This window comes from Plectropomus leopardus, chromosome 10 (assembly GCF_026936395.1).
Source record: "Plectropomus leopardus strain MGB_pleo_1.0 chromosome 10, ASM2693639v1, whole genome shotgun sequence".
Taxonomy (NCBI): Eukaryota; Metazoa; Chordata; class Actinopteri; order Perciformes; family Serranidae; genus Plectropomus; species Plectropomus leopardus.
Genome location: NC_142185.1, coordinates 896,121 through 1,019,653, shown reverse-complemented (window position 1 = coordinate 1,019,653; position 123,533 = coordinate 896,121). Strand labels below are relative to the sequence as shown.

The following is a 123,533-nucleotide window of genomic DNA, read 5'->3' as shown; positions in this document are numbered from 1 at the left end:
TAACAAATGGAGTGAGTGCAGGAGTGATCTCAGTGGCAACACAGAACAAACATGTATAGATCAACAATGGATCAAGGGACTACTTGCAGCTTTCACCTCTCAACAGCTTTCAACACTTTCAAGCATCTCTCAGGTCCTTGTTTTCATTTTATGGCTGCAACTGTTTGGTTCAGTCTCTAGCTCTCGTTTTAACCACCAGCAGGCAGCTGTCTTCAGAGTGATGATAAGATCTTGATTCACCCCCAGAGGGAATTTCAGTTGTTGCATCAGCTTAAGCACATCAATACAGACAAAAAGAGAAAGTAAATGAATTAATAATATGAGGTATAAAACTAAACTGAAAACCCATCAAGAGGTATCAGAAATGTAAATCAATGTGGCTGGTTCTATTAAGTATTGATATTTCATTAGGACTTTTTTTCAACAACTTGAAATAATAAATAATAATTTTCTACACATTACAAATTTTTTCCAACAGAATTTTAACAGGTTTACATGATGATTTATGAGCACACACTTACTGATCATTTGAAAAGCTCAAAATCTCAAACTTTGAGACCATAATAAAATGATTTGAGACAACAAAACGACTTTGTTTGACTTTATTTCAGCCTAAATACTCTTGTCCTCTCCAAAAGACTCAAAAAGAAGTGAAAATCCTTATGAGTTGAAAAACTACTTTTTAACTAAAAAATACTATTTTAAAAGCAAACATGCCAGTAACAGGAAGGATAATTGTGTCTTTTCAAAAAGACAAAGTGTGATTGTCATGATTTTGGTTTTGTGTTGTGGTGTAGACTTGTTTTGTCTGTGTTTTCCTTGTTTCTTGTTACTCATGTTCTGTTTCCTGTTTTATTTTGTAATGTCAATCCTCAGGTGTCATGTCTTGTTTTACTTTCTGTCTTTGTGTGTTTTCCCACCCTTGTGTTTACCTGATTAGTTTCACTTGTTCCCACTTTACATTATGATTTTATGTGTCCTTTGGCTGTGGTTGTATAGCCTTTTTTGCTTAAAAAAATTCCGAACAGAGTTAAATGATCCGGAAGTATCTCAGCAGCTGCCATTATATGAGCTGCTCTATTCTGTTAATATTAAGAAAAGGTGCTTCATCTATCCATCCATCCATCCATTATCACCCACTTATCCGTAGCCAGGTCGCAGGGCCAACAGGTGGAGCAGAGCATTCTAGACGTCCCTCTCCGCAGCAATGCTTTCCAGCTCCTCCTGGGGGACCCTGAACACCTCCCGTGGGAGGCACCCATGAGGCATCCTGATCAGATGCCCGAACCACCTGAACTGGCCCCTTTCGACGTGAAGTCAGAACGGCCTCCTTCTTCAGCCTGACGGCCTCCCTCACCTGCGGTTGCCGCCATGATAAGCACCAATGATCTGCTGACCACAGCTTCTAGCAGCTGCCTCCACAGTGGAGGCTTTGAACTCAGACCACTCAGACCACTCCATGTTCCCAACCTGCCCCGGGATTCGTGAGAAGTTCCTCTGGAGGTGTGAGTTGAAGACCTCGTGGACAAGGGCCTCCGCCAGATGTTCCAAGTTCACCCTGACTGCACAATCAGGTTTAACAGATCTGTCCGGGAGCTTCCCCTGCCATCTGATCCAACTCACCCCCAGGTGGTGATCAGTTGATGGCTCCGCTCCTCTCTTCACCCCAGTGTCCAAGACATACAGTCGCAGGTCGGATGATATAACCACAAAGTCAATCATTGATCTTTGGCTTGGGGAGCTTTGCTAACAAGTGCACATATGAGCATCCCTATGCTTGTGCATGTTTGAGCATAGGGATGCTGTCATGGACATGCTGTTATGTTATGTGTTCGTTATGGACAATCCTTGACTAGCACTATATATAATAATAACAGAACACCACTCAGGTTCAGATCAGGCAGGCCATTCCTCCCAATCATGCTCCTCCAGGTTTCATTGTCATTGCTCATGTGAGTGTTGAACTCCCCCAGGAAAACTATTGAGTCCCCAGTTGGCACCCCTTTCCAGGACACTGCCCAGAGACTCCAAGAAGGCTGGGTACTCAGAGACCTTCTCCTAGCGACTTTCAGTCCCATCGAGGTGACCCTCTCATTCCCTGGGATAAACTCCCACACAGCGGCATTCAATCGGGTGAGTATCCCCACACCCACCCACCGCGAGTGTCCAGCCCCTCTCCAGGAGTTTGGTTCCAGAACCAGTGCTGTTCGTGGAGGTGAGCCTAACTATATCTAGCTGGTACTGCTCCATCACCCACACCAGCTCCGGTTCCTTCCCCGCCAGAGAGGTAAAGTTCCACGTCCCTAGAACCACTTTATGATGCCAAGGATCAACACACCCAGGACCCCACCACTGCATGCTGCCCAAACACACAACGTACCCAACCATGATCCCCTTCCCTGCGAGTGGTGGGCTCACAGGGAGGGGGCTCTATGTAGTCTTTTCAGGCTGAGCCCGAGTGGGCCATATGGGCAGCGTGGGCCACGATGAGCCCATACTGGGCGAGGTACTCTGCTCCAGATCAGTCATGGTCATCCTTGAACTGCTCTTAGTCTGGCCCCTCCCCTGGGACCACTGTCAAAGCCCATCCCCAACGTCAAGGTGGCGATTCTCGGAGGCGATGCTTCAGTGCTTCCTTTATAATCTCCTTTAACATAGCACATGAACCATCCTTTACCAGAGGAAAGGAAAGAATTCTGTCTCAAAATCCTTTGCAACAGCAACATTTAAAGCAATATGCCACATTGTCCGTTCTTATTACATTAACACATCCACAGCCCGTATGAGCCGAAACAATTTTAAAACGCAACCACGTCAACATGAAGCTGTTACCTGAGCTGTGTGCTAGCTCTTATGCTTTTATATACAGCTTATAATCAGATCTTTGCCCTGAATTTAGGCTATATATTTTTCAAAACTCATTTGTTATTACTTCTTATATGCTAAATTTGTTGTTATATTTGTTGTGTTTTATTATATTTATGTTTTATGTGTATTTAATATTTAATATTTGCTATTGACATTTTTTCTATAAAAGAGCGTCTAGGAAAAGTATTTCATATGATTGTAATTCTGTATCCAGAGTGACAATGAACATAGCTATAAGATCAGAATCAACACATTAACACAAGGGGATGTTTTTAGACAGATAATGTTTAAAACGAAAGAATGCTCATATGTACAGTAATGGATCTAACACATCATACTTACCTTGAATATTTATTGGGGTGTCTGCACTGCGTATGTGTATCTTCTACATGTATATCTCCTATAGCCGTTGCTATCTGTTATTCGTCATAGTTATTAGTGTCTTTTCTTTAGTGTGGATGCTTCAGCAGCCACACTATTGTTCTTCTTTTCTTTATTAGCGTGAATGCTTCAGTAGCCACACTGTTGTTCTTCTTTTCTTTATTGTAATTTGAAGTCCGTACATTTTTCGTCTGCTAACTGGTTCTGCATACTTTGTGCTATTTCTTATGGGTGGAACTCTTGTCACTGATCAAAGCCCCTCTGTCGGTAGAGTGTAGAGGAGCTAATAAATCAAGAGCAAACAAATTAGAGCTACTCCCATAGCTAATTTCCCACAATTTGTACATCACAACGTAGGAAAACTTGGAGTGGTCAGATTAAAGTGGGTTTGAAAGCTGACAAACCAACACAGCTTGCTCATGGAGCCTCCAAAGGAAGGGAGACGCAAAAAAAAATCCCATTAACTCCAATACAAACTGAGATGAGAAATTTCTGGAAATTGGCTTATTGAACCTTTTCTTTTCACAGTGATTTGGGATATGTAGCAGATATTTTTCCTAACAAAAATTATATGTCTGCATTTGTTACGACCTCCGTTCTCTTCCTGTTATAATATTTTGACTTTTTGGTAAATGGTATGGCCTGTGAAATGGTCAATGGTCAATGGTCCACTTTTTGGCCCTCAGATGGAGGGGGCCCTTAATTGGCCCTTGTGGCCACTTTAAGATGCCAGTGAGTAATTAATGGTCCACTTGTGAGCCCTCCAAAATGCCCAAAAACTGCCGAAAATGTCCCCATATAAAGTAAATTGATAGCCTTGAGAAATCGATGTAAAAAGAGTTCAAGTTCATGACTCATTGAGGCCATCGATTATCACCATACGTTCACGTAGAGAAATGTTTCGAACTTTAAGCAGTTTACCAGGCCGTGGACTGTGTTGACATAAATGGAAATTTTGATAAGTTTTATGGTTTTCACGAATTCGCAGTTAACGTATAATGATGTTTTTTAGGACAATTAAGATTTTACAATGGTTTGTTATGGGATCAAAGATCAAAGCCACTCTGTCGCTGGAGTGTGAGGAGCTGAAAAATATTAAAAACATTTCCTGAACAAACTGCCACTACTCCCACAGCTAGCAGTGAATATTCACAATTTGTACATCAAAACGAAGGAAAACTTGTGGTGGTTGGATAAAATTAGGTTTGAAACCTGACAACTCATTTACTCCAATACAAACTGAGATTTGAAATTTCTGGAAAATGGCTGCCACAAACGCTTCGTTACACAGTGATTTGGGCAATGTAGTAGATATTTCAGATAAAAATATGATATATGATATGGCTGCGTTCGTTACGACCTCCTCTCTCTCCCCGTTGTAATATTTTGACTATTTGGTGAAAGGTATGGCTGTGAAATGGACGAGTTTGACAGGGACATTTGCATCAAATTCAACTGCCTCCTTTGAGCTGACCTAAGAGGAGAGGGGGGAGGAGGGGTGCAGTTGGGCCATTAATGGGCCATTAATTGCCATAGCAACATGCAGATGGGCCATTAATTACTGTAGCAACGGGCACTAACACTAGAGAGCCATCCTGGTGTGTGCGTGACTTTTCCAATACAAAGATGCCATTTAGTGATGCCTGCTCCCCTTGTCCACTAGTAATTAATGGTAAACTGACCCTTTATATTGCCATCATTGGCCCTTGACGCCCCTGAGGTGGAGGGGACCCTTTATTGGCCCTTGTGGCCAATAAAAGATAGTAGGTAGTAATTAATGATCATCGAATGGTCCCTGTGGCCCCTAAGGTTGATGGGTCCTTTAATTGCCCCTTGCAGCCAATTAAAGATTACAGTTAATAATTAATAGTCCAGTTGTGGGCCCTCTGGAGTAGGGGCCATAAGTGGGCCATCGATTGGTCCCTGTGGTCCCCAAGGTTGAGGGGTCCCTTTCCTGGCCCTTGCAGCCAAAAAAAGATGCCAGTTAATAATTAGGCCACTGTGGCATTAATTGGCCCTTGTGGCCACTCAGGTGGACGGGGACAAAATTATCCTTAATTGGCCCTTAACTGGTCCTTGTGGCCTCTTGTTTTGGAAGGGGACACAACTACTCTCATAATTTTAATACTTGGTAGCAAATGTTTACACGTGAACTTGTAGTACGTACTACTTACTACTTATTACTTACTACTTGCTGCCACAAATACGTGGTTAGAGAGTGGCCCCTCCTCCCTTCACACATATTAGTAGTTCCTGAGTAAGATTAATACGTGGGAAGAAATTGGCTTGTCAGCAGGCACCCTTCGAAATTTCTGCAGAAATTTTCTAGTTATTGTTATTAGTGTATGAGCACCAAACGGTGCAAAGACCCTCTTGAAACTGAAGGAATTGTTATTGTTAGGGCCCGAGCACAGAACGGTCATGAAACGTTGCAGACTTATCAGGTATGGTGAAAATTCTGATTTTTTTTTTTAAAGGTTATATTTTTGGCATTTTAGCCTTTTTATTAGATAGGACAGATCAATCGCGTGAAAAGGGGAGAGAGAGTGAGGATGACATGCAGCAAAGGGCCTCCAGCGGGGAGTCGAAACCTGAGGCTGCGGCAGCAAGGACACTGCCTTTATTCATGGGGCGCCCGCTTTATCCACTCTGCCACCGATGCCCCCCCCCCCCCCAAAAAAAATTTGATATTTTAATTGTCTTGGCGTGGGTCGGAGGAAATGTATCAGTTGCACCCCGTACTGATTTTCGAGGAAGCAGCCCCCGCAGCACATTTTACCTAGAGCTATGAAACTTTGGAGGTCTGTGCAACACCCAAGTACCTAGAAAAAAGTCTCTTGGGGCCATACCGTAAAACCAAAAGGAAGTCAGCCATTTTGATTTGAAGTTGTAATTTTGGTGTGGTTTTTGTTGGTCATTTTCAGGGGTCGTAATCTTGAGAACTTGTCCTAGAGCTTTCATCAGATTGACTTCAAATGTTGGCTGCCTTCATAAGACCTTTGACAGCAAAAGTTATTCAAATCATGAGTTTTCATCACACCATGTGATCTGTATGAGGCATCTAATTTGCATGTTCTGCCATGAACCAGGAAGTAAACAGGAAGTGGTATGTAACTCTGCTGTTAAGGGTCCAATATGACCAGAACTTCACATTTCACTTCACTTCACTTTAACTGGAGTCCCGCCTTGAACACATCAATATCACAATTTTAAGCGATAATGAGAGTGCCAAATATTGGCACAAGAAAGGCAAAGTTTTACAGTAAGATGTCCGGCTCCTGGCAGGATGACTCGATTGATCTCAAAATGGTCTCAAAAAATCTTTAAGACGTTGATGATGCATGAAAATGATTATTGAGATTTTTCGTTGAAAGGCGTTACCAAAATCGGGTGGACAATTTCAATGTTTCGACATGACATCAAAAACTGTTGTAACTTTGCCCCAGATGGTCAGATCTTTACAAAATTTTACATATTTGATAAGAGTCCAGGCCTGAAGACATCTGCAGTGCAATTTTGAATCTTACTCATAGCGCCACCTATTGGTAGCAGGAAGTTACTTTTTTTACTCTTTGATTTTTCCACTGTAACAGGTTAACTTAATTGACCTCCTATCAATAAGAATATTGTAAAGACCTCTATGATGCACAGAAATTGCACTTTTGAGTTTTCATCAAACGCTGTCGCCAAAGTTATGCATTATTAGCCATAAAACTGGAAGCATTTTTTGAGAGGCAAGGCATGCACCAAAACTCACTAAACTTAGCACACACATCAGAAGTCCTAAAATGTGATATTTGATATGATTTTTTTGCATTGATATGACAAATTTGCTTTGTAGCGCCCCCTACAGATTTCAGCGAAGCAGCCCCTGCAGTGCATTTCACCTAGAGCTACAAAACTTTGGAGGTAACAGCCCAAGACCTACAAAAAAGCCTCTTGGACCCATACCCTAAACCCAACAGGAAGGCAGCTATTTTGAATTAAAATGTGCAATTTTGGCGCATTTTTGGCCATTTTCAGGGCTTGCAATTTTTCAATCTTCTCCTACAGATTTCATCCGATTGACTTCAAAATTTAAAAATCCTCTCAGAAGGCCCTGGACATCAAAAGTCAGTACATTTGTGAGTTTTCTTCACACCACGTGGCCGTTACTGGGCCAAACATTTCCATGTCTCGCCATTAAGCATAAAGTAGTTTATAACTGAGGGACATGGTCCATTCTACATCAAACTTCACATGTTTGATGACAGTCTTGCCCTGAACACATCTACATGACAAGTGTTCAAAGTTTATCCGATTGACGTCAAAACTGGTGACAAAACCTTTAAGACCTTAATGACGCCTCCCTCTGAAGTATAGGTTTACCATGAACGCTGTTGCCATGGAGACCCAGTGGTTGCTGCCAAAGAGGAAGTTGTTGTAACTTCACTTTGCATTGACCAGATTTCACAGTTGTGGTCAGGCTACAGCCCTTATCACATCAACCAGTCACTGAACTCTTCTTCTCTCATTTTCTTTTCTCTTTTGATTTTCATGAAATCTACATGTTTTGGTCTACAATTGATGTAGACTAAGATGGCGTAAATTTTGAGTGTCCAAAGGAAGTAATTCACCATGTGAAATATCTCACTAAAGGGTAAAACCTCTCTGTATACTTTTTCAGACATTCACTGAAATGGATGATTGTGTCACTCAGAGTCCTGCCAATAGCCTCGACTTGCGTTGGGGTGCGAGGGCTTCTTCATCGCTGCTTGAAGCCTTAATTATTAGGACCCGAGCCCCGAACGGTGCGAGGACCCTCTTGAAACTGAAGGAATTATTATTATTATTATTATTATTATTAGGAGCCGAGCACCGAACAGTGCGAGGACCCTTTTGTGATTGTTTAGTTTATTAGGGCCCAAGCACCAAACGGTGCAAGGACCCTATTGTAATTGATCCGTTTTTTATTAGGGCCCCAGCACTGAATGGTGCAAGGACCCTTTTGTAATTGGTCTGTTTTATTATTATTATTATTATTATTATTGTTATTTTGTCAAATGAATCCCTTTTATTTAGGGCTTTATTATACTCAAAAACTCATGAAACTCGGCACGCTTATGGGGACTGGTGAAAATTTTTGTATTTTATAGGTGTCGTGTGTAGGTGTCAAAGAATGAGCTAAGTAGCGCCCCCTAAATGCCAGCCCCGGCAAACCATTTCATGAAGAGGGATGAAAATTTAGAGGTACATAGAATATGTCAGGATGGACAAAAAAGCCTCTTGGAGCCATACTCTAAACCCAACAGGAGGTCTGCCATTTTGATTTGAAATGTCATTTTTTGGGATTTTACGTTAAGTCCTACAGATTTCAACGGATTGACTTCAAAATTTGTAAATCCCACCTTCAGATTTGGGCGATCCTAGTTTGCGACCAGTTTTCTTTTTTGTGGAATGGTGTGGAAGTTATGGGGCCGAGAAGTTACACGTTTTCCCACCAAACAGGAAGTAGTTTTTAAAACTATTGTACATGATCCAAATGTCTTCATCCATACTGAGAGTGCCACCTATTGACACAAGAAAGGCAAAGTTTTACACTAAGACATGCAGCTCCTAGCAGGTTGACTTGATTGATCTCAAAATTGTGTCAAAAAATCATTAAGATAATGGTAATGATGGAAAATGAATATTGTCCCTTTTTGTTGAACGGTGTTCCTGTGACACAATGGCGAATTTCGATGAACAAAATTTCACACATTTGATGACAGTCCAGGCCTGAACACATCTGCAGCACAATTTTGAATCACAGTCATAGCGCCACCTAGTGGTAACAGAAGGTTGTTTTTTTTTTACACTTTAATGTGTCTCCTGTAGCAGATACACCTCAAATGCTCTCATAATACTGCAAAGACTTTCATGATGCACAGAAACAATACTTTTGAGTTTTCATCAAATGCTATCGCCATAGTTACGCACTATTCGCCAGAAAACACGAAGCACTTTTTGAGGGCCAAGTCATGCACCAATACTCACCAAAAGTGGCACAGACATCAAAAGTCCTAAATTGTGATATCTGATATTTTTTTGTATTCATGTGCAAAAATGGCTCTTGTGCGCCCCCTAGAAAATTTCTTTAAAGCCTAACCCCGTTTAACTTAGAGCTACAAAACTTAGACCCAAGACCTAGAAAAAAGCTTCTTGGAGTTGTGCCCTATAACAAAAAACAGGTGTGCCATTTTAATTTGAATTTTCACATTTTCAGTAATTTTAGTGTCCCTTTGGTTAAACACTTGTCCTACAGATTTCATCTGATCGACTTCAAATCTGGACACCACTATTTCCTAAAGTTGGTGATGTTAAATTGCTAGCCGTTTTTTATTTTATCAAACGCTGTTGCCGTTCTGTGGTGTTCTTCACCATAAAATAGGAAGTTGTGTTTAAGGGGATAAACATGCTTAAAAAGTCAAAAAATGGCAGACACATCAATAGTCCTATGATGTGTTATTTGATTGATTGATTGATTGATTGGTTCATTCATTTTCTGTAACCGCTCGTCCTCGTAAAGGTCGCAGGGGGGCTGGAGCCAATCCCAGCTGTCATCAGGCGGAAGGCAGGGTACACCCTGGACAGGTTGCCAGACTATCGCAGGGCCGACACATATAGACAGACAACCGTACATGCTCACAGTCACACCTAACGGCAATTTAGAGTGACCAATCAACCTGACCTGCATGTCTTTGGACTGTGGGAGGAAGCCAGAGACCCTGGAGAGAACCCACGCAGACACAGGGAGAATGCAAACTCTGCACAGAAGGGCCCCCGCCCACGGACTGAGCCCCGCTCCAACCGGGTTTCAAACCAGGGACCCTCTTACTGTGAGGCAACGGTGCTAACCACAACACCTCCATGTCGCCCATGTGTTATTTGATATCTTTTTTTTTTTTGCTGTGATGTGCCCAAATGTGCTCTGTAGCACCACCTACTAATTTTCAGCGAAGCAGCCCCCGCGAACCGTTTAACCTAGAGCTACAAAACTTGGAAAACATGTAAAAGCCTAAGACCTACAAAAAAACATCTTGGAGCCATGACCTATACACAACAGAAAGTCTACCAATTTTAATTTTATTTAAAATTTTTGGCCATTTTTTGCAATTTCTGCTAAAGCCCAACTGATTTTTCAATACACCCATATTATCACCTTATATAAGCCTTTCACAGAAAAAAATGGAGCAAATCAGCTTTATATTTTTCCCAAATGCACTGATAGGAAAACTCTGTTCACAGACCATATAATGCAGGAATTGATGCTGGGGGTTTTTAGAAATAGTTGCCTTCTACAGCTGTCCACTAGATAGAGCTCTTACTCCATTGTTCACTCATTGTTTGACTATGACAAAAACACACACACACACAGAAAGCGTGAAAGAGAGAGAGAGAGAGAGAGAGAAAGAGTCAAAGTGCTCTCTCACTTCATTGTTAAACTACTCTTCACAGTCAAGGACATTGTGACAGAGAGCATTGCAGAATAGTGGACAGTGGTGCAGTCAGTCAGAGTGTTTTTACGGTAAGCAACATTGAAGTACATACTGTTATGTTAAAAAACAATGGCCTCATCTTTCTGCAAACGAACAAGATGACCTCAGGTTCCAGCGCACAGGAGGAGAGGACTACCAACCAGCTGACTTTATTGTATTTAGCAGATTTTATTTTCCAGACCCTCTTTGCAACGTTATATTTAAGCAGCAATGACAGACACATTTAGGGACTTATTCAGATCATCAGGAAAAGGAACAATATACTGTCATTTTTTCCCACGTTTGTTGCTGTGAGTAAGCCCACAACAGCGCTGTAAGTGGCAAACCACAACGCACACACACGCCTGATAAAGTGATTTAGCTCATCTCCAGCCTTAGCACTACATGGAGGAAACTCTAACTCACTGCTGCATGCAGTGTTGCCCTTTCTCAGAGAGACGCAGTTGCATCAGTCGGCGTCAAGCAAGTAGCCCCGACGTGCGTGGAGGTGCAAGGGCCCGTTCATCGCTGCTTGCAGCTTTAATTATTATTATTATTAATATTTTTTCATCAGATGAATCGCTTTTTTGAGGGCTTTAACATATTCATAAAGTCACGAAACTTTGCAGACTTATCAGGTCTGGTGAAACATTTGGTATTTTAATAGATCTCATGCATGGGTTGGAGGAAATGTCACGCCACCTACTGATTTTCAACGAAGCAGCCCCTGCAGCTTTTTTGACCTAGAGCTGTGAAAGTTTGGAAGCCTGTGCAACACCCCAGTACCTACAAACAGGAAGTATTACCCCACATGAAATATCTAACTGAAGGATTGAAACTCTCTGCGTGCTTGTTCCAACTTTCACTGATATTAAAGACCATGGGACATAAAAAGTTATTCAATTTGTGATTTTTTTCCACACCATGTCGGCGTATCTTGTTCTCCAACTTTGATGTTTCACCATGAAACAGGAAGTTGTTGTAACTCAGCCAAACATTGTCTGATCTGCCCAAAATTTCTCATGCTTAATGAAAGTCCGGGCCTGAACACACTTGCGTGGCTCTATCAAGTTATCATGATAGCGCCAGCTACTGGAGACAGGGAGTTATATGTTTTATACTTCGATGTGCACCTCCTTAAAGGTTGACCATATTAAGGTCAAACTTGGTAAGAAAGCCTTTGAGACCTTGACGATGCCTGCTTGTGATTTCATAGGTTTTTCATAAACATTGTTGCCATGGCAACATTGTCTTCATCGCAAACAGGAAGTTGTAACTTCACTTTGCATCAAACGATTGGCCCCAAATTTTACCGGTGTAATCACAGTGCAGCCCTGAACACATCAAATTGTCAATTAAGTATGATACTCATAGTGCCACCAACTTGCAAAAGAAAATTTGCCTCTCAACACAACTATCCTTTTGTTTACATGACATTTACATGGTTTGGTGTACAAATTTTATAGACCAAGATGACCTACATTTTGTGTGGTCTCCAGTGCCACCTAGTGGCCACAGGAAGTATTACCCCACATTAAATATCTAACTGAAGGATTGAATTGACATCATGGGACATCAAAAGCTTTTTGATTTCTGAGTTTTCATCATACCCTCTGGGTGTGGCTAGTCTGTCTGACATGGCCCAATCTGACCTTAACTTCCCATGCTTGATCAGAGTCCCGTCCTGATCACATCTGTTTGGCTCTTTTGACTTATCAGCATACTGCCACCTACTGGAAGCAGGAATTCATGACTTCTATTTTTAGCTGCATCCACTTACAGGTTGACCACATTCAGCTGAAACTTGGTAATAAAGCTGCTTAAAGACCTCCATGATGCCTTGTGAAGATCGTATGTTTTTAATGAATGCTGTTGCCATGGCAATGCAGTATTTGCCACCAAACAGGAAACTGCTCTAACTTCACTTTTGCTTAACCAATAAGACCCAAATTTTTTTACGGGTGTGATCAGGTTGCAACCCTGAACACATCAACTTGTCAGTTAACCATGATACTCAATGTGCCACCTACTGGCAACAGGAAGTATAGCTTGTAACACAGTTATCTTTTGATTTACATGGAATTAACATGCTTTGGTCTACAAATTATGTAAAATAGGGTGACTTAGATTTTGTGTTCTCCAGTGCCACCTAGTAGTCATAGGATAATACGACACCATGTGAAATATCTCACTCAATGGTTCAAACTCTCTGCATGCATTTTCCAACTTTAACTAAAATTAACGATCGGGACAGTGGGAGTCATGCCAGTACGTGTAGCCCCAGTGGCTGGTTTCCTGTGTAAATCCGAAATTTGGCACATGTATGTATCATGTCCAGACGCACAAAAAAGCCTCTTGCACCCACCCCCCAAGCCCAACAGGAAGTCATCCATTTGAATTATGTGCTGATTTTTGGGGATTTAAGGCTGCATACTTTTGCTATCTTGTCCTACAGGATTCATCTGATTGACTTCAAAATTGGTGTGTCCATTCTCAACCCCTTGGTGATGATAAGTTATCACAGGCACAACAGTTCATTGTCCAATCTGCCTGAAACCTCATAGGATTTATTCGGATCCCGCCCTGAACACATCTTTATGAAAATATATACTAGTCATGATAGCGCCACCGCCTGGCAACAGAAAGTAAGCCTTGAGAGACAATTATTATTGGATTAACATGATATTTATATGGTTTGGTCAACAAATGATGTACACAAAGATGACATGGAATTTGTCTCTCCTATGCTGCCACCTAGTGGCTGCTGGAAGTACTACACCCTGTAAAGTAGCTCACTCCAGGGTCCAAACTCTTTGCTTATATTATCCAACTTTCACAGAAATTAATAAGCGCATTAGCTGGAGAGTGAACAGTGCAAATCTGATGCAAGATTCATGGGAAATAATCTGCTGAAAATGAGTCATTATTGCTAATCTAACAAACTTCCTGCAGTTAGGCATTTGGGTTAATTGCACAGTTTATCAGTTGTTCTTGCTATTGTATTGTTATGAATTTAATACATACCTAGTCTTGTTATTAGTAGTTTGGCTCTGACATTAAAGTTTGTAAAGATGAGTGTGCAGTTATGGACTGTCTTAGCAAACGGGAAAAAAAAGCCAGTAACTTCATTCATGACGTCATGGGCTGCTTTCATCTCCTGAAAGGACTACAAAAAAGTAAGAGGGCTATTCATTCCTGATAAATGTTATTTGTTCATTGAATAAAGAACCTCCTTATGCCTCTTCCACACACAAGGCTTCAGTTACATTTGACTCAGTTTCATTAATAATGGATTTTATATCCAGATAAAATTGATTGATGAGTCATGTGAGTGCTCGTCTCTTTTTTCAAAACAACACTCTACTTGTGTTCAGAATCATGTTATCTGGATGATGATGACACCATGTAAGGCCTGGATATGTTGAAGAAAACATGCAAGTGAAATCTCTGTCCTTGCTAACAAACAACCAAGACACAGTTCAAGGGGTTTTTGGAAAATCAGGTTGCTTTAATTTTCATGGTTGAATAAGAGACTACAGTGGTCACCCATTGTCTTACACACACGTGTGTATGTGTGTGTGTGTAACTGTGTGTGTTTGCCACCACCACCTTGGCAGAACTCCAATTTAGCTGTTGGAGTCAGCCATATAGTCCTCAGCCAGCAGCTGCAAGCTGTTTGATGAAATAATTTATTGGTCTAAAAGAAAACGTCTTAATTCCACTGTAAGGTCATCTGCTGAGTCACTGGCCATCAGACAGAGTTAAACATAATATTCCATGACATAATATGAAGCCAGGTTCAGATTACAATATCTTTACTTCAGGTCAACAGTTTACAGTGGATTTGCTCTTTCCAGAGAAGCTGGTGACAGGAGCAACCAGGGCCACCAGCATTATTTAATCTTGGATGGATGTGAGAATGATCAACGATGAGCTACAGACCCAAAAGAAAATGCAGGTATAGCCTGAGCCTGGGATGTTTGACAGAATCATGTCATAATCAACACAAAAACGCTCAGCTTAAGCCCAGAGGAGGTTCTGTTGATTATTGATCTATCCATGCAGGCAAGGTTCGGGGGCAAAATCCTGGAACACAGTTAGAGGAGAGAACAAAGGGAGCAGCTGACAGTGCAGCAAAAACCTGGGACTTATCACACTGAACTAATCACACCAGGAGAGCAAGAGGAAGCAAGAGCTGCTGTTATTTTGCTACATTTGCTGGGTGGAGTTCCCATTCCAGGTGTTGTTGTCATCCTCACTGTCCTCTTGAGTCCTTAGCCTGCAGATTTTACCATCCTTCTTAAAGTCCTTGGGCCGCTTTTCCAGAGTGTGCTTGGAGAGAGATTCTCTGAGTGAACACACAGGAAAATGACACAGTGAGTGAGTCACCAGGGATACAGTGCTACTATGTGCAGGAGCTCAAGTACGCCTTAATCACTCAATAGTTTCAGTAATGTTAATCTGTCATACAACATTATCTATCCACAGACGGCTCTAGCTGCCATGAGCTAGGAATCAAATAAAACAGAGCTTTTAGCTGAACATGCTTTATGAGAATAAGTGACCCAGTAGTTCTTTCAAGAGTTTAACAGTAGAGCTTCAAGCTCTCATCATACACACAGGCAAGAACTCAACAAAACGTCTTAAGGATTGTGACTGTTAGACCCCGAAAAAAGTTGATCTTTTCTGTAAACACATCTATTGCACATATGTCCGTCCCAGGAGAGAGATCCCTCCTCACTGTACCGTATTGTATCAATCAATTAATATGGAATATCTATATTGTATGTGGGATTTACATTTTAACCAACTAATAGTTATATAGCCCATAATGCTCACTTTTTAAACAGTTTTATTTACTTATTTAATCTTTTTTTCCCCCAAAGCCCAAGCCCTACCTAAACCGGCCAATAAGTGCACATTTTGGCCCATAACATATACTAAAGAAATTAGGTGAAATAATTCACATCCTTTGATACAAAGAAAATCCAAATAAAAATTACAATGAAATGAATATACTCCAAGGAAAATTTATCTTTTCTTCATGAGGTCCATTGTTCACAATGAATCTCCCATTGCTTCTTCAAGAAACACAAGCACATGGCTAATTAACATGCATAACCACATCATCGGAACCTTAAACTAGGTTGTCACACCTCCTGTCAGATAATAAATGATTCTTTCTTCCCTGGTTGGTATTACATACTATTCCATTTAGCTGTTATATTATGGTATTTGAGGGCTTAATCACCTAAAACCTATTCATGTTTCTTCACGGACGCACAGTGTGATGTGTTTGGGGCACAATGTAAAAAGTAATTGCAGTACGCTCCTTTGTCAACTGCAGAGAAAGCACTAGACTCTCTTTAAAACTTTCTCAGTTTGTGAGTTGTTGAGCTAGGGAAAACTTAATAAACTCTGCGAAACGCTGTCAGTGACAAATTCTGAATTATTTCCCCACTCTTGTTAATTTGGAAAAATTTAACACGTTAAGTGAGTCCTTTTTTTGTTTAGGAACAAATTACACAAAACGACAACAGAAACCCTACTGTGTCTGTTAGTCCCTGTAAGTTGCAGTACTGGCTTGTAGGTTACCAGAGGTTGGGTTGGTCATAAATATGTCTGGTGTTTTGTGGTGTCTGTAGAACTACAAGACTGATTAAATATAACATTTTTTGGCTATATAACACCTGACTAGGCTTTGGTGTCACACCAAGGGAGGACACAACTAAGCTATCAACAGTTAAGGTGGCTACTAGAGTTCAGCTAAATTTTTTGTTTTGCCGATCCGGTCTGGTCTACGAGCTTAAAATGGTTTGATTCATGCAAACCGGCACAGACATTTGTCATTATGCCACATTCTGGCAACCTTTAAATTAGCCTTACTGAAAATGCTAAATCCTACTCAAATTTCATTAGTAATAAACAATATGAAAGAGTGATTAATATGATATAAATGTTTGTAAATGTACCAATGGAGTAACTAGTGTCATACAGGTTGTGTATATGACAGAGATCAAATTTCAGCAGAGAGGGGAGCACAGTTTAAAATGTGGTGTATTTGTTTACTTTTTGGGCTGATGAGCAGTGCAGAGTTATATCTTAAAGAGACGAAAACTGCACCAATATGTCAACATTCAAGAGGTGAAGCTAATGAAAGAACTGTCCTTACCCTTACTGGCTGTAGGTGCTGTTGTGAGCTGAACTTTTGTAGGATGCTGTTTCTATTTAAAGCTGTTGTTCGCTTTCTAAGCCCCGCAAAGGGAACAGGCTGATTCATGAAGTTGAAATGAGGAATTAATTATATTAAACCTACTTTTTCATTACAAAAACCTGAACACAGGGTCAGCTGGTTTAGGGGACATCACCAGGGAGCTGAGAGTTTCTGCTGAAGTAAATGAGCATTACTAATAACAAGCTAACATTAGTCTATTTGCCTAGGCTATATTGTTTGTCATTTCTAGTAAACATCAGACTATAAGATTTCAAAAGTGAAGTTACAAATGATGGAAGCAAGCGAGTTACCCATCTTTGAAGCGTTAACGTCTCCCGTCTGATCTGGAGAGCACAGCTGACAGCTGCATGGTTTGTTTACATTAAGTAACACAAGTGCATCTTTAATGGATTCAGTGTGGACAGAGAGCTCCAGAGTCACACAATGCTACCTGATGGTTAGAAACTCATTTTCAATTGGAACGCAGGCTCGTTATGCTCCACTGAGGATCAGCTGCTGAGTCAAGTGAGACACCTGGTTAAATATGGTGACCGGGTCCACTGTTTGGCTAAATATCAAACCTGGTTTGAAATTTTTTTTTACACACACACACACACACACACACACACACACACACACACACACATACATACACACACACACACACACACACCCCTCACCTCTTTGCTTTATCCAAGGCTGATGATGAGTTAGTGTAAGAGCTGGACTGGTGGGTGGGGCCTCTGGCTGCTCCAGGAGGGGGTGGGGTTGCAAACAGAAAGGAGCTGAGGAATCGCCATACAGCCAGTAAAGGGTAGAGGAGGGTGCCCAAAACTGCCCAGATACCACCACCAGAGGACTGGACCACTGTGTTAGTAGGCCTGCCTGATTGCTGAAAGGGACATCAAAATAATGTTCAAAATATGCTAAACTAATCTCATTCTGACCTTAGTTCTGCACTTACCACAATGACATGGCACTGCTAACCATTATTTCTGAAGATGCTGAACCATTTTCTCAAAACCAGTATCACTGAAAAATGCCAGTATTTTTGATCGCCATAGTAACATCCATGAAGATCAAACATCTCTTCTGAGCTATACCCTCGATAAGTCTTTTTGAATCATTCAGGCATGATGCAGTTACGGGCTGTACTCACTGGCAGCAGCACAATGGAAGCACTTGGAGCCAGTTCCAGCTCCAGCAGAGTCTTGGTCAGGTCTTCACTGGTGAACTCCCGCCGAGGGAACATGGTCGCCAAGGAGAAGTTACTGTAGCGGTTTCCCACCTCCTGAGACAGGACCAGCATTAAACACTTGACAGTGATTCTATATAAATGGGCTTACAGTGCTAAGTGGTACACTTTATTCCACCATCACATGATTCAAAGATGGGACTGTATGATGTAGAAACATTAGAAAGTCAGTTATTTTCCAGACACTCCTGAGATTCAGCACCAGGGGTCTGTATGAGATTCAACAAAATAGCAAATAGCAAAATGAAAATCTAATGGCAACTTTTAAAATAATTATGCAGTTGCAATTCACTCTATCGATGCTATTTTCTTTAAAAGCTCCTTATTTTCTGCATTATTCATACCTACATCTTTTTTATTTATTGTTTACAGGGACAGTGCATATTAAAAAAATATTGCTGTAAATGTGCCAGTGTTTTCCAAAGAAAAAAATAAAAATTCATGGTTCCAGATCTTATACATACTGTATGTATGAGGCATTGCTGCTTTTTCTTTTAACTATTTTAAAACTTTTGTTTATTACATTTATTTAAACCTTTTTGCATGTGTACTTTTACTTTTAATACTTAAATGCATTTTCCTTACATCACATTTACCTTGTTAAGTTTATTTAACATCATATAGGTTTCACTGCAGCAGAAATTCTTCTTACAGCCTTTTTGGTGTCATGTCCCCAGTCTTGTTCATGTGCCAGAGTCTTTGCACACGGCACAAAACCTGCCCTTATATAGTGTTTAGGGGGCGTTACCTATGCTAATAGGTGAGTTAGGATCAAGTGCGATTCATTATTGAGCACACCTGGGTCAGAGCAAAGTTGTGTGTTTAAGAGTGTTTGGTGCATCTTGAGTTGACTTCTCTTATATTTTCTCTAACCAGAAAATTAAAAGAAAATTTAGAGAATGTTGCTGCATGAGGCCCACACACATATACAACTGTATGCAGTCGTCACGTCTTCAAACGCCTTGCGACATGTATTTTTATGAGGAAGATGGTGGGGGCTTCTTTGTTTGTTTTATTGTGTTTATTGTTATTAATCCCAATTATGTTGTGCTGTAGCTTACAGATGAAGTTAATACTGTTTAAACTCCAGTTATGAATGATGTGGATCAAAAATTTCTGGCTACAGTCATCCTTGTGATTATATCGTATCACAAACAGTGGCTTTTAGCAGGAAAACTCAATCTGCTCTGTACACGTGCCATAGCTCCATTACCATCTAAAAGGTGCTGCTGTGCATCTGCTGGAATTATAGTGCTCTACAGTGCTATAATTAAGCCTTTTAGAGATCAGCACTCTACTGAGTGCACTTTTCAAGTTAATTATTTTGGAATATGTGGGAGGAAAGCAAAAAACATCTGTACATGAAAACTCAGCAGGCGGTTCAAGTAGCTTAATCAGACATGCAGTCAACTGTGACTGCAGAGGATGGTACTAATGGCACTAAATGTACAGCTCAGCAATATACCCAACAAAACATAACACAACAAACAACATGGCATGTGTGACAGATTTACACTGCAGGAGCAGTACCTTCAGAGCAGTGCTATTACAGCTTGTGCTGGAATATACTGAAATCCTGGGGCTTACCTGAACAATGGTGTACTTTAAAGAGTATCGTTTTTTTTTCTAAAAGTATTACAAGGCAGAGTATTCAGTTCATTATAAAATGTTATTTTAATTAATTTCTCACAGATAATTTTGTATTTAAAATCTAAGTTGTTGTCTTGTGATGATGAATCCAGGCTTTCTTGGAAAAAGAGCAATCTCTTAGCCCCAATTAAAAAAAAAAATGGAATCTTAGAGACAGTATGGAAATATAGACAAACCTGAACTGCAAATTGGTGCACCTCCTGCAGTCTGCTCTGCGAGGGGAACTGGCTGGTGAAGGATGAACCGTCTGGGAGGCGGAACTGTATTCTAGCTGTAGCACTGATGCGCGCGCACGCACGCACGCACGCACACACACACACACACACACAAGAAAATTGGGTGAACAGAAACCTCTGTTGTTAGTGATGCACTCCTTTTTTGCAATGTGCACCTTTACATTCTTAAATATATCAAACTTCATTCAAACTTAAATATGTGCAGTTTCATTAGGAATGGTTTGCCTCTCAGTTTTTTTTATTCAGAATTATTTACACTCAAATGAATGGGAAGAATGCTCATACCTGTGGTTCGGTTTCTTTGGACCAGAGTAAATGATATGATATGTCGCTTTCAGCTGTTACTCATCACCTGACATTTTAACTGTTTTCATTTCTTCAAAGGGCCTTTTAAATGCTGTCATCACCTCTCTCAGCATGTAATGTATGTCGCAAAAAAAACATCAATGGAGTTGGACTTTGTAGAGCTATTTGTGATATACACACTTCAGGATGGGAGATTTTAGCAATAAAACTAATGAACGTGCATTTCATCTTGAAGTGCAGTGCTCTGCGTAAATGTCACTCCTTTTGTCTTTACCTCCTCTCCCGTAATAATGCCTCCTTCCTGGCCTCCTGCTCTGCCTGTCTGGCCTGCAGTTGGGCCTGCTTGGCAGCCTTCTCCTCCTCCTGAGTTTTGGCATAGCGCGCTGCTCTGTCAGCTCTGTCCTACAGGACAGAGGGGACAAAGCTGTAATGTACAATTTGTCTGTATTGTTTTTAAACAATTGCAACAGTACAAATTAAAGACAGTAATCTTATGTTAAATCCATTCAGGCATTTTTGTCTTTGAAGAGAGTGAAGTCAAAGGCATTCTTTGTTGTATCTCACAAAGGCTCTTCCCCCTACTGATATCTATAGCTATTTTAGGAATATTGCGCCGTATGCCGCCTCACCTTTCTGAAGTGGGGATGGGGATGGGGGTGGGGTGGGCTGGGGGGTGTAACAGCACCAAAATGATCTCTATATAAACACATTGGCAGGACAGATAGATAGATGGGACCATGGGCCCATGGGTCGGTTGTAATGTTTTGACAGCATAATGTGTGTGATCCACCGAGGAAGTTTTAATAAGCAGCTATAATCTGTCAGCAACTGACACTAAGAGGAAGAACAGTGACCGTAAATGTCCACAAATTGTTAAAACAATGAGATTCAGGAGCATCTTGCCCTCCGAACAGAGGATGAGATCAGCCGCCATACTATATAATGGAGAAGTTAAGTGATTGTTTTTGACATGTTATGCCTTTGTTATTGTTGAGAAAGAGCTGCGAACACATACAGACGTGGACAAATTTGTTGGTACTCTTACAGCTCATTGAAACAATGTTTCATTCCTCCTGAAAACTGATCGAGTTAAAAGCAATTGTGTCATGTATACCTGTGTTCATTTGGTATGTCATAAAGTATGTAAGTAAATGTCTATTTTCATTTAACATGGAATTAACAATAATGGATGCTAATAACTTTAGTCAGTGTCAAGATATTCCAAAAAAATTTGTGGGTTCTTCTATTTTCATAGAAGGGTACCAACATATTTGTCCACGTCTGTATGTTTACGAATGTGCATGTTTATTTGTGCCTTTAAGGGTAGACTTAAGACCTTCCTCTTTGATAAAGCTTATAATTAGGGCTGGCTCAGGTTGTCTGGACCAGCCCCTTGTTAGGCTGACATAGGTTTAATCTGCTGGGGGGATTTTCTATGATACGCTGAACTCCTTTTCCTTCTCTTACTCCCTCTGTCTGAAAACGATCATGTCTGTTTACTGCATTATGCTTACTGCATTACTCTAGCTCCGTTGCCTCTCCGGAGCATTCCCGCTACCTTGTTTCCTAGTTTTCCTGGATCCTGGCTGCAACCTTGGCTGCACTTGATCGTGGTGATAGCTGTGCTGGTGCTGTGACCCTGCCTTTGGTCGTGCTCGTGCTGTGGCTGCACTGATACTGTACCCCCAGCTCGCCCTGATCGTGGTCTTGGTTTTGCCACTGCTGTGGTCCTGTCTGAAGCTATGCCTGTGTTGTGGGTCCTGGTTGTGCCAATGCCTTGATCGTGCTTGACGCAACCCTCTACTGCCATTATTATGAGCCATGTCTCCACTATACATGGGACTCTTATCAACACCTACAATATTATCATAGAGGGCATTTAGTAATTTTACACCTATCGTTATTGTAATATGACGTGTCTGTTTCCATTATTGCTATGCAGCTCTCCCCCTCTATCTCCCTCTCTCTTTCTCTTTCCTTTTTGTCATGACTGTATTTTAATTGTTATTTACGACATCTATTGCACGTCTGTCCGTCCTGGAAGAGGGATCCCTCATCACACTATGCCGCTCTTCCTGAGGTTTTAATAGAACACACCCCGAATATTATTGTCGTGTTCACTGGATAATTGAGCTGAAAGCATCATCAGTACAGACAAATATTGTTCACTCTGGTTTTTGAATACTGGCAAAAAAGGGCAATACTGAATGTACTTTCTTACATGCAATACAGCAGATTGATAACTGATTTTCATTTCCAGATACAGTCCTACAAACTCCTCTTTAGCTGGTGCAGAAGGGACAGAGAAAGATGATCTTACCAAGGCAATCTGTTGTTTGACCCGCTCCCTGGCAGCCTTCTCTTCAGCCTTCTCCCTGTTTCTTTCCTCCAGCAGTCGCTTGGTCTTCTCCTCTTCCTGTTTCCTCTTTAAGTCTTGCACATCCTTCCCCATCTTCCGCCGCTCTATTTCCTTTTTGATCTCATTCTGAATCACATGCAACAGACAGGTAGGTCAAGACATTCAAGTGAAAACTCTGAGGTTCAATAATGCAAAAATATTACGAAAATGTTGAGCTGCCACGGCAAAATGAATTATCCACCAAATGAAAATAAAGCACTCATGATCAATGTTGCTAATTGCAATATCATGGCATCAAGAAGGCTAAGAGGAGACACCAGCAGCAGAGACTGGAGACCTCAACAGCAACAGCACTAAAGATATGTGGCAGGTGATTCAAAATGTCACAGGCTACAAAAGCAGGAGTGCCCCATCATAAGTGAGGCCGCGCTGCTGGACAAGCTGAACACATTTTACGCTCACTTTGACCTCATCAGTAAGGACTTAGCTGTGAAGTCTACTCCGCCTCCAGAGGACCGGCCACTCTCAGTGACCACAGCAGATGTGAGAAAACTCCTGCTGAGTACTAAAAACATGTGCTGATCAGCTCATTAATGTTATAACTGACATTTTTAACATCTCACTCTGACAAGAGTCTGTTCCCTCCTGCCTCAAGACAGCCATCATCGTTACTATACCTAAAAAAATCTGCTGTGTCTAGTCCTTTTACTATACTTAGTATGTTAAGTAAAAGCGCTTCAGATATTTTTCTCTTAGAGATAGAAACATGAAATTTTCTGTGTGTCAAGACATGTAGCTACACATGTCAAAATCAAAATTTTCAGTATCTGAAATTTATCATGCCTTAATTGATAGACAAAGTTGAAAGAAGCAAAACATCACAAAAATAACTTTAGCAGAAATTTTATATGCTTAGTATTATCCATACACAAGTCAAGTTGTTCTGAGTCCAGTGGTACCAGAAATGTGATACAAGCCCTTAAAGGGTGTTCAGGGTTAGTCATTTTATCACTTTTCCTATAAACCCCTGTGGAAATAAAGGTTCACATGATAGCATGTAAAAAAATGCATGCATTTAATAAGCAGATAGACTGAAGTAAGAATAAATTATAAAACAGGTTTTCCAATGTGTTGTTGGGAGAAATTATGAGAAATATGGTTCTATGCCCATGATTTTCCATGAATTCCTATGCTCCTATATTCCTATACCACTGGCCTTTGTTTGAAAACACATCCAAAACAATACGTTAGGAGTATCAGACCTTAATAGTTTTTCATACACAATTGTCCAGACTCTTATAATACAGATTTAAAAAGAAAAATGATAAATCGTAGATAATGAATGAATGATAATTCAGGGTGACATTGTGCATGGTAAAGAGGCATTTTATAATGTATTTCTATTTGATTTTAAATGGGAACTAGAAAATGCAATTTCTGAAGAAATTGCGGGTGTGAATGCTCAGCTTGCGCTACGCTGCAGTGTTCATGCTGAATAGCTTACGCTATGCTGAAATTCTTGCTTGAATGACTTGAACAAGAAGTAGTATGAATATCTAAAAAAAAAGATGAACAGGTTAAATTCTGATGAATGTCTTTAAAATTTTGAATGATACTAATCTTGTAGAATATGTTTAAGCTTGCTGAAAAGCTGATGCTACACTTCCATGCTTGCTTGAATTTAGTAGAAGATGGTCAAGTAGTATCAATACCTGAAAAAAGTATGAAGGAGTTTTATTAGCATGAATGTCATTAAAATGTTGAATACTACTCATCATGTAGACCGTCCGAAAGCCTGTTAAAAAAAGCTGGCATTTGTTAGAAGATGGTGAAAAAATAGGAGCTGAAGTCTTTAAAGGAGTCTAATTAGTTTGAATGTGGTTGAAATATCGAACAATATCCAGAAAACACACTTAACAGTGTCTTAAATGTGTTGGTTTAGGTTCAAAACTGCTTACCGAGCAGCAGGTTGTTTGATTTTGTCTGTAGAATGTGTCAAATCCTGTGTGTGCGTGTCTGTGTCTGTGTCAGAATGTTGGTGTGTCTAGCAGGCCCCACAGGTTATCATGGTAACAGTCACTGCTGGGTGAGGTGGGTGAGGTGAGGTGCAAGTGGCCCTCAGTCGATGACAATACCTCCAGGACACTTCAGACATATACTGTTAGAGAGAAAACAGCCAGAGGAACATAACTGTGTAAATTTTGTGTCTGAAAAGTGCAACGTGAGACTGAGAAGTGGTTAAGGAGAGGCGTGAACTGCTGCTCTGTAGAGATTTCTTGAATCATTTTTACATTGAGTTATATGGGGAGGTTGGGGGGTTTCTTTTTCTTTTCTGGCTAACAGTAGGAGCTGTGTAAATCCCATTGGTTCCAAAGTCACACTATAAGAAAGACCACAATTTTTACTATAATGCCACCAAAGATGGTGTGTGACTAGCAAAAGCTGTAGATGCCATGGCAAGAGAAAGAGAAATGTTTGGGAGGCTGTCTGAACTCTGCCAGTTGGTGTCCTTCACACATACACACGTAAGGAAACCCAAAGTCAAACGCTTGTTGACAAACATCTTTGGTCTTTGAAATGCAGCTGCAGGTGCAACAGCAACTGCTAACATGTTAATCAACTCAAAAACGGAATCTTTATTGAAAATTTGTCATATCTACAGTATCTTACACTACCTCTCTGTATATGCCTCCCATCAAGACTGATTGAGGCCAACAAAACTGGAACAAACCTGATATGTTTGGTAAACCCTCAGGTGCATTTCGAAGATCAAAGATATTTGACAAGCGCCTGATTTTGTGTGTGTGTGTGTGTGTGTGTGTGTGTGTGTGTGTGTGTGAGAGAGAGAGAGAGAGACAGAGAGAGAGAGAGAGATCATGTAGGGGTGCAAGATTGAGAGTCCAAACCTATATTTTATTCCTATTTAATAAAATATCTTGGGACTGTCATTGACTCAAAACTGAACTTAGTGTGCAGTTGTGTGTAAAAAAGGACATCAGCGACTCCACTGTCTGAGGAAACAGTTCTACTTCCACATTGATTTTATTGTGCTTTTGTTGAATCGGTTTTTATATTTTTCTTTGGAGTCATGATTTAGAAAAGTAAAGAACAGGAACTCTTTAAATCAGATTGTGAAATGGTTAAGTAAGCTGATCGGTGAGCCCCAGCTGAACCCAGCATCCCTGTATACCAGACAGTTATAGCAGTTACTCAATGCCATTTTAAATATTGAACTGCATCCTTTACACAGTGATTATAGCTTCTCCCCTCTGGAAAGAGGTTTTTAGACCCGAGGGGTAAAACTAAGCGATATGTTTTGTTTCAGCTGCCATCACACTTGTGTCTTTATGTGATGGTTTGATTTTTATAGTTTCGTGTTTTTATCGGTATTTATGGCATATTTAACATTTTGATTTAGCACTGGGACACTTTCATTGTTTTATCTTTTTATGTGTTGTCTTGCATGTTGTCTGTGTTGTCTGAAAACTGTGTCAAATGGAGGCCGTTCACCCTATACTGCAAACCAAATCTACCTACGGGTACAAATAAAGGAACCTGAATCCCTCCTAAATATGGAGGGTAAAAAATGGATTTCCCACAGTTTTTGAAGAAATCTGATCATGTGTCTTGACAAAAAACACACCATCAAGACCTTAATGATGCCTCCCTTTCAAGTATAGGTTTACCATGAACGCTGTTGCCATGGAGACCCAGTGGTGGCCACCAAAAAGGAAGTTGTAACTTCACTTTGCATCGACCGATTGGCCCCAGATTTCACAATTCTTTTCAGGCTGCAGCCCTGAACACATCAACATGTATTTTAACTATGATACTCACTGAGCCACCGACTAGCAACAGGAAGTAGGCCTCGTACCACAACTATCCTTTGATTTTCATGAAATTTACATGGTTTGGTCTACAGATGATGTAGACCAAGATGATGTAGATTTTGTGTGTCCAAAGGAAGTAATTCACCATGTGAAATATCTCACTCAAGGGTCCAAACTCTCTGCGTATTTTTTCCAACTTTCACTGAAATGGATAATTGTGTCACTCAGAGTCCCCCCAGTAGCCCTGTTCATTGCTGCTTGCAGCTTTAATTATTATTATTTTTCTCTCACAGGAATCACATTTTTCCAGGTCTGATCATGCTCAAAAACTTATGAAAGTTGGTACGCTTGTCCAACCTGGCAAAAAATTTCAAATTTTTGTGGCTTTGTAAACGGCTGTGGCAAAATAGCTCCACAGCGGCCCCTAATGTGTAGCTTGAATAGTTGGTTTAAACTACAAATACAAAATTCGGCACACATATGTATCATGCCTAGATGCACAAAAAAGCCTTTTGGACCCACCCCCAAACCCAACACGAAGTCGGCCATTTTGAATTTTGTGCTGATTTTTGGGCGATTTTGGGCCTCGTACTTTTGCTATCTTGTCCTACAGGATTCATCAAACAGACTTCAGAATTGGTGTGTCCATTCTCAACTGCTCAGTGATGAAAAGTTATCAGAGGTCCACGCAAAACTTTTATGGTTTTCCCGTTATGTCGCGTACAATTTTGATGTCTCGCCATATAACAGGAAATGGTTGTAACTTGGTGTACATTGTCCGATCTGCCTGAAACTTAATAGGTTTGATAAGGGTCCCGCCCTATACACATCTGTATTACAATATTCACTAGTCCTGATAGGCCACAGGAAATAATGTTTTTTTTTTTATACTTTTATGAACTTGACCTACACAATTAATCAGATCCAGTTGAAATTTTGTTTGTATGATCTTAAGAGCTTTGCGATTAAAAGCTATCAATGGTCCGCACAAAAGTTTTACGGAAATTGTTGTAATTTGGTGTACATTGTCCAATCCATGTAAAACTTCATGTGTTTGATAAGGGCCCTTAAACACATCTGTATTACAATTTTTCACTTGTCGTAATAGTGCCACCTACTGGCAACAGGATGTATGCCTTGAGGGACATTTCTCATTGGATTTACATGATATTTACATGGTTTGGTCTATAAATGATGTACACCAAGATGACATGGAAATTGTGTCCCCTCCATGCCACCTAGTGGCCCCTGGACGTACTACACCATGTGAAATAGCTCACTCCAGGGTCCAAACTTTCTGCGTACATTATACGACTTTCACAGAAATGAAGGACAGCTTTAGCTGGAGTCCCACCACAACCCCGGCACACATGGGTGTGCAAAATCCTTTTCATTGCTGCTTGCAGCTTTAATTATTGTTTTACTTTTGCAAGGTCCAGGCCTATTTATGCTGGGAAGCAAATTATTGTAGCTTAAAACTACACCATTATTGTATCTGTATACAATGCCAAACTGCAAACTGAGCTTTGCTCTTGTTGTTATGGCTTGTGTAGTCTATGTGTGTGTGTGTGTGTGTGTGTGTGTGTGTGTGTGTGTGTGTGATTATCCTCTGTGATTTTAATAACAACTGGTTAGATAGCTCACCTATCAATGATCAAACTTTATTTGGCATTATGAACTTAACTCAACTCATAACCGAACCCAGAGTTAATTCCAAGTCTACATCCCTCCTAGATGGGATTCTTGTCACACATCCGGATAGAATAATTGAATCTGGAGTATTACCCAACTCTTTCAGTGACCACTCTAAATTCATCAAAATTAGACAAAATTAGATCTAAAAATATCAACTCCAAACTTTTTATCCAAGATATAATGAATATAAATTAGCATAGATTTCAGCTAATTCCGTTTGCTGAAGATACTTGGAATTTCTTTTACACAGAATTTGTTAAAGTTGTTGATAAACATGCTTCCTGGACAGTAATTAAAGTTAAGGGTAGACACTTGCCTTGGATCAGTGGTGATCTAATAAATCTTTTTAAACAAAGAGATAGAGCATGGGCAAAATACTGCTCAGCAAAGGATTCCTCTGACTAGGATGCTTACAAAACATTGAGAAATACATGTACAACCAAAACAAGAAATGCAAAATATAATTATTACAAAGACTGCCTAAAAACTGATTTAACAACCCTAAACAATTTTAGAAGAAAAATAAACAACATAACTAATAAATCAGCTAAAAGTCAAACTACACATATTAGAATCAATAAGGGGTTGTTTATGATCCATCCACAACTGCTAATATGTTTAGCCAATATTTTTCCACAATCTGCAACGCTAAGTCCTTTGACTCCTCTCATTCTGACTATTCTTTAAATATTCCTAACTCCAATCGCAATAGCTCCTTCTCCTTTAGAAGTACCTGTCCATCTGAAGTTCAGTGGATCATTGAAGGCCTATGCTCTGGGAATGGCGCTGGCCCAGATGGTCTGAAAATCTAGTTTATGAAATTAGCCTCTCATGTTCTGCAAATCCTCTGTCTAATGTGTTTATCTTTTTCAACTTGTGAAATTCCATCAACTTGGAAATGTGCCAGAGTTACCCCTTTGTATAAAAGGTGGTAATCCTCAAGACATCAACACTTACAGACCCATTTCCATAATTACTAGTGTAGTAAAAATATTTGAAAAATAAATTTTAATCAATTATTTCAATATATTAATGACTCCAATATCCTATCTCCATGCCAATCTGGATTCAGACCCAACTTCTCCACAACAACTGCTCTTTTAAAGTTTACTTATGACATTGTATCCTCATTTGATAACAATATGTCTACAGGTGCCATACTTATTGATCTTACAAGAGCCTTTGACGTGGTCAATCACTACCTCCTTTCAAACAAACTCTATGCCATTGGTCTCTCAACACAGTCTCTGCTCTGGTTTAATTCATATCATAAAAACATATGTCAGTGTGTTTCCTATCAGGGTTGCCAGTCAGACTTTAAAATCATGGACAAAGATGTTCCTCAAGGTTCATCTTTGGGTCTGTTGCTGTTCTCTATATTAATTAACAATCTTCCACAAAGTCGTTATGATTGTCACATTCAGTGATATGCATATGACACTGTAATTTACTCTTCCAACTCCGACATTTCTCATATTCAACATTCATTACAGTCCAATTTTAACCCAGTTCAAAAATGGCTCTCTTCCAACACACTGTACTGTTGCTGAATAAATCAAAGTCTCATCCTAGGAGCTCAGTTGTCGGGGGCTTCATGCCCCTGGTAGGGTCACCCATGGCAAACAGGTCCTAGGGGAGGGACCAGACAAAGTGTAGCTCACAAGACCCCTATGATGATGTCAATCAATGGCTCAGAGTTCCCCTTGCCCGGACGCAGGTCACCGGGCCCCCCCCCCTGGAGCCAGGCCTGGGGGTGGGGCTCGATGGCGAGCGCCTGGTGGCCGGGCCTTTACCCATGGGGCCCGGCCGGGCACAGCCCGAAGAGGCGACATGGGACCTCCTTCCCGTGGGCTCACCACCCGTAGGAGGGGCCGTAGGGGTCGGGTGCAGTGTGAGCTGGGCGGCAGCCGAAGGCGGGGACCTTGGCGGTCCAATCCTCGGCTGCAGAAGCTAGCTCTGGGGACGTGGAATGTCACCTCTCTGGTGGGGAAGGAGCCTGAGCTGGTGCGCGAGGTTGAGAAGTTCCGACTAGATATAGTCGGCCTCACCTCGACGCATGGCTTGGGCTCCAGAACCAGTCTTCTTGAGAGGGGATGGACTCTCTTCCACTCTGGAGTTGCCACTGGTGAGAGGCGCCGGGCAGGGGTGGCAATACTTATTGCCCCCCGGCTCTGTGCCTGTACGTTGGAGTTTACGCCGGTGAATGAGAGGGTAGCCTCCCTCCGCCTTTGGGTTGGGGGACGGATCCTGACTGTTGTTTGTGCCTATGGTCCAAACAGCAGTTCAGAGTATCCACCCTTTTTGGAGTCCTTAGAGGGGGTGCTGGAGAGTGCTCCTTCTGGGGACTCCCTCGTTCTGCTGGGGGACTTCAACGCTCACGTTGGCAACGACAGTGAGACCTGGAGGGGCGTGATCGGGAGGAATGGCCCCCCCGATCTGAACCTGAGTGGTGTTTTGTTATTGGACTTCTGTGCTCGCCACAGATTGTCCATAACAAACACCATGTTCAAGCATAAGGGTGTCCATATGCGCACTTGGCATCAGGACACCCTAGGCCGCAGTTCAATGATCGACTTTGTAGTCGTATCGTTGGACTTGCGGCCGTATGTCTTGGACACTCGGGTGAAGAGAGGGGCGGAGCTGTCAGCCGATCACCACCTGGTGGTGAGTTGGCTCCGATGGTGGGGGAGGACGCCGGTCAGACCTGGCAGACCCAAACGCATTGTGAGGGTCTGCTGGGAACGTCTGGCAGAGTCTCCCGTCAGAAGGAGCTTCAACTCCGGAAGAGCTTCGACCATGTCCCGGGGGAGGCTGGGGACATTGAGTCCGAGTGGGCCGTGTTCCGTGCCTCCATTGCTGAGGCAGCCGAACGGTGCTGTGGCCGTAAGGTGGTTGGTGCCTGTCGGGGCGGCAACACCCGAACCCGCTGGTGGACACCGGCGGTAAGGGGTGCCGTCAAGCTGAAGAAGGAGTCCTATCGGGCCTTCTTGGCCTGTGGGACTCCGGAGGCAGCAGACAGGTATCGACAGGCCAAGCGGAGTGCGGCGGCGGCGGTCGCCGAGGCGAAAACCCGGGCATGGGAGGAGTTCGGCGAGGCCATGGAAAACGACTTCCGGACGGCTTCGAAGAGGTTCTGGACCACCATCCGGCGTCTCAGGAGGGGGAAACAGTACTCCGTCAACACTGTGTATGGTGGCGACGGGGCGCTGCTGACCTCGACTCGGGACGTTGTGGATTGGTGGAAGGAATACTTCGAAGACCTCCTCAATCCCACCGACACGCCTTCTGTTGCGGAAGCAGGGCCTGGGGACCCGGGGGTGGGCTCCTCTATCTCTGGGGCTGAGGTTACCGAGGTGGTCAAAAAGCTCCTCGGTGGCAGGGCCCCGGGGGTGGACAAGGTCCGCCCGGAGTTCCTCAAGGCCCTGGATGTTGTGGGGCTGTCGTGGCTGACACGACTCTGCAACATTGCGTGGACATCGGGGGCAGTGCCCTTGGACTGGCAGACTGGGGTGGTGGTCCCTCTTTTCAAGAAGGGGGACCGGAGGGTGTGTTCCAACTACAGGGGGATCACACTCCTCAGCCTCCCTGGTAAGGTCTATTCGGGGGTACTAGAGAGGAGGGTCCGCCGGATAGTCGAACACCATTCAGGAGGAGCAATGCGGTTTTCGCCCCGGTCGTGGAACTGTGGACCAGCTCTGGACCCTTGGCAGGATCCTTGAGGGTGCTTGGGAGTTTGCCCAACCAGTCCACATGTGCTTTGTGGACTTGGAGAAGGCATTCGACCGTGTCCCTCGGGGAGTCCTGTGGGGGGTTCTCCGGGAATATGGGGTTTCGGACTCCCTGATACGGGCTGTCCATTTCCTGTATGACCGGTGCCGGAGCTTGGTCCGCATTGCTGGCAGTAAGTCGAACTCGTTTCCGGTGAGGGTTGGACTCCGCCAGGGCTGCCCTTTGTCGCCGATTCTGTTCATAACTTTTATGGACAGAATTTCTAGGCGCAGCCAGGGTGTTGAGGGGGTCCGGTTTGGTGACCTCAGGATTAGGACTCTGCTCTTTGCAGATGATGTGGTCCTGTTGGCTTCATCGGGCCGCGACCTTCAGCTCTCACTGGATCGGTTCGCAGCCGAGTGTGAAGCGGCTGGAATGAGAATCAGCACCTCCAAATCCGAGACCATGGTTCTCGGCCGGAAAAGGGTGGCGTGCCCCCTCCGGATCGGGGATGAAGTCCTGCCCCAAGTGGAGGAGTTTAAGTACCTCGGGGTCTTGTTCACGAGTGAGGGAAGGATGGAACGGGAGATCGACAGGCGGATCGGTGCGGCGTCTGCAGTAATGCGGACCGGTCTGTCTTGGTGAAGAGGGAGCTGAGCCGAAAGGCAAAGCTCTCGATTTACCAGTCGATCTTCGTTCCTACCCTCACCTATGGTCATGAGCTTTGGGTAGTGACCGAAAGAACAAGATCGCGGGTACAAGCGGCCGAAATGAGTTTCCTCCGTAGGGTGGCTGGGCTCTCCCTTAGAGATAGGGTGAGAAGCTCGGTCATCCGGGAGGAGCTCGGAGTAGAGCCGCTGCTCCTCCCCATTGAGAAGAGCCAGATGAGGTGGCTTGGGCATCTAATTAGGATGCCTCCAGGACGCCTCCCTGGTGAGGTGTTCAGGGCACGTCCCACCGGTAGGAGGCCCCGGGGAAGACCCAGGACACGCTGGAGAGACTACGTCTCACAGCTGGCCTGGGAACGCCTCGGGGTCCCCCGGGAAGAGCTGGACGAAGTGGCCGGGGAGAGGGAAGTCTGGGTTTCCCTGCTTAGGCTGCTGCCCCCGCGACCCGACCCCGGATAAGCGGAAGAAAATGGATGGATGGATGGATGGATCATATGCTGTTCTGCACAAGACCAGATTCCTTACATTCAACCACTGACTGTTCCATTAACTTCCCTTGCTCAATTCAATCTATTACCTCTTTTCATCTCTTTAAAGCATCCATACTCAACCATCTTCAAACAACCTGCTCCTGTTTCTATCTGTATTTATATCCTGTCTCACTTTCTAACTATCATGGAAACAGTTTGTTTATACCTTTTTTTCCCTTTATATCCCGTGCATCACATGAAAATGCCTGTATACTCATTGTGTGTACACCTACCGAATGTATTGCACGTTTTCTAGTTTAATGTACATTATCTGGGGGATTTGGATGGTGGGTGATTAGCTGGGCCTGGGAGAGCTTTTTGTGTATGTTTGTGTGAGTGTCTTGCAATGTAATCGGTCTCTGTGTATTGTGTTGCATGCCTTTTTGTATTTGTACTTTCTGTTTGTTTGTGATGAGGACCCCCTTGAAAACAAGATGATATGTAAGGGGATTATCCTTTCAATAAATTTAAATTTATTAACTTAATTTTCAATTAGAGCTCCAATTTGATAGTGTAGTGTATTTTGAGATCGATTTTATTGATCGGCTATCATTTTTCCCTTTGCGGGAATGGTGCCCACAAGGTGAATTAATGTAGATTAAGTCACATTATTCATCATATTTAATAATTATTGATTATCACTGATAGCCATACTTAAACAATTGGTGACCCTTGTGTAAGGCCTAATCACACAGAGGGTTGCCCCATGTTAAGGCGTAGATCCCAACATTAAACTGACCCAAGGATGACCCAGACCACAGAGACAGAGTGCAGCACGTCACACCCCAAGGAGGAAACAAGCTATTAATCTGCTCTGGATATAAATGCGCTCTGTCTCTATTGTAGTTCGACCTGACTTGATGACACTGTCACTTTAGATTGGAGGATTTAACTCAAATTGCACATTTTGCACCTCTTCTTACATGTAATTCCTGACATGTTATACTATGCTGTTCAGAGTTTAAAATGAATGTTCCACCCTTTGGCAGTTGGGGGTGTTGCAGCACCCTTAACACCCATCTCCTTGCACACAATACACAATATTTGGTGCCCAAAACAGGCTTGTCTCCTTACCTCCTCTTCTCCTCTCTTCCTCTGCTCTCGTCTCTCCTCCAGTTTCTTGGTTAACCTGAGGGGACAATATAATAATAACATATCAAGTTTACCTTTACCTTTACACACCACCAGAGGGAGGGACACAGCCTCTGATGGATATCTGTGAGAAGCTAATGTAGTGATCCCAGAGCGCTTTAAGATGGCAGCCAACAGCACTGTCCTGTTTACTTTGTGTCCTCACCCAGGCATGATATATTAGGATTATCAACACCTGGAACGTGTTTCTGTTAGTAATAGTCACTTTCAGCAGCACTACTAACTTTACACCATGCATTACCATTACCAAAAGTGAAATTCGGACCATTTGATATTTTCAGTTTACTTTAAAGGCCTTGCACAAGTGTGTAAAATGGCTTAAAATAGTGTTACACATCACTGCTAAAGTCTGTGATCACTGTTACAATATGTGTCGCTTTTAGTCTATAAATCATGTCAGTTACAATCCTCATCTCACAGTGATGCAAAAATATACTTACCAGTAGTTATCTTACCTGCATATTACTCAAGTGATTAAATAAATTCATGTAATTAACATTTAAAGTTTTAAGTCAAATACTAAAGAAAACTGATTCTCCAGCTCAGGAAAACCACTGCTATGATAAACAGAGATTAAATCAAATTAATAATGTGTCACAGCAGAGTTTGAGTTCCAGTATTTTCTGATAAGGTACCTGAACTAGGTTCTATAATTATAATAATGATAATGTTAATAATAATAATCATCATCAACCATCATCATCATTATCATAATAATTATTATTATTGCTACTGATACTACTACTAATATTAATAATAATAATAGTAATAACAACATAACTAATTTTAAAATATGTTCTATTGTCATTTTTATATACTTTTTTGAATATTTATTTTTTGGTAAATTAATTGTTGTATTAATTAATGGGCAGCACGGTGGCGTCGTGGTTAGCACTGTTGCCGAAACCAAGTTGGACCCAGTCTGTGTGGAGTTTGCATGTTCTCCCTGTGTCTGCGTGGGTTCTCTCTGGGGTCTCCGGCTTCAAAGACATGCAGGTCAGGTTGATTGGTGACTCTAAATTGGTGACTGTGAGCGTGTAAGGTTGTCTGTCTATGTGTGTCAGCCCTGCGATAGTCTGGCGACCTGTCCAAGGTGTATCCTGCCTTCCGCCCTATGACAGCTGGGATTGACACCAGCCCCCCCACAACCCTTACGAGGACAAGCGGTTACGGAAAATGAATGAATGAATGAATAATTGAGTAATAAAAACATAATCTTTAGAATGATCAGTATCTCATTTATTAGATTAATCGACAAATTGAAAAAATAACCATTAAATTAATCAATTAAAAATGCTTAGGTACAGCCCTACTTGGAAATAACTTATATACATTACTTTAGCATTTTTTTTTGTTTTATTTACCTTTTTTTCTGCAAGTATCCATAGGAAACAAGTTAAACTGCTGCACTTTCCAAGATTTTCTCCGTATACTTGTTGTCAGGGTTTGAGGTTTCTGTCTGTCACTTACTGTTTTATTTTGTATTCTCCCCTTCCCCTGTGTTGTTTACTTCCTCCCTTTGTTCCCTTTCCCGCCACTGGAGATCACCCTCATTTGCCTCACCTGTGTCTCGTTCTGCCCCTCCCTCCTGTGTATATAAGTCAAGCTCTCCCTTCCCTCTGTGCCAGTTCATCTCGTCTTCCCCGTGAGCAAACGTCCCAGCATTTTTGACTATTGATTCCTCGTGTATGATCTTCTTGACAAATTTCCACACCTGTGAGCTTTGCCTGATCCTTTTGTACTGTTGCTGTGAGTAATGATTCCTGTGTACGGACCTCGGACTGCAATAAAAACTTTGTTTCTGCCTAATCCTCTGAGTGCTGCTACATTATTGTGTCCGCCTGCCTGTGAGTTTGTGACACTTGTTGCCTTTATGATCTTTATTTTATTGTCAAAAAAGGATACTATTTTGGAAGATCAATATCCATATTGTTGTCTGACAGTATAAACAGAATTATGATATTTACATCAGAGGAAATCTACTGATAATTTAAGCAATAGGTATTATTTTGTTGGTTGGATTGTTTTTATCAGCATTCAAAATTTGCAAAAATTGAAACACTGGAAGCAAAAAACAAAGCACTGTGAAATAAGATGTTTTTAACTGATGTGCAATTTACTTGCACAAATTATTTGGTCTTGGTGTAAAAATACCCTAAAATATGTATTTTAGCTGTTGCTCTCACTTTAGCTGCCATTTGACTTCCAAACAGATGACTTCTTCAGCACCAACACATCAACACAAATCACATTTTCTGTCTCTTACATTCAGAGCTTGACAAGTATGTAGGCTCCTACCTCTCCACCTTAGCGTCCAGATTTTCTTCACTCTGAGCAGCCTGATCTGAAGTTGCATTCTCTGCAAGAGTCACTGTGGCTGAAAGGCTGTCATCATCCACTGTGCTCGACAGTGATGCTGAGTAAATTAGACACAGAAACAGAAAGCATTGGGTTAACTCGCTTATTGACACTTTGTCACAGCAAAGTCCTTCCATCGTCCTGATTTATATGTTTATACTCTGTACTCATCTGCTCCATCTATTGTATTCATGCCATAAGCTGCATATCATTCACAAAACTGCTCTCACTGCTCTTAAGATGAAGTGGAAAAATTTCCAGTGTGAAATGACTGTAGATTTTTTGAAAACTGTTATTAGTGACATTCTGTTTTGTCACATTGTAGAGGCAGTTTAAATCACTTTCTTCTTGTGACAGTACCAGAACATTAGAATTAAAGTTAAGGTAAGCACTGGGCGAAAATTCCCATAATACATTTTGAGCATAGTACAAGGACCACCAAAGCGCTTTTTCCTGATACCAGCGTATTTCTATATTCTTTGCAATGGATGTACTCCAAATGGCAGTGTGATATGATGAGGTGCTGAGCTTGTGTTCTGCACTGAGCACTGAACATTTAGTGTTTTTTAATGGTTGCCAGGGTTGAAAAATTACTTTGGGCAAAATGCTGTGCGTCACCACTATCTTTTACAAAGCTGACCAATCACAATAAAGGGCGGGACTAAACTGCAAAGATCAACCGTCTTATCTTACCTGTTCAAGTGCTTAACAAGAATATTTTGTTTGTTTGTTCATTTGTGTCATGTTTTTTAATCCAACTGTGTAGAGCAGGTATCGTGAAAGGTGCTATATAAATCTAAGATATTATTATTACTATTACGTAAAATATATTAACTTTAACTTTAATGAATTAACATTGACCAGCAGGATCGAACTCTCTCTCCCTTTTCTGCTTCAGCCTTCCTTTCATGAGTAAGTATTAACTCTACCTTGTGCTGCCATGTCATTCCCCCTTTAGTGCCAGGCAAACAAAGAAATCTTCCTTACAAAAAACAATACAGTCATTCAGTACTTAACATTACTTTCAAATGAGCAAAAATTCAACCAGACACATTTATGAAACAAACTCTAAAATATCATGAAACTTTTTTGTTAACAACCGCTACAAAAGCCTTTTACTACATATATCATAAATCCTTCTCTGAAAGGCTATTTTACACTGATGTGGAAACACTTCCCCCTTCAAAAAGCTGTATTTATTTTTATTTGTGCCAAAAACACAAATTTTACAAGATTACATTTGAGCACCAGCTGTCCTGCAGAAGTCAACACCTATTTGTTCTTCACAATGTAGCATTATCAGGGAAACACAATGGTACATCCTCTGACTCATCGATAATCAGTGTCCTGCATCATTTCTTAACAGGAAAAATCTTTGCTTGTTGCAAACACGTTTTCTATGGTCCCCAGGGCCCTGTTTCAGAAAGTGGGATTACTGAAAAATCTAAGTATGTTAAGCCTGATATGATCTGAGTTTTCAATTTCACAAAGCCAGCTCAGCATCATTCTGAGTCAGTAACTATGGCAAAACGCTCTGTGAAACAAGCCTGCTCATTGGCAGGTTTTCTTCCTCTGAGCCTGAGACTGATCACCTGCCGAGTGAAGAGCAGGAAGAAGAGACACAGCAGCTCCTTGTCTCAATGAAATTGTAGACATTGAGGCACAAATTAATTAAAGGCTGTTGTGTCAGGAGAGGGCGATTAGACCCAGTTTGGATATCCTATGGTTCCTGGAGAAGTATATAAAGATAGCATGTCATTTCACGGTCTGTCATTTATCTGAGCGATTTTCTCCACCCACATATATCAAATATTACACATCATGGATTTGCACTATAATAAGAGGATATGGCAAATATATTACAATATATGAACATTATTAATATGTAAAAAAGTTTCTACATTTTCTGTATATAAGACACATCGCAGTTCCATTGAAAGTATTTTTTTGTGCAAAACTAATGCAACACAGCAGCTAAAGCATGGACCACAGCCATCACTGACTGTCATCTTATTTAACGACAGGCTGATGGCAGTCAACAACCTGAATATCAGCCAATACCAATGTTTCGCCGAAAAATTGGTGCACCCAGTGTCTGAAGTTGACTCACTGGCCAAGGTAGCTGGTAGATGGAAAAATCCACCGCCCAAGCATATTCTTTCAGCAGCCATAATGATAAATTGCCTTTTTTGTTTCATATATACATTTGTTTGAGTACATGTCATTGAGATAATAAGGTATTATGTTGAAAATAAACTAAAAGAAGAGGCCAGGGCAAAATTATTCAAATATATTGAACGGCTCCTCACTAGAGCCTCAGCATGTGAACATGTTCCCTCTGGTAAGCAGTGATGCAGTGTATCCGTCGAGGGCTTTTATTGTGCAAGGTAAGAACGGAGGAAGTGGATTTGCTGCTGACAAAGTGGGACGCAATGTAGACTTTGCTGTCCTGTTTCAAACTATGGGGCCCTCTGTGTTATCTTATTACTTTTGTATATAGGAGTGCAATGCTAACAAGTAGCAAACTGGCGGCAAGTTATAGTTTAACGGATCAGCTGGTGTCCCACACAGTCGACAGTGGAGCAAAACTCATAGCGCTAAAGAAGGCCTGGTTTGACAGCTACCTTTCCATGTGTGAGACACATACAGCACAGGAGCATCTTAAGAGCAGCAGAGCCATGTGCCTCTAAATAACACCAAAATGTGGTAGAGATTCCAGCTTCTGAGATTTACTCCCCAAACAGAAAATCTGCCTGCACTTGGCGCCTTGCAGGTGTTAATTTTGGAACTTGGGTACATTCTTAGTAGTCAGCAAGGCAGACAGACCGTGGGGTAGCTAGCAAATTCTTGAGTTATTTACGTCTGTTTGTGTTCTGATAAACACATAGAAAGAGCAGGGCAAGGAAGAGCTGTGAGAATGTGTTGTGTGCAACTCTATCATGAAACTAGAAAATTTCAGCAGAAATTTCGAAGGGTGCTTGCTGCTCTGTAGAGATTTCTTGAATCATTTTTACATTAAGTTATATGGGGAAGTTGGTGGATTTCTTTTTCCTTTCTGGCTAACAGTAGGAGCTGTGTAAATCCCATTGGTTCCAAAGTCACACTATAAGAAAGACCACAATTTTTACTATATTGTCACCAAAGATGGTGTGTGACTAGCAAAAGCTGTAGACGCCATGGCAAGCTAAAGAGAAATGTTTGGCAGGCTGTCTGCACTCTGCCAGTTGGTGTCCTTCACGCTAGCTGTGAGCATTCTCTGCCATAAGAATCAATGTTAAATCTTGATTCTGGCACTTTGACAAAGTTTCAAACTTCTACTTCTGTTTCAAACTCACACCAAAATCTGTTCAACCAGGTAAAACTTAGCAGTGGCTGACAGAATATGAACCGAGATTATTTTACTTCACTGCCTATTTTTCTACTCAAATGTTCTAAAACACACATTTTAGTACCATGTTAGCTGTGATAGTGAGAGCTTGTGAACAGGAGGTGGGCGCTATGCTGCTTCCTGCACAGTGAAACCAGAGGCCAAAAAATCAGAGCTCAGACAGTAAAACTAAGCAGTGCCGACCAAATATAAATCCATATTTTTCCACTGAGTTGCATATTTCTCACATCAAATGTTTTTGGAAATATGTTGTTAAACTGGAATATGAGATGGCTTCTTGCCATTGTTTGACACATACAAGTTTGCATAGCATCGCCCACCAGCGGGAGCTTTCATTGGTCTGGTACAGCGCTGTGCATTTTGGTCAAGCCCCCAGGAAGTGCGCCATGTGTTGATGCAAAATTTACATAGTGACCGAAAGTGGATTTACACCATTTGAGTCAGTCTCATGATGACACTGGCCCAGAAAGACTTTTCCCCATAGACTAACATGGGAAAAGATGTGCATTTTTACTCTCCCATGTTGAAAATAGAAACTATTAAAACAGGATCCTGGTAGATTTGGGTCCACAGAACTCTGCTTTAGGCACGTACTTGATGACAGTGTGATCCAGGCTCACTCACCTTCTGCTATTCCTGGTACTGTTGCAGGTTCTGTGGCTACTGCTGACCTGACGGGTATTGCTGGAGCTGAAACTGAAGCTGTTCTATCCAGTAGGCTGGTCTCCACAGGACTACTTGCCTCTGGTAACACTGTCCCACCCCCAATCTGCTGAGCATGCATCTGTTGGAAAACACAGATAGAGAGATGATTAGCAGAGACAACACCATGTAGATCAAATGGCTTCATTGAGCCATTCAATTCTTCATTCAGGGTTGTAATATACTTGCATTTACTACACAATGGCATGCATATTATAGCTACCCACCCTGTTGACCTATTTAGGGTTTACCCTGCTTCTCAACCAGTGTCAGCTGGGATAGGCTCTAGCCCCCCTGCAACCCCTACCAGGATAAGCAGTCACGGTTCATGAATGAATGAAAGAATTATTGCTAGCCCGTATATCCTGTGTTTCAAAACAAAGTAAAAACTACTTCTTCATGTTTGTAGACACTCAGAGGAAGAGAGAAGTTAATTCAAAGCTCAATGGATGAGGAAGATGGCATACACTGTGTATACCTGATGCTGTTTTACGTTCAGATTTATTATCAAGTTCTCAGTGTTCTCAGCAGCGTTGGCTCAGGATATTCCTGCCCTGATCTGCCCACTAGTGGATATACTGTTTGGTGATCCACACATGGAGGCAACTATGTAAAAAAGTGACACTAATGTGGCACCTGTCTTAGGTCTACAGCAATGCTAGCAGCTCTGTGAGGCTGTACGGAAGACTGACTGCATGCTTTGGCTCCACTTGACTCAACTCACTTTACGTGAGCAATGCCACATGAAACTGTTGTGGCATCTTCTTCAACATGACAGAGCATGTATGGCTCCAATCTGCATCCAGGCAGAAGAATGTCTGCATGTCGTCATTGTAGCACTGTTTAGTTTTGGAGAGTGCCGTTTTAAAATCTGGTTCCAGTGAGAATATGAATAACACTGCAGTCACTACTGACATGGAGAAAAAAACCCAACAATTCCAAGTAAGTGGAGTTGAGTTGAGCTCTGCCATGCTGTGCAGAGGCAATGAGGCTTTAGGCACAGCAGTGCTTTGAAGAGGAAGAATTCTTAATTGTCACATGCACATTGTACAACAAAATTATCCTCAATATCCTACATTTTACCCATCCTCTACAGAGCAGTGAGCAGCCGCATGCAGTGCTCGAGGACCAACTTCAAATCTCATGCCAGTGCCTTGGTCAGAAGAACGACAGGTGTATTTAACCTATGTTTTCGGTGGTGTTGAGGGAAACTGGAGCACCCACAGGAAAGCCACACAGACATGGGGAGAAAATGCAAGGGACCTGGATCAGCCAGGACTCCACCCTGTGACGTTCTTGCTGTGAAGCAACAGTGCTAACCACTGAGCCACCATGCTAAATAAATGCACTGATGATGCCAATAAACTGATGATAAGCAGGTATAATGTTTCCCATCTCAGTTTGGCATGTTAGCACGCTACGTCACCTCTTTGTCACTGGTTAGAATTTTGACTTTATTATGGCCCTAGATGAAAAGTCTGAGGACCACCAAAGCCATTGGATAAATCCCCTGGGCGCAATAAATGTTAATAAATTTCAGATGTCAGTGAATTTCAAGGAAATCTAAATATTGTTTTAAAAACATAAGAATTTTTGATTTATTGCAGTAAGGACCAAAGTATTAGACTGAACACCGGGCATCACCATCCCAGAGCTGATAGCATGGCTAAAAACATGTATGTGATTCTCCATTGTGGGTTGCTGTGAACTGCGAGATAAAATGTTAAAGTTTAAAAAACAGTAGGAAGCTCCCTGTAAATTATACCATTTACCATCCATACCTGTTTCACTCTGTTGATTCTTTTCACCAGTTCTTCAGTTGACACACTGCCAGCAATGACCTCCAGAGGGATCCCATTCTCCCCAATAAAGAAACTGGAGGGTATGCACACCACTGGATCTTCACACAAGGGAGGGGGGTTAAGGAACAAGCTCCCAGCAACCGATATTTTGAAATGTTAAAATAATCACTCTAAATTATGATTATTAATGAAAATATCAACCATTTATTCATCACATTGAATCATATAGGTTACAACTCCTCAACCTGTACATTATTAGTATTGAGTCCTTTTCACATTGTCTGCCGCTGTTTCATAATAATCCATGTTTTTAGTAACACTATCAGATCTGACTTTTCTTTTATGATTTTGTTTATTAGGAAAAACTTAAAGTCCAGTTAAAGTGATGATCAAAATGAGTTTATCACATCACAGAAAGATGTGATGTGTGATGTGAAAGTTATTAAACACCTGACCAAATTTGAATGACCCAAAAAATCGCTAAGTATGAAGGTCTCAAAAATCATGGAAAAATGTACAATATTCTCTGATCTGAAATGCTGGAGGCGTGTCCGCTGGAGGAGCAGAGGCCAAGCCCAATCGCTGGACTATGCTAATGATGCTTCTCATTTTTATACTGCTATATTGTCAGGGGTGGGGTTATGATGGGTTTGGCTCCACTGCATCATTTAGCTGTGGTTTTAGGCACGCCCAAAAAATCTTAAAACAGGAAAATGGTGAAAAAACAGTCAACTATCTAACTCAACAATTCAGTACTATGTAGTAAAGGGTCTTTGTAACATGTTTTCAACAATCAGTTTCTAATATTTATAATGTGTTTTGAAACAAATTAAACGGACATAAAATGACATTTGATATGTATGTGAGGTAATGTTGCAATGCTAATCCTTCCTCTCAGCTTTCACTGCTAATCAGAGTGAAAATTAAAATGGAAAAATGACTCACTTCTGACAGTGACGTTGGCAAAGTAAAGGCATTAGCAATACTCAAACATGGCTTATCATCAGCAAATATCAGTTTTCCAAACATAAATGTCCTTGAGGAAACCAGTCTAGACATTTAATCTGTTGGATAAATCTAGTGATGCTGTTATAAATTTTTTGTGTTTCTTGGACTATAACGTGCAAAAGTCCCCCTTTGACAGCAGTGAATGCTTAGGTCAAGACTACCTATTAGTCCAATGAATACAGCAATGTAATGAGTGGTGCAACAAACTGCTTTCCTCAGAGATGGGCTGTTGGACAGTGGTTGCGTGTGGCTGGGAGTCACTCACCAGTCTGTCCACCCTTCTTCTGCCGATTTCTGGCTAGCAAGCTGCTGGCCAGTGAGGTCAGGTTTTCAAATGTAAACATCAGTAAACATCAGTAAACATCGAGGAAAACACAGTAAAACATATGCAGAGCAGCGCTGCGCATGTTTGGGAGGAGCGACCATATGGCCTTCTTGTTGGGGTTGGGATGTGTGAACAGCTAAATCATTACACAACCAGAAACCCTGGATTACTGGAAACATCCGGAAAGATGGACTATTATAACAGCAGACAACAATGTAAGAAAAAGGACTGAATTTCAGAGCACAAGCTCAAGGAGCTGATGGGATCACATTTTACTGGAGTTGAATGATGTATAATGCATCATGACAAAATGTTTGATTGATTGATTGATTGATTAATGAAAAGAACGGCAGTAATCGATAATTTTATTCTGTAGCAGCAACACACTAATTCAATCCATGAAGACATTGGAAATATTTTGGACAACAAAAAGGATACAGATCTGAGAGAACTGCACACATGGCTCACTGTAAAAAAACAACAACAAAAAACACATTAACATAGCTCTTCTTCAAATGGAATACATCCAACAGAAATTTTGCACTACAGAAGCTGCTACTGTCATCTAGATGTAGACACGTTACATCTGTTCCTGGCAATCAGAAGTCTTCCCAGGGTGCACTCACTGCTTTATATTGGAAAAACAATGTTTCAATGTTGATTTCTTAACAAATCAGGCAGACATGTTTGATTGTTGTTCAAGACTGTCGAGGTTGGACCAATTGAAGGTTAACAGAAACACACTAGTTAAGCTACAATCAGCTTGATAAGTGTTGCTAAAATAACACCAGTTTCCTAAAATACCAGTTGACTCAACTACTTTACAATCAGCTTTGTGCCATACAACAGTCAATTCTGACCAAGCAATTTGATTGATCGAGAGGCATTTCATGAGTGCTGATATACTGTACAACATCACTAGGTCTGTTAACTTTTAACTCTGCATGTATCACTCAGCTTTACAGCTGTTCGAAACCGGTAATTAGGCATACACTAACAGTTGGTAGTTATCGAACGTTGCCGTAGATTTTATCAGTGTTGCGTGGAGCAACAACAACAAGCAAAATCCTGCTTGATGCAAAAGGCTTCTACCTGCAGCCCAGGAGGGGAGCAGCTGTTCAATGGAAGTAAACCAGCTGTTACGATGTTACAAGGATGTGCAGCGAGACAGGAACACACTTGTCTCACACCAACCACAGCCTGAGAGACACCGACACACACGCACTGTCTGATACAGGATACAGATGATGGAGATCACGACAGTGAGTAGACACACACTGCAGTGATGTACAATCTGATTAAACTAACTCATTTGAATCACACAGGCCGCCAAAGTGACTGTTAACAGACTCCTATTTCAAGCAGCTGGTCTGTGCGTAACATGAAGACCAAGGTTCCACCACTTAGTAAGCAGTGTGCAGGGGACAGCAGCAGAGACTGGAGAGAGACCTCAACAGCACTAAAGATATGTAGCAGACGATTCAAAATGTCACGAGGCTGCAAAAGCAGGAGCACCCCCATCATATGTGAGGCCACGCTGCCGGACAAGCTGAACACATTTTACGCTCGCTTTGACCTCCTCAATAAGGACACAGCTGTGAAGTCTACTCTGCCTCCAGAGGACCGGGCCCCTGTCAGTGACTACAGCAGATGTGAGAAAACTCCTGCTGAGAGGGAATATAAACAAGTCCGCCAGCCCCGACAGCATTTCTGGACGTGTACTAAAAACTTGTGCTGATCAGCTTGTTAATGTTATAACTGACATTTTTAACATCTCTCTCTCACAAAAGACCTTTCCCTTCTGCCTCAAGACAGTCGTCATTACTCCTGTGCCTGAACAGTCTGCTGTGTCTAGTCTTAATGACTACCTCCCTGTGGCTCTTAACCCCATCCTGATGAAGTGCTTTGAGAAACTGGTTCTCCAGCACATCAAAGACAACATCCCTGCCAGCCTGGACCCTCACCAGTATGCTTTAAGAACCAACAGATCCACAGAGGATGTAGGGCTGCTAGATTATGGGAAAAATAATAATCATGATTATTTTGATTGATATTGAAATCACAATTATTTAACATGATTACTAACTGGCCTTTAGAATTTCATGTAGTTATTGAACATTAACTTTGGTGTTTATTTTTAACACTGGATGCCCTTTAAATACAGGTGAAATGAAAAAACAATGAAAGCTTTGTGGTGCAGCCACAACTGGGTAACACATCTTGCACATAACTGTAGGTTGTTCACAATCACATAATAATAAAACCTAACCCAACTAATATAACTACATATAATACAATATCAATAACAGCAAAATAGATTTTGAATTAGGATCAGTGTTGTTTCACTAACTCAGGAGAGACTCAGCAGACAGACACTTCTCCATTATCTGTTTAGAAGCAGCTGGGAGTGTCACTACAATGAGAAAAATAGTTCCACCTTTACAGTCCACCTAAAGGGAGCCTGGTCAGTTTCCAATAGGAAGCTGGCTAAGCTTGCTAACTTCGGGGCTAACTTGTGTCACTTTAATCAGCAGCTGGCAACATGGGAAACTAAACATGGGAAAATGTCTCAGGTCTTTCAGAGTTGTAGCATTTATTCTTTGACAATCAGCCTCAACTGTTGACACATCACACAGTCATGCTTCACTGCTCCTCTCACCGCAGCCTCACTGTCACCATCCCCGCTCGCACTCTCCCTCTTGCTGCACTTGCTTTGTGTGCTCAGCTGCCTCCTGTTCACACTGTACACCCATGACTGCACTCCCAGACATCAGAAGAACTCTACTGTGAAGTATGAGGACGACATGACCATCATCAGCCGTATTACAAATGATGAGAGTTCATACTGGGAGGAAAGCAACAATTTTGTAGAGTGGTGCACAGAGAACAACCTACTGCTCAACGTCTGTAAAACCAAGGAGATGATTGTTGATTTTAGAAAGAAGGACGGAAAGACACACACCTCTGTCTACATTAGTAGAGCTGAGGTGGAGCAGTTGAACAGCTATAGCTTCCTTGGAATTACTATTACTGAGAACCTATCTTGGTTATCACACATCACCACCCAGGTTAACAAAAGCACTGAAAGGCTCTACTTCCTACGGAAACTTTGGGAAGACTAAATTCCAGAGCAAGATCCTGGTTAACTTCTACAGAGGAGTAATAGAAAGCATATTGACTAGAAACATCACAAACTGGCATGGTTTGTGGATGGCCCAGGACAGGAAGGCTCTATAGCATGTGATTAAAACTGCCCAGAACATCACTGGTTCCCATCTACAAAGCACCAGTGACCTCTGTGAAGTGAGGTGACTGCACAGAGCCCAAAGGATACTTAAAGACAGAAGCCACCCCAGCCAGTCTGTCACCCTGCTGCCATCTCTCAAAAACATACAGAAGTGTCTGCTTGCGAACCACCACACTACAGAGCAGGTTCTTTTCCCAGACTGTGAAACTCCTCAACTCATCCTTCAATGCCAAAAAGATGTAGCAGGATTTAGGATAAACTTCAATTTAATTTCTTCTTAAACCATGTTTAAGAAAAATGACAATAAATTTACCTTGTACCTTGTATCTGAAAAATATGTATGTGCTGCTAGTAGTGTTGTCGCCCTGCAAGCACCCTGACCTCTGTACACACAGTGCTCTTCAGGCCAGTGTCCACTGCTAAACTATCTGGACTCAAGAGTGTCCCCAGGCATGAGGACAGATGAGGTGGCCAGCACTTTAAGCTGTGCTCACTAATGGCAATAACTTGAAGCCAGTGACTTCCCTTCAGCAACCGGTCAGTGCAGGAACACAGCGGTACCTGTTGGCGTCCACTCTGATGGCCACACAGCAATTGTGGGCTGCCTCAGACACTCTGTCATCCTCCCAGCTGGACATGAGCTGTGCGGACTGTTCATCTTCCCCTGAGGACACACACATTGGCAGTCATGAGTCATTTGGTCACAGCTTATTGTCAAAACATTACAGAGTCCGATCACACGTTGGACACTTTCTGGTGAGCTGCAATAGTCAAAGAGATAGCTAACAGCGCCCTGCTCATAAGGCAATGATGAGCCAGCTCACCATGACGTTTTAACCTCCCTGTCAGCGGGGCCCCCGTGCTCGCATCTATCTGATGACAGTCTCTATCGTGTCAAATAAATAACCAGTGTGTGGAATCATTTCGTGACAGGCCTGTCCTTTACCTGGCATCCCGTTGACCTCATTAATGTTGGGAAACGCTGACGTTAACGTACTCCGGCCAGCACTAACACCACTAAGATACGAGCTAACATATAGCTAGCTGCTAGCACAGCACTGTCGATCAGAGATAGCCGTGTTTCTCTCTTCTTGCGTTCGTTGGCCCATTTATCCCCAACATTCGGAACAGCAGTTGTTATTTCTCCGACAGCTGTTGGGTGCTGCTAGGTGGCTAACGGCTTACTACGACAACTAGCACGGCTAATCTTAGCTAGCTAGCTCTATGGCTTCGTTATCACTTGTTACCTAAGCAAGCTAGCTGTAGCTAGCTGGCTAACGGACACATACACACCTGTGATGACAACGACAAACACGGAACTTCGCTGTTTAGCCAAGTTAATGGCGTCAGGAATAGAACCCTCAAACCAAAGCATTTCTCCGAGCCGACTTTATCTGTTGAACCGCAAGACTGCAGGCTTTCAGGGACAGGGAGCACTGCACTGATCCGCCGGCAGGAGCACTGTAGCAGGGGCCCAGGGAGCCAGGAACAAACAACAGATCATGTGACCGGTGCCGTCATGACTTATTATTTTATTTTAAATTTGTAATATTATTAATATTATTGTTATTATTATTATTATTATTATTATTATTATTATTATTATTATTATTAAAGCAACGTTATAACGCACATACAATGAGTGCTGCGACAACTAGCTTTGGGGATAAGCTTGCTGCTTGGGCAGAGAGGCTGGGGATAAATGTTCTGGGTAGAGTGCGTCACTCTGCTCCAGCCTGTAATGCTGCGTCAACTTGAATCCAGCTGAAACTTTCACTTTCGATTCACGTTTAGTCGGACCTGCAAGTGTTCTGTGTTCTCTGTCCCTTTTCTCTTAGCCAAAAATAACCAGCGACGACCTCTACAGCAGGTAGTCTGCGCTTAACTGCAAGGACCGGCCGGATTTGAGCGTCTTTTTGTGTCCCAGGCTGTCCTTACACTGTTAACAGAGTTTCATTTCCGTCCTATAGGTCATGGCTGACATCTGCAATAATGGGGCCATGAATGGCAAGGTAAGAATAATACACGACTGTGAACAGTGTGCGCCTTACTAATGGCAGAAAAACTGAGTGATCTGGCAGACTGTTAACAGAGCTCTCCCTTATTGTCAGCTGGACAGAGGTTTGGAGGAGGGGGTAGGTGAAGTCAAGGAGGCCAAGAAAGAGCTAGAGACTTGGAAGGTAAGAGACAAAAGCCCTGTTTCCTAAACAGGGTCAGAGACACCTGCAGCCTTTTATTTAAGCACTGAGCTGAGTTTCTGGGAAAATGTGAGTGGTTCACAGCCTAAGTCCAAGACAGTGTGGTATAATATTGTACATTTCTGCTCTGGTAGATGTCCAGGTCAAGGTGTAGTCAGACATTCCACCACTAGTGAACAGACACAAATATGCAAAATGTAGTTATCTTAATCATGTAGACTGCTATATTTTACCATAGGGCTCATGAATTAATAATACGTGATATGTGTAGTTCAAGCAGACAGAGCAGAGGGACAGCATGTTTCTCTTACAGCAGGATGTGTAGTTGATGGGCAGGCGCTCCACTGCAGCAGGAGATGTCGATGTTGTGTTTTGATCTGTGAGCTCTTTAGGAGGAAAAAATCTCTCGATGTTGGGTCAGTTGTTGCAGACAAACATTGTGTGCTAGCCTACAACACCTTCACATCGAATGTGTCTTTAATGCCTATAAATTCATTGGGTTATGGGGAAAGTGTTTGAGGCAAATCCCCTGCCCCTCTAACCTTCTTCTTCCTGGCTCTCTGCTCCCTGGAGAGGCGGAGCCACAGTAAGACAGCTTACCTGTGGCATGTGAATTGATGCCTAATGCTTCGTTGTCTTTTTTTTGTTTTTTTTTGTTTAGTGAACTCAAAAGGAAAGTACAAAAATAGGGCGTTGATAGGCAACACAAACATAGGGACAGAAATTAAAACAAGACCAGACAAGACAAGACAAAGAAAGAAAGGAGAAAAAAACAAGAGCAACAACAAATATGCAGAGAAGTGTTTGGGGCACTATTTCAGAAGGCAGGCCCAACAAACTGAGCCTAATCCTGACCTCTGAGTTGAATCAGCATGAGCTGGGAAACTCTTGAGTTTTCAGTTCAAAAGTGTGCTCACCCTTTGCATCCCCAAGAAGAGACACTAAATCTACTGAGACTAAGATAAAGAAGGACAGCTGTGGGGTTCAAGTATCTGACCTTGACACGTCTTATAGGCCTGGTACTGACCCAACTCCTGCTTCGCCAAAAATTCTCTATCAAGTATGAATATTCAGTATATCTTTATTAATTCATAATGTACATAGACCTCTTTTCACTCTCTTCTCAACCACCTAAAATGAATCACAACATCTACTAGTCAAAAAATCACAAATGTTATCATTTTGCTGATTTGTTCATTTGTAGGTAGAAAGAGAGAGATATTGAATAGTATAGACATTTCCTCAAAGCTATTAGACAAAGGCAGGATTTTAACACATGTAATGTTTCTTAATATGTCATAAATAATTAGTTTTACATGCTGTCAGCTGCCAACAAGATGCTTCAGGACATGATGACGAGAGAAGTTGTCAATGTCAAATAAAGAAATAATGCTTCACGCTGTAGCCTCATTCGCATACACAAATACAGGTATTTACAAATTCTGACAAAGACAACAACGGTGTCGTAAAGAGGCCATGGTGTTGAGGATCAGAGAATTCGCTGGTTATGCGCATGTGGGATTTGAAACTGATATGAGTCCTGAAATTATAATGCTCTGAATTGAAAATTGACCGTGTAGTTTTCCAAAATGATTGAAGACTAGTATTGCATGTTTCAGAGGATGAAAATGTCACTATTGCAAAGCCAGTTAAATTATGGCCTGAATATGAATGTTCAATAAATGTCTTCAGATAGTCAATGGAAAAAAATCACTTTGGAATTCTAAACATCATTTCACCAGTGACCATAGTCGTTTTATAAAATTATTGTCAATAGAAAAATGCTAACTGCGTCATGTCTACTATACAGAAAAGATAGAAACATTTTTATACTGTATATTAATAGTGTTTATATACTGTAATATAATTTGCATATCCTCTTATGATAATGCAAATCCACGATATGTAATATTTGATATATGTTGACAAAGAAGATTTTTCAGATAAATGATAGACTTTGAAGAGAAATGGTATCTTTCATATAGATATTCCTCAGGGAAAAAAAGGATCTCCAAAGGGAGTCCAAGCCCCATCTCCTGATGCTTCAGCATTCGAATCATTTGTACCTCAACGTCCATGGCTTGATTCAGAAAAAGGAGCCGCCGTTACTCTCCTCCCTGCTCCTCGCTCAACGGTCATCATTCTCAGGCTCAGAGGAAGCAAACCTGCCAGCCAGCATGTTTGCGTCGCAAACAAAGTTTAAAAAATGTAATTCCATTAAACTATTAAATAAATGTATGAATTAACATTTCTATTAACATGAACACATTAGTTAACTGTCAGTTAATGGTTATTAGTCCATTAATTAATGTTAATCAATGCAGAAGGTAGCAGGTAGATTGATTGGTAATTCAATCTACCTGCTAACGAAATTACATTTGTCCCTTGACCCTGCTACATCTTTGAATTGAAAGTTGAGTTGATCAGAATCAGCAGCTACTATGAAGATTCCATCCGGTTGCCTGGTGATGTTGCTGCTGATGGCATCGTTCAGTTCCTATTTTTAGGGCCCGAGAACCAACTGGTGCAAGGACCCTCTTGGAATGCAAGGAAATATTTTTTATTTTTATTTTTTTACTAAAAGAATCATGTTTTTTTTTGAGCTCTAAACATGCTCAAAAACTCATGAAAGTTTGTACGCTCGTCTGGCCTGGCGGATGGAAATTTATCACAGGTCCGCGCAAAACTTTTATGGTTTTCCCGTTAAGTGGCGAACAATTTCAGTGTTTTGGCCTTACAACAGCAAAATGTTGTAACTTTGGTGTACATTGTTGGGTCTGCCTAAAACTTAATAAATTTGCTAAGGGTCCCGCCCTGAACAGATCTGTATAATCATTGTCACTAGTTGTACTAACGCCACCTACTGGCAACAGGACATAAGCCATGAGGGACAATTATGATTGGATTTACATGATATTTACATGGTTTGGTCAACAAATTATGTACACAAAGACAACATGGAATTTGTCTTTCCTCCACTGTCACCTAGTGGCCGCTGGAAGTACTACACCATGTGAAATAGCGCACTCCAGTGTCCAAACTCTTTGCATATATTATCCGACTTTGAAGAAATGAACAACTGCTTTAGCTTGAGTCCCACCAGTACCCCGACATTGGTGGGGGTGCGAAGACCCATTCATTGCTGCTTGCAGCTTTAATTTGAACTTGCATCAGAGTCAAAATCACATCTCATCCACTTCTCTCTCCTGCATCAGACACTAGACAGAAGAAGACTTGGTAGAGGAACAACTCCCGGTCCAAGTCAGGCCTTATTACTCTTAATATCTTAAGTTAATTGAACTAAATTTCAAGTTGATTTAATTCAAAATCTTCTGTAATATTAATTTCTTTCTCCAGTAATGTCACTTCATATTTTCAAAGTGTGTACATTTTTTTCTGTTTTAAAGATGTTACACTTAAAAAGTTTAAACCAACAAGAAAAGCAATAAAAGTGACATTTTTTGTGTGCTTTATTTACCTTTAAGAAAATAACGTGAAAATCAAGGAACCCATTTCCTTATATTAAAACGTTCTGCAAGTTTTCATTTCTAATTATTTGAACAGCTGTTTCCAACCTTTCATGCTCTGAGACTTCACATAAAACATGGAAAAATCTTGCAACATTTAGCAAGCAACATTTATTTTCCTTTTTTAGCTGTTTTGACAACAGCACTTCAGATGCTTAAACATGTGAAACACAAGAATTCACATTAAAAATATATGGTTGATTGTCCTCCAGGTAGGGGAAAAACTTGTGTGTTTTGAGATAAATTTACAATTGAAAATATCACTCTAAAAGTTTGAACTATCAGCTTCAAACGGAAGCAGATAAATTCTAAACCATAACTTAAGTTCACAATACTGATAGTATGGGGTTTACCGGTCTTAATGCTAAGACTGGGTAAAAATATAATCTTATTAATCAAGATTTTACTTAAACAATGGGAATCTTTTTTCACAGTCCTAAGAATAAGCTACAAAAACCGCTGACTTTTTTTAGTAGCCTGAGACGATTTCTGACAAATATTACTTTTTCACACCCCTGTACTGACAAGATCTGCTTATCCATCTGTGTATGGAAACATGGTTGGAAAATAAAATCTTAATTAACTAACTAATTGTAATTAATTATCTCACTCACAACTATAGGAGCTCCCCCTCTTATTCTACAGCTAACAAGTCTAAAAGACAGATGTCTTTGTAAATGTTGGACTTTCAGTTGGTATTGTAATGAAAACTGTACTGAAATATACCAAGCTGATTTGATATAGAATCGAGGCAATGGCTTTATTGCACAGGGCTATTATCGATCAGAATGAACTATATAAAGTGCAAACAGTGCACAAACAGCAAATATGTTTTTTTCTAAAAGAGCAACATTAAAAACTAAGCACCTGATGTGTAGATCAGGTGCATAACTACTCCGAATCCCGTTTTACACTGCAAGCTGATTTTTCAAAGTCTGAATTTTTGGTGCCAGCTCACTTTTACCCAGTTTGAGCATCACGTACTGGACAAAGAGGAAAGTGTTTTTCATGTACTTGGGATAGTCCAGGTGCAGGGCGTAAATCAGTCCCAACAGGACACAGCAGGCCTGAGGAAGGTTGGCCAGCTCATCCGTCACCAAATTCCCTTCCCAAACAATCGTCACTTTGGATGGGTTCAGGTGTGGGTTTTCTTCATCAATACAGAGGATTCCCGATGTAGACTGATGACTGACTGCATGGCTCCTTGTCAGCTGCATGCTGACAGAGAAACAGATTGACAAGGAGAGGGCAAAATCATGCCAGTTAGATAATATTGTGTTGTCCACAAAAGTTACCTTTAGATATTTAGAAAGAAAAGCCTCATAGAAAATAAATTGTACACTAAACGCAATTTTTGAAAGGAGAGTAAATACTGTTGTTAGATTAACTGCCATATTTGGATCTGTTTATTACAAATACTGATTGCAAAATTGCACAAAATATGTTAAGGTAGTTTGAGAGCAAAGGATAGTTTACTCACTTTCGGTACCAGTGTTGCTGAAAATATGTGAAAAAATGCTCACAGAAACGTTTCTGTGAATCATATTACTCCCAGTACAGTTGCCTAAATCTTTAACCTAAAATTCACAAAGTTACCTTAATGCTAGTTCCCAAACTAAAACAAGAGCTTTGAGTGCACTTTACATTTGCCAGACTATTTTTTTTACTTTAGTAAAGGCAGGCTAATAAGTGAGTTTCTGTGGACAGCAATTCACATCTTTTTATCATGAGTGGGACTGAAAGTAGATAAACTCTCCTTAACTGCTCAGGTTATCAAACAATATTCTATGCATAGTTTTGCAACCAATGTAATGTACCTAATGTAATGTGAAGATCCAATGATGGCAGTGCTGTTCTTAAATCTCAAACACTAAGCACTAGTCCAACAATCGGGTAACATATAATGCATGCATGAAAGCTACTGAACTGCTGCAGCTAAGTGTTTATACAGTGTCGCTGTTGCAGCGGTCCTACTGCCAGCCCCATCTCTTAACATGGAGTTTGCCTTTGACAGTTATCAATAAAAATGATGACGTGATCTTTTTCCCTCAGCAAAGGATGGAGAGAGAGAGAGAAAGAGAGAGAGAGAGAGACAGAGAGAGAGAGAGGGAGAGACACAGAGAGAGAGAGGGAGAGACAGAGAGAGAGAGGGAGAGACACAGAGAGAGAGCGGGAGAGACACAGAGAGAGAGAGGGAGGGAGAGACAGAGAGAGGGAGGGAGGGAGAGAGAGAGAGAGAGTGAGCTCATGGCTGTGTGGCTGCTCTAATGTGTTTAAATGGCCACCAAAATGAAAAGCAAGACACACCACCCACACAGGATATGTGGTCTGTCCACAAGTGTTTTGTTTCATTTGTAAGTATTTTAAGTTCATGGCATGCTATTTATCAATAATGCAGATTGTTTTTAATATAAATTGATTTCGGCAAAAAATAGAAGTCCAAGTCTGCGAAATACTGAACAAATTAGAAGCAAATGATTTTCATTAATGGTTCAAAATCAAAATAGAAACAAATAGATTAATAAAAACATGCAGCTGCAACAATTTCAACAATAAATTTACTTACGGAGCAGGTCCTGAAGAATGCAAAAAGATCATCTCCCAAGATGACTGGTAGTCCTCGGAGACAAAGGCACCTGATGTCTGTCGGCTCAGTGGTCTAGATGATAGTGGGCATGCAAAACACACAGTTTACTAATGATACTTACATGCATTCATCAGATACATTCTAGAACTTGCCCAGAATGTATTATGACAAAAATTGCAAATTTGCAAGACTGTAAAGTACAAGAAAGGCTAAGAAAGGACAAAAGAAAATTACATGAAGCAAATGGAGAGATGAGAGGTCAAAAGATGAGTAAATGAGACAGGAGATGAGACAGAGAGAAATGACAATAGAGAATGGAGAGGTGATAGAAGGGAAGAAAATGAAGGTAAAGGACAGATAGAACAAGAAAAAGAGAGCAAAGCATAAAAGACATAAAAATAGAGGTGAAAAAGAAGACAAGAGATGATAGGTAAGGAAATGTGGAGATTAGAAGATGATGAGGAAATGGTAAAGCACTAAAAAGAAAAGAGGAAAGGGCAGAGAAGAGCAAAGGAGAGAAAAGAGGAAAGGAAACAGAAAGAAAAGATGAAGGGGAAGGAGAGAAACTTAGATTGTATGACGAAGGGGAGAAGACTGATGTAGACACCTAAACTCACCTTTGTTTGACTTAAAATCTTAGCCAACAGCTGTCCAGTAAGGCCTCTCTTCTTCCTAAACAGGTCCATCAGCCTTGGAGAGAAATGGTCAAGCATATCAAAGAAGTTTTTTCTGAGATTTTTTCCCACCACTTGGCTGAACTCATAATAAATCTGAAATGTGAAACATAGCAAACAATGTATAAACCCAAGCTTAAATTGCCTCATCTACTTGTATAGTGCTTTTCTAGTCTTATTGACCACTCAAAGTGCTTTAACACTACATGTCATATTCACCCATTCACACACACATTCACATGCTGGTGGCTGAGGCTACTGTACAAGGTGTCACCTGCTACTCAGTAATCATTCACACACACGCACACACCGATGATGCAGCATCAGGAGCAATTTGGGGTTTATATATCTTTTTGGGGTTTATATATATATATATGTATCTTGCCCAAAGAGGGAACTGGGGATTGAACTGCTGACCTTCTGATTAGAGGACAACCCACTCTACCTCTGAGCCACAGCCGCCCCACAAAGTGGAAATGCTTCACAGTTATTGTGTCATCCTTTCGCAAGGGCCATGCTAAACTTCTCTGTATTGTTTCCAATTTTTCACATGTGCTGCCTGAGGAAGCACAAACCTGACTCTCTATGAAAAGAGCTGGCCATTGCTGTACCATCTGGCTGATGTCAGGATTGTCTTTGACAACTTCTTTTCTGTGAAGAGCAAATGTCACATCCATTTCTTCCTTAACAAGGGATCCATTTGGCTTGGTCTTCATCATTTCATTGACCAGGACCTGACAAGCTCCTTCAAGGTTATGGTCATCCATCCCTTCTGGATAATCTGGCAGGAAATTTATTTCCCCTTTCCTTGGCCTCTTGATGTCTTTGTTGGGAGGGTCTCCATTTGTATTTTACCTTCCACATTTACTAGCATTGACAGTGACATCAAGTAGACCAAACAGGCGCATTTTGGTTCTATAATTACCCATCTTGAACTTCAGGCTGTTCTTCCATCCATCTCAGCCAGAGGATGACCCTGATTCTTTAAGACACGGGTGTGTTTTTACTAAGGCTTTTGCAACAGCTTCAAAATCTTCCTTTGTTGGGTATGCTTTAAATGCATACATGGTCTTGGCCAATTTGTCCAAGATGTCACGTTTCAGCTCTTTTGTCACTTTGAGACAGGTTGCATCCTTTAGATACAGCCTTACACATTTCATTGTTAAATTCGGGATCTTGGTATTGTAAGGCAAAGTTGTAGTCGGTTTGGAGAGTGCCTCGGAGCCAGCCAATCAAATCTTCAAGTGTGTCTGGTGATGTTGTCATTGTCAACTTTATTATATCTCCTTCAGAGGTAATAACCCTCACGGTTAATTTCTGTTGGACAGCCATCTGGGGAAAAATGATGGACAGGTATTTAGCAAATAACAAATTGTTTCTGTGTCACCATGAGTTCTTCTTGTGCCCTGTATGCTGATAGTGAGAGGACATCATTTAACTCTGGCATCTTAACCACATACATAGAGGTGACATAATTACAGTGAAGTTGGTAAGATCTTAAATGCTCACACTACCATGCTGTCATTTTGTTGCAGACAAACACAATTTTTTGCATTAGCTGCAACCATCTTTTCAATCTGGGCAAATCCATGGAGACCTGAGCATAAGCCAGTAGAGAGTATCATGACTGGATGATACTTAATTCCATCCACACAGACAGATGACACATCAAGCACTGACTCAGGTGTTGTCATGTTTTGAGCAATTACTGTCTGAACTTTCAAACAGAAAGAGGCGAGCAAAACTGAGGTAACCTTTGTTATCTCAACCGATGGCCTGAAAAATGAGCTACAGTCAAGATGCTAACTGATTGCTTTCTTGTGTTTGGTGGCAAGTGTCATGGCAACATTTTTAAAGTTTTATGCATTGCGAATTGCCTGTTTAAAGAACTTATGCTTCCCCTCAAAGTGCATTGTCCAGACTTCAGACAGGGGACCAAATTTCCTCACAAGCTGAGAGTAATGTTGCACAAAATGATGCTTTGGCTTTAAACGAAAATCTGTAAATGTTGACTGCAGCAAGCGTCTGTGCTCTGCTATCTTACACTCCAGGAAATGCACGTCTCTTCAGTATGTCTTGGTGCCACAGTGAGCTCAACAATGTCTTTGAGAAGCATAAGAATTTCCCAAGTGTTGTTACCCACAGGGACACAGTGACCAATGAGAAGTGGCAGGAGCCTTAAGAGACACCAGTTCTCATGTGCATTTCCACAGATGGCTCTTTTGAGGAAAATCCCATTCCAATGATCTGAGGTTGGTTAGTTTTGTCAGTAAATGTGTAGTTAAAGTACCTGATGGCCTGATTCAGCATATCAAGTGGGAAATACCCCTTACCTATCAGGTCTGTAAGACACAGGGACAACTCAGTTGGAACAATGCCTTCCAGGATATCATACAAGATGTCAGGAAGGGAACCCGCTAACAACTTGAAAGTGCTCGTGATTCCTAGTTAAAGGACATGCTCCTTACATGACATATAATACTCAGCAAACCCACATGACAGACAGCTGAATCTAACTTGTACATCTGCACTTGACTGCTGATCCAGAGTTTTGGTGTGAATGCGGGATAACTGCACTTTTAGTGCATCTAGTGATTTAAATGTACACAGACATTCCTGATGTAAACAGGGAAATGGCTGTCTCCCAATTTTTATCCTATAATGTTTAAATTGCTGTGTTCTCTTTTCACAGCTAATAGGACAGTACTTACACTTCCAAAGCATTGTATTTTATCTACAGTTTGAGACTTTTAACTTTAAAACTGTAATGTTATGCTTTGTTGCTGTGTTTACAATTTCCCCTTTAGCCAAAATCAAGCAAATTTACGTTATGAAAGCCAATATGGTGGAAGCACCTGAACATTTTGCCTTACAATGTCAATATTTTGTCCCATGCACTAAAACTACCTAAGTTTTTAGTTAATTAACCATTACTGAATCTGTTTAAATCACAAGCATTTTTTAAAATATGTGTTTGCTATCGATATTTTAACGGTACTCACCAGATGTTGCTGGTTTGGGTGTTCAATGTGAAACGGTGTCCGCTGCACAACAGTTACAAAAGCAGCTAGATAGCAGGTAGCTAATGGGGTGTATTAACCCGTCTAAATAGCTGAGACACGTTTTTTACTGCTCACAAGCCGCCACTCCTGTGATCAAAGCAGCGCCGTAACATGACCGGTGAACTTCAGTGAACAGTCCCTCCTCCAATGAGAAAGGTAGTTAGCAAGCTAACGGTTAGTTAACAAGTAAAACCATCTGTTGAACTGGCAAACGTAAAAACAAGGTTTCCACTGCTCTCAAGGTTAAAACACCTTACCAACAATCCCTCGAATCCACTTGAAACAATAACCGCAGCATGTGCTAACAGATAACTGTTGCTGTATGCTGTTAAAAGACGCAGCTACACTCAATAAAATTTTAAACTGGGTTTCCTTTACAACTCAACATGGGTAAAGAGGTGTGGTCAAGACCAAAACTTAGCCTTTTAAGGCCATTAAACTAAAAGTTATTCACACATTCAACTTTGTCTAAAAATCAGTAGAATTTACTTTTATTGTAATGTCCTAAAACTTAAGTCATTTATGTATGGTTTAATTAAACCTTTAAGTAGATACTAAATCAAACTGTTCACAGGTCTTCTTATAGTCTCTGTGAACTTTCATGGCTGTGTCTTAAAGTCTCAAGCAGAGAAAGCTGACGATGTGAAAGCCAGGCTGATACTGGAAAAACTGGAAGACGATGAAGCTAAGACCATGGCCCAGCAGGACATGTTGGCTTTGCTTAAACAACAGGAGGCGTGTCAGGAGGAATTTACTCAAAGCATGAACACAGTGAAGGTACACTTTCACTCACAGTCATCTGTGTAACATCTGCTGGGGGAAAAAAAGAATAACAAAACTCAACCTTTTGTCACTTTATTGTTTCACACAGGATGAGATCTTGAAGCTTGGTAAATACAGACAGGATTTGCTGGACAAACTCAAGAGATGTGGAGCTGAACTGGAGGCCAGTGGGGCAGAGTCCACCAAACTAAAGCAGAAATTCAAGGTAGGAATGAAGAAATTCTTCAAACCAGCCCAAACTACCTAACAACTAACAACCTGTGACTGTATCAATTCCAGAGCATGGATTAGTAGCTAAACATCCTAATAATATATCAGTACATGGACATATCCATCAAGGAAACCATAACAAGAACAATTACAATTTCAAAGTATAAGATAAAATAGTTGTTCTCTTACTCAGTTAATTGTATTCCTCCACCTCTCCAGATCTGCGCCCAGATTCCAGACACTGAGGTAAAGTTCAGGGCTCAGAGTAAAGAGGAGAGGGATGATGACAGCCAGCCAATCAGAGCAGTGTTTGCCATTAGCCAGAGACCCACAGTGCTCCTGCAGGGAGGACAGGCACTGATCACCTTTGAGGAAGAAAAAGGTACATACAACTTTATCTCCTCTTCTGTGTGATACTCTGTGATATGATAAGTAGCTCAGTTCTTCATTTTTTTTCTAACTTTTGTTTTTGAAATGTTTAATATTAAATATTCTATCTATTGTATGTAGTGCACAGCAGGAAGGTAGGAAGGTATGAAATATCGCATACCACCCAAGCTCACTATTGGTGATGGTTGTGGTATTTAAAATCTAAGGGGATTTGGTGGCATCTACCCATGAATTGGCGATTGCAACCAGCTAAAACTTGTCTATTGAGCTGATTCTTCTATATGGAAGTGAATTTTGGGGCCCATTAATTAAAGGAGAACAAATGAAAAATACATCTTGAATTCTGGAAAAATATTTTCAGATTCCACCGAAACTGTCCAAATCGTTGTTGCAGAGCAGAACTTTCCCCCCTCTTAATTAAAGTAAAAGAGAGGACAATCACATTTTTAAATAATTTATTAGTCAGATCCAGACTCATACTAACATTCAGCCTATTTAAGTCAAAATGATAACATGGAAATGATTCTCATCCCACAATTAAAACAGTTCAAAAACATTAAAAATGAAAATAGCCCAGGCCACATACCTTTGGTTGACTCTGACCGCCTGTGTAAGGTTAATTGGAAATTACAAAATAAACATACTTTCTAATTTCACCTCATTCATGGACTAAAGCTGCACTGCTTTTATTCTGAAGTTGTTTTTTTTTTATTCACGTACATAATGACGTAATACATATATCAAGACATGCGCGTGATTGAATTCTGCTCAGGCTAAAAAAAGAAAGGTAGATGCCGAATGTAGGATTTTCAACAAAAATTGGACTGCTAAGTATTTATTTACTGAAGTTGGAGGTAAAGCCGTGTGTTTAGTTTGCGGGGAGCAGATCGCCGTGTTTAAGGACTACAATTTGAGTCGGCATTACCAGACGAAACATGCAGAGAAATATAAAAACTTGACTGATGCTGAAAGAGCGCGAACATCGGAAGCTTTGCTAGCTAAGCTGCAAACACAGCAAGGTTTTTTTACCAAGCTTCATACATCCAGGGATGCAGCAACCAAGACCAGCTTTGTGATATCCCACAAAATAGCCAATAACAGCAAGCCATTCTCGGAGGGGGAGTTTGTGAAAGAGTGCTTGGTAGACTCTGCAGCACTAATATGCCCTGAAAAAAAGCAGCATTTGAGCAAGTCCCACTGTCCAGGCGAACTGTGACGAGAATGATCAAGGACACTGCAGGGAATCTGGAGCTACAGCTGCAATGTGAAGTGCCAAGTTTTGACTTTTTCTCCTTGGCTTTGGACGAGAGCTGTGATGTCCGCGACACAGCCCAGCTACTCATATTTGTCCGTGGGATATCGCCGGACTTCAAGATTACGGAGGAACTGGCAGCAATGCGGTTGTTAAAAGGGACGACGACAGGGAGCGATCTCTTCACAGAGGTAAATGTGTGTATGGAGATGTTGGGACTGAAATGGGACAGACTGGCAGGTGTCACCACAGATGGTTGTCCAAATCTTACAGGAAAAAATGTCGGACTTTTAAAACGTATGCAGGATAAAATGACTGAAATTGACCCAGATCAGAAATTGGGATTTTTACATTGTATTATACACCAACATGTGTTGTGCAAATCAGTGCTAAAAATTAACCATGTTATTATGTTATTATTATGTTATTATGAACTGGGACACTTTATCTGGAAGCCTCTCAAAATCACAGTTCAGTTCAGTGACAGTTCAATATGTTGTATCTTGCTTAATGTTTGGCGCACAAAGACAATATTGTGATGTCTTTAAAATGCTCAGAACCTTGTGAAGTGGAGTGAATGTGTCTGAAAATGTTCACTAATATGAGTCACAAATAGTAAAAAATGTTAACATTTTGTCTACCATTGTTTTGAGAAATTTGAGTGAATAAATTACATTTTTTTGTAAGGCAACCTCACTTTTTCATTGCTTAACTTTAACATATACTCTTGCCAGCTTGTCAAAACAATGCTATTTACTGCTTTTTATAAAGAAATACAATTAATATTATGCAGAATTGAGTTCAGCCTTTTGGCCCGGCCCTCCACAATATTTTCTGTTTCTTATGTGGCCCCATGGAAAAAATAATTGCCCACCCTTGGCCTATATCAATCAATGGCAATCAGAAATCCAATTAATACAAAAATTAGAATGCTGCAATTTACTAGACAGAGAATTTAAATTGGCCCAGTCTCTAACCCAAATCAAACATCTCGTAGAAGAAAGACAAATCCTAACTAATTACAGACTCATTGAGCCTCATTCACAAACACTGCATACGCACAAATCTTTACTCAAGCTGTGCATACTCACATTTTATGTACAAATCTGTGATTCATCAATATTTTCTTACCTGAATTTATTCATACTTCACAAATTTATAACTGCCTCAGACCATGTATACGCACTAGGGATGTAGCGGTTTCCAGTATCACAATAATCGCAGTGAAATTCTATGATGGTTAGTAATATCATTCAAATTTTAATTATCATGATAACCGTGTGGGATCACCGTGCTTTGAAACTGTTGCCGGGGTCCAAAATTAACTACTGCCGAGCGCCAAATGTCATAAAATCTCTGGAGGTCATTAGCCACGCTGGCTGGTAAATGTTTGTGACAAAATAGCCACGTATTAAACTCTGCTGAGAGTGTCCAGTGTGTTTTTAGGGGCGCACGGCTCTGTTGCCCTGTGCCCCTGCGTCACTCACACTCATCTCTGTGGTGCGGTGAAGCCGTCTCGAGCGCTACTCGTTCTGCGGCTCTGCTTACGTCACAAGACACCAGCTGATCACTAAACTATCACCAGCCGCTGGCATGCTGGGAGTTAATGCTGTGTGCATACTTATGAGATATTAAGAGGGAGGCCCTGTTGTTTGAACCAACACAGCAAACTCTTTCTGCCTCTCACAGTGGTAGCTGCACTTCTTCCATTCTTACCTTTCACAATAAAAGCCCTAGACACATGGCCTGCATCACAGCTTGCCAGAGGGAACTCACACACAGAGGCTGTGGTGACGAGCTGTTCATAATATTTAATACTTTTACTTCAGATTTCGCTCTGGTCTCTTCTCTAAGTTTGCGTATTATCTCAATTAAATTTATTGAAATAAATGTATATGTGAGAAAAAAAGGCGATTTATTATTTTTTTTTTTGGTAAAAGATATGCTTGGCTGGTGATTCAACGAGTTAATAGTGGACACTAACTGTGAAATTGTAATGCCTCCACCAAAGTTAGCAGCAATGTGTTTTAAAGTGACAATCAGCCAATCGGCTGTTTTTGACTGCCGTTACATTTGCACACACTCACTGACGGTCCAACACTGATGTATTGTGGTCTTAATATGTGCACAGACACAGCTTCACCGCTTTCTCTATGATACAAGTGACTAAACAAGACTACAGAATGTCATCACTCATTGTAACTAACACGGCTTCTCAGGCTTGTAGCAGTGGTGACACAATAGTAGTGTAGTTAGTTTTATAGCCTAAATTTAGATTTTAGCCTCTAGTGATGGCATTTAGGCTTCAAAAAATTGAAATTGATGTTCATTTGTGAAGATTATCTTGCTGAATAAAATGTGTATCGTAAATGTTTTTCACAGGGTTTATTTTCTTCAGTGATCCATATATCCCATAGGCTTGTTGATGAGGGAACCAGGGCAATGTTAGCTTCTGCCTCAGCCGTCAGAGAAACATCATTCTTGAGCAGGGAACAGCCCTGAGACATAACTGCACCTGTTAGCTATTTGACAGAAACTGTTGATTATTACTTGATCTAACATTTTACACATTCCCCTTGATTAGTGAAAGTCAGGATTCAATGTGAGCAATTCATCAATTCAGAACACATTTACAAAAATGTCTCACAGAAATAAGATGATGAAAACTGTTAAAACCATGTCTGTCGTATTCTCTGTCCTCCAGTGGCCTTGCAGATCCTGAAGATTGCCAAGTGCTCTGTGTCCTGTGAGAACACCAGTTTGGATGTGAGACCAAAAAGAGTAACCCTGGATCCTGCTGTTAAGTTTGAGGTACATGTTGATATAGTCGTTAAATAATTTCAGACCTTGTCAACAACAGTCCCCAGGATATATATATATTTGGCATTTCTCATTCAGCAGCCAACTGCCTCTGGACTGCTAAATACCAGCTGGCAAGTCAAGTCAAGTCAAGTCAATTTAATTTATAGAGCCCATTATAACAAAAGATTGTTTTTAGAGGGCTTTACAGTGTATGACATCCCTCTGCCCTTAGACCCTCACATTACCCAAGGAAAAACTCCCAAAAAAAGAACCCCTGAAACGGGAGAAAAAAAGGAAGAAACCCCAGGAAGAGTGGTAGAGGATGATGAGGGATCCCTCTTCCAGTGCGGACAGATGTGCAATAGATGTTGTAAATAACAAATGAAATACAATCATCGCATAAAAGAAAGAGAAAGAGAAAGGGGAGGAGAGGGGTAGAAAGGCCCAGCAATAATGGAAACAGACGCATGTCATATTACAATAACGATAGGTGTGAAATTATTAAATGCAACAGGATTAGCGTAGTGCAGTTCAGACCCAGGCTCCGTAATCGCGAGCCCCAGGTAGTGACAGTACCACATGGCTATCACAGATGCAAGGCTAAGCTAAACTACTGAGGCTAAGCTAAGCTTGCAGATGGCTGTCACAGATATAAGGCTAAGCTTAGCAGTAAGTAAGCATTCATGTTGTCTGTCTGAAGCCATGTGAACACTGATCTGCATGGCCGTGATCCCCGGCTTTGCAGCCTCTTGTATCTGCTCCTCCATCAGCCAATCAGTGGCCAAACAAACAATAAACATTGTATTTGTACTGGGGAACGTCTTCTTCATCACCAACAGAGCTGGTTAGTAATCAAGCTTTTGCCAAGTCCAGTCAGAAAATTGGTGGAAACGTCTTTTCCTCTGAGAAACTCTGCAAATGCATCCTCTTGTTGTATTGTGTTGTTATTGACTCTATTACTGAATTAACTTCACTTGCTGCTGTATTTACTCTACTAATGTTAGAGTTAGAGCTTATTACTTTGGGAAATGCCATTACTGTTCTACAGGCTGCGGCCTGTATTTTACTTCATCAACTATACAATTGTAGCGGTTATTAATAACTACGTTAAAATTTGGATTTTGCACTCGTTAAAGTAAAAGGGGCACCATTCTCCATTCAGGAGAAAATTAAATCTTAAATTGTGACAGTGTTAAGACATGTCATTACTTTAATCAATCTCATAATCTGTACCGTTTATTCTGTATACATTGATCTTGTTTCTCTCATGAAATAATATCCACAGACAACGACTTGGCGATAAATGAGGATAATTTATTTAGACTAATAAAATGAAGAGTAAATAGATGAAATAATATGACATATAAAAGGACAGAGAATACATAAAAGGGAACCTACGTGATGTATGTTCAGGTGATGTAAATAATTAATTATGGATGATAGTGGAGGAAATACGTGACCGTCTAAAGCATGGATGCGCACTGAACGGTGACGTAGAATTTAGAAGTTTGGCATTAAAGCTTCGCTATGCGACATCAACTCTGATCACTAGAAAATGTTATTCTGCCTACTTTTGTCGACTTGATTAGACTTCTCCGGGGAGGTCCAGGTCCTCGCGTCACTCCAGGGGAGAGCTGCGGCGCGTCTTCCAGACGAGGTGACCCGCTGAAAGGCGGCGGCGGCCGGGCAGGTGGAGTCGGTGTGCGGCGGTCTTTAACTGGCCTCGGTGTTTGCCTCAGCGAACCGGTAAAAGTCTTTAAACAAAGTCCTTAAGGGCAGGCAACGGATGCTGATAGTTTGGGCAGCAGGTGTTGCTCCTAGATCCGTGGCAGAGTTGATGGTGAATCGCGGAGTGTCCTTCTCAATTAAAACTTGCAGAAATAATCAAAGTAATCCCACTGGTCTGAGGGAGTCACTTTAAATTATTAATTTGATTTTACTTAAAAACTAATTACCAAAAGTGTCTTTACCTACCAAAAACTGGTATAAAGAAAAGCGTCAAAGAGATTTAAAAGAAAATGGCTTCAAAAGTTAAAGTTCAGCAAAGCTCTGATGAGCTGTTGCGGCTCCGCTTATAAAAATGAAGAAAGGAAAAGTTGCGAGCGCGGATGCACGAGATGCACCGCTGTAAAAAGTAGCGAAGAAAAACTTCAGAAGAGAGAAGAGGAGAAGCCTTGAGAAGAGTGAGCTTAGAGAGAGAGAGAGAGAGAGCTCTGAGCTAACTTTAGAGAGAGTCACTCAGTTTTTATCTTTCGATTTGGGGTGTGGATGGAAGGCGGAGTTAGCGAACTTTTGCACCGAGCGATCGCACATCTGGTATAAGTTTCAAAAAGACCTAATGTAATTTAGGAGACATTTATGTCTCTGAACTTTATGACGAATTACGCGATCTAACCCGTGGTGTATAAATTCACGTATCTCCTCACCACTATAGTCTCATCACAGTAACTTCAAATGCATGTTAGGAGACCCAAAAGTAATTTGTAGCGTAACACATGATTCTGAAGATCCTTTGCTCAATTTTGTGAAATATGTGACCACACATAACATAACATTGTACCATGGATCCTAAGAAACTTGTGATTACTTAGATATAGGATTACTTTTAACATTATACAATGAATTCAAAATACGATATAACTACAAAGTTGGTTACGAGCTTACTAATAACCAAGACCACTAGATGGCAGTATAGCTCCATTATAACAAAAGGGGAATAAAACGTACTTTACCTAACTCATTCAAATTACATGAGATGAAAAGAATGGGAGGTGCTCCTATCTGTTTACTGAAGCATGGAGACAACCTCACCCCCAGTCACAAAGACTAGGGAAGAAGGGAAATTTTAACTTACAACCTTGGTCCAAGTCATTCTGTCAGATGTTTATCACAACACAGGGTTATATAATGGCTTTACCCAATGTTCGACCAGTTGGTTATCTCAGCAGGGGAGGCAATACAATGGTTGTTTGGTATTGCTTGGGTGATCCCAGGAGGTCGTTCAGATGCCTTACATCCTGTGGTATGCTGATGGGACCTTCGGAGTGCTTACCTTCCACCATATGTCAGGATGGAGGGTGTCAGATACTGACACTTTCCCGTGGCTCAAAAAGGCAGAGCGTGTTTACAGACATCCCCAGGGAGTATAAGTTAAGTTAATTAACAACCCCCTGTTGGATGTTTTGGGTTCGTAAAACAGTGTCTCTTGACGTGTCCCCCACTTGCCCCGGGGACATTGAGCTCTTGAGTTCCTCAGAGGAAAAATGTAATGACCACGCCAAGGCAGTCCACTACACAATAGAGTTCCTTATTGATTGGCTGCTTATGTTTTAAGCTATGTTGCGGATCCCTGCTTGGCCTTGATTGGATTGTAATCTATGGAAAGTGTTTATGATGGCCAGTCCAGACTGATACAAAAAGTATCATCAGGATGTTTAGCTCCCATCATCAGAAAAAAAAAACAACTTTACATAGCACCTTTAAACACTGTTACGCTTCAGAACATAAGGTTAAACAGGACCCACAATACAGACCAGGAGACCAAAGAAACACCTAACAATTTATTTATATTGCTGACAGTGCACCAGTGCATAAGGGAGATTCCGATTGAGGATCAGGGGTTGACGGGTCCATGAGGAAGGTTCAGTTCTCAGGCGGCAAGCATTCCAAAAAAAAGTCAGGCGAGGCGAGAGGAGGATAGGGTTTGAGTGTGGTGGCGATGTAGAAGGTGAGCGTGGCAGGGCTGCAAGAGAAGAAAAAACAAGGTTAAGCACAAAAATCCCAGGCAAAAAAAAGTTCTAAAAGATCGATGACGACGTTTCCGGTTTGACTGATGGCGTAGTAAGACGCGTGGAGGAGCCGCTCTCCTAAACTCCAGATAACTTGCCCATCTAACAACTCGAAAATCGAAATTCAACCGAGTAAGAACTAGATGGCGACCAGACGGAACGTTAAAGGCCAAAAAGGTGAAGAAAATATGCCGAAATCGCAAGAAAAGAGTAACGTGGCGGATCAGGCTACTACATGTGGAGAAGCTACAGCACTCCTGTGTGTCACTCGACCGAGCATGGCCCCTGAAGACATAATTACTGCGATAAAGGAGCTAAAAGCGGACATAAAGAAGGGCAATGAAGGTGTTAAACATGAGATAGTCGGCCTGAGACAAGAAATTAACGGCAAACTCGACAAACTTGCAACGGAAGTGCAAGGTTTATCTGACCGCGTAGAAGAAACGGAATCCCGCGTGGGGCAGATGGAGGACTGGGCAGAGGAAGCATCCCGGGCGCTCCTCACCTGCCTGGAACAACAAAGAAATCTCCAGCAAAAAGTTACTGACCTCGAATCTCGCTCAAGAAGAAATAATGTCCGAGTCTTCGGAGTGGTGGAGGGAGAGGAAGGCGACTCGACAATGCAGTTTATAGTGAATCTCATCAAGAGTGAGTTGACAATGCTGCGAGATGTGGATCTGAAAATACAGCGGGCTCACCGTAGCCTGGCTCCGAGACCTCCGACTGGTGCCCCCCCGCGACCCATCATAGTGAACATCCAGGAGTTTTCCACCAAGGAGATGGTTCTGAGAGAGGCTTGGAAAAAGGGGAAAATCCTGGTGGGAAACCGGGCTCTTCACTTTGACCATGACTATGCATCAGATATAGTCAAAAAACGTAAGGAATACAACGAGATAAAGAAAGCTCTGAAAGAAAGAGGGATCCGTTTCCAAACACCATACACCCGGATGCGGATTCACTGGGACTCGGGGGTCCGCACTTATGACAGCGCGCAGGAGGCACGGAAAGATCTGAAGAGACGAGGTTTCCAAATAGAGGAACCAGCGGCGACCGAGGGGGACAGCGGTCTGGAGAAAAAGCTGGCGGAGCGGCTGGGATGGAACCTGGCAGCGAACACCCGGGAAAGGAGCCCGTCCACGGCGCAGAGAGCGAGAAAAAAACTCCTTGGGTTCCGGAGGAAACAAGCGGAGGAATCAGGAACTGGGACGTAAGTCGCACCGCTTAGTGTGATTTTTTTTTTTTTTTTTTTTGCCTTTCATAAATCCACAACACCTGGGAGAAGCGGCTTCTCTTAAATGAAACTTGTTGGACCTGTAAGATGGTAGAGTCTTTTAACTCTCTTACCACTTTTGACTTCGGGCCCTCTCTAAGTGAGAGGCTTCACCCTGGACTCACCAACGGAGTCACAGGCGAGGGAGGCTTCCCTCTATGTTTGGAGACCTGTTTAAGTTCATGCTCACTGTTCTGTGTTCAGATTTTATTTTGGGGGATTTCTGGCTCAGCTGATTTTTGGACTGTATATGATAGGGTCACATGATCTGAGGTGTGCTTCTTTGAATGTGAATGGTCTGAGTAACCCGGTAAAAAGGAAAAAGGTTCTTGCTAAAATGAAAAAAGATAAAGCACAAGTGATATTTCTTCAAGAGACACATATGTCTAAAAAAGAACATGAAAAGTTGAAAACATTTGGTTATTCGAATTCTTTCTTTAGTTCATGTGAAAACAGTCGTAAAAGAGGAGTGGCAACTCTGATTTCTAACAGTCTCAATTTTGAACTGATCTCAGAAAGGAGTGATAAGGAGGGCAGATATGTAATTATTAAAGCGAGGATAGATAATGTACTCGTCACATTTGTTAATATATACGCCCCTCCAGAAAGTGACAGGAAATTCATCAGGTCTTTATTTGATTCGTTAAAATCAGAAAGTGAAGGGATTTTAGTTTGTGCTGGGGACTGGAACACAATTCTGAATCACTCATTGGATACGACGAGCACTAAAAAGCAGAAAGTACATAAATCAGGTGACCTTAATTTTCTGATCAAAGAGATGGGTCTGTTTGATGTTTGGAGGAGCCCCCACCAACAGGAAAGAGATTTTACCCATTACTCAGCCACTCACCGTGTTCACTCCAGAATAGACTTTTTCTTGATGAACAATGAAGATAGACACAGAGTGAAGGATTGTTCAATAGGAACAGCAGATATATCAGACCATAATGTAATTTACTTAACTTTCCATATAAACAACAGTCGGAAGACCACATTATGGAGACTAAATACTAGTATTTTAAACAAGGAGACCGTTATAAAGGAGATTAAGGAGGAAATTAATGAATGTATAGAGGACAACAAGAATAGTCAGGTGAATCCAGTCATCATGTGGGACACAGTAAAGGCAATATGAGAGGAAAATTAATTTCAAGGACAGCGTACTTAAATAAGATGAAAAGGCTAAAATATGACGAATTAGAGAAAACATTGAGGGAACTAGAGAAACAACAACAAAAAGATGAAAATAAGAGACTGACAGACCAGATTAAAGTACAAAAAAAGCAACAAAAATTCTAGCAAAACGCCTCAGGGCACAACAGAAGAGGAACACCATTCATAAAATCAGAGACCCTTTGACTAAAAAGATAACATATGAACCAGAGGAAATTCATAACATCTTTCAAACCTATTACAAATCATTATACTCACAGCCTAATAATATTGACGATGGAAAGATTAAACAATACTTACTATCGTTAGACCTCCCATCCATAGGGAAAGTACAAAATGATGTTGACCACTCCTATTACAAAGAAAGAACTAGACGTAGCCATTAACAAATTAAAACCAAATAAAAGCCCTGGGAGTGACGGCTACCCTAATGAATGGTATAAAATCTTCAAAGAAGACCTCATCCCTCTTCTGTTAGAATCATTCAATTATACACTAAATGAAGCTGTGACACCACCATCATGGAAAGAAGCAGTGATATCAGTCATTCCAAAAGAAGGCAAAAATATAGAAAACTGTGAATCCTATCGTCCCATCTCAATATTAAATGTAGACTATAAGTTGTTTAGCTCTATAATCTCTAAAAGAATTGAACACTACCTGCCTGATTTAATACATGAGGACCAGACAGGTTTTATTAAAGGCCGCCAGACTCAAGACAACATTAGGCGAACCCTACATATTATAGAACAGATCAACAAAAAACATCTGAGTGCAGCTCTGATCAGCCTTGACGCCGAAAAGGCTTTTGACAGAGTCTGCTGGCCTTTTCTATATGGGGTGCTAGAGAAATTCGGCTTTAATAAACAATTCATTAGATGTATACAAGCCCTTTACACAGAGCCAAGTGCTAGAGTAAAAATTAATGGCCATTTGACCAGCAGTTTTAAGCTATTTAGGGGCACCCGCCAAGGATGCTGCCTTAGCCCCACACTTTTTGCAATATTCATAGAGCCTTTAGCACAAACCATAAGACAAAACCCGGATATTAAAGGAATCAATATGGCAAATGAGGAACATGTAATAGGACTCTTTGCCGATGATGTCATCACCTACCTCCAAAACCCGGAATTAACATTCCCTAGGCTCATGTCTGTCCTGGAGGAATACGGTCAGTTATCTGGGTATAAACTGAATGTTTCCAAAACACAGGTCCTCTCCTTTAATTATACACCAAGCAGAACAATCAAATTGGAATATAAAATAAAGTGGCATTCAAAGTCGATAAAATATTTAGGTGTACTACTTACACAGGAATGTAACAGAATTTATGAAATAAATTATGAATCCATAAATAATAAGATTCAGAGAGATTTGAGGAAATGGTCAATACTAATATTAGATTTTAGTTCAAGAATTGAGACAGTGAAGTTGAACGTGTTGCCGAGGCTGTTGTATCTTTTTTTGTCTTTACCAACCAGAATTCCAGAATCTCAATTCATAGCATGGGATAAACAACTATCTAGATTCATTTGGGCAGGAGCTAGGCCAAGGGTTAAATTTAAAATGCTTCAACTAGACAGAGAAAAGGGAGGTCTTGCTGTGCCTAATCTCAAAGAGTACTATTATGCTGCCCAGATGAGGTATCTCGTCTATTGGTGCTCTCCAGATTACCAAGCCAGATGGAAACACATTGAATTGAATGTGGATCATTCTCACCCTCAAGCTAGACTAGGGGGTGCTGATCACACAAACCTAAAGGGGGAAAATTCAATAATAGAAGATTCATTAAAAATTTGGTATGAAATTATTAGAAAATATAATTTGGAAAATGAAATTAAACTTCTGGTTTGGCCATCTCATACACCTCGGTTTGGTCCTGGAGTGCTGGACAATGCCTTTGCAAGCTGGACAGTAAAAGGGATGACAGCTATATGTACTCTCTTAGAGGGCAAGAGTTTTAAAACATTTCAACAATTTAAAGAGGAATTTAATTTGGAAAATGGAGACTTTTTTAGATATCTACAGTTAAGACATTTCTATGATACTGAGATTAAAAAAAGACTGTCAGCAGAAGACGCTGGAGTGGTTGAAGTGTTTACAAGTGCATATGAACTAACACCGACTAAGATTGTGACTAAACTGTACAGAGGACTACAGAAACGGAATGGTAGGAATTCTCTTCATGTGAAGTTGAAATGGGATTCAGAGCTGGGCATTGAGCTATCAGAGAGTGATTGGCGCTCTATCTGCAGAACTCAACAAACCTCCACTAGCTCTAAAAGATGGAGGGAATTCGGGTGGAAAAATTTAATCCGCTATTTCATCACACCTCATATTAAAAGTAAACAACTGGGTCTACCACAACAATGCTGGAGACAATGTGGGCAGATGAGTGCCAATCACCCGCATGTGTTCTGGTCCTGCTCAAACCTGCAACCATTTTGGGACGGAGTTACATTGATCCTGGAAGTGATTTTAAAGTACAAGGTGCCTAGAGACCCTCGAACCCTGTACCTGGGCCTGATGACAGAGGACATTATTCATAACAAGGACACTTATCTTTTTAAAATTCTAATACTGGCCAGTAAAAAGGCCATCACAAGAAACTGGTTGAAAGCTGACCCGCCTACCACAGGGCAGTGGCTGGACATCGTTAAGGAGTTATACATTATGGAAAAACTGACTTTTTACTTAAGACTGGAAGCAAGGTCTCTGCATCAACGCTGGGAAAAATGGACCAGATTCATTGAAAACTCACAGCCTCAGCTATCATGATGGAGAAAAGTATAGGGCATCACGGACCCCCCCTTCCCTTTTTTGTTAGTTTATAATTTGTGTTAATGTTCCTTTCTCGTTACATACTCTACACTTATCACTCTTTGTAATTTGAAGCTGTTTATTCTCATTGTAGAGCGATGGAGTATGTGTCTTACTTATGTTGTTTTCTTCTCTGAAAAAAGACAAATAAAAAGTTTAAAAAAAAAAAGAAAAAGATCAATGACGAAAAATCCTGGTCAAAAAAAGAATAATAATGAAGGCTGTGACCAAGTCAGGGTCCAGGATAAATGAGCAGGGCACCCAGGGGGAGCGGCAGGGGTTCCGAAGGCGGGCAAAGCAGACTGGAGGAAACAGGCTTCAACTGGCAAAACATGGAAGGTGGGATGTGAGGCTGACAGCAGAGGGGTTAATGATTTTCTTAATGGGGAATGGACCACTGTAAGGAGCAAGTTTACGGGTTTCAGTTAGCAAGTGAACATGTCTAGTGGATAACCAGATGGACTGACCTGGCTGACAGGGAGGAGCCAGGTTCCTGGGCTTGTTGGCAGTGACCTCCTGGGTGCACGCCAGAGCTCGGCGGGTGTCCTGCCAGACCCTTCTACAGTGATCGATGGGTTCTTGGACTGAGAGTACTGAGGAATCCACTTCCTGAGTGGGGAACAAGGAGGACAGATATCCCAGGGAGGCCTCAAATGGTTAGATGCCCATGGCAGAGCTGGTGAGGCTGTTATGGGCATATTCTAACCAGGGGAGAAGAGTTGCTAAGGGGGTGGGGTCTTTCTTGACCATGCAGTGAAGGGGAATCTCAAGGTCCTGATTGACTCTTTCAGTTTGGCCATTTGACTGGGTAAAACTGGAGGATAAGCTGGCAGTGGCACTGATAGCCTTACAGAAGCCTTCCAGACTTAGGATATGAATTGCGGTCCTCAGTCCAATACAGTATTCACAGGAATGTCATGAATGCGGATGACGTGGGTAACTAGCAGCTCAGGAGTTACTGTAGCAGAGGGTAGTTTGGGGAGAGCAACAACATGTTCAGTTTTGGGAAAACGGTCCACAATAGTGAGTATAGTGGTTTTACCTTTGGAAGTGGTTATTCCTGTAACCAAGTTAATGGAAAAATTTGACCAGGGTTGGTTGGGGATGGGCAGTGGGTGGAGTAGAGTGGCTGGAGCTTGGTGCGAAGCCTTACTGTGGGCACAGGTAGTGTAGGCTGCCACATATTCTCAGGTGTCCTTGTTAGGCCACCAGAAATTTCATTTGAGCAGGGCATGCTGTTGGCACCAGGATGGCAAGCTAACCGGGAGGCATGGCCCCACTGCAGAACCTGGGATGGAGTAAGGTACACACAAGCAATTAGTTGGTCCATTACCTGGGGGTTGTAACAGCTGAGCCTCCCTGATAGCCTTTTCAATTCCCCAGGTCATTGTGGCAACCACATGCCCCGGGGGCAGGATTGAGTCAGTGGCGGCAGCGGTGTTCACAGATGAGTACTGGCTGGAGAGGGCATCAGGCTTGATGTGCCAGGTTCCTGGGTAAAAGGTTAGTTAAATCTGCTGAAAAAAGGAACCCATTGGGCCTGATGGGAATTGAGTCTCTTGGCTAACTGAATGTATAAGAGATTCTTGTGATCCCAAATCACAAATTGCTGTTCAGCCCCGTCCAGCCAGTGCAGCCATTCCTCCATGGCGAGTTTAACCGCCAACAGATCCCAGTTTCCGACATCATAATTGCACTCTGCAGGAGACAATCGACGAGAGAAGAAAGCACAGGGATGCAAACAGTTATTGGGACCAACATACTGTGATAACACTGCGCAGTCAGAAGCATCAACTTCAACAATGAACTGTTTACTTGTGTTTGGCTGGATCAAGACAGCTGCAGATGTGAACAACTGTTTGAACTTAGGGAGGGCCTTGTCAGCCTCTGCAAACCAGCAGAAGTGCACATTTACAGATGTGAGTCTGGTTAGTGGCGAGGCAACTTTGCTGTAGTCCCGAATAAACCATCTGCAGAAGTTAGAAAACCCTAAAAAGCGCTGCAGCTCCTTCCTGGACTGGGGGGCCGGCCACCCCTCCACTGCCCACACATTTTCCGGGTCCGCTACGACCTACCCACCCTGGATGTCAGAACCCAAAAAGGTAACAGATTCCACATGGAAAGCACACTTTTTAGCTTTAACAAAAAGCTTGCTCTCAAGGAGTCTCACCAGCACCTGGCGCACATGTAAGACATGTTCTTCAAGGTTTTTTGAAAAAATGAGAATATCATCCAAAAAAACAAAAATCGAAATGGAAGTCCTGGACGACATCGTTGATGAGAGCCTGGAAGACAGCTGGGGCATCAGTGAGACCAAATGGCATAACCAAATATTCAAAATGTCCCAGAGGGGTGTTAAAAGCTGTCTTCCACTTGTCCCCCTGCCTCAAACGTACCAGGTGGTAGGTGTTTTGAAGGTCCAACTTGGTGAAAGTCTTTGTGTCCTGCGATCTTTCTTTCCCACAAAAAGAAAAAACCTGCACCCATAGGTGATAAGGTGGGCCGAATTATTCCAGCTGCCAGGGACTTGGTGATGTATTTCTCCATATCCTCCCTTTCCTGCCGCAACAAGCTGTGGAGGCAACTGGAGGGCAGCGGGGCCGCTGGCAACAGATCTATGGCACTGTCTTAGGGTCTGTGTGGGGGAAGAGAGAAAGCCAAGTCCATGCTGAACACTTCTCGAAGGTTGAGATATTCAGGGGAACATAAGAGAGGTCAGGCGGCCTAGTGCCAGGGGAGCGGGATGCATGATCTGAGGGTGACAAGGCTGGTCTAAGACAGACGGAATGACAATGGGTGCTCCAGCCGATTATTCTACTAAAGGACCAGTCAGTATGAGGGTTGTGGTGTCTTAGCCAGGGAAAACCCAGGACCAAGGGAGGGGCAGAAATAACACAAAGGGGATTCTTTCATGGTGGTTACCAGAGACAATGGATGCAGAGGTATAGTTATGTGTGTGACATGGGCAAAACCTTTAGTGTCCAAGGCCAGAGCTGATATGGGTTTCTCCAAGGGTTCTAGCTCACACCAAAGTTGCTTGGCTAGTCCCCGATCCATCTGATTATCCTCAGCACCAGAATCTACTATAACTTGAACTGGCAACACAGTCATCAAAACATAGAGAAACAGGAGCTGATAGACGATTTGCAACTTGGATTTCTATAGGGGCTGTGGCTCGCTTGGACCCCCACTTGTCCTGACAAGCCCCCCCTTTGGCCATACTGGGCAAGTGGAGATGAAGTGGCCGGGCTGACCACAGTACAAACACTAACTGGCTCGCATCCTGCTCTGCCAAGTTCTATGGGCTCTTCCTCCGCAGGATGGGCTGGCAGTGTTTCTGTCTGGGCGGAGGCTTCAGCGGGCTGCTGGGGTTGAGGGGTTGGATGGAGCTGCAGGTCTGGAGGGGTGACCAGTTTTCGCCTGTTGTCTTTCTCACAACTGATTATCCACTTGGATAGCTAGAGACACAGAAGCAGACAGATCATCTGGGACGTCTCTGGAAGCAAGCTCATCTTTTAAATGTTCATTCAAACCCTTGTAAAAAACTGCCTTGAGTGCAGAGTCGTTCCATTGAGTGTCGGCAGCAAGGGTCCAAAAATCCACAGAATAATCAACCATGGAGCGGCATCCCTGGCACAGGCTAAGCAGACGAACAGAGGCGTCCCCAGCTTCATTAGGGTGATCCAAAACAGTTTTAATCTTGGTGACAAACTCAGCATAGGTCAGAGATGACAGATCTGTGCGTGCACTCACTGACTCAGCCCACGCCAACACTCTGCCATGAAACAAACCAACCACATAATTATTTTTAGCCGCTCCCGTGGCAAAATAATATATTATATATAATATATTAGAATATTTTATTTATATTGCGCTTTTTAAAATGCTTTAGTACAGACAAGCAACACATTGAAAGGAATAAAACATAAGTTAAAATCATGAAATAAAATCACACATTATAAACAGTTCTGAAGAGGTGGGTTTTGAGAAGGGATTTGAAATTTGACAAGCTAGAGCAGTCATGGTTCTGTTTGGGGAGAGAGTTCCAGAGGGAGGGGGCAGCAATGGAAAAAGCTCTGTCACCCCATGTTCAGTTTTCCAGCATTCCAAAAAAGTTCAGATGAGGTGATGAGGTGAGAGGAGGACAGGGAGGGGTGATCAGAGCTGATGACAGTCATCTGTGTAGATGAGCAGGTGAATCTAGAATCTAGAAACCACGCCTCGCACCTGCAGGTGAGGACATACAAGGAAAACAGACAACACAGACACAGAACAGGAGGGGCTGGGAAACAAGGGAGAAACACAGGGAGAAAGACAGCAGATCCTAACAAAAACAGAGTTTACAAAGTGCTTTGACAAACAAGGTGGGCAGAGGCAAGAAACCTCAGAGGCAATATAACAATAGAAGCCAGACAATAATGCCGATCAAAGGCCAGACATGAACTAAGGTAGAATTAAATAAGAGATCAGGGGCAGAAAAACAATAATGAGCAGGATCAAGAAAGTATAAAGAATAAAAGAATAAAAAAAAATGTAATTTAAAAGAAAAATTTCAAAGCAAGTTTCTAAAAATTTTAAGTAGGGCTGGGTAACGATTAAAAGTTTTAATCACGATTAATCGCATGAGTTCCCTGTTATATGCAAAATCCAATAATGAATTCAAAAGTAGTGTATAGTGCACTTTTATTTTAAATGTACTGCCATATGAATGAAAGTGCCATAACATTTGTTGTGCAAATACTTTTAACATCAGCAATTTTGCCACGTAGACAGGGTAATCATCTGAGCTCTCCATCACCTGAGAGAGATGGCAAAAAGCAGGCAAAGCCACAGAGCATGAGATATACTTTTCTCCTCCCAAAAGTTCAGTCACATACCTGCAACAGAAAAGTAACTCCACTTGAGTCAAAATAAATTGCATTCACTTATACAAAAAAAAATATCCTCTACATATTCATGCTGTATTTACATATTTACACACACATATAAACACACTATTTCTCTCTTACATGCACTCAGACAGGATAGTGAGAAATATGATGTCAAGTATACCTGCAAGGCTCCAGTAGCGTTTCCAACCTCTGCAGTTTGCAGCTGTAGTTGGCATGTCAGTCTTGGTGTAATCTTGAATTCCATGTGTTTGGAATGTCTTGCACAAGCGACTCCTTCTTTTGTCTATGTTCAGCTTGTTGTTGCTCTAATTCTGCAGCATTTGCTGGACTGTGTTTAAAGTGCCCCACAACTTTTCTGCATTCGGCCAGGACATTGTCAAATGCACTGTTATGCAGAGATACTGTGACAGAACGCTGAAAACTGTGCGCAAATCAGGGGACATGTTCAAAAGGCAGATGTCTTGCAGCAGCGATCATGTTTCTTGCACTACCTGTGCAAGAGTGTGGTGACTTTATTTGACACATTCCACTGCTGTGCAACTTGAATAAAGTGCCCCGCACACGTTTCAGCAAAGTGTCTCTCCTCTGTTTTCCTTACTGTCAGGGCATGTGAATGCAGCTCCCACTGTTCATCAATATAATGCACTGTAACTCTGAGGTAGTTATCGTTACCCAGTGATGTCCAGTAGTCCTCAGTGAGAGAAACAGAGGGTGCACATTGTAAAGTTGGCGCTTTTGCAGTCCTCTCTTTTCGTACAACTTGTGTATTCTTCTTGTGTGTCTTGAAGGAACCTCATAACTGCGATTCTGAGAATGTTTCTCAGACCAACGTCTTCCACAACATTAATCAGCCTGCAGTCTGTAGGTATCCACTTTGCTATGGCATTTGTTAGCTTTTCTTGCCTTTGTTTATCTATACTTCTCCCACACGCTGCATCTAATGTAGTCTGCTGAAGCCTTGCTCCACTGTTAGCTTCATTGAATGATTTGCTGGTATCAACTGTGTGTATTGCATTTAGGTGATATTTCAGACTGGAAGTACTCCAGTGATAAGACAATTCAACTTTGCAGTGGTTAATAACTTTGGTTCTGTCAACTACGCTGTCTGGAAGAACTTTGAAATGAAAATGGCTATGTAAAAGTTTCGTACCCTTTTCCATGTTTGTTTATCCGTCAATTCTTTTCTTTTCCGGTTCCTGTGAGCGCCACAGCAGTAAGCAACAGACTTTTACAAAATAAAAGCTAGTGAGCAACGGATGTTTACAATAAAAAAGAAATAATAAAAACTGTGTTAATGCACGATAAAATAATTTTTGGTGTTAATTAAATAATGAGTTAACACGATAATGACGCGTTAACTTGCCCAGCCCTAGTTTTAAGTGATTTAAAAGAAATCACAGATTGTGCAAGCCTTATCTCCTCAGGTAGGTTGTTCCAAAGCTGAGGGACCCTGATGGCAAAGGCACAGTCACCTTTACTTTTAAGCCTCAACTTTTGAATGGCCAGAGGATCACCTGTAGATCAAAGGCTGCGAGCTGGCTCATAACTAATATGTAGCATGTGGCCCAATTCAGATGAGCTGCAAAAGTGATCATTAAAATCTTAAAATCAATTCCAAAATGAACAGGGAGCCAGTGGAGAGAAGCCAGGATTAGAGTTATTTGATGTTGTCTGTTAAAACTGATAATAAGCTGAGCTGCTGCGTTCTGAACTAGTTGGAGGCAGGGTCAGAGTGTGGTCAGAGTGTGACAGTATGGGTTTGATTCATGAGATATTATCTTATTTGCAGGAAGCAGGATTGGACAACTATGTGCCACACATGTTAGGGTGAATACCAACTCTTTTGAAGAGAGAGTGGCAATTAATAAACAATAAAACACAGGTTGTGAGACTTGGTAGTGGAAAGGAGCCATGACTTAAGATAAAATTCAATGTTAAAACATTCTGCTCCCCAACCAAGAGCAGGGATGGGGCAGATTTACCACAATTTTTTCAAACATCAAAGAGGAGGTTAAAATTTTAAAAGTTTTTGGTGCACTCAGACTCTTGGCATGCTGTGTCTTCTTTTCCCCAAATGGAATTTGATTCTTCCAATCGGGGGTTAAGAGAGTGGGCAGTTTGTCCAGGACCACAGGGACAGTGGCACCGGGGAAACAGCGAGTGATGGTGTTAAAGAAGTGGATATCCATGGTTATGGAGTCACCGATGATCAGTGTGGTGGGGGAAAAGAGAGGAAGAGGAGAGGCTTGGTAGAAGGCTTCTGGTCCAAGTCATGCCAGCCTCACTGTGATCTTCTCCCTCTTTTCGTCCAGCACTTTCAGTTTCATTTCTCCTCTCTGGTCTGACTGACTTATTGGCATATGGCCCACATAACTTTTCCCGATTCTGATAAATCATAGAAAAGTTGTGCTTTAGCAGAAGGGGCCATGGTGTTGAAAAAAAAAAAACGCTGCTGAAAGAGCCTTTGTTGCATCTCATCCACTTGTCTGTCCTGCCAGTGGACATCATGTCATGGTTCCTGTATCCTCCTCCCCCTCACTGCCAGTAAATTTCCATTCACCTTCCTCTGACCTGCTCTACCTCCTAGCCACGCCCACTGCTGCAGCCTGCTCTCCCACAGCTGCAGCTCATCACCAATCAACCCGGTATTTAAGACACTCCTGTTCACACACTCATTGCCAGATCGTCCTCTGCAGCATGCACGTCTTTCCAGCACTCTCCGTCCAGATTCTCCGTTGCCGACTCTGCCTGTCCCTGACCATCTCTTCTCGCCTGCCTCCCTGTGATCCGACCTGCCTTCTGTCCCCGACCACGAACTCAGTTTCGGCGTTCCTGAAATCTGACGGATTCCCCGGTAAAGACCTCTCTGCTCAGACTCGACGATTCTTCCGCCTGATCCCTGCTGGTGCTGCTGTTTCCGTGGACGGACCTCCCGGTAACCGAACCCCTGCCTGCCCTCGACCACCCCTCCGTTCGATCCCCGACATCGCTCTCACACGTGTTGTCGGCTCACGGAGCTACGGGGTTTCCTCGCCACCGGCTACAGCGGGTACGAGCTTCGTGTCTTCGTTACTAGTGATCTCCAGAGACATTGTTTGGGCTCACAGCTCGAAGAACGAACTTTCATTCTGTGTCCAGTCTGCCATTTGTGTTGGTATTAATAAAAGTTATTACCAAGCGCCAGTGAAGCGTACTGTTCTGCATTTGGGTCCTCCTCACGCCCATTACAGTACGATCTGGCCAGAAATGGACCCAGCAGACTCCGGTGCTCTTCAGTCCCGCCTAGCCCGAGTTGAGGGAATGCTTCAACAGCACGAAGCACAACTCACCTCGAACGCGGCGGAGGCTCGCCAGTCTGCTTCGGCGCTGGAACGGGCGCTAACTCAGCTAGCCACGCAGGTTCAACAGATGGCAACCACGCTGACGCAACACGCTGTTCCAACTCCAGTTCCCGTCCAGCCCGCTCAAGCTCCTACGTCATCATCCAGCGCCGCTCCTGAACCCCGGGTGGGGGCTCCTGAACGCTACACTGGAGATCCTGAGGGTTGCAACCCGTTTCTCACTAACTGTTCGATCCTGTTTGCATTGCAACCCCATACCTTTGCCTCGGAAGCCGCCAGAGTTGCCTTCGCCATCAACCACCTCACGGGTCGAGCTCGCCTATGGGGAACGGCAGAATGGGAGAGGGGCATGCCGGCCTGCTTGTCGTTCCATGCCTTCGCTGAGGAACTACGCAAGGTTTTTGGACCGATTCCTGTGGGTCCAGATGCCACTGGGGGTCTTCTGAATCAACGCCAGAGAGATCGATCCGTTGCGGACTTCGCCATTGAGTTTCGCACGACGGCTCGCCTGAGTAGTTGGAACCCCGCTGCCCAGTGTGACGCTTACCTGAACGGCCTCGCTCCTTACATTAAAGACGAACTGGTTTCGTTTGATCTTCCTCAGTCGTTAGACGGCTTGATCGAACTCACCACCCGTCTAGACAGACGAATCCTGGCGAGGAGAAGAGAGCGGTTCCGGGAGGGGGAGACTCGCCGGACCCTCTCCAGTCGGCCTGGTCCTTCCTCCAGCCCGGCTTCGAACTCTGTACAAGGGACAGAACCCATGCAGGTGGGTCGCACGCAGCTGACAGCCGAGGAGGCGGGAGGCAAGCGTCAGGACAACCTCTGTCTGTACTGTGGTCAAGCCGGACACCGTTTCCAGTTGCCCGGTAAAAGGGCGGGCTCAGCAGTAAAAGGGGGCATTCTGCTGAGCCGATCCCGGAACTCGGCCTCCAATCCACGTCCTCTGTTCCATGCCCAGCTCCAGCTCAAGGAGGGATTCTACACCCTCGCCACATTTATTGACTCTGGGGCCGATGTTAACCTGATTGACGAGGAGCTCGCTCGTCAGTTAGGGGTGCAACAGGTTCCCCTTCCTCGTCCTGTACCTGCCAGCGCCCTGGATGGTCATCTGTTGGGGACCGTCACTCATCAAACTACTCCCATCGCTATGCAATTAGTGGGGGAGCATCACGAGACAATCCAGTTTCACGTTTTGAGGTCCCCTAACCTGCCCCTGATCCTGGGATATCCCTGGCTTCGCCGACATAACCCTCACATAGACTGGTCCACGGGCTCGATCCTGAACTGGAGTCCGTCGTGCCAACGTATCTGCCTCAAACGACCGAGCGAACCCGCTCCATCCCCCGGTTCCGGTTCCCCTCCGGATGTTTCCATGGTGCCGGCAGACTACCACGACTACAAGGAGGTATTCAATAAAGGCACGGGCTACTTCTCTTCCTCCTCACCGAGCCTATGACTGTGCCATCGACCTCCTTCCGGTTCCACTCCACCCAAAGGCGTCTCTACTCCCTCTCGGGCCAGAGAGGAGGCCATGGAGACCTACATCAGTGACTCTCTGGCTTCTGGCATCATCCGGCCTTCCTCGTCTCCGGCCGGGGCAGGCTTCTTCTTCGTGGGGAAGAAGGATGGCTCTCTTCGCCCCTGCATCGACTACCGGGGCCTGAATGACATTACGGTGAAAACCGTTATCCTCTCCCTCTCATTTCCTCCGCTTTTGAACTGTTACAAGGTGCCACCATTTTTACTAAGTTGGACCTCCGCAATGCATATCATCTGGTTCGGATCAGAGAGGGAGACGAGTGGAAGACGGCGTTCAACACACCTAACGGGCATTACGAATACCTGGTGATGCCGTTTGGACTTACCAATGCTCCTGCAGTTTTTCAGGCTCTGATCAACGACGTACTGAGAGACTATCTGAACAAGTTTGTTTTTGTCTACCTGGATGACATTTTGATTTTTTCCCAGTCCCGACAAGAGCATGTTCATCATGTACAGACTGTCTTGCAACGCCTGTTACAGAATTCATTGTTCGTCAAAGGCGGAGAAATGTGAATTCCACGTCGCCTCCGTCTCCTTCCTGGGTTACATCATTGGGCACAACGGATGGAGATGGACCCGCCAAAGTCTCTGCCGTCTCCGCCTGGCGGTTCCTGACTCTCGTAAACAACTCCAGCGCTTCCTGGGCTTTGCGAACTTCTACCGAAGATTCATCCGGGGCTACAGCACTGTGGCAGCCCCCCTCTCTGCACTCACCTCTCCTAAGATCCCGTTTCACTGGTCCCGGCCGCTTCGAGGCCTTCCTACACCTGAAAAACGCTTCAGCTCGGCACCTATCCTCCTCATCCCTGACCCCGAAAGACAATTTGTGGTGGAGGTCGACGCCTCTGACGTTGGGGTGGGGGCCGTCCTATCCCAACGCTCGGCTGACGACGGGAAGTTGCACCCCTGTGCCTTCTTCTCAAGACGCCTGTCCCCGGCCGAGCGGAACTACGACATCGGGAATCGGGAGTTGCTAGCGGTGAAGTTGGCGTTGGAGGAATGGCGTCACTGGCTGGAGGGTACCCAGGTTCCGTTCTTGGTTTGGACTGACCATAAGAACCTTGAATACATCAAGTCAGCCAAAAGACTGAATTCCCGCCAGGCCCGGTGGGCTCTGTTTTTGCCGGTTCCTCTTTACGCTCTCCTACAGGCCTGGTTCCCGGAACATTAAGCCGGATCGCTGTCCCGACAGTTCCTGGTAGGGGAGGATGAGGAGGCTTCTCGTTCCGACAGCATTCTCCCTGCTTCCCGTCTCCTGGCCGCTCTCACCTGGGAGTTGGAGGAGCGGATCATGACAGCGCTGGAGGAACAGCCGGGTCCCAGTTCCTGTCCACAGAACCGACTCTTCGTGCCACAAGAGTTCAGGTCTGAGGTTCTGCAGTGGGCCCACTCATCTCGTCTGACCTGTCACCCTGGAGCTGCTCGGACTAGGGAGGTCCTGCAGCGACGCTTTTGGTGGGCGACCCTGGATCAAGACACCAAAGACTTTGTAAAGGCCTGCCCGATCTGCAGCCAGAGTAAGACGCCCCGCCAAGCCCCTGCGGGTCTCCTGAAACCTCTCCCAGTCCCTCATCGTCCCTGGTCCCATCTCGCCTTGGACTTCGTCACCGGTCTGCCACTGTCAGATGGTAACACTGCCATCCTGACGGTGGTGGACCGGTTTAGTAAGATGGCCCACTTCATCGCTCTGCCCACGCTCCCTCCGCCAAAGAGACCGCGGAACTGATGCTGGTCCACGTTTTTCGTCTGCACGGCCTGCCTACTGACGTGGTGTCGGATCGAGGGCCCCAGTTTACGTCTGCGTTCTGGAAAGAGTTCTGCCGCCTGCTGGGAGCATCCACCAGCCTGTCATCGGGGTATCACCCCCAATCCAACAACCAGGACGGCGGATGAACCAGCAGATGGAGACCTCTCTTCGCTGCATGTCATCCAGCCAACCCACCTCCTGGTCCTCCCAGCTCCTATGGGTAGAATATGCCCACAACTCGTTGGTCAGTTCGGCCACCGGACTCACACCTTTCCAGTGTGCTTATGGCTTCCAGCCCCCCCTGTTCCCAGCCCAAGAAATTGAGACTGCTTACCCGTCAGTGGAGAACTTCATCCGCCGCTGTCGCCGAACCTGGTCCCAAGCCCGGTCTGCACTCCTGAAAACCGCCGCCCGTTACTCTTCTGCCAACCGTCGCCGCTCCCAGGCACCTCCATATCAGGTGGGACAGAAAGTGTGGCTCTCCACCAAAGACCTTCCCCTGAGGGTGGAGTCCCGGAAGCTGGCTCCCAAGTTTGTTGGTCCCTTCCCGGTCGAGAAGGTGGTTAATGAGGTCGCAGTCCGTCTCAAGCTGCCCGCTCCATGCGCATTCACCCGACCTTCCACGTCTCCAAGCTCAAGCCTGTCAGGGAGAGCGCTCCTCCTCCTCGTCTCATCGATGGCGCCCCGGCATACACTGTTCGGCGCCTTCTTTGCTCTCGTCGCCGGGGACGTGGCCTGCAATACCTGGTGGATTGGGAGGGATACGGCCCGGAGGAGCGGTCCTGGGTCCTGCTCGGCAGATCCTGGGCGACCAGCTGATTGAGGACTTCCACCGTCGCCATCCTGATCAGCCCTCCCGTGCCGCTCCTGGAGGTGGGTCTTCTGTCTCTTCTCCTCCTCCTTCTCCAGTTCCCGGTCCATCTGGTTTGGGGTCCTGCACGAGGGGTTCCGACTCACCGATGAGGGTTGCTCCGTCCTCGGATGACGACGACAACGACGACGCTGACGGCGACGATGTTTCCATGGGGTCTGAGGAATTCTAGCCCTCCTCCTGGCCCCCTCCGCGCGCCCGGTTTTGGTGTCCTTGGTTTGGGACGTCATGGGCCGTCCCTTGAGGGGGGGGTTCTGTCATGGTGCCTGCATCCTCCTCCCCCTCCCTGCCAGGAAATTTCCATTCACCCTCCTCTGCCCTGCCCTACCTCCTAGCCACGCCCACTGCTGCAGCCTGCTCTCCCACAGCTGCAGCTCATCACCAATCAACCCGGTATTTAAGACACTCCTGTTCACACACTCATTGCCAGATCGTCCTCTGCAGCATGCACGTCTTTCCAGCACTCTCCGTCCAGATTCTCCGTTGCCGACTCTGCCTGTCCCTGACCATCTCTTCTCGCCTGCCTCCCTGTGATCCGACCTGCCTTCTGTCCCCGACCACGAACTCAGTTTCGGCGTTCCTGAAATCTGACGGATTCCCCGGTAAAGACCTCTCTGCTCAGACTCGACGATTCTTCCGCCTGATCCCTGCTGGTGCTGCTGTTTCCGTGGACGGACCTCCCGGTAACCGAACCCCTGCCTGCCCTCGACCACCCCTCCGTTCGATCCCCGACATCGCTCTCACACGTGTTGTCGGCTCACGGAGCTACGGGGTTTCCTCGCCACCGGCTACAGCGGGTACGAGCTTCGTGTCTTCGTTACTGGTGATCTCCAGAGACATTGTTTGGGCTCACAGCTCGAAGAACGAACTTTCATTCTGTGTCCAGTCTGCCATTTGTGTTGGTATTAATAAAAGTTATTACCAAGCGCCAGTGAAGCGTACTGTTCTGCATTTGGGTCCTCCTCACGCCCATTACACATCAGGCAGAAGAAGACTTGGCAGAGGAACTGCCCTCGGTCCAGGTCGGGTTAGTCTCGCCCCGATATCGACTCTCCTCCCCCACTTTGTCTGGTGCTTTCGGTTTTGTTTCTTGTCTCTGGTTTGACTCACTGATAGGCACAGGCCACCAGTGGAGATCCTGTCCGCTGCACTCAGTCCAAGCCCCAAACAACTTCTCCTGATGCTGACAAGTGCCTTTCTTTCGTAGAAAAGCCGTGCCTCAGCAGAGGGTGCCATGATATCGAGAAAATACAAAAATATACCCAGAAATTAGCAAGGATTTGCAGACCTACCAGCTGTTGCATCTACATGCACTGCCATCGTCATAGCAACAATTTAGCTCTCACATAAAAGGATACCCCCACTCCTTGCTGGCTGGAACCTCTGGCGCAGTGCCAGCTTGCATAGACAGCAGCCAGGGAGGGATGGCCACTGAAGTGGACACTATCGCTGACACTGGGGACGGAGGGGAACAGATGGCAGGGACAGTCCGAAAAGAAAGACCAAGTGTAGGAGATGTGCTTTGAGTGTGCTACAGCAACAAAGCTTAAAAATCAGCTGGTCTTTTTTCTGGAACTCTGTCTTCAGGCAGTGGATATCCTCTGTTAACTGTGAGTATTTGAGTTTGCAGTCACAGTTCACACACACAGCCATCATCGCTGGATTCAGTTAAGAAGTGGCTCATAACACGGCATGATCATTAAAATGGAAAACTTAAAAACGAAAAGATAAAAAGTAATCCCAGGATCGATAAAAGAATACTGCTGAGCAGTGTAGAGTGGCTCTCGCCGGCCTGTGGTCTCACTCTTCTGTGACTGTTCTAGCAGATGGACAGTCCTTAACACAAGTTAAAATCCACATCTAGTAACTAAAATCCGTTTTCCTGTTAAAAGAAGTGGTTAAAAATGGCTTATGACAGAACTTGTAGAAAAAAATATTGCCAAAATCTTGATAAAAAAAATTGATAAAAAGTCGAATCATGACAGAGCCTCTGAGAGGTAGTCACAGTGCATGGTGGTACCAGGATAATTAATTTATGTTCTCTGTTAAGAACATAATAAGGTTGGAGACAGTGTTGATGGTCGCCTTTATATGATGTTATTTTGGGTAGATTCAGAGTTTGTCCAGGGGCTGACATACTATCTCTAAGCAGAGTTTCATTTGGTGGAGCAGTCTTGACTGTAAAGTGGTAGACAAGCACTTGAACTATGCAATATTACATACTGTTGAACACTTGTCATTACCGAAGTAACAAAACAAAAGAATGTTTCTACTTGTCTTAAAAGACCTAAGGTGGTGAAGAAAATAATTGTTGATTAAGTGTGGTCCTTGATCTGTTTTTTTTCATTCTGGTTAACAGTCTCAATGTTATGAGAGCCAGATGGCTTTCTTTGTGTTAATCTCAAGAGCATTATTAACATTGTTTACATCTGTTGGTGCAGCTCTAGTTACCTAACAGATATTTAAGCTTATCATCTGAATACTTTAAAATATGCTGATTTGGTGTTAATGTATGACTGATAAATCACATCCCTGATCATGTCAAACACCACTTGTATGTATTACCCAAAATGGTGCAGTCATGCTGCAGTAATTATCTTTACCTCCAGATCTGAGAGCAAATCAACATGAGACGAGCAAGGATTTTAACTAAAAAGCAACATTACTGACCCTGCAAATTTGCTTTGCTTTTCCATTTTTACATAAATCCACTCAAATAACAGCATCGTGGGCAAATGACTTCATTGCAGTAGTTGACAACAATTAAGTCTGTACTCTGAACATGCTTTGATTATATCTGATAAGTTGATTTCTTCAAATTACTATTATTCTAGTTTAATTTGTCCTTTATTCAATAATAATGTTCAGTAATGTCCTTAATTCAATCACTGATGCTTTTGTTGAGCTGACAACATGTGAATGTTTTTTTTCCCTAATATTCCAAGTTCATCAGCAGTGAAGACTTTTCTGTATGCTCCATCCTAACCAGTTCATCCTCAACTCTTATTTAGTACTGTTTTGTTCAAGTCAATGCAGCTCATGCTGGATTTACTAATGTTCCATATATTAATTAACAGTACATCTCAACTGTTTCCTGGCATCAATATTCACAAGAATTAGTCAATATTGATGTATTCTTTGACTCTCATGTAATGAGTTTGTGCCCTCATCAATAGGTCCACCTTGATGTTTCTAGAAAGGAGCTCAAACTCTTCAGTGTCCCCCCTTCCATGCCAGAGGAGAGAATAAAGGACCGACTGGAGATGAGTTTTTCCCGGCCCAGCAGAGGAGGGGGAGAGGTGGAGAGTGTGGACTACAATAAGAACACTGGAATAGGACGCATCAGCTTTCTCCACCCTGGAGGTACAACACTGGGCAGCATTTACTAAGACAGAAGCCACTTTTACACAGATGGCGCTATAGGACAACAAAGTCCCTTCTCTATATTGCCTTTGCACTAATACACAGGACTTAATAATGGCGGCATCATTCTGCTCCACTCTGTGATTATACACTGCATTGCGGCATCCCTCAATCAACAGAGGCATGATGGGCATGACATGTAACACAAGAGAAATGGACTTTAGTGTTACATATGCTTTATGCATCTGCAGAGCTTTCTAAACAATAAGAAAGGCATAACATGTCATTCACCATCTCTGCTATATGGCACCTCATCTTGTCCTCTACTCAGACGGGACATAGCTCCTAAATCTCATTGTTTTCCCCATTTGTGGACATTTACAGCTACTGTTCTTCTTCTTTGAGTTGGCCGCTAACTGCTAACAGCTGCTTTTTAAAAATCCCGGGGTGTGGTCGGCAAAAAAAACCTAATCAAAACATCACACCCATACCACTCATGGTCACATCTTTCCGGCTGTACTTTCTAAATAGACCTCATTTCAGTACTACCACTTCTGTTCCCAGTTTAGAAGCAAGCCAACTCTGTCCCCTCTTAGATGTTATGCCGCCTTGTTGTTCTGTATATAACAGAATGGTATTCCAGGCAGTGTAAATGTGGCTACAAATAGTGCAGTTCTGAGTGAATTTGTAGCTATAATGTGTGTATTGAGCACCAAATTTACTAAGTAAGAGGCTCATGTCTCAGACTGAAACTCCTCAGGCTCAGGCGGTCCAGTTCAGCAGTGGTCACCAAGCATATTTCAAAACATTTACTTTACTTCCTCTGCAGTTCACCTCAGATCAAGATTAATGGTTCTAATGTCATTATAGTGTATCAGAGCAACCACCGCAGTTTACACATTGCATGGCAACTTGCCACAGGCTGCACTGCAATGCTGCATGGTGTGTTTTGCATGTGTGGGTGGAGATGCAGTGAATGTCATACGAACACTAAGGTGTATGTGTCTTCTCAAATGAGTGCAGTAGCAGCATGTAAGGATTCCGCAATTCACTGATCAGATTGCTCATGTTGAATGACCACAAGCATAATAGCCCCTTGCTGTCCATCTGCAGTTGCAGGTAATCAAATATTGTGTTGATTATTCTGATTTATGTAGAATAAAGGAACAGTCGTGTCTTTTCCCATTACAATCTTCCTTGTGGCTAGAATGAATCCCCTCAGTTACCCTCACTGTGTGTACACCAGGTCTTCAAAGGTGGAGAAGTTTCCCATGAAACCCACCCTCTTAAATGGTGTGACCTTAGTAACTCTAGCAAAGTCAATAGCCAGCCTCTGTTTCCATGTCTCCACCTGTTTTAGGTGTGATCCCAATGGTAAAGTTCTTCATTTGGCAGACTTGTGTCCGCTGGCAGATGAGCAGGGAGTTCCTGGTGCTTTGAAGAACTTGGTTCTTTAAAGACATGTTTAAATTATTTCCTGTTTGGGCTTCACTGTAACGGGTGTATGGAGGACCCAGATGCAGTACAGTACACTTCACTGGCGGTTGGTAATAACTTTTATTATAACCAACACGAATGGAAAACAGGATACAGACTGAGAGTTCGTTCTTCGAGCTGTGAGCCCTAGCAATGTCTCTGGGAATCACACGAAGCGAAGACACGAAGCTTGTACCCAATGTGGCTGGTGATGAGGAAACCCCGTAGCTCCGTGAGCCGACAACACGTGTGTGAGCGTTGTCGGGGATCGAGCGGAGAGGTGGTCGAGGGCAGGCAGGGGTTCGGTTACCGGGAAGTCCGTCCACGGAAACAACAGTACCAGCAGGGATCAGGCAGGAGAATCGTCGAAACAGAGCAGAGAGGTCTTTACCAGGGAATCCGTCAGATTTCCGGAATGCCGAAACTAAGCACGTGGTCAGGGACAGAAGGCAGGTAGGTTCACGAGGAGTCAGGCGAGGAGAGCAGGTCGGGGACAGGCAGAGTCGGCAACGGGTGATCTGTTTGGAGAGTGCTGGAAAGACATGCATGCTGCAGAGGACGATCTGGCAATGTGTGTGTGGGCTGGAGTGTCTTAAATACCGGGTTGATTGCTGATGAGCTGCAGCTGTGGGGAGAGCAGGCTGCAGCAGTGGGCGGGGCTTGCAGGTAGAGCAGGTCAGAGGAAGGTGAGTGGAATTTTACTGGCAGTGAGGGGGAGGAGATGCAGGAACCATGACATTCACAAAGTCATAGTCAGATTCAGAAAACTTCCAGTGTGCTGGATTTCATCAGTGTAATCAGGTGTGGATTCAGAAGAAGCACTATCGTTTAGATCTAAAGAAATCCAATCTTGCCGAGCATTGGTGTGTCAAACATGTATTAATGTTAAAGTGTGCGTGTGTGTTTGTGTGTGTTTGTGTGTAGTTGCTGAGAGTCTGGCCCTGAGAGGAAGGTACTGTGTGGATCTGGACTCTGAAGTGAACGTGCAGGTTGGACCCATTTATAGATACCAGCTGCACAAGTTTCAGGTAAGACACAGTTCAGGTTGTGTAAGATTCTGCTCTCATCCAGCCTTCACTCCTGCCCTGCCTTTGCTTTTCTCACAAAATAAAAAAATGCCCTGGAACATATCCAGTAGCACTTGTATCTATAACAGTCTTCTTGTATCACATGTGATATTAATACTTTTCTGTTACAATGTTAACATACCAGTACTGATCATTTCCTAAATAGGTATGTGATTTTTTGCAAATTATGGTAAATGACAATAAAAAAGTAATTGTAGTTACTGCACTGCAGTGGATCCGAGCCGGGCATTTTGAGGAGTAAAAACAAGAAAAAAAAAAAGGTCAATCAGTGCAACTTTCCAGACCAGAAATCATTAAACCTTGAAAAGATCTTAATAATGTGTTTAAGGCTTAGTCTACATGTACATAGGTATCTTTAGAAATGCATAGTTTCCTCCACACACACAGTATTTAAAAAAAATAATTGCCACAATAACATCTGCATTCAGATTTTCTCTCGGGGAGGAGAGATACTTTTCGACTTCACCTTTGGTGTTTCCAGGTAAGCGCTGCTTCTCGCTGAAATGGGACCCCAACAGGCAAGCTCTTTTTGGTTTTGCTGAGGATTTGGGGACTGTTTTGGGGTCTGTTGCACACAGACTCATTTCGGACCACCCACTCTGTCTTGAAACAGGGGTCTAACACTGATGTTAGGATGAGGTGTTTAGCAGTGTAGTATCTTGCATAACGTTGGCCAGCATTTCTGCAAAAGCAGAAAGCAGCTACACTACTAACTACAACTCACAGTGTAGTGAGTTTGTGTGGGACAGTGTGCAGATGCTGTGTGGTGAGTTTGTGTGGGACAGTGTGTAGATGCTGTGTAGTGAGCTTGTGTGCGACAGTGTGTAGATGTTGTGTAGTGAGTCTGTGTGGGACAGTGTGTAGATGCTGTGCAGTGAGCTTGTGTGGGACAGTGCCTAGATGTTGTGTAGTGGGTTTGTGTGGGTTAGTGTGTAGATGTTTTGAAGTTAGTTTGTATGGGACAGTGTAGATGTTTTGTAGTGAGTTTGCGTGGGACAGTGTGTAGATGCTGTGTAGTGAGCTTGCATGGGACAGTGTGTAAATGTTGTGTAGTGAGTTTGTGGGACAGTATGTAGATGTGTAGTGAGTTTGTATGGGACAGTGTGTAGATGTTGTGTAGTTAGTTTGTGTGGGACAGTGTGTAGTTGTGTAGTGACTGTGTGGTACAGTGTGTAGATACTGTGTAGAGAGCTTGCATTGGACAGTGTGTAGATGTTGTTTAGTGAGTTTGTGGGACAGTATGTAGATGTTGTGTAGTGAGTTTGTATGGGACAGTGTGCAGATGTTGTGTAGTTAATTTGTGTGGGACAGTGTGTAGATGTTGTGTAGTAAGTTTGTGTGGGACAGTGTGTAGTTGTGTAGTGACTGTGTGGTACAGTGTGTAGATACTGTGTAGTGACTGTGTGGGACAGTGTGTAGATGCTGTGTAGTGTGTTTTTCTGTGGGACAGTGTATAGATGATGTGTAGTGAGTTTGCATGGGTTAGTGTGTAAATGTTTTGCAGTTAATTTGTATTGGACAGTGTGTAGATGTTGTGTAGTGAGTATGTGGGACAGTATGTAGATGTTGTGTAGTTAGTTTGTATGGGACAGTGTGTAGATGTCATGTAGTTAGTTTGTGTGGGACATTGTGTAGATTCGGTGTAGTGTGTTTGTGTGGGACAGTGTGTAGATGTTGTGTAGTGTGTTTGTGTGGGACAGTGTGTAGATGTTGTGTAGGGAGTTTGTATGAGACAGTGTGTAGATTTTGTGTAGTGAGTTTGTGTGAGACAGTGTGTCGATGCTGTGCAGTGTGTTTGTGTGGGACAGTGTGTAGATAATGTGTAGTGCGTTTGTGTGGGACAGTGTATAGATGTGTAGTGACTGTGTGGGGTAGCGTGTAGATGCTGTGTAGTGACTGTGGGACAGTGTGTAGATTCTGTGTAGTGTGTTTGTGTGGGACAGTGTGTAGCTGTTGTGTAGTAACTGTGTGGGACAGAGTGTAGATGCTGTGTAGTGACTTTGTGTGGGACAGTGTGTAGATGATGTGTAGTGAGTTTGCATGGGTTAGTGTGTAAATGTTTTGCAGTTAATTTGTATTGGACAGTGTGTAGATGTTGTGTAGTGAGTTTGTGGGACAGTATGTAGATGTTGTGTAGTGAGTTTGTATGGGACAGTGTGTAGATGTCGTGTAGTTAGTTTGTGTGGGACATTGTGTAGACTCGGTGTAGTGTGTTTGTGTGGGACAGTGTGTAGATGTTATGTAGGGAGTTTGTGTGGGACAGTGTGTAGTTGTGTAGTGAGTTTGTATGAGACAGTGTGTAGATTTTGTGCAGTGAGTTTGTGTGAGACAGTGTATAGATGTGTAGTGACTGTGTGGGATAGCATGTAGATGCTGTGTAGTGACTGTGTGAGACAGTGTGTAGATGTCGTATAGTGAGTTTGTGTGGGAGGGTGTGTAGATGTATAGTGTGCTTGCGTGGGACAGTGTGGCACAGTGTATAGATGTTGTGTAGTGTGTTTGCTTAGGACAGTGTGTAGATGTTGTGTAGTGTGTTTGTGTGGGACAGTGTGTAGAGTGCAAGTCATGGACTGTCCATAACAAACACCATGTTCTAGCATAGGGATGTTCATAAGTGTACTTGGTACCAGATATCCCTAGGCCAAAGATCGTAGGTTGACTTTGTGGTCATATCATCATCATGTCTTGGGCACTCGAGAGAGGAGCAGAGCTGGCAACTGATCACCACCTGTTGGTGAGTTGGATATGGTGGCAGGAGAGGCTCCCGGACAGACCTGGAAGACCCAAGCATGTATTGAGGGTGAACTGGGAACGTCTGGTGGAGGCCCCTGTCCAAGAGATCTTCAACTCACACCTCCAAAAGAACTTTTCATGCATCCCGGTGGAGGTTGGGGACATGGAATCTGAGTGGTCCATGTTCAAAACCTCCATTGTGGAAATGGCTGCTAGAGGCTGTGGTCTCAAGGTTGTTGGTATCTGTCGTGGCAGCAACCGAAGGAGGCCATCAGGCTGAAGAAGGAGGCCTTTCGGGCTTTATTAGCTTGGGGGTCTCCTGGTTGGCAAAAAAGGACTGCAGCTGAAGTAGTCGCCAAAGCAAAAACTCAGGTGTGGGAGGAGTTTGGGAGGGCCATGGAGGAGGACTTTCAGTTGGCCTCAAGGACATTCTGGCAAACCATGAGACGTCTCCAAAAGGGACAGGCGGGCTTGTCCCAGGCTGTACTCAGTAGGGAAGGAGACTTGCTGACCCAGACTGGAGATATTGTTGAGTAGTGCAAGGAGCATTTTGAGGAGCTCCTTAACCCAGCCTTCATGTCCTCCGTAGAGGAGGCAGAGTCTGAGGATTTGGGCGAACCTTCACCCACATCCCTTTGACCAGTATGCTGTGTAGTTTGTTTGTGTAGGACATTGTGTAGATGTTGTAGTGAGTTTGAGTAGGACAGTCTGAAGATGCTACGTAGTGTGAACTTGTAACAGTTGCTGTTGTGCCAATATCAGGACTACTGGCCCCTAATTCCTTTTGAGGGAGTTTAACATTGGGCTTGGCCTATGTGTCAAGTTTGGTTTATTTTCTTACATAGGAAGAAGTTAGAGTTCTTCAGAAGGAGGAGAAGAATCCGAAGGAGAAGGACAACAATCTTGGCAAATACATGAGGGACACAATTAAATTGTGTAATAAGTGTAAAAAATAGTCCAGTATTTACCAGAAACCCTTTATTTGTACAGGGACAAGTATATAGCATAAAAATGTGTATTGCATAAAACTCTGTGTGTGTGTGTGTGTGTGTGTGTGTGTGAGTTGTTGGTAGAGCGAGAGAGTGATGGCAAAAAGGATATATTGTCATATACAAAACGCTGACGTTACACTGCGATGCTTGCTTGAATTTGTTAGAAAAAAACAGTCACTGCTGGGTGAGGTGCTGGATCTGCCTGTTTATGTCAGAGATTTGAGGTGAACATCCAATCTGAGGGCCAATCACCTGGCCCTCAGTCAATGACAATACCTCCAAGTCACAGACATATACTGTTAAAGAGACGACAGCCAGAGGAACGTCTGTGTAAATTTTGTGTCTAAAAAGTTTAACATGTGAGACTGAACTGCTGCCCTGCAGAGATGTCTTGAATTATTTTACATTGAGGTATTGAGGAAAAAGCATGATTTTTACTATATTGTCACCCAAGATGGTGTGTGACTAGCAACAGCTGTAGGTGCCCTGGCAAGAGAAAGAGCAATGTTTAGGAGGCTGGCTGCATTCTGACAGCTGGTGTCCTTCACTCTAGATGTAAGCATTCTCTGCCATAGGGACCAATGTTAAATCTTGATTTTGGCATCTTGACAAAGTTTGAAAACAAGTTTGAATATTTCAAAAACTATAAACGATATTGAAAAGCTGTATCATGTCTCTAATAAAGACATTATGTGGAATATTTTAAAGGTGGAATTAAATTTTAACATGAAAGTATGAAGGAGGAGAAGCAGTTTGAAGTTGCTTGAAAAAAGGTGATCGGTTTCAAGATTGAACATTCTTTCCCATAGACACCAATGTTAAATCTTGAAATTAGCATTTTGACAAAGTTTCAAACAAGTTTGAACATTTCAAAAAGTATTAATGATATTTGAAAATTGTATGCCAATATGAATGAAGACAATATGTGGAATATTTCAATGGTGGAATAAAGTTTGTGGGTGAATGTATGAAGCAGGATAAAGGTTTTGAAACTGCTTGAAGAAAGTTGAACTTTTGGCAAGTTTGAACACTATGCCCATTCATTTGAATGGGGAAAAATGGCAGAAAAAACGTTGAATATTTCATAAAAGTATGAATGATATGAAGAAGTTGAAAGGAAGCAATAATGTCCTGATTGAGATGAATATTTTTAAGTTTGAATGGAGTTTGTAGGTTGAAGTATGTTGAAGTTATGAAGTGCCAATATATGTGCAATAGAAGAACATAGGTTGTGAATGCTTCGCATTCACACCTAATAATAATAATTAACCTGAGAATAAAATGATAGCAGCATACAATTAAAACCAGAGCAGTTTATAATAAAACCAATTTCAGCATCAACAATATCTGGGGGAAAAAACTGTCTCTGAGGCAGGGGGTCCAAACTCTGATGCTCTGCAAACATTTCCCTAAGCACAGATGTGAGGAAAGGCTGTGTGCTACTAGACCAGTGTCCTTTAAGAGAGCCATTGGAGCAGAGAAGAGTTTAGCCATGCAGATATAAGTGACTGTACAGTAGAGTTTACAGTTTGTGTGCTAATAAATGCTATAGCTCATCAGCACCAGCATCAGTTGGTCCCAGCAGCTGAGGAGGAATGGCGTGTTTGCTGACTCAGCTGTGCTCTCTGTCCATTGTCTCAAAGCCAGAGCAGGAAAAGCTAACAGCTGTTTTGGCACAAATGTTATTCAAAAGTACTATAACACATTTGGGAGTGACGTGCGTAAATGGGCTGTACTTTTATAGTGCTTTTCTAGTCTTTCCGACCACTCAAAGCGCTTTCACAGGACATGTCACATTCACCCGTTCACACACACATTCACACAGTGGTGGCAGAGGCTACTGTACAAGGTGCCACCTACTAGGTAGTAACCATTCATACCTATGCACATCGGGAGCAATTTGGGGTTCAGTATCTTGCCCAAGGATATTTCGACATGTTGCCCGGAGGAGAAAGGGACCGCTGACCTACCGATTAGAGGACGACCCACTCTACCTCTGTGCCACAGCTGTGTGTGTGTGTGTGTGTGTGTGTGTGTGTGTGTGTGTGTGCGTGTGCGTGTGTGTGGTGTGTTTAAGGCATCATTACTAAATCAGTAGCTTTCAGTATTAAATCACACTAAATGCGCTCATCCCTGCCACGCACACGCCAACTGATGCCCAGTTGAACATAATACCAATTGTTTTTAGTCCACTGGTATTTAAGCCTGGGTAACTTTTTTGTATGTATTAATTGTATTACATTTATGATATGAAAAGTCAGATCGTTATCTTTTTATTATTCTTACTGAGAAAGTCAAATAATGTTGGGGTATGTTTTGACTTAAAGCTCCAGTGTGTAAGATTTAGGGGGATATTTGGATAAAAATGGAATATAATAAAATAAGTCTGTTTGCTTTAGTGAGGGTCCTTCTATGTGGAGTCAATGTAAATATGCTGGAATCAGCGCAATTGCTAAATTTCATCTGTAGTCCTAAAGCAGGCACCATAAAAAACAGCTACACAGGCATCTCAAAGAACAGTCCACAGGACATGACACAAACAGTCCACAGACAACATATAAAAAATGGCCACTGTCATGGTTACTGCATTCTCCTCCTCCCCTTCACTGCCAGTATTTTTCCACTCACCTCACTCTGACCTGCTCTACCTGCCAGCCACGCCCACTGCTGCAGCCTGCTCTCCCACAGCTGCAGCTCATCATCAATCAGTCCAGTATTTAAGACACTCCAACACGTTCACTCACTGCCAGATTGTTCCTCTGCACTATGCACGACTCTCCAGCGTTTTCCTGCCAGATTTCCCGTTGCCGACCCAGCCTGTTTCCGACCAGCTCTCTGTGCCTGCTTCCCCGTGTACCTACCTGCCTTCTGTCCCCGACCACGTGCTTCGCTCCGGCGTTCCGGAAATCTGACGGCTCCTCTGGCAAAGACCTCACCGCTCGACCACGACGATCCTCCTGCCTGCTCCTCGACGGTACCGTTGTTCTTTCGGACTGTTTTCCCGGCTACGGATCCTCTGCCTGTCCCCGACCACGATTCAGCGCTATCCCCGACAACATTCCCACACGTGTTGTCGGCTCGTCGAGCCACGGGGTTTCCTGTTCTCCAGCCACAGTAGGTTCAAGCTTCGTGTCTTCGCTTCGTGGGATTCCCAGAGACATTGTTTGGGCTAACCGCCAGAAGAACGAACTGAATATCTGTGAGCTGCTCTTCGTTTGTGTTGGTTTCAATAAAAGTCATTACCAACTAACTCTGAGTGTTGGCGTACTGCATCTGGGTTCAAACACAGCCCGTTTCAGTACAATCTGGCCAAACATGGACCCAGCAGACTCCAACACTCTACAGTCTCGCCTAGCCCGCGTTGAGGGAATGCTCCAGCAGCATGAGGCACAGCTCTCTTCCAACGCAGCGGAGGCTCGTCATTCGGCTTCGGCGTTGGAGCGAGCGTTAACCCTGCTGGCAAACCAGGTTCAATAGATGGCAACTACGTTGACCCAGCATGCCGCTCCTGGTTCGAGTCCTGTCCAGCCGGCTCCCAGGCCGGCGTTATCCCCCGTTTCCGCTCCTGAACCCCGGGTTGGGGCACCCGAACGGTACGCTGGAGATCCAGAGGGCTGCAATCCGTACATAACCAACTGCTCCATCCTGTTTGCTCTGCAGCCGCACACATTCGCCACCGAGGGAGCCAAAGTGGCCTTAGCGATGAATCATCTCACTGGCCGAGCACGACTATGGGGAACAGCAGAGTGGGAGAGAGGTACACCAGCCTGTGTTTTGTTTCAAGCCTTCGCAGATGAGCTACGGAAAGTGTTTGGTCCCGTGTCTTTGGGTCCTGACGCCTCCGGGGGGCTACTGAATCAGCAACAAGGAAGTCGGACGGTCGCCGACTTCGCTATTGATTTCAGAACTCACGCTCGACAGAGTGACTGGAATTCGGCCGCCCAGTGCGACGCCTTTCTCAATGGGCTAGCACCATACATCAAAGATGAGCTGGTTTCTTTTGACCTCCCTCATTCTCTCGACGGTCTCATCGAACTGACCACGAGACTGGACAGGCGGATTCAAGCGAGGAGGAGGGAGCAGCGCTGGGGGAGGGCTCCGTCGTCACAATCCTCATATTGACTGGTCCACCGGCTCGATTGTGGCATGGAGTCCCTCGTGCCAACAGATCTGTCTCCAGCGACGGAAACCACCCAGGGCGATCACCCACTCCTGCGCCACCCCAGATCTCACAGGGGTGCCCACAGAGTACCATGACTACAGGGAGGTGTTTAACAAGGCCAGGGCCACCTCTCTGCCGCCCCACCGTTCCTATGACTGCGCCATTGATCTTCTTCCCGGAGCGGCCCCTCCTAAGGGTCGGCTCTACTCTCTCTCCGCACCAGAAAGAGAGGCCATGGACACCTACATCAGAGACTCTCTAGCTAGTGGTATCATCCGGCCGTCCTCATCTCCTGCCGGGGCCGGGTTCTTCTTTGTGGGAAAGAAGGACGGGTCCCTGCGGCCCTGCATTGACTATAGGGGGTTGAACGAGATCACGGTTAAGAATCGTTACCCCCTCCCCCTCATAGCCTCAGTGTTTGAACTATTACAAGGGGCAACCATCTTTACCAAACTCGATCTTCGCAACGCTTACCACCTGGTCCGTATCCGTGAGGGGGACGAGTGGAAGACGGCCTTCAACACTCCCACGGGACACTATGAGTATTTGGTGATGCCGTTCGGGCTCACCAATGCTCCTGCAGTCTTTCAGTCCCTGATTAACGACGTTCTCAGAGACTATCTTAACAAATTTGTTTTCGTATATTTGGACGACATTCTGATTTTTTCCCGGTCCAAACAAGAACACATCCATCATGTTCAGACTGTTCTGCAGCTCCTCCTCAAGAACTCCCTGTTTGTGAAGGCGGAGAAATGTGACTTCCACGCATCCTCTGTTTCCTTTCTTGGTTACATCATCGGCCACAATCGGATGGAGATGGACCCCGCAAAGGTCTCCGCCGTGACCTCATGGCCTGTTCCCGATTCCCGCAAACAGCTGCAACGATTCCTGGGGTTTGCCAACTTCTACAGAAGATTCATTCGTGGGTACAGCACGGTGGCAGCCCCCCTCACAGCACTTACCTCATCTAAAGTTCGATTCCGCTGGTCTCCTGAAGCTGACGGCGCCTTTCAACACCTCAAGGGGCACTTCAGTTCTGCTCCCATTCTCCTCATCCCCGATCCTGAAGGACAGTTCGTGGTGGAGGTCGACGCCTCGGATGTGGAGATGGGAGCTGTCCTCTCCCAACGCTCGGCTGAGGATGGGAAGCTGCATCCATGCGCTTTCTTCTCCCGTCGACTGTCGCCAGCAGAGCGCAACTACGACATCGGCAACCGCGAGCTACTGGCGGTTAAGTTGGCGCTGGAGGAATGGCGACATTGGCTGGAAGGCACCAGGGTTCCCTTCCTCGTATGGACTGACCATAAGAACCTAGAGTACATCCGAACCGCCAAAAGACTCAATTCTCGCCAGGCTCGTTGGGCCCTGTTCTTCGCTCGCTTCTCATTCACCCTCTCATATCGTCCGGGTTCCCGCAACATCAAGCCCGACGCTCTGTCCCATCAGTTCCTGGAGGAGGAAGAGGCCTCACCCCTCCCTGACAGCATTCTTCCTGCATCTCGTCTCCTGGCACCTCTTACCTGGGAGATTGAAGAACGCATCATGTCGGCATTGGAGCAACAGCCGGGTCCCAGTTCCTGCCCCCAGAACCGCCTGTTTGTTCCTGAAGAGTTCAGGTCAGAGGTGTTACAGTGGGCCCATTCTTCTCGTCTTACCTGTCACCCTGGGATCACTCGTACCAGGGAGGTCCTGCAACGACGGTTCTGGTGGCCCACATTGGTCAACGACACCAAAGACTTTGTGAACTCCTGTCCTGTCTGCAATCAATGTAAGACCCCTCGCCAAGCTCCTGCCGGCCATCTGCACCCACTTCCTGTTCCTCATCGCCCCTGGTCCCACATCGCTCTGGACTTCGTTACCGGTCTGCCACTGTCGGGTGGCAACACCACAATCCTGACAATGGTAGACCGGTTCAGCAAAATGGCACATTTTGTGCCCCTATCCAAGCTCCCCTCAGCCAAGGAGACAGCGGGATTGCTACTGGAGCATGTGGTCCGGTTGCACGGTATCCCTGCTGATGTGGTCTCCGATCGGGGCCCCCAGTTCACTTCAGCGTTCTGGAGGGAGTTCTGCCGGCTCCTGGGGGCGTCCACCAGCCTGTCCTCGGGGTATCACCCGCAATCGAATGGACAGACAGAACGGATGAACCAGGAGATGGAGACGGCGTTACGCTGCATGGCATCCACTCACCCTGCCTCCTGGTCATCACAGCTCCTGTGGATGGAGTTCGCCCATAACACCCTCCAGAGTTCCGCCACTGCCGCGGCAGGGGTCTCCAGTACCTTGTTGATTGGGAGGGGTTCGGTCCGGAGGAGCGGTCCTGGGTTCCGGCTCGGCAGATCCTGGACCACCAGCTCATCGAGGATTTCCATCGGCACCATCCAGACCAGCCGTCCCGTGCTGTTTCCGGTCGTGGGTCCTCTGTTTCTGCCTGTCCTCCGTCTCCTGTTCCTGGACCTTCGGGGTTGGGGACCTTCCCGAGGGGTTCCGAGTCGCCGCTAGAGGGTGGTCCTCCTTCTGATGACGACAGCGACGACTTTGGTTCTGACGTCTCCGAGGAGTTCTGACCCTCCTCCGGGCCCCCTCCGCCCGCCCGGCTTCTGTGACTCTGGTTTGGGACGTCATGGGCTGTCCCTTGGGGGGGGGTTCTGTCATGGTTCCTGCATTCTCCTCCTCCCCTTCACTGCCAGTATTTTTCCACTCACCTCACTCTGACCTGCTCTACCTGCCAGCCACGCCCACTGCTGCAGCCTGCTCTCCCACAGCTGCAGCTCATCATCAATCAGTCCAGTATTTAAGACACTCCAACACGTTCACTCACTGCCATATTGTTCCTCTGCACTATGCACGACTCTCCAGCGTTTTCCTGCCAGATTTCCCGTTGCCGACCCAGCCTGTTTCCGACCAGCTCTCTGTGCCTGCTTCCCCGTGTACCTACCTGCCTTCTGTCCCCGACCACATGCTTCGCTCCGGCGTTCCGGAAATCTGACGGCTCCTCTGGCAAAGACCTCACCGCTCGACCACGACGATCCTCCTGCCTGCTCCTCGACGGTACCGTTGTTCTTTCGGACTGTTTTCCCGGCTACGGATCCTCTGCCTGTCCCCGACCACGATTCAGCGCTATCCCCGACAACATTCCCACACGTGTTGTCGGCTCGTCGAGCTACGGGGTTTCCTGTTCTCCAGCCACAGTAGGTTCAAGCTTCGTGTCTTCGCTTCGTGGGATTCCCAGAGACATTGTTTGGGCTAACCGCCAGAAGAACGAACTGAATATCTGTGAGCTGCTCTTCGTTTGTGTTGGTTTCAATAAAAGTCATTACCAACTAACTCTGAGTTTTGGCGTACTGCATCTGGGTTCAAACACAGCCCGTTTCAGCCACATTACATTAAACGAACGAAACTACCTGCAATAAACAGTAAAAGAATGTATGCTCTAGCTCTAGCATCCCAAAGACAAGCAGGTCAGCTAAACTGGCGACTCTAAAGTCCCTGTGGGTGTGAATGTGAACATGAATGGTTGTCTGTCTCTTTGTCTATATGCCAGCCCTGTGACAGTCTAGCGACCTGTCCAGGGTGTACCTCACCTCTCGCCCAATAACAGCTGGGAAAGGCTCCAAACCCCTTTACTTTACAGCTGTACTACTTTAAACATTACTTTTTCAGTAATGTTTAAAAGATGACACTGAAGTGTGCATTACTCACCTGTGATATTAGTCAGCAGTTAGCATAAAAAACTGAAGGCAAATTGTCCCCTTAGTATTCAATCTGAATGGATCGAATCCAGATAAAGGGCTGTCAGGGGTGTCATCACTGTCCCTGCCCTCGTGAGACTCTAAAGGAGACAAACTGTGTTGCACAGAGTGATGACTAAACAGATACTGGTGATTTATTTCAGACCTTCTGTGGCTCTCCAAGGCGTACCATCCTCCTGGATGACATAAAGGATAAGGAGGATGAGGAGGACCTGCAGGACCACCTTGAGATCCACTTTCAGAAACCCAGCAACTATGGTGGTGAGATCCAGAGTATCAAGTACATCTCCAGGGGGAAAGCTCTGCAGGCCTTTTTCTCTGAGGACTGACTGAAGGAGCACGAGCCAAACCTACAGCTGCCACACCTACGCAAAGTACAAAGAGCTCCCCCACATCCCTTTGGAATCTGTCTGTCTCTCATGATTGTTTGAAATAAAAAATCATTTTTGTAATAGATAGCATATGAATATATTGTGGAAATTACTCTTATTTGTTGTATTGCTAAGAATTAGATTAGAAAATGAATGGATTACATGTCTGTGTTTTCAGTAAAGGCATTGGATTTGATTAGATTTTATATCACATAATGAGGGCTGTTTTGGTAGGGTGTCAAAACCAAGGCCATCAGGGCCCTAGGAACTATTATATGATTTTTAATACAGTCTAAGAATCAGGAAATATATGCAGAGAAGTGCAAACACCCTGAAAGGTGATGTCACAGCCTGGTTGTATATAGAAGCCTGGTCCTGTGTCAAAGCCGGGTTTGGCAGTGTCACCATCACTGTAATCACATATTTCATAAAGAAAATGGTGAGATTGGTTAAATGCTACACAGTACCCTTTAAAACATGTTGATCCTGCTCCCCTCAGTGTTTAGAAGCTCTCAGTGTTCAGAGGTTGTTGACTCCGTTCACAGTGGGTTTTTTTTCTTCATTCAAGGTTAAATCTTGAGTGGGTCTTACAGTAAGTTAAGTCTAGGTGGTCGAGAGACAGATCCCACAAAATAATGTTGTTATGAATATTGTTATAAAACTAAAGAAGTATTTAGGAGTATTCAGCTGCTGCTGATCCTAAATTACAACACCAGTAGATCTGCCATACAGTATTTACACAACATGTTTGCAGTAATACTGTCCTTGGCTAGCAGCAAAAATATCAATGCATTAATACCTACATTGTGAGACTAAATGTAATATACAAGCACATGCCACACCACACCCACCAATAAATTTCTATGATTCAGAATGATTACTTTTAGAAAAATTAGGGTACACCAGAATGAGAATGTAGAAGTAGGCCTACCTTATGCCATGGTTTTCTGTCTGACCTTACTCCTTGAAAACTCCTCTACCACATCATTTGAGTCAAGTTCTGACTCAATAGCCAATATTGATAAAGAGCTCAAATGTTTTTGACTCATTTTTTGTCCTCAATTCATTTTTAATTCTTGCCATGTGGGAAAAGGAATGTATTACAGCATTAATTTCACAGATCTGTTAGTGACACTGGATTTCATATTTTATTGTCTCACCTGCATTTTCATCAGCATGTTCCCGCTGCCACCTGCGCTATTCAAACTGCACTGTTTTCACTCTGTTTCCCTGCCAACAGTGTTCTAGGCTAGCAATGTGCATGGTTTGAACTTTTCTTAAACTTTCTCTTCTACTCTGCACTGTGATCATTAAAAAAACTAATGCTGAATCATCACAGGAACTGTGTTTTTTAGCTACTGAGACTGTGGATACATACATACAGTGGTACAGTGACAAGTCATATAAACAGTAAGTGACCATTTACACAGTAACCTGGTGTTAAGGGAAGTCCTATTACATCCTATACATGGCATCATGTGACTTCATAAAAGTGAGCTGTTTGTACTGAATTCCTTTTCTGCCTGTCCTTTTGAATAAAGTTTTTTCCCTCTCTTCTCCATTAAATCTGTTCCTGCGACATATATACAACAAGTTGTGAGGGGCAACCTGTCAACCAAACTACACTGTGCAGTAATTGATAAAGCCAATGAGTTCTTAACAGTTGATTTATTTTTATTACTCTGACATGTTTCTAACTTTAAAAATATGCCATTCAACACAACAAAGGTGATGAATAATGAATCAAATGATGAGTTGTTGTTTTTATTAAAACAGCAGAAGCGACTTCCGGTGACGTCATGCTTTGAGACACACGCACGGGGTGTTTGCTCCCTAAAAATTCAGCCGTGGTTAGCTGTTTAGAAGGTTAAAAAGCAGTAATTTGAGTAAAATTGTGCGGTGAAAAGTTAGTGGATGAAAATGACATTGTCTAAAGTTAGAAGGAACATGGGGAAACATCAAGAATCACATGAACGAGACAGCAACAAAAAGAGGCTGCCATCTTTCCCAGAGGAGTCGTGCGGAAACGTGAGCATAATGGACGTGGCGGAGATTCTCCGAGAATTGAAGGAGTTAAGGCAAGAGAATCAAAACTCATTCACTGAAACTAAAGCCTCATTAACGAGGCTAGAAGAGTCGGTAATGGATCTTGGACAGCGTCTGGCGAAGTTGGAGCAGAGAACAACAGAGACGGAGTCTAGAGTCAGTGCAGCAGCGGACGCTGGCCAGCGGCATGAGAGAGTGCTTCGACACCTGGTGAGACGGGAGGCGATGCTCACTAACTTGTGTGATGACCTACAGAACTGTATGCGCCGCAACAACCTGCGAATTTATCAAATCCCTGAAGACATTGAGAAAAACGATATGGTTGGTTTTGTGAAACAACTAATTAAAAGCACACTGCAGCTCCCATCGGAGAGGAATCTACAAATTGAGAAAGCACACAGGTCTTTGGGGCTCAAACCAGCCAACTCAGCTCCGCCGCGCTCCATAATTGTGAGATTTCTGGAAGGAGAAGGAGAGGGCGATTAGGGAATTGGAAGAAAATTGTACCGACAATGATATTAATACATGACAAGTCTAAGTGTTGTTTCTTACAATGTTAAAGGAATTAATCACCCCATAAAGAGAAAAAAGATCTTAGGTCAGTTGAAAAAATTTAATTGCTCAATAGGTTTATTACAGGAAACTCATCTGAATGAGATAGAACACAAGAAATTAAGAAGGGAGTGGGTTAATCAGGTGTTCTATGCTTTTTGTCCAAATGGTAAAAAGAGGGGGGTGGCGATCCTGGTTAACCGATCTGTTGGTCTTGCAGTACAAAGGGAACTGAAAGATAACCAGGGCAGATACATTGCAGTTATAGGAAGAATAGGAGGAGTGGACTTTACAATTATGAATGTTTATGCTCCGAACGAGGATGACCCCACCTTTTTCAAAGACATAGCGTCCATATTAGCAAAGGATGCTAAGGGTACAGTAATTCTGGGAGGAGATTTCAACTGTGTCCTCAATTCGAAAATTGATAAATTCCCAGATGAACAGGGACCCCCCAGTAGGAAATCTAAAGCAGCAAAATTTTTGTTAGAGGAGCTAGGGCTTGTTGATTGTTGGAGAGCTATGAACCCAAAAAGAAAGGATTTCACATTTTTATCTTTGGTACATAGAACATATTCTAGAATCGACATGATTTGCATCTCTAAACAGAGTCTTCATAAAGTCGAGGATTGTACTATAGAGCCTATTACTCTATCTGACCATGGCCCGGTCAGGATGAAACTGAATTTAGGCTTTGGAAGACATTTCAAGTACTGGAAATTAAATGTTTCAATGTTAACAGATCCAACTGTACAACAACAATTGAGACAGACCATAGAAGAATATTTTGAAATCAATGATAATGGTTCAGTATTGCCTTCCACTATGTGGGATGGAGCGAAAGCTGTACTGAGAGGTAAATGTATTGAAATAGCTGTTAAATTAAACAGACAAAGACAGGAAAGAGAGAAACAGTTGGAAAATGATTTAAAAAGATTAGGGGATGAACATAAAATAACTAAGAGAACATCTTGAACCAACTACAGGCCTGTAAAAGGGCTTTAGATGATTTACTCACACAAAAAGCGGAAGGAGCACTTCGATATACAAGGCAAAAATATTATGAGAATGGAAACCGAGCTAGCTGTCTGCTTGCCTTTCAATTAAGAAAAGAACAATCAAACCATATCGTACCTAGAATAAAACATCCTGTTTCTCTTACTGAGGTATCGCATCCAGCAGAGGTGGCAGAGGCATTTAAAACATTTTATAAAAACCTTTATGACTCACCGGATCAGGCTCATGATGTGAAAAAAATTGAAGAAATGTTTAAAAATATTAATTTGATAAAACTGACTAAACTAGAAGCTGAACAGCTGACGACCCCAATCACAGAGAGTGAAATAGAAGAAACTATTAAAGCCTCAAAAAACAATAAGTCCCCTGGAACCGATGGTTTTTCGTGTGAATTTTACAAAATTTTTTTGAAGGAGCTTGTGCCCAAACTTTGTGATGTCTTCAATTATGCTTTAAAGGAAAACGACCCGCCTAAAAGCTGGTCGAAGGCCATTATAACAGTAATTCATAAAGAGGGGAAGAACCCACTAGAGTGTGGCTCGTACAGGCCTATTAGCCTGCTTGGAAATTATGTCAAAATTCTTAGTTCTATTTTAGCAACTAGAATGCAGAAACATTTAGGGAAATTAATTAACCATGATCAGACCGGATTTATACCAGGACGTCAGGGAGCTAATAATATTAGAAGGGCCTTAAATTTATAATCAATAGCGAAAGATTCCGTTCATCCTTCCATGCTTCTCAGTCTTGACTCTGAGAAAGCATTCGATAGGGTTGATTGGGCATATTTAAATTACACATTGGAACAAATGTCCCAGTGTCCAGGGTTAGAGTAAACGGTCACTGCTCTGATTTTTTCAAACTTAAGAAAGGGGTGCGGCAAGGAAATCCGGTCTCACCTATATTGTTCGCATTAAGCATTGAGCCTCTGGCTGAACTGATTAGAAGGAATGATCAAATAGAGGGGATAGTAGATGGGGGGGCATGGTACATAAAATTTCGTTGTTTGCGGACGATGTCCTCTTATTTATAAAAAATCCAGCATCTTCTGTACCTGCTCTTATGCAATGCTTAAGAAATTACGGTGAAGTCTCAGGATATAAGATCAATGAAGATAAATCCGAAGCAATGATGATTTCAGGAAGCTGGCCCAAACAACTAGATAAACAGGTGAAATTTAAGTGGTCAAAAGAGGGCTTTAGGTATCTGGGGGTCATCCTGACACACCATTCTTGTCAATTATACAAGGCTAATTACAACAGTCTTTTTATTCAGATCAAAAAAGATTTGGAAAGGTGGGAGATGCTTCCCCTATCTTTGATAGGTAGGGTAGAGACGATCAGAATGAATGTTCTGCCGAGGTTGCTATTTCTTTTCTGTGCTCTTCCTATTACAGTCCCTATGTCTGCATTTAAATTCTTGGACAAACTTATTTCCAAATTCATTTAGCAGAATAAAAGACCCAGAGTGAGGCTCAGAATTCTTTGCTCGCTCAAGGAGAGGGGTGGCTTATCCTTACCTCATCTCATAAATTATTACTGGGCATCACAGATTAGGATATTAGTGTCGTGGATTAGGTCTGATATAAGTACAAAATGGATGAGTATTGAACAGGGCTCCGTTACGAATGTATCGCTTTCTATTCTCCCTTTCTTAAAGCCTGAGATATGGAAAGAACTTAAAATACAGAATGAATGGGTAAATTATACTTTAAAGATGTGGATGAAAATAAGGAGGTGTCTGAATCTGCCATTATCATTATCAAGGGCAACAAAAATTGTTTCCATTTGTGATTTTCTGCCAGCCAAATTGGATAGAGGTTTTGCAAGATGGGCAGAAAAGGGCTTGATCACTGTAAATCAACTATTTGAAGGAACAACACTCAGGGCTTTCTCACAGCTGCAGGCTAAGTATGGCATTCCACATAATGATTTATTCAGATATTTTCAGATACGTCACTATCTGATGTCACACAAGGAATGGGTCAAAATTAAGGATTTATCTTCTCATTTTGAAAGGTTCTGGATTGGCATGGTGGAGAGAGAAATACACATAAAAAAAAACTAGTATCCTGTTTATATAAGGGGATCCGCTTAGATACAGCTGATAATACATTAGAGGTAAAAGGTAAATGGGAACTGGAGGCCAATACAATAATTGCAGACAATGAGTGGGAGAAGTCCTGGGTGTCCTGGCATAAATGTTTAAGTAGTCCTAACTGGAAAGAGTTTGGCTGGAAGTTGAGGATGAGATATTTTAAAACTCCTCTAACTATATCCAACTATGACAGAATTTCTCGTCCTCTTTGTTGGAGGGGTTGTGGTCAGATGGGGGACTTCTCTCACATTTTTTGGGACTGTCCCAAACTACATTCATTTTGGGAGAGTGTTAAGAGAGAAATTCAAAAGATTTTGCCCTTAGTTAGACCACCGGAGCCACAACAAGTAATTTTAGGAAACATGCCTTTGGAGGGGATGGGGAGAGGCGATGGATATATTCTCAGGGCGCTTGTGTTGATTGCCCATAAAATGATTACTATGAACTGGCTTTAGCCCCTCCCACCAACCATAGACCAATGGACTCAAAGACTCAGAGAAGTGGACTGCATGGAGTGTATAACGGCGAAACTGCAGTTGAAGATGGACATTTATCAAGAAAAATGGGACTCTGTGAGAGCGTATTTAGCAAAATGAAAGTGTGGTAAACGCTTAAGGTGAACAATTGGGGTGATTATAAAGGTTAACAATGTATAGGTACACCCCTCTCCTTCTTTTTCTTTTTGATTTAAGTCTTTATACGTCTATTTTGATTTCTTCTTTGTCTTGGTTATAAATCAACTATCTAATGTCATTTCTGTCTACATTATGTTGTGTGAGATTTGTTGTCAAGGACTTTGTTTTAATAAATGTTCAAAAAAAAAAACAAACAGCAGAAGGGACTTCCGGTTAGGCCAATGTCTGAGTAAGTCACACGCCGGGAGAGCTCTGTTAAAATCCTGAGTAATATTCCGAGTTAAAGTGAATAACCAATTTCAAAAGGCGCATAACTCTTGCAAACATGGGGAAACAGTCTAAAAATCAAAACCAACCTACAGACGAACAATCTGTGGAGAATAGCCAAGATGACTGGTCTCAAGCTAACCAAACCAATACTGCTAACAACGCGCCGCTAACCCTTGCAGATATGGAGAAACTTCTCACATCAATGGAGGACCGCATCATAGCCAAGCTGTCTGACCAACTCTCTGCTGACCAAACAACTATCGACCGACATGATCAGACAATTCAGCACATGGAGAGGGCCTTAAACGATATGGAGACCAGGCTAGCAACACTTGAATCGACCTGCATAACCCTGTTGAATGAAAACGCCGCTCTCAAACTCAAGACTGATGATCTTGAAAATAGGTCCAGACGCAACAACATCCGTATAACCGGCTTACCTGAAAAAGTTGAGGGCTCACAGCCATCCCCTTTTACTGAGATATTCCTGAAAGAAAATTTCGGCGTGGAAGCTTTTTCAACTCCTCTGACAGTTGACAGGGCATTTAAATAATGTGTGTATCCTATTTTTTACAGAAACATTGTTACTGTATACTGCATACAAACATGCTATTCTCTGAAAACTTTAATAAAAACTGTTAAACAAAAAAAAAACAAACAGCAGAAGCAAATGAGAAAACACGCAATGTCCTCCAGTGCCTCAACTCCAACAGAAGAGTTGTTTGTTTCTTGCCTATCATTAGCCAGCTACTGTATTTCTTAAGTTTATTACATTTTATATTGTAGGGTTCTTGAGAAAACCCATTTCTCTTTAAAAATGAATAAATAAACACATCTTAGGAATGACAGAATTGAATTTTTGCTCTACTGTCTTTTTATTTTTTATATAGCAGAAGGTAGGAGATAGACTTATTGGTCATTAAAAATAAAAAATGAAATTACAATTATCCTCGATCTTGCTACATTTTTGGAGTTGAAGGTTAAGTTGATTAACATCAGCAGCTACTATGAAGGCATTATTCAATTCCTGCAGTGCATTGTTTGCATCAGAGTCTTGTGTCCAAATGGCTCCCACAAGGTCAGTCCATCCGGTGCAACAGCTTGATAACAGCTCTATGTGAGGATGTGCACAGAGCAAGTGAGCCAAAATCACATCTATCACCAGACCAGACCTTGGCATTTCACAGCCTGTGGGCCGGATCTGACTCACCTGATGGTTCTGCCCGGCACGGGAGGAAACCCCACAATTGTGCGTGTGAAACCTATAAACTTAATAAATAAATAAAATGAAATAACGTGAGTCGTGAGTTTGCTTCTTCTTTTGTCACAAGTAGGGTCAGCTGCTTTAACAGCCGGCTGAGGCACATCAGTTTGTGTGAGTACCAGAGTTTCATTTTGTTTGTGCATCACAGATGCCTGCTAGTGTAAAAAAAAAAAGCATAAGGTCGATCACGGAGTCATGGACTGCTCCGTATTTTTTCACGGATGTTGGCAGTAAAGATTCATCCATCATGGTGCATCATGGGTGACTCTGTCTTTTTCAGGGACGTCCTTGTGTATTCCAGCAAGAAAATGAGAATCATTCTGCATGTTTCTTAACAGCTTGGCTTTTTAGTAAAAGAGTGTAGGTACAAGACTGCCCTGGATTTAATAAAGGAGAGTGTCATTCTCAAAGAAAATGTGGAATCAAAGAAAAGATGGCAGTGCTGAAATCAAGAGTCTATGAGCAAGTGTGATACAGCTGAAAGTAATGTCTACATGGTGCTACAATTTACACTCTGTGGTTCAAATAAAGGGTTCAAATTGATGGTGGAGCGCCAGAGTGTCATTTACTACTTGCTGTGGCACATGTACTGATGGGAAACAAGACAAGAAATATGATCATATTTCTATTGTTTTAGCTTTTCTGCACTGGCTCCCTGTGAAATCATCAATTTAAAATCCCCCTCCTCACTTACAAACCTCTGAATGGTCAGGCTCTGTCATATCTTTCAGAGCTCATAGTTCCTTATTGTCCTACCAGAGCATTGTCTTCTGAAAATGCAGGCTAAGTAGTGGTTCCTAAAGTCTCCAAAGTAGGATGGGAGCCTGAGCCTTCAGTTACCATGCTCCTCTTTTGTGGAACCATCTTCCAATTTTGGTCCATGAGGCAGACACCATCTCTACATTTAAGAGTAGACTTAAGACTGTCCTCTTTGATAAAGCTTATAGTTAGGGCTGGCTAAAGCTTGCCTTGGACCAGCCCCTAGTTAGACTGATGTAGGCATAGTCTGCTGGGTGACCTCTTATGATACACTAAGCTCCTTTCTCCTTCTCTCTCTCTTCATCTGCAATCACTTATGTCCTATTACTGCATATCACTAACTGGGCTTTTGCCTCGTAGATTCCCTGGATTGCAGCTGCGCCTGGATCATGGGTTGTAGTTGTGCTGAGCCATGGTCCTGCCCGTCGCCTAGTACTACTGCCATCATTATTATACCTCAACTATTATTATGCACATACAGTTATTATGGTCACATACACATACTATAATATATGCATGTGACATACATACGTAGTATCGTAACCTTCATATATTCATATCATATTTCTATTTCTGTTGTTACATGGGATGTTATTTGGGCCCGAGCACCGAACGTTGCGAGGACACTCTTAAAATCCTTGGAATTGTTAGTGCCCGAGCACCGAACGGTGCAAGAACCCTCTTAAAATCCTTGGAATTATTATTATTAGGGCCCGAGCACCAAACAGTGCGAGGACCAAGGCCCTCTTGAAACTGAAGGAAATATTTTTGTTATTATTATTGTGACGGCCTCACTAATCTGTGCCTCTCTCCTCAGCTTCTTCCTTTGCTGCAGCCCCAGAGTAGTTGGGCCGTCTAAATGGCTGGCCACACCTATAGGCGGGGCCTACCTCTATAAAAGGGCTGCTGGAGTCACTCTGCTCTCTCTCTCTGGTGGTTGAGCAGCTGACGCCACATGGCCAACATGGTTTAGTTTAGTTTGGTTTGTTCTTTGTTTGTTGCGCACACACACACACACACACACACACACACCTCATTCCACCTCACACACTGATCTACTGATATGCACCTTATTTTCCTTTTAATTATGTTTAGTTAAATAAACATCTCCTTATTCCCTGGCAAACTTTGTGTGGACTCTCTCTTTGTTGCAAACCAGTGAGTCAGGTTTGTAACATTATTAATAATAGACTAAAAGACTAAGACGTCCAGCTCCTAGCAGGTTGACCCGATTGATCTCAAAGTGGTCTCAAAAAATCTTTAAGATGCTGATGATGCTTAAAAATAAATATTGTGAGTTTTTGTTGAAAGGTGTTACTGTGGTGGGGTGGACAATTACTATGTTTCGACATGACATCAAAAACTGTTGTAACTTTGCCCCAGATGGTCAGATCTTTACAAAATTTCACAGATTCGGTAAGCCCTTACTGGGCCAAACATTTCTGTGTCCCGCCATTAACCAGGAAGTAGTTCATAACTCTGAGGGATATGGTCCAATCTGCACCAAACTTCACATGTTTGATGACTGTCTTGCCCTGAACACATTAACATGACAACTGTTACCATTATTTATAGTGCCCCCTACTGGCAACATGAAATGTCATGGAAATTTACATGTTTTGGTCTATGAATGATGTAGACCAAGATGACGTAGATTTTGTGTGTCCAAAGCAAGTAATTCACCATGTGGATTATCTCACTCAAGGGTCCAAACTCTTTGCGTACTTTTTCCGACTTTCACTGAAATGGATGATTGCGTCGCTCAGAGTCCCGCAAGCAGCCTGGACCTGCGTGGGGGTGCTCGGGCCCGTTCATTGCTGCTTGCAGCTTTAATGATTATTATTATGGACCTAACACCGAACGGTGCAAGGAACCTCTTGAAACTGAAGGAATTATTATTATTAGGGCCCAAGCACCGAAGGGTGCAAGGCCCTATTGAAACTGTAGGGATTATTATTAGGGCCAAAGCACCAAAGGGTGCAAGGACCCTATTAAAACTGAAGGAATTAGGGCCTGTGCACCGAATGGTGTGAGGACCCTATTGTAATTGGTTTGTTTATTATTATTATTATTATTATTATTATTATTATTATTATTATTATTATTATTATTTATTTCGTCAAATGAATCGCTTTTTTGAGGGCTTTATCATACTCAAAAACTCATGGCATGCTCATGTGGACTGGCAACATTTTTTGTATTTTATAGGTGTTGTGTATAGGTGTCAAAATATGAGCTCAGTAGTGCCCCCTAAAAAAATCAAAAAGATGCTGGTGATGTTGTAAAATGAATATTGTCCGTTTTCGTTGACTGGCGTTCCTGCAGCGCCATGGCAAATTTCAATGTTGAAACATGTCATCAAAAACTGTCATAACTTGACCCTGGATGGTCAGATCTGAACAAAATTTCCCACATTTGATGAGAATCCAGGCCTGAAGCCACCTGCAGTGGAATGTTGAATCACAGTCATAGTGCCACCCAGTGGCCACAGGAAGTTACTTTTTTTACACTTTGATGTTTCCCCGAAAGCAGGTTAACCCCAGCGACCTCTTCTTCAGTCATACTGTTATGTTAAAAAACAATGGCCTCATCTTTCTGCAAATGAACAAGATGACCTCAAGTTCCAGGGTACAGGAGAAGGGGACTACCAACCAGCTGACTTTATTGTATTTAACAATTTTCCAGACCCTCTTTTCAATGTTATATTTAAGCAGCAATGACAGACACATTTAGGGACTTATTTAGATCATCAGGAAAAAGGAATAATATACTGTCATTTTTTCGCAGGTTTGTTGCTATGAGTAAGCCCACAACAGCGCTGTGGCAAATCACAACGCACACACACACACCTGCTGAAGTGAGTTAGCTCATCTCCAGCCTCAGCACTACATGGAGGAAACACTAACTCACTGCTGCGTGCAGTGTTGCCCTTTCTCAGAGAGACATGGTCACATCAGTCGGCATCCAGCGAGTATTCCTGACGTGCGTGGAGGTGTGACAGCCCGTTCATCGCTGCTTGCAGCTTTAATTATTATCATTATTATTACAGCAAATAAATTGCTTTTTGAGGGCTTTAACATATTCAAAAAGTCACCAAATTTTGCAAAGACATCAGGACTGGCGAAAAATTTGATATTTTATGGGTTACCTGTATGGGCTTAAAAAAGTGACTCAAGAGCACCACCTAACAGATTTCAACGAAGGAACCCCTCCAGCCCATTTCATGTAGACATTCAAAAATTGGGCAGTCTATAGAGCATCACAAGATAAACAAAAAAGTCCATTGGAGCCATACTCTAAACCCAACAGGAAGTCAGCCATTTTAAATTGAAAAATAATTTGTCTGCAATTTTCTGATGTTTTCCAGATCCAACTAGTCCTACAGTATAGTAACTAACCAACTAAATCCTGTCTTCAGGTGGGGGCAAGTTTAGTTTGCGACCCATTTAGTAGTTTTTATCTCAGTTGTACATGATCCAATCTGCATCAAACTTAACATGTTTGATGACAGTCCCGTCCTGAACACAACTATATTACAATTATATGTGATTGTGAGAGCTACACAAGAAAGACAAAGTTTTACACTAAGGGGTCCAGTTTGTAGCAGGCTGACTACATACTTTTTCAAAGTATCACTAAAATGGATAATGGCATCACTCAGAGTCCCTACAGTAGCCTTGACTTGCGTAGGGGTGCGAGGGCCCGTTCATCGCCGCTTGCAGCTTAAATTGTTATTATTATTGTTGCTGTGAAACTCCCTTTCTCCCCCTCTCTCCCCATGTCTCTTTTTCTTTCTCTCTCTTTCATATGTTTCATTTTGTTGTACACTACTGTAATTTTGTTAATCTTTATGACATCTATTGCACATCTGTCCGTCCAGGAAGAGGGATACCTTGTCTGTCCTGGAAGAGAGATCCCAACTTGTGCTTTTTTGCACATGAAAGTTTTTTGGGGGAGAGTTTTTCCTCATCTGCTTTGGGAGTCCAAGTACAAAGAGATGCTGTGTGCTGTAAAGCACACTGAGGCAAATTGTGATTTGTGATAATAGGCATTATAAACGAAAATGACATGACTTGAAACTACAGGAAGGTCTGCTTTTCAGCTGAGGCCATGATTAGCTATAAGTCAGATGGTAGACCATTTGAAGGTCAATTGACTCTGTGAGCACACACTGAAAGCTTATGAGCAGCTCTCTAAGATGGCGGTAAAGATCGCTGTCTAAATCAGTCAGGAGGAAAGATATAAAAGATTAAAATTAGAAAAATGTGAATCTTCAAACAATGCAACAGCGGTTTGGGGATATCTTTAATCTTTTTATAACATTTCTGTTGGAAAACAATGACACCAAATTGATTTTTTGATCACAATAATACTTTATTGGTGAGTAACAACTGTTCTTTTTTGTTTTTAGTTTGTCTGACCATAGGGTTCATAGAGCCTACTGTGGTGGTTTGTATCTTGAAATAGTCAGCATTAAGAGAAGCGAGTGAAGCGTAGCTTTCGACGATATGCTGGATTACTCTACCACTTAAATAACAATGAATACCGCAGACATTGTAGTCATCAAAAATCAGGTTACAGGGCCTGCAGATAGGCCATCGGATCAGAGGGATTTTTAAATGAATAGAATTTATTGATTTCTTTCTGTATCAACACTAAAATGGGTATACGCCATTTTAGGATTAATAAACAATGTTCTATGATAAATGAGCAAAACATCTTTAAAAATCGCAAATCAATGTTTGCAAAAGGCAGAACTCAGCATAAAAACGCTCATAACTCATTAACGAAGTATTTAATCATCCAAAATTTTGGCAGATATGTTCAGAACTGGAATTGGGAGAGGTCTACCAAGGCATTTTAACCATGCCAATAAGGAGCACCCAAAAGTGTATTCCTCAGATTTATAATAGATCCATGCCATTGATGTATTATAAGGAAGTCTGGATACAGCCGTGGCGGTGGGGCCCAAGCCCCCAGGAAGTGCGCCACCCTCTGAAGCAAAATTTACATAGTGGCCGAAAGTGGAACTACAGCATCACGTGATGCACACTGGCCCAGAAGACAGGTACTGAACGTAGTGTTTTTAATAGTTAAGCTGTGTGATAAAACACGGGGCAATATTACAAGCAGCACCTTGTATTACCTTTTTATGGGCACGACACATTCCGATTCTGTTAATTTGATTTCTCCGGTCGTGATTACGATATGATTCCCTGATTAGTTGTATGTATATGTGTGTGTGTGTAGAGAGAGAGAGAGAAAGACAAATATACCATTATTTGATAATCACGTAAATATTAAAACCGACAGCGATGTCGTTATACCGCCGATTAGCTACTGTTGCTAATAAGCTAAGCTACTACGAGAGACATGCTCGTGCACCGGCGCTGTTCGCTTCGAGCACTCGGGTCATCTGAGTGAGCGAGTCAGTGAGTCGGAGTCAGTGCTTGGGTACACTCGGCTGCGTTCGGCTGTCGTTAATCACTTCCACGCATGCTCTATAGGCCAGTAGATCTGGGTATTTTACAGTTTTCTAAACCCGGAAAAAGAGTTTTCTCTGCTTCATGCGCCACTGAGCAGCTCTCATAGGAATGAATGAGGCCCCGCCCCCACGACTGTATCCAGACTTCCTTATAATACATCCATGAAATTTTTTCTTCAGAGGGTGGTGCATTTCTGGGGGCTTGGGTTCATGCACTGAGCCATGGATGTATTATGAGGAAGTCTGGATACAGCCTTTTAAAATTACTACGTTCAGTACCTTTCAGTAACTGTAACTAGTGCTCCGCGCTGCTCACTGATAACCGGTAGTTTGAATACAGACCGTAGACTGTATATACAGTCTCTGCTACAGACACGGTAAGACGTCCATATTACAGCTTTACAGCCGGCAGTGTATGGATGTGATGTAAAATGGTAAAAAAATTAGGAATTGTGATTAAAAAATGATGAATTACAGCAAAATATCCGTTACTACAGCCAGCACGAAGCCTGTGCTTTGTCAGAAACTCTTGCGCATTCTCGCAGTAGAGTCCCGATGCGATGCGCATTCATTTTATGTCTGGAGAAAGACTGAATTCCAAATCTTGATTCGGAAAAATAGCGCATTTTGAGTCTTTAGGACTTAATTTTTTAATAGTGGTTATAAAAAAAATGCGCTCTGAAAAGTCAACATGTCTCAAAAAAAAAATTATCCAGTGATTTAAGGAGGTCTCTTTCCTACGATGGAGGATTAGGGCCACATTAAGGAAAAAAAAAAAAATATTTACGAGATTAAAGTCATTAGTTACGAGAAAAAACTCATTATTAACGAGAAAAAAGTCATTATTAATGAGAAAAAAGTCATTATTTACGAGATTAAACTCATTATTAACGAGAAAAAAGTCATTATTAACAAGAAAAAAGTCATTATTAACGAGAAAAAACTCATTATTAACGAGAAAAAACTCATTATTAACGAGAAAAAAAGTCATTATTAATGAGAAAAAAGTCATTATTTACGAGATTAAACTCATTATTAATGAGAAAAAAGTCATTATTTACGAGATTAAACTCATTATTAACGAGAAAAAAGTCATTATTAACGAGAAAAAAGTCATTATTAATGAGAAAAAAGTCATTATTTACGAGATTAAACTCATTATTAACGAGAAAAAAGTCATTATTAACAAGAAAAAAGTCATTATTAACGAGAAAAAACTCATTATTAACGAGAAAAAACTCATTATTAACGAGAAAAAAAGTCATTATTAATGAGAAAAAAGTCATTATTTACGAGATTAAACTCATTATTAACGAGAAAAAAGTCATTATTAACGAGAAAAAAGTCATTATTAACAAGAAAAAAAGTCATTATTAATGAGAAAAAAGTCATTATTTACGAGATTAAACTCATTATTAACGAGAATAAAGTAATTATTTATGAGAATAAAATCATAATATTCAAACCTGCTGCTTTTGGAGACCATTGTCAAAATGAGGGCTACGGAGGATTTGTTTCTTGAGACACAACGAAACCCCTCTGAATAGCCCGTAGATGCATCCAATGATAACCCTGCAGTTGACCAGTTCCAGCCATTTCCCCCTCCAGAAAAGCAGCAACATCCTCCAAGTCCGACTGGTTCTTTCGCCGGAAAAGATGCAATTTCTTGCATATTCTTTTTAAAGTCCTGATACTTATGATAATGTGATGCTGATGTGCCAAAAGATTAAGTATCTCCTTGTTTGTGAAACCTATCCTAAAATACAACTCAACCAAATCCTCTGTAGCCCTCATGTTAACAAGTGTCTCCAAAAGCAGCAGGTTTGAATATTATGACTTTATTCTCATAAATAATGACTTTTTTCTCGTTAATAATGAGTTTAATCTCGTAAATAATGACTTTTTTCTCATTAATAATGACTTTTTTTCTCGTTAATAATGAGTTTTTTCTCGTTAATAATGAGTTTTTTCTCGTAACTAATGACTTTAATCTCGTAAATAATTTTTTTTTTTTCCTTAATGTGGCCCTAATCCTCCGTCGTACTTTCCCAATGTTAACAAACAGGGAAAAGTCTTTCTAGGACAGTGTGCATCACGTGACGCTGTAGTTCCACTTTCGGCCACTATGTAAATTTTGCATCAGAGGGTGGCGCACTTCCTGGGGGCTTGGCACTGAGCAGCTCCAGCTCACATAGGAATGAATGAGGCCCCGCCCCTACGGCTGTTTTCAGATTTATAATAGATCCATGCCTTGGGCAGACCTACATCCATGGGGCAGACACAAGCCGGGTAACCAAGAAGTGGGCTGGGCCAACGCATCAAAGAGACAATTGGCTGACACATACCCATAACCTGTAGCACAGATGAGACATCTCATCCTGCTTCATAGGGACAGAGCCATTCATGTTAAAGATTCTTATTTTACTTGGGTCACTATGAACGGGACAAAAAGGAAACCTAACTGACAGTGATTGTAAATTTCCCCAGGAACATCTCTCTAAATAGCCAATGCTCTTGAAACAGCACACTGACATAAAATATAATATATATATAATATAATATCTTAATTATGAACTATGAACTCTAATGTTTTAAACAGTTTGCAATTTGTTACTGCTTTGTCAAACATTGGAGAATGTATTAAGAAAAACAGCACACCTGGTGTGATTCTTTGGGCTGTTCTGAGCTAAAAAAAAATAAATAAAAAAAAAAAAAAAATCCATTAAGGCTCTACTTCAACAGGAAACAACAGTCTTTAATGCACTCTGCTAAATTTTTATTTATTTTTTTTAATTTCCCCTGGTGGTGAAATGAGCTCTGCCATGTAGGATAACTGGTAACATGATGGTAAGCACTTTCACCTCACAGCATGAGGGTCCTCAGGGGTTCAAACCTTGGGTCGGGGGTCCCTTCTGAGAGAAGTTTGCATGCCCTCCACCATTAGTGTGGGCTTCCTCCCACAGTCCAAAGACATGTGGATTGAATGTGAGTGGAAATGGTTGTCTGTCTTGTGTCAGAGGAGCCTTTAACATCCACACTCCGGACGGTAGGTGGCAGTAATGCGCACTGAAGTTGTTTGTCAAGCGCCATCCAAACAGAAGATGAACATCCACCATAACAACGCATGCGCAAATTCAAGGAGACTTTTTGTATGGAGGAATGTAGCTACAGCATTTAAGCTAATCCTAGGTTTGAATGAGTCCTGTCGTGATAAATATCTGTATGACTAATGAAAACATTGTAACGGTATCAGCTAGATGTTTCTGTGTTCGGTGTTCTGTGTAACACTGCAAATGGATGCTTTTTAACTCTGCCATCAACTGTGAACTTTGTAACGTCAGGTAAGTTAGTGTTCTTGCCCCTGCGTTCCAATGTTACATTCAGCTAGAGGACACTCTGTGTTTGCAGGTTATTGGAAAGTGGTCCGACATAGCTACACAAGAAGCCCAACATATATACACAGCTGTGTTAATACCGTATGTGGCAGAACGATAGAAATGTGGATCACATACTTAATTTAGTGGCTCCGTTTAACATCAGCCGTATCTACCGGACGTTGTGTAACATACCTGTGGTTAAAATAGTCTGCCTGTCGCCCCCCCCTCCCTCTGTCCCGCTTTCTATCTCTTTCGGTTGAGTTTTTTTTGGTTGAAGTTCTTTTGTCAGAATCCATGTGTTTGGAAATGATTTGTGACTGCTTCATCTCCAACTCTTACAGAAACAACTTGAACACAGCAAAAACAGCCACACCAGGATGAGCATCGTGAGTCAACAATGTGTAGTTGTGATGGTGTGACGTAACTGTGTGTATGAGTGAGTAATGCACGTAAAGAAGAATTACTCATGGATCCATTCATACATTCATTTTCCGTAACCGCTTGTCCTACTCATGGATCCACAGGGGCTCAACATGGCTACACCTTTACAATCTGATCCAATACGACTGTACTGCCACGAAGTCGACTGTAATCATCGTCTGTAATATTGCTCATAATGTTCAGTTTTGTTTGCATGGATAGAATGGAATGCATTATATATAGAAGGGTTTGTAATATCCTGCCCCCCTCGGGTGTTTAACTAGGGAGGCAAAGCTCTTGTGTTAAAGGTCAGTGAGTGTATGTTTGAGGTGTGCGAGTGAGTGTCCCATTACTATATAATGTCTAATTTACATGCAGTTGCCAGTTTGTTGGGTACACCTAGCTCCCACTACTGCAGTATATTCCAAAAGTTCTGCAGTACATCCTCGCTTTATGAAGATTCTGAAGTTGAGTTTTAGTTTAAATTGATGCGTGTGGACTATGCTGATGAGTGGTTCTATTATTTTGTCCTCCTCTCTGTAAATGGAATTGCACTTGTATAGCACCTGTCTAGTCCTCTGACCGCTTAAAACACTTTTTACACTACATGTCACCCATCCACACACACATTGGCCAAGGCTACCACCGTTATAGGGTTGGGCTGCTGTAAAAACGTACAAACCGCATTGATATTAAGCCCATCACTAACCGGACTTGTACACTAAATTTTAGCCCTAGATCTAATTGTGCTGAAGTCAACAGCTGCTCCAGAGTGGAGTGTAATGACACTGTGTCCCAACAGTAAACAAGCGTTAGACTATCATGTAACATTTGCCGTCTCTGTCAATGCAATCCACTAAATATGCACTTCTGTTGCATCATATAAACAAACTACATAAATCTCAGCTTTGCACTCAAGATCAGACTGGACATGTAAGTAGGTAATCACATCTTTCACCTTTTTTGTTTTGTTAAAAAAAGTGTATTACCTTTAGTTTCTGCACATCTTAAGGGCTAAGTTGGCTAGTTATAAAATATGGATGATTTAATATTCCTTAACTCTGACCGAAGCAGCTATATATGATGTCACTGCTGTTTTGTATTTTTTATTTGTATTATCGGGGGGGGGGGGGCTCCATCGCAGTCATTTTAGCACCAGAAAGCAGGCTGTAACATCGAAGTCCACGCCACCCCACATCTCATTGTTAACACAACAAAAACACTTCTGAATCTTTAAATGTCAGGGTTTCCCCACACACTCATTTATTTGTGGTGGCCCTCCACGATTAACACATCTGCCACCACAATTTTATGATTTATTTTTGGAACTGGACCGTTTATTAGGAATGCTGCTGGGATATATATGGTTCATTTATTATTTGCCTCACACACTCACAGCACTGAACGTACTTTGGGCACAGATGGAGCAGAAGAATGCCAGGTGCAGTGAAAGTAAAATAATTAGTTCACTGTGCTGTGTCTAAAAATTTGCTTTCACTTGCCTGCTCCTCTCATCCATTCTTTTATCCATCAATCTCGTCAGCTCTGGTTGGATCGGATTGAC

At 42.7% G+C, this 123,533-nt stretch overlaps 3 protein-coding genes and 1 non-coding gene across 8 annotated transcripts in view; 2 read left to right on the top strand and 2 right to left on the bottom strand.

The window, feature by feature from the left end:
* Window positions 1-14,232: 14,232 nt before the first annotated feature.
* ubxn4 (UBX domain protein 4) lies at window positions 14,233-48,667 on the bottom strand. The gene is made up of 13 exons (XM_042494473.2): window positions 48,472-48,667; window positions 47,740-47,842; window positions 44,370-44,398; window positions 42,578-42,696; window positions 40,719-40,878; window positions 36,647-36,764; window positions 34,271-34,325; window positions 22,727-22,891; window positions 20,681-20,808; window positions 20,041-20,143; window positions 18,119-18,250; window positions 17,640-17,851; window positions 14,233-15,093 (listed from the first exon to the last, which is right to left on the bottom strand). The coding sequence occupies exons 1-13, from the start codon at window positions 48,551-48,553 to the stop codon at window positions 14,955-14,957; spliced, it is 1,545 nt and encodes a 514-aa protein (XP_042350407.2). The 5' UTR covers window positions 48,554-48,667; the 3' UTR covers window positions 14,233-14,954.
* Window positions 48,668-48,855: 188 nt separating this feature from the next.
* On the top strand, window positions 48,856-105,613 carry nmi (N-myc (and STAT) interactor). Of its 3 annotated transcripts, none has more exons than XM_088082825.1 (10): window positions 48,857-49,048; window positions 49,128-49,190; window positions 49,290-49,358; window positions 59,845-60,003; window positions 60,098-60,214; window positions 60,439-60,601; window positions 64,566-64,672; window positions 89,287-89,473; window positions 91,874-91,977; window positions 103,820-105,613. In XM_088082825.1, the coding sequence occupies exons 2-10, from the start codon at window positions 49,152-49,154 to the stop codon at window positions 104,003-104,005; spliced, it is 1,131 nt and encodes a 376-aa protein (XP_087938951.1). In that variant the 5' UTR covers window positions 48,857-49,048; window positions 49,128-49,151; the 3' UTR covers window positions 104,006-105,613. The 3 variants fall into 3 exon arrangements, with proteins under 3 accessions (XP_087938952.1, XP_087938951.1, XP_087938950.1); XM_088082824.1 differs by having other exon boundaries at window positions 48,859-49,048; window positions 49,149-49,190; XM_088082826.1 differs by lacking the exon at window positions 91,874-91,977 and having other exon boundaries at window positions 48,856-49,048; window positions 49,149-49,190; window positions 103,820-104,002.
* Window positions 56,630-56,735, bottom strand: LOC121949647 (U6 spliceosomal RNA). Its single transcript, XR_006106270.1, has one exon. It is a non-coding gene; the product is annotated as a U6 spliceosomal RNA (small nuclear RNA).
* Window positions 105,614-121,294: 15,681 nt separating the features above from the next.
* The window catches only part of mmadhcb (metabolism of cobalamin associated Db), a 24,613-nt gene continuing 22,374 nt past the window's right edge, over window positions 121,295-123,533 (top strand). For all 3 annotated transcript variants that reach the window (XM_088082822.1, XM_088082823.1, XM_088082821.1), the window contains exons 1-2: window positions 121,295-121,513; window positions 121,891-121,935. In XM_088082822.1, the coding sequence (XP_087938948.1) occupies window positions 121,927-121,935 (9 nt within the window). In that variant the 5' untranslated portion in view covers window positions 121,295-121,513; window positions 121,891-121,926. The remainder of the gene's footprint in view (window positions 121,514-121,890; window positions 121,936-123,533) is intronic.

What these genes read in the sequence shown, in the direction of transcription:
- nmi (XM_088082825.1), top strand. Translation starts at nt 49,152, where the DNA reads ATGGCTGACATCTGCAATAATGGGGCCATGAATGGCAAG. An exon ending in ATGGGGCCATGAATGGCAAG is followed by an intron (nt 49,191 to 49,289) that starts GTAAGAATAATA and finishes CCTTATTGTCAG; the next exon opens with CTGGACAGAGGTTTGGAGGA. An exon ending in AACTAAAGCAGAAATTCAAG is followed by an intron (nt 60,215 to 60,438) that starts GTAGGAATGAAG and finishes CCACCTCTCCAG; the next exon opens with ATCTGCGCCCAGATTCCAGA.
- ubxn4 (XM_042494473.2), bottom strand. Translation starts at nt 48,553, where the DNA reads ATGCTTTGGTTTGAGGGTTCTATTCCTGACGCCATTAACTTGGCTAAA. An exon ending in GCATTATTACGGGAGAGGAG is followed by an intron (nt 20,144 to 20,680) that starts GTAAAGACAAAA and finishes CGCGCGCATCAG; the next exon opens with TGCTACAGCTAGAATACAGT. An exon ending in GCCTTGGATAAAGCAAAGAG is followed by an intron (nt 15,094 to 17,639) that starts GTGAGGGGTGTG and finishes GTGTTCACTCAG; the next exon opens with AGAATCTCTCTCCAAGCACA.